At 42.7% G+C, this 144179-nt stretch overlaps 2 protein-coding genes and 1 pseudogene across 2 annotated transcripts; 1 reads left to right on the top strand and 2 right to left on the bottom strand.

Annotated features, from left to right (window-relative positions):
• Positions 1–63857: 63857 nt before the first annotated feature.
• Positions 63858–135538, top strand: PLPPR1 (phospholipid phosphatase related 1). The gene is made up of 8 exons (XM_062512939.1): positions 63858–63915; positions 68826–68933; positions 94188–94376; positions 112930–113062; positions 122642–122892; positions 129789–129965; positions 131876–132007; positions 133970–135538. Exons 2-8 carry the CDS (start codon positions 68871–68873, stop codon positions 134000–134002), a joined length of 978 nt encoding a protein of 325 aa, XP_062368923.1. The 5' UTR covers positions 63858–63915; positions 68826–68870; the 3' UTR covers positions 134003–135538.
• Positions 135539–137163: 1625 nt separating this feature from the next.
• Positions 137164–138114, bottom strand: LOC134056911 (large ribosomal subunit protein mL50-like; annotated as a pseudogene).
• Positions 138115–140522: 2408 nt separating this feature from the next.
• LOC134056501 (fructose-bisphosphate aldolase B) lies at positions 140523–143775 on the bottom strand. The gene is made up of 8 exons (XM_062513306.1): positions 143664–143775; positions 143174–143385; positions 142585–142639; positions 142272–142432; positions 141967–142050; positions 141316–141490; positions 140976–141175; positions 140523–140731 (listed from the first exon to the last, which is right to left on the bottom strand). The coding sequence occupies exons 1-8, from the start codon at positions 143773–143775 to the stop codon at positions 140636–140638; spliced, it is 1095 nt and encodes a 364-aa protein (XP_062369290.1). The 3' UTR covers positions 140523–140635.
• Between the last annotated feature and the right edge of the window lie 404 nt (positions 143776–144179).

Genomic DNA, 144179 nt, shown 5'->3' with positions numbered 1-144179 from the left:
CAGCAAGAAGTGACAGTACAAAAGGGACAGTACAAGAAGGGACAGTACAAAATCACTCTCTACTTCATATAGGAAGCATTTCTTCAACTGAAGAACCAAATTTCAGCGGAGACAAATTCTCTTTGTTCTCTCCTTTCCTTCCAAACATCATAAATTACCTTCTTAAATCAGTGAGATTACTGGAGTGGACTGTGCAGGTCTGTTTACACTTTGGAAACACCCCTGGAAATCTCTCTAGTAAAAGATGCATCCTGCTCTTTAAATGCACAACTTGGCCAGTAACAGTAGGACCAAATGCATTACAAAAAGCCTAGAGAGGCCTTTATTTGAAGCTTTTTCTAGAGAAGAAAAGTCTCTTCTGCTCCAAGTTGAACCTTGTGCCTCTTATGAAGCACATATTTTTTATTCTATTGGCTGATAGTTAAACTGATCTGTCAAGACTTTATAATTTACCCTCTTCATACTTGGACTGCATTAGTCACCTCCACAGGGCAATGGGTGGCTGTTGGTTGCCATCCGATGAGCTCTGTAGCTGTGATAGCACGTCTTGCTCTGCGTCTACTTTGACTTGGGTGGTGATGTCTTGACACCTCTGTACAAATGAGGGTACAAATACTCCTGGGTTGTTTGTTGTTGGCTTTTTAAAGATTACATTCATGGAAAGACATGGACTTGCTTGAACACATCCATAGGAGAAGGCCATGAAGATGCTTAAAGGGCTGAAGAGCCTCTCCTATGCCTCTCCTACGACAACACACTGAGACAGTTGGGGTTCTTCATCCTGGAGGAGAAAAGATTCCAGGGATACCTTGAAGCACTTTCTAGTACCCAAGAGAATTACAATACAGCTGGAGATGGACTTAAGAGTATGTAAATGTAGGATAAAGGTTAATAGATTTGAATTAAGAGTAGGTAGATTTACATATAAGAAGGGTATTTCTCCTCATGAGGGTGGTGGGGCTCTGAGCAACCTGGTTGAATGGAAGGTATTCTGGCCCATGGCAGGGGCTTGGAATGAGATGATCTCTAAGGTCCCTTCCAGTTCAAGCCATCCCATGAATTTGTGATTCATCATCATACTGTTGCTCAGGGTGGCACCTGAACAGGGAATCAATCATCCTGCCTGGTGATGATCTGGACTGATGCTCCTTTTCCCTGAAAGAAGAGACAGTCAAATCCATACTCCTGATTTACTGAGAGCTGCTGGATCAAATGAGAATCAACAGCCACTGACTTTCCTTGTTTCTTGTCTCTGATTAACCAAAGCAGCCATCCTTCTTACTAGACAAAGCTTTGCTTTCTATTGTCTTTCATTTCCACACTGTCCTAGTTTGAAAGACAGGTATTTGCTAAGAAAGGCAGAAGCCTCCCTTTGAACTGAAAAATGTGATCCCTCCTCCCTATAAATTATTATAATTTTGGAATTAAGGGAGCTCTCAGGCAAAGATATGAGGGTAGGAATAACAGTTCTTTACTAGTATATCTAACAAGACAAACAAGAACAACAGCAGCTATAACATTAGCCACAAACAGAGCAGTAACTCAGTCCCAGTCCTTTTTGGCTGCAGGCACCTTTTACCTGAGCTGCAGTTCCCCATGCTGGGGGCAGGCAGGTCCCACAGAGCTGCAGGAGGGCTGGGGGTGATGGCAGCGCTGTCCCAGGGGGAGAGAGAGATGGAGAGAGAGCCCTCCACTCACGGTGTGGGTCCTGATGCTCAGCAGAGTGCTGGATGGTGGCAGGTTAAAGTGAGAAGACAGCAGGGCAGGGTCCGACAGCAGTGAGGATGGCTCCTGGTGCTGAGATGGCAGGGAAGGGGCTGAGGCGGTGATCGTCCTTCTCGTCTGAACACCGCGGGAAGATGGGCCAAGCCAGAGCCTTCCGTCTGCTCTTCTGGATGTTTGGATATCGAGGGGTTTCCCTCTTCCCTCCCCTCCCCCTTGCCACCAGGGCCCAGTCAACAGGTATCTCAGCATGACAATGGGGAAAATTCCACAGAGGGAAAAGGGAAAGAACCAACACTCAACACAGAGAAAATGTAATACTTCAAAAAATGTGGGAACTCCTGTGCTGTGAAGACCCTATATATTGCTCTGCTCCTCCAGGGAATAACCATGGCCCTGGCCCCAAATCTGGGTGTAGAGACAGAGAGGTTGTGCAGCTGGCTTGCACTTTTACAGGGCAAGATTGAGAATACAACCTTCCCAGACCTATATATCAGAGCTGCAGATAACAATAGAATGGGCAGTAAATCTGATCCATAGGAACTCCTCTTCAGAACCCTCCCCCCCCCACCCCCCCCCATGTTAGTTGAGCCATCACCCAGAAGATTCCTGGAAGCAGGAGGGAAGCACTGAGGCTGTCTTTCCTGCTGTCCAGTCATCAGTACTCACTGACAGAATGAGGTTATTCTCAAACAGCACCTTCTAAAGAAGTTACTGTTCCAGCTGCATTTCTAGTTGTTAAATCCCCAGACTTCACAGACAACCTTTCTGGAGCTCCATTCCTCATGCCTAATGGAAAATCTGCTTTGCCAGAAGAGCGAGCAGGTTAATATCAAAACCTATAAAATGAATATCAAAACATATAAAATGAAGCAGCTACCCTGAATGCTCTGGTGAGTGTAATGCCACATTTTCCCACCGACCTACATGACCTCTTTGATGTAGAATTACTCAACTGCCAGATTAGTTCAGGTCCCAGTTTCCTGACCCACCATTATGACTCCTGCACCTAATTTTCAGCTACTGCACAAGGATGCTGTTGGACTTAACAAAAACGACAAATGACAGTGCAGTTAAACTCAAAAATATCATCCCTTCTTAATAACCTACTTTCTAGAGAGCTGTCCTACAAACTTCATATTAATTTTAAACTTCAGGCACTTTGTTTCTGCATGCTTATCTTATTAGGATGAGCACTGAGAAACAGAGAAATTTATCTTGGCATTTGTTCTGATGTAAACCTCACTGCTCGGAGACATCACAGTAGCCTTTGAGCTCTGTAGTGGAGTCATGAGTAAGCAGATGAGCACAGAGGGGGACGTTTCTGTGCAGGAAAGGAGTGGGCAGGGGGTGATCAAGTCCCCGGCTGATACAAAGACAACTCATTTTCAGTTAGTGGGAAGTGATTTCTTTGCTAAAGGGCTTTAAAAATTACTCCTACACCAAAGAAAAATAAAAGTGTTAGACACTGGCTGATATACCTGACAACTGTTTGTGCCCTAATGTTGGCAGGTGATGTTTTCCAAAGCTTCTCCTAGTCCTTCAAAGTCTTGTGCAATCTGAGACTTTCAAAATTTTTTTGTAGCAAATGACTACTGTGAATGACTGATGGCTTGGACCTGTAACTGTGAGATGACAGGCACTGGAACTGGACTTGGAGGCTTGGACATGAATGGTGACGTGGCACTAGTGTGCATCTTTTGGCCCTTCCCTGGAGCAGCACCTGAGAGCAACCAGGACTGGAGTTTGGTTAGGAAACAGTACTCAGCCCCCAAAGCCTGAGTAAAGCCTTCCAGAAGCCTTCCAGACCTGGAAGGGGCATCCGCATGATGTTACAAGGAGGTTCCATTTGATCCCTCCGGATACTGGGGTGCACTGCTCTCATCCTGTTCTCCTGAGGCCATATTCAGACACCATTCAAATGGTGACAGAGGAGCTGTGGATTTTTTCACTGTCTTGCTCCAGCTGCCATGCCCAAGGGCAGGGCAGACTGCCCGCTAACCCTAGCCAGCCCCACTTACAACATCTGCAGACCTTATTAGCCCTTTTTATCTCTCTCAACCCTTAATTTCACCACTCCTGTACCTTCTTCTGTACACCTGTTTCCTCACAAATCAACAACTTTAAATTACTTTTTCCTGCCAGACACCAAATTTGATATTTCTGATTCTGATATCTGTCTGCTGTGATATACCTGGTAGAGTTACATGGGTTTGGCAGCTTTACAAGGCTGTCTTGCCCTAAAGGTCTTAGTCTGGCCATGACTCACACGACAGCCCCTCAGCTGCCTATGATATCCATCCATCCATCCATCCATCCATCCATCCATCCATCCATCCATCCATCCATCCATCCATCCATCCATCCATCCTCTGTGGCACTACCCATCAGTGTCTCACACTGCTATTTCTTGTGGAAACTCAGTTTGGGTTAGAAGTGACCTATAAATTCCAGCTAGTCTGACCACCCTGCAATAAGCAAGAGCATTCTCAACTAGATCAGATTGCTCAGGGCCCCATGCAACTTGACATTGAACGTTTCCAGGGATGGGGCATCTAATTGTCCAACACTTCCCTCACACCATGTCCAAAATTTTTCCACATCCTGAGTAGTTTGGTTAGCCGCTGGCTAGAGCCCAGACAATGCTCACATCATTTACCTGCATATCAAGCAGTGATTTTTAGTGTAGGTCTTGTATCATGAATCTAAATAGCTCAGTAAGGATGCTTGACTTCTCATACTTAGAGATCATACTAAAATGCATTTAGAAGTTAGTGTTTTCCCATTTCCTTTGGGATGAAAAGGTCAAGGAATACACTGATGGATTATATGATCAGAAGGATTTACCCAACCCATGAATGCTGCTGGACTTCATCTTAAGGTGCAATTACAACATGAACAAATACACTGTGGGCTCTTTGTGGTGCTGCATTTAGGCACATACCAGAAAAAACACAGGGCATCTCCATTTATGTACAAATTCTGGTCTGTTCATCTCTTCCTGTGCAGTAATTATGAATTTGCTGTTATCCACATGGAGATGGCATCTTCTTTCTTGTTAGCAGGAAGATGCCAGAAATTTTAAGAAAACTAAAAAAAAAAGGCTACAAAACACCCCAAGATTTGATGCACATAAACTCCTCTCATGTGCTACAGGAACAGCTTTCTAAGTTATTGCTGAAACATATTACCTGCGTACACTCACCCAGCTTGAGCTTGCCTGTCAGTACACTTCATTATGCAAATGTAATTTGCTATCAGAAAAGCTACAAGATTGTTTTCTTAAATTTAGGTGTATCATACTCTATCAGCAGCCTTGTTTGTGTGTGTATATGCAAACATACAAAGGTAGTTTGTGCTTTATTTTGCTAGAAAGTATCAATCTGATGTTGAAAAACAGAAAGCCGGTTCCACATTCCTTAAAGAGTGAATAATTTGGATTATTCTCTGTATTGCAAGGTGTGTTACTTATTGTACACACACCCCTCTTTGTTTCCATTCCCTGCTAATCTTCTTCATGGTGAATTTTTTCTGCAGCTATAGGATTTTCATACCTGTAGCAGCAGTATGGTATGTTAGAAATCACTCTATTCCCTCTCTGTGGGCTTTAACTTGTGTATTATGCTTCAATCCTTTGATGTCTGATAAGAAACTGGTCTTTGCATTTAGCCCACTGAGCGCTTAATGAGAAACAGTGTTTCTGGCCATCACATGTTCCTGTGGCCAGAAGAATCTATTTGAGGGAAGGTTTGGGTATTGTGTTGTTTATGCAGCTGGTCTTCCCTGAAGCTGGAGTGGAATACTGTTATCTTACACTGGCATAACAGATGGTGCATTTTCCTGCAACTAATTAGCTATGCAGTGCCTCATCTGCAAAGAGTGAGAAGAAATCCTTGATGCTTCTGTGCTATCTCTTCTCCCTGGGGCTGAGCAGCATTCCACCACAGACTGTAGTGGCTGGGAGACTACTAGTCTGGCAGAGTCCAGCAGAAAGCGTTCCTGACCCCTTTCAGGACTTTGGAGTTTGACAGGTCACTCATAGTTATTTATGAGATGCTTGCTTGGGCTGCTGTTTGACACAGGTGAACTTGGCCTTTCAGCCTGGCTGCTGTGAAGACATCACAGAATCTCAGAATGGTTTGGACTGGAATGGACTTTTAAAAGCTACCTCATTCCAACCCCCTTGCATTGCACAGGGACACCCTTCGCCTGATCAGCTTACTAAATGCAGTGCCCAGCCTGGCTTTGAATGCTTCCAAGGATGGGACATTCATCACTTCTTATGGTACATCTGCAGTCTGGCCAGTGCCTGATTTGGAGTTTCACATCAGGTCAGGGATGCTGTTCCCTTCCTAGTCCCTTGGGAATTTTCCAGATGTGATGGTGGCCTACTGAAGCCCCTTCAGAGATTAGAGAACCTGATTTTACTGTCTGTGATACAAGGTAAACATGTGAATCTAGATTTTAAGAGACTTTAATACTACAGTTGAGGAACCTGATCTAATAAAAGATGTTCCTGCCCATGGTAGTGGGCTTGAAACAAGATGGGTTTTTAAGTCTCTTACAACCCAAACCATTCTGTGATTCTACAACTTCAACAGTGCTCTGCTACTGAGATTACAATGATTTACACAACTAAGTGTGCTGCATTTCCTTAACCAGGAACATCTATCTCCAAAACAGTATGGTTATGTCTCAGGCTAGCAGTTAGCAATGTGCGTGTAATACCATTTCAGCAGGAGAAAATAAAGCATAGTGAAAATTAATCTGCCAAGCATGATTTTGCTGCCAGCTCCGCAGCAGACAGCCCCTGCTCTTCAGAGTGATATTCTGACCTGCCATCACAGTCACACACTTAGCTTTAAGTTCTTTGCAGACTTGTATCCTAATTTTGCTCAGGCAGGGCTAGGATTGGTAACCCATCATTGCTGCCTGACAAGCATGTGGAAAAGATAATTAAGTGCAGTGCTCCTAGACAGTGTATTCAGCTAAAAAAAAAAATAAAATAAATAAAATCCCCTAATTAGTCCTAAAACTATTTTTTATTATATTGGTTGCAAATTTTTCACCTCTATAGCTTATACACAAAACCTACAGCTGCAGTCTGGTCTGTGCATATGTATGTTGTCATTTTCTTGCTCTGTGCATCAAGAAGTGTGGGCTTGAATTAGGTGTGGCTGTTCTGGACAGAGGAACACTTTGGACTCAAAAAGCTCTGCAAAAAAGTCTATACCTTTGCAACTGAAAAGACCATCAGGGCAAATTTATGGACAGAGAGTAACAGCAAGGCCTTAGGTTGAATTCTTATGCACTAAACTCTGATGTCACTTCATCTGAAAGCAGAAAAAAGCAGTGGAAAAAGTCATGTGGGGACAGAGACATGCTTGTCAGTTAGAGATATAAAGCAAAAGTGCTGATTCTTTCTGCTGTTTGGGGAAATTCTCACAAAATCAGCAGCAAGTGTGGGCTATATATAGCAAACCCTTATGTTGTCACTACAACCATCCTACTACAATACTTGATGGAGTAACATATGATTATGGTGACACAGATTGTTGTGGATTTCTGAATTGCATCTACCCAAACACTCAAGCTAGCAAACAGAATTCAGCATGTTCTGCAACTGACTTCAGTGGAATGTGTCTAACAAGAGTCAGAATGTGAGATGTCTTATTGGAACTTTTAATGGAATAAAAATGATAATGAAAAAAAAAACCAGCCCTATGAGTCCATGTGGCAAGTACACATCTGTGGTGAATATTGCTGCACTTATTCTTCCATGAAGATCTACAGACTGCTGAAATGTTGCAATCCACTCTTCAAACTCCAACAAGGACAAAGGAGCTAACAGATACCTATGGCTCCTACTGAATTATCATTGATCAAAAACTAAGATTTGTTTCTTTTAGCAGCAAAATATGAATCTTTCTCCTACAGCACACATCCTTGCCTCTTTTCTGCCTGCTGCAGAGAGATGCATATTGCCTATGGGATTTCACTACAAACATGGCTGTGAATTCTCCCAGCAAGTTGGGCAACATACTTTGGGTACCAGTTACACTCTGATTCAAAACATAAATGTGTAGTGATCTCTAAGAATGAGATTAATATCTATTTAAAATTTCAGGCTGGGCATGCTTTCTCTGGGAAAGCATGTATACTGCAGTCTGTTGAACTGGGCATCCCTAAAAATTCCACTCCAGGTGCACAGTACTAGAACAAGATACTTTGATTGCTCTGGAGGCAACACAGAGTGAGGAAAGACTGCTTTAGTTTGTTTGTTATAGGGTGGGATCTTGTCTGTGAGACTGGATGCAGTTCCTCATATTTACAATATAGCAAGTGCTTCTGGTAAAAGGTTATTTATGTTTACACTTCTCAGATTGTTTTCTCTTTTGTTTGCTTGTTTTGTTCTCAAATGTTCCTCCTATTAATACATCTTCTGGAACTGCCTGTCCTACTTTAGGCTAAAAATAGCCCTTGTTGCTACTGCTGTAGCTCCACAAAAGCCACACAACCACACTAGGAAAGAAAACCTCATGCCCAGCTGAGCTTCCTCAAAATGACAAGTGGGTCAGAAATCCATATGACCAAAAAGCAGGAGGAAAACAAATCATGCCTTCCTGCTCTGCTTCTTCTAGGCTTGGTGATGGTGTAAAGTGGGGAAAGAGCAGAAAGGTATGTGAATGCTTTGCTTTCCCCCTGCCTCCTCCACATCCATCAAGTACAGTAGATGCCTCTTCTGGAGAGAAACAATGGAAGAAACAATGAAACTGCAAGGATGGAAAGTTGCAAAAAAGACATTCTTATGTCACGTTTCCACACTGTCATTTCTGAAATTAATATCATTTAATTGATCTCTTGGGTAAATATCAGTCTTTGATTATGACCAGACCAAAGCTGATGTTGTTGCACTGCTTAAATGAACAGATACCTCTCATACCTCCTCAACCTCGAGTGGGCTGTGCCTATGCTCCTGGTGTCTTAAAAAGGAAAAGGGCTTTGGATATGCAAATGTTTTCCTCTGCATTGCAGCAGACACAACACTTCTCAAACCTTCAGTGAATAACTCTGCACTACAATAACTGTGCTCCTCAGTCCTTACGGCCCATGGTCCACACTGGTCAGACACAGCCCGGGCTTAGTGGTGGTCTCTGGCCAGTCACCTCACTGTCCATGAAATGGCAGGGTAATAAATACCCAAAAACGCTTCTGCAAGATATCTTGGAAACCGAGGAATAAAATTGCATTGATCCACAGATAAAAATTATGTTGGCATGATTTACTCTAGCTTTTTATCAGTTTTATACTTAAGGCATATTGACAGAAGCATGCCACACACTTGTGGGAAGCCAGGACTCTGTGCTCATTTGCAGTAGAGTGACTCCTGGGTCACTTTTTTCTTTGCCCTGCTAACTAGGAATTTAGCTTGAATGGAGTTGGGGTGGGGCCATTATCAGTTATAGAAACATCTCTGTGAGTGGGAGGCAAATCTAATCTAAACCAGAGGAAGCACAAGCTCCTCTCCCATGTGTTCTGAGGAGCTAAAGGCAGTTTGCTGATGACAAGGTTCGCTCGAACACCATGAGTTCAGTGTCCTGGTAGCTTCCAGGTGGACAGTGCAGCAACCTTCAGTCCTGTTCGGTGTCCTGCATGAGGCATGGGGAAGGGAGCACGCCAGCATTGCCAACGCCTGGACCAGGACCTGCATCCCACCCCACGGTCACCCCTCTGCTCCAGGCTGCAGGGCTCCTCTAACCCAGAGCACCCCCGGGACTATGGAGCACCAACACCGCTCCGGGTCACCCAGACCACATCCCTCTGTCCCGATGCAGTCCTGCTGTCGTGATGCCGGCCAGGTCCCTGGGGCATCGTACTCCCCGCGGCGGGATCGGGGCAGGATCACCCGGGAGAGATGTCCGGCTGCCTCCAGCGGCCGCCGGCCACCGCCGAGCGCAGGTAGCGATACTCCCCGACGCTGGACCCAGGGCGAGCACAACCCCGCAGCAACAGCGGCACTTCCCGGGATCCCGCTCCCCCTCCCCCACTCCGCCCCGTCCCTCCCTTCCCTTCCGCCAGCCCCTCCCCTCCCTTCCGTCCGCCCCTCCCGGCCGGCCCCCGTCCCCTCCCTCCGCTCCGCCACCGGGCGGGAGCTGGAGCCGGGTCTGGTGCCCGGGAAAGCAGAGCAGGAGCGGCGGCAGGGAGGGAGTGGAACCTGTTCTCGCCCGGGTAGCATTGCGGGGAATCAAGGCGGGAAGGGGCGAGGAGGACGAGGAAGCAGCGGCGCAGGGAGGGTGTCCCGGAGCCGGCCCTCCCCGCCGCGGCGGAGGACGGACTACGATGCCCGGCCGGCCAGAGCTGCCCGCCCGCCCTCCTGGAGACCGCCACCCGTAGCGGGGCCGCCGCTCCGCGGGGTGAGCGGGGCCGGGGGCCGGCGGGGGATGTCCGCGGGGAGCTGTGGGGGGCGGCGGGAGCCGAGGCGAGGCGGCGGCTTCCCCGCGTCGTGCTGCAGAGTGGGCCGGGATGAGGGATGCTGGATGCGGGAGATCGGTGTCGGGCATGGCGGGAGCGGCGCGGGGGCATCATAGCTTTTCCCTTGGCAGGTGCTGGGTGGCACCTCTCCCGCCCTTTCCCTCGGGATTCCTCCTGGGAACACCCCCGAGAACCCCTCCCAGGAAAGAGTTCGGGCGGTGGTGCCGCCGAGCCGTGCGGGTGGGATTCGGTTCGGGAGGAGGCTGCGGCGGCAATAGGGCGTGATGGACGCGCCTCGTGCGGGGAGAGAGGCTTTGGAACAGAGATGGTAAAATGTCACCGTGTGCGATGTCCTTGTCAGGTTCGGATGCTCTGGGAGTCCCCTGACACTCGGTCTTTCTGCATCTCTGCAAAACCTCCGTAGGTAGCGAAAGGAGAGAAATGCAGGCGTTTTGATCAGTTGTCAATGGCAGCTTGCAGGTAGAGAGATGAGATTTCCAAGCTCTCAGGTTGTACAGTAAGTAGTTCTCCAGCTCCTTGTGGGTGCGTACTTGACAAATAAATGTGTCAGAGTAACAGCGCTCGTCCCTGCAGTGTTGTCTTTTGCGGGGTGTGAAGGCACCTGGGACAGAGCAGGGGCCCCAGCAGATATCCGCCCTACTGCAGGTGAGGTGGGGATGTGGAGAAAAAACACAGATCACGGCTTTGTGCACGAGTTTCTGCCTGTTTCCACTTGGTCACAGGATGGAGTGTTTTAAAAAACATTTCATTCTTGTATAATGGGGGTTTTGTGCTTGCTTTGGGAAGGAAGGTTTCCATAGGAGTTACTGCAGAAGGGGTTACCTCTGAGGCTACTTGATTCCCCCATAAAGACTGGTAAGACTTGAAGGGAAGACCTTTATGCATTTGTCCACAGGTAACTATGAATATACTATACAGGAAGAGAATCTGCTTTCAAGGCTGGATACAGGGGAGAAAAAAGGACAAAATTTACATCAACTGAGGAACTGTCAAGCACTAGGAGCTATGACAACAGTTCCTTACTACCTTCCCGTATTTATTTGTATTCCTTTCTTTCCTCCAACTTTCATTACTGGCTCTCACGTGACATATTTCAATTTTGGCTTTTGCCCACTCTGAGTGGAAAAGCAGTGGTGCTGAAAAGGATAACTAAACTTGTTTCAGCAAGGATGATATCAAGTGGCATATCTCCTTTGATATGGTGGATGTGAACTTGTTTCAGTGTATGTAGAATTACTACAAAAACCTGGTCATAATTGTGCTGGTTGCTGCTACTTATTAACTTGTTTCAATGCACAATAAAGACAATGTTTTTTCTTTTTTTTTTTCTACTGAAGAGATCAGAGGAGAGGAGAAACTAGTGGGAACCGTATCCTTAATTCCTTAGTCAGGTAGTCACATCTGCTCAGTTACAGAACCTTTTGCGTGGTCTGTAATTGGAGACATTTTGTCTGAGTTGAGAGAGTTCAGTAGTAGAAGAAGGAGACTTTCAAATTTTCAGTTGATTTTTTGTTTAGTACTGTATCTCAGTTCTCTTTGACAGCTTTGGTCAGCATGAAAAACTTCCATTTTTTGATATCTTTGCTCACTCTTTCCCACTCCTTTGTTCAATAATAAGAGATTGCCTGCCATTGTACTTCGTTGTTTGTGGATTTTTTGAAACTGGGAGACATATCTATAATGATTACTTCCATCAGATAGGATGTTGAACTAACTAGCCTACTTTCGCGTGCTCTAGTTTTTCTTAATATTTTCTGCAGCCATAAATACCTTGTAGTTTTGTGGATAGTACAACAACATGGAGGATGTGTTTTTCCAATTGTGTTGACAAGGAGCTATTGTGAGCATCACTTTGGGATTTTATTGTGGAATTGTCACTTACTGTGGCAATTACTGTGGCACTAGACCCTCAAGATTTGCAAACTTCTTTAACAGAAAATAGCTACCTATCATCAATGCTTAACAGAAACATTTCTTTAATCCACTAATGCTGTCCTGTGTACTGGGTGAAGTTATGGTGAAAGAAACTTTTTTGGTTGGTGACTCTTCACGAGTAAGATCTGCCTTCAAGATTATTTTCCCCCATCTTTGTTTCCTCAGAAATAAAGATAGAACACTGATAAATTCTGTAGTGCTGATGCCACAAGACTTATGTGCCTGTCTTTTCACTCTGCCCTGGTTTGTTCCCAGCAAGTCTGATACATGGTCAATTCTCCACTAGTTTTCACACAAGGGTGGTGAAATCAGCTGTGCCACATTGTTCTGAGTGACTGAAACCAGAATGCTTATTTCTTAGGAAGTGAGTGAGGACACCCCAGATTATGACTTCTTATTAAATCTTTGCTGTGTTTTAAAGCCTTGCTTCTCAGGTGAGATTCTCATGTGAGTTACACCAGTTCAGTTGTGTTCTGTGTCTGGCAGCTGGGAAGTTAGTTCTCCAGAACCTACTGCATAGTGTCTGCTCTGCCTGGATGAAGTGATGCACTGTGCTTTGAATTTTTCAAATTGAGGAATTCCACACTCTTCAGAGAGCCCAGCTCGATGTTACTTTGAGTTCTTCAGACTTAGCCCTGTACGATTCACAGGGCATTTTTTTAATATTTTGTTTTGTTTTGTTTTTAATCTAATAACTGAAAAGACTGGGTGCCAACATCAACTTGCCTACCTAGTTGTTTCCTGAAGAACACCTGAAACTCTTGGAGTTTCTAATAGATAGATGTTTGGATGGCACATAAACACAGAAATAATGACCAGCGTGTTTGTTGCTCTTGGTGTGCCAAGTTGGTCCTGCAGCTTGCTCACGTATTCTCTCTTCCCTATTTAGGTATTATTTGCATATCCAGAGTGAAATTTGCTTTTCAGTGGTGCTTTTCACAAATGCTTGCTTGGCAGCAGCTGAGAGACCCATTGTGAGGGGCATTGTTGTTCACAATACATGTCCTGATCTCATGCTTTTCTAAAAATCTTAATGGTTTTGTAAAAATTGTGCTATCATCAATGTCTGTTGGATAGACATGAGTCTAAGGAAAGGCAACAGAATCTGATTTCTGCTGTCTACTCTGAATAATCATTATATGGGTCATTAGATATGGGCTCAGCATTCACCTGTTTCTCCCTTTTTGGACAACTGCTTTGTTGGTAGCCTGTACCTGTACTCTGTCAAAACAGAGCTGAATAGCTGGTCTGTGTTGCAAACAATCAGATGTCTTTTTAAAAGCTTGTAGTGATAGGATAGGGGGGAATGGCCTCAAACTGGTAGGTTTCATTAGATTTTAGAAAAAATAAGTCTTTACTGTGATGGTGGGGAGGCACTGGAATAGGTTGCCCAGAGTTGTGGATGCCTCATACCTGGAAGTGTTCAAGGCTACTGAGCAGTCTGGTCTAGTTAAAGGTGTCCTTTCTCATGGCAGGGGGATTGCAAGTAGATGTTGTTTAAACGTACCTTTCAACCCTATGATTCTGTGAATCATATGTAACAGTGTTGGGGGCAATTCCACACAGTCCTAGGGAATGGAGGATAGCATTATTCATATAGCTGACTTGTTGCACTGCTTTTTTCCCTAATAAGTGAGTGGATTAATGTCTGTCCAACCTCTTGAAGTACAAGATAACTTTCTTACCCAAGTGGATTTTCTGTATTTTATTTTAAAAGGGTGGAGCTTCATTAGTGCAGGGTACAGGATATCCCATAGGAGCATGTGGAATGTGTTGTGGAGTACCGTACTTCTGGTTATAGTGAAAGTTGAGTGGGAGTGATCAAAGAGATAATTAGTCAGAAAGGGGTGACCACAGATAGAGGAGTCGGATCAGAATGGGCTTATATGTGTAAGACAGTGTTTTGATCAGTTTTCCTGAAGGATTTGTGCACTGTTATTCTTGTATCTTAACCAGAATGAGAATTTAGCTTCAAGATAAATCTATGTGAAGAAGCGTGTTGATCATTGATTTAATATCTCCTCTAGGGATCTGAGGACCAGCATGAACTGTAAAGACATGCCACTCACTGCCAAGTAACAGAATTGTGTCTGCTAGATAGAGGTTTAAAGTTAGCTACAGGGCTTGGTTATCCTTTGCATTTGAAGTAGGGTTTTTGCTTTTCTTGTTTTGAGAGTGTCAGTGTTATTCATGACCATGCAGTGTGCCACACTGCCACACATCCTCTACTCCTTTGAGCCACTTGTTTAAATAGCCTTAATGATACACACCTTCTTTCATTTTATTTTGTCTTTGCTATGCTCTAGCAAGTGGAAGACTGATCCTTTGCTCAGAAAAGTTATCCAGTGGAGGATAACATTTATCATTAATGACTTCTGCTGTTGAAGACAAAGAGGTTTTATAGAAATTGTGGCAAATGCCTGTGAGACCCCAACTCTCTTAATAGCTCTGAGTCCACTATTACTATCTCAGAAGGTGGAACTGATTCTGAAATTGAACTCTGCACAATTGCAAAATCAAACTTCCTTCCTGTCTGAAGACAGATGATGTATAAGTCTCCAGAAATATACAGAGATGTATGTCTCTCGTGCCTGGTTGGCCCTGGCAGTCTCATGCGAGTGGACCTGAATGCCTCTTAGAGGTTGTCAAAGGTAACAGGTTTCTACAGGAGCTGAAGGTTGGACCCTCTTAGAAGAGCTGCTCTGTTGAGTAAGTCAAACAGGAACATGAGATTGCAGTGTGAAATTTCCACAGGCATTTGTTCTGCTGCTTTTTGCTGCTTAACTGAGGCTCCAGTTAATTCAGAATCCTGCTTCATCATCCATCAGTTTAAATCTATCACAAGGAGAGGAGGAGAAAAAAAATCCAACTTCAATCCAACAGAAACAAACACTGCAAGAGGCAGTTGTATCACATTTATATTCTGCTCACTCACGTGCTTCTGTCACCCACGCTTGTAAAATACTCAGTGACAACAAAATGAAGTACATTTAATTTCCACATATACAATAATTTATTGTATTTGGTGAGCAATTGCTGGTAGCTCTTCCATGGTAACTTGTTTTTCTGGTTGTTCCAGACTTTGCACATTCCTTGTGCATGGAGGGGGACATTTAGTAACACATGAATTGAAAAGAAACTAAGCTATTTGTTTTTAATTAACTGAAATATTTTGCAAGATACTTGTGAAATATAATTTTGTACAATGCAGCTGGGATTTTTGGAGCATCCCATGAGAATAATTTATGGGAGAAAGACAAAGTATTGGAAAAATGAAAAAGGATGTATTTTCTTTTCTAGAACACCTAAATCACACTCTTTTGTGCTCAAAGCTTGCTTGTAATACCTATGAAACACGCTGATTAATATGTCAGAATAACACTGTTGTGATGGCAATGCTTTATTTGGATAAATGAAGCCAGAAGAACAATTTAGAGTTTACACAGTTTACACAGTCTTGTGAAGGAGTCTTGCCTCTCACAGAGCAAGCCTGCCCTAGAAGCTCATGATCTCCTGTGGTAAAGTTCTCCCACCTCAGGATATGCCATGGTCAGCAGGCAGACCTGAGGACAAGCAAGACGAGCAGGACAGCCTGTAAAATACGGGGCTGTGGGGTAACAACCCCATAGGCTTCCCCCAAATGCCATTTGTAGTTAATTGTCCCCAAATGTCTTGTGTTTCCTTGTAAGGACCATGCCAACAGATTACTCTGAGCACAACAGTGGTTTTGATGGAGACACCTGAAGAGTTGTCTTGCCATTCTCTGTGCTGGCAATGCTGTTAATCAGCTGGGAAAACGTGTGCTCGGCAGAAGTGTGTGCACATCACTTGGGTGTGACTTAGGGAGATGTCAAGTGTCTCAAACCTTTGCTAAATTGCAGAACTGCTGGTTGTAATCCGTCATAGTGAAAAGTGGAACAGATTTTTAAAGAACTGTGTGTGAAAAATTACTTGTCACTGGATCGATGTAACAGCTGGAGTATTCAGGGGTTTGAATTGCTGGTAGAATGGGCTGCATCTTAAAAAATGCATGGTGATAGTGGGTATGTTTCTTAAAAGCAGGACCACGTCAGACAGAAGGAACCAGTCTCCAGCATTATACTTCAAACACTGGGCTGAGTCAAGGGAATTTCAGTTCTCCATAGTGCAAATGTGAGTCCCAAACTGATGAAGGTTTCACATCCTTGCATCACTCACACCAGTTGTTGCCAGTTATCTTGAGAATACAGTGAGTGTTATTTTGTAAGATGTGAGAAGATCTAACACATTTTGCCACAAAAAGCCATCACAAGCAGGTAGTGTCTTTCAGCAAATCAAATACCAGAAAAATAAAGTGCCATTCAAGAAATATCCAGCTTTCTAAGGCTTTCACTGAGACCCTACTATTTGCTGGCTGAAATAGTATTTTCAGGCTGAGTACTCTAAATGCAGACATAGAATCATGAAACCTCTGAGTCTGGAAAAGACCTATAAGGTCATCCATGCCAGCCATTTAGTGGTGTCCTGGCTTCATGTTTTCGGGTTGGTTTTCTGTGCTGATGGCATCAGACAGAGGGCAGCCCTTTGGCACAGCTTGTAGTTTCAGGAAAACTAGAGGTGGGTCATGGGTTGTGGCCATCACATTACTACTGTAAGGCTGCCAAAAAAATGCAAAAGACAAATCATCTGTATATAATAATTTCAGGCAGTGCCATCACTCTTGTGAGTGGAGAGAGGCTATTGCTTACGTGGGGTTGTCACTCACAGCACATCTGCTGCTGCCCTCATGCATGCCCCACTACGTGCAGCCAGTGACCCAAACAAAATCTGAGAAACAGCTCAGAAATGTTCGGGTACCTGAGGTTAGGTAAGGACAGCAGCAGCTGTGAAAGGAAGAGAAATGAGGGGTTTGGTGATGCTCAGCTGGAGCTTTGTAGAGAAGCAGTAGCAGCAATGCTGAGGTGGTGCAAGGTCAGGTTAATCTGCCCTGCTGCCTGTCCCAGAGGAATTGTGATCCACATCGGAGAGATGTCCACCTGGACACCCCAGGGGCTGTGAGTGGGCTCAGCTCTCGGGGGCTGGGGCAGCTGCCTGGGCACCACTTGTGTCAGCTCACAGTTGCACGGCAGTTGCAAAGTAATACTAATTCACAGGTGTTCGGGGAGAAAAGCTGTGCCTGTGCTGCAGGAGATGGTCTTTAAAGGGAAGCTGTTCAAGGACTTGTATGATTTGCATGAGAGGGAGGAAATTTTGACTAGAAATTATTGGTCTGTGGCTTTTTTTTTCTCTTATTCAAGCAGTTTCTATGGCAAAATAAAATTCTGCAACACAGAGATTTCTGCCAGAAATTACTCAGATTTCAAAAGTTTTGGCCCAAAATACTGAGCAGAAATATTAAGCATACATATTTTTTTTCTTTTTTCTCTATAAGCTGGTTTTTTTGAGGTCTTGTTTTATGTTTACTTAAAATTGCAAACATAAAATTAGATTCCACTTGGAATAGCGTTATTGAGGGTGAGGATAATTTATTTTCTTTGTTTATTTCCAGTTGAGAGTGCAAGGGTTTATCTGTTTTTCTGTATTGTGTTAGTGCCATGAATTTGACAGAGAAAATTCTACTTTTAACTTTGGAATCTAGAGAATGAATGTGGAGTTTGGAGTAGGAAAACAAATTAAGGATCTAGTGAAGGATCACTATGTCTGCTAATTCTCTTTGTCTGTATATCTGTGTTCATTATTTGGATTTTTAGAGAGAATTGAATGAGTTTGTGGTTCAGTGATGGAAAAAACTAGGAGCTGGGAAGAAGATTATGTTGGGTTGACCAAAGCTGTAAGCTGTTTTTCATGCTAACAGGAGAAAAATAGGCTGTAGTTTCAGATGTACTAAAATATTTTACTTGCTTTGAATCACTGTTTTCTCTCTTCATGGTTTGCAGTTCCTTCGAGTAATTTTATTTACCCAGAGTTCAATTTTGAAACTACCTGCTAGATTTGATGACCAAAATTGTGTTCTCCAGCCCATCTGCTGTTCTTTCTTTTGGATTCAGCAGCCGCCTTAAGAGAACAGGAAGCAGACTTTGGGTTCCACAGGGCAGCAGCAGTGTTCATGAGCAGGGCTTACTCAGCATTGCCTGAGGTGACTCTGGAAGTGACTGCACTTGTCTCTACATTAAAAGGACCGTCAAAGGTAGCTTTTCCTGCCACTCTAACAGCTCTTGAAACAGAAGACTGAAGCACTTTTTTTTTTTAATAAAACCTGTACCTATCTTGTTGCCTAAGCAAGATATCAGAAATCACTTACAATCACCATAGTAGTAATTAATAAGTTACTTGCATATTTGAAGAAATATTAATGTCAGTCTGAACAAAGAGCAACAGAAAGAGACCCTGACTGGCATGGCAAAAAAAAAACTAGTAAATAGCATTGATCTCATTGTCATCCTGCTGGTTTTGTTCTCTAAATAAGTATATTTGGGTCAAGGAAATGGTACAGAAGGTTCCTGACGTTTTTGTAATATCAGTAGCTCTGCATTGCCTGTCATGACAGTCTGTATTTTCTAGTACATAATGACCTGCAATTAATCTGCAGTCATTTATCCAATCAAATGCTCATGTCTTTGGAATCAACATCAGTGGGGTGCTCAAAGGAAAAATAAATCTCTTACTACATCAATTAATCCATTTCAAGAAGGAGCTTGTTGTATAATGTCTTGCAGTCTAGCAGCCTTATAAGCTTGCTTTCAGTGCTCAAAAACAATGTAATTGTCAGATAACTGATGTTTGAGATAGTTTTAATTGTTGACATAAACTGTATTCCATCTCAGGTTAGACAGAGTTAAATTAGGGATGGATGTTAGTACGTCCCTGGTGGTCTGTGCCAAAAGTTGGAATTCGTTGTTCATTATGTGACTGAGATCTGTACTACTCACCTATGTCCAGGATGGCATCAACACCAACATCATCCTTACCCTGAGTTACCCTGTTGAACTTAGAGGGGTGTTTGCTTTAAAACAATTGTGTTGCTGGTAGCCACACTCTTGGAGGCAGCTGAATGTCCGCAATGTCCATGCTCTCCTAGGACAGCACTTCCTGCCTATCTCAGCTGACTGGTACAGCATTGCAAAGAGAGAGTGACAGACAAAGGTGAGAATATTCTGCTTTTCTCAGGACAGTGGCAGTGGTGATGTTGATGATACACATACAGGGACTGACTTTTTCACTATAGACTTCAGCATTAGCAGCAAGGAAATTTCTGACAAAATTTGCATTTTTCTTCCCTAAGCCTTTTTAAAATTTCATTTCTGATACTAGAAATAGCTACTTAACTAGTGTTTTATGACAGACTGGGTTTTTGGTTTGTTTTCTTTGAGTCTTCATTTGCTTACCACACATCACCTTGATTAACATGCAAATTTGTCTTCTTCAGTCATTTCTTCCTGGGAAACTAACATCTTCATAACACTTTCTTAATGTTGCCATCCTGTTAATGGTACAGCTTCATTTATCTTAAAAGGAATTACTCCTTTGGCTTCATTTATACAGTAATATCCAGACAGTATCTGGTGCTGTCAGAGACTTGGTCTGATGGATATATCTCATAATCATGAAGGATGACTTAATCTAGTCCAAAGTTATTAATGGGCTTCTTGGGTGAATAGCTCAATGAAATGGTTTCACAGATCTAAAATGCACTTACCTGAGAGCAGATGTTTGGTTGCGCTATTCCTCTTATGGGGCAGGAAAATTGGCTTCTAAATGTGAGCAATGTGAGTTCCAAAGACAGGAGTATTTTGAAAGACTGTAATTTTCAAAAGAACAGAATGATTTGTTGAGTGTTATTATTCTTTTGATGTGTATTTTCAAAATTTCTGCTAAGATCATGGTGATTCTTGGTTCTAAGATGTTTGTCCTGGTATAGAGGCTAGCATAACAGCTGTTCAGCTTTAAATCCTGTTACACAGGTATCATACTAAATTTTCCATTGGATGCATGGTGGGCTCACTTGCTGTTTGCAGTGATGTGAGGTTGAATGATTACTGTATTGTGGAACAACAGAAAGTAATAATTTTAAAATTGCCATTCGTCTTCCTTGTTATTCAAAGTAGGGATAGATATCTCCAGTAAAATTGTGACTATTATTACTGCTTGTAGAATTTTGTTTAGCTTGATGATCTTCAGCAGAAGCCAGTCAGTGATGCTGGTAATTTAAAAATAAATTAAAAGGGGAACATTTGTTTATTTGTATTGATTATAAATCATTCAACAAGGGAAATTAAAATCAGGAATAAAATCTGAACTGTTTTGCAAGAAGAGGTGAATGAGTCAGTCAGTGGTATGATAATCAGAACAGAAGGAGCACAATAAGAGCACTTTTTCAAGTAAAGCTCATCACAGGAAAGGAGAGCACGTTTTGAGATTTGTGCATCATGTGCCCCAGTGAAAAGGTAGTATCAATGCCTGCATGGGTTTGGATTGACATTGAACGGCTTCATGAGCAGAGCAAGGTGAAGGTGGTCAGCATACCCAAGTCCTCCCAAACTTCAGGCTAGCATGGGGTTTTTATGTAGTGCTTTGTCCCTTGTCATCTCCTCTGTCATCTTGTAAAAATAAAAAAAAAAAACATTTTTCTGTCCTCTGTCCACACCCTTTACCCTCAAGCCATGCTTGTGAGGTGTGCACTTCCAGACTCAAACCAGTCATGTCCATTTCCTTCATCCTTTTCAACAGCATTTCATGTACCAGAACTTCCAGTTTTTTTCTGCTTTAAATGAATACTTCAATGTGACTATTCAAGTTGTGCAGCTCTTTGGGGTTTGTTTCCTTACAGGTATTCAGTGGCAAAGTGTTGAACAACCTGGCTTCCATGCATCAGGTCCTTTTTGGGTTTGTTCCCAGCTTGCCTACCAGAGGAGCCTGGTGTTCTCTCACCATCTTGCTTGGATATTCAGCCTTCCAGCCTTGGCCTTCCTTAATATACTGGTCTTCTCAATCCTAATTTACCTTTGTCTCTTGCAGTTTTGGTTACATCTACCTGTGGTGATGACAGAAGGGGGAAGCTAAAACTTCTTCAGTCACTGCATCATGTCAGAAAAGTGGACTGAGATTACTGGGAAATATTACTTAAGGCATTCTTGTTAGCAATTGCCCGTTTTGAGGTTTTTTTTAAGCTGTAAGGGCCTCAGTGAAAGACTCAACGTTTTGTTCAAGCTAGCAGTGATTCAATACTGTTAGGGTTTTTTTTAAAATTATTTTTATTTTAAACCTTCAAACAGCTCTTCTGATGGAAGGTTTTGTTGGTAAGTTGTAAAGCACAGTGGGTAATGGAAGTATTTCAGTTCAGGTGAGTGACAAATGGAAATTGGAAACTAACTTTCAGGACTTCTCTCTCCCTCTGCATTAGTGTAGCAGAATCATTTCATGCCCTGTTCTATCAGTTTGCTGTAAATAATGGGTGAACATTTGAGCAGTGACAGCTTGCAAACAACTGCTGAGGTGCTGGAAGGATGTTGTTCTGAGGCTGAAAGTTGTGCAAAATTCTCCATTTAATGTATGCACACTATATCTGTTTGATGAATATGCATTACCTCAGAGTTAGATTTCAGGAGGAGGGGAGAAGGCAGATGATAATGATGCAAATGAGAGATAGAGAAAGAAGGGAATGGAATGATGTTAAAAGTGGTGGTTTTGTGAGTATCAGTTGTTTTGGCAATGACAGAACATTACAGGAATGAGAATTGGTCTCTCTTCATGCCTTCCAGGCTGAGCAGAAGATGATGCTTCGGACCTTCAAAATAGTTCTGGGGTGCATGAGGATAAATAGATAAAGTCAATTACAATTATGCTTAGAGTCTTGCATCTAGGGGTATATACTGGAAATACTGATGTTTCCAGTATTTATTACAAAGGATGTCCTTCACTGTTGACCAGAGTAATTGCTAGCCCCATAAGGCTGCATGTGAGAAGTGCTTTCCTATTTCAGACAAAATATCTCCGGAAATGGAAAAAACAAATGTTTGCTGACTCACTTGTTCTTATGTGTTGTAGTAGTACTATATTTGCTCAGAAAGATAATTGGACAATTTGAAAAACTGTCTGCAATAAAACTGTTTGCCGAAATGAAAAGCATCAAATAAAAAAGCTTTTCCAGAGTGGACCAAGCTCAAACAATTTAGCAACTTATGCATATGTTAACACATATGTTAATCCTGTTTCTAAGACAGACCTATACTGCAGAGCTGTTATGTCAGGATTATGACCATGCAGCTCTTTTATTACTATGCCTACAGCACTTAGAGCTCTACTCTGCCACTGCACTCAGAATATGCTCTTGGTTTAACCTCCTATGCAAGCAAGCAGGGAGTTTCCTTTTTTGATGTTCTAAACACAGTAATACCTGTCTTGTCTCAGAAGCATCCTCTAGAAACGTATCTGAGCCTTAAAGGTATACTCCAGAGAAGCACATGTTTCTTTTCCTCTCTCTCTCTCTCTCTCTCTCTCTCTCTCTCTCTCTCTCTCTCTCTCTCTCTCTCTCTCTCTCTCTCTCTTCCCCCCCTCCCTCCCTCTGAGCATGCAGCTTTTGGCATTGATCTGCTGACAATGCCCTGGTTCATTGCAGGCCGTGGAGTTACACAGGTTTATAGCAGAAGATGGTTCATGTCTCATACGAAGGGTGAAATATAACTCTATGCACATAGCCTGTTTTTTGTACTGTGTGGCATTAGGTGAGTTAAGTAGAGTGAAATTAGGCCAAATAGAAAAGGAGCTGTGTTTTCCTCTGATTTCTGGTTTGCTCAGGTTAAGCAGTGATGGATGCAGGCTCTCAAACTCTAATTGTTGTGTTTCTTAAAAAAAGCTAGTTTTTCAGAAATTTCATTACGATGGTAAAACTTTGAGCTCCCATCCTGGCCGTTGTTACAGACCTGAAAATGAAATAGGAACAAAAATGAATGGCAAATAAAGTTGGTGTGTATCCACTAATCATGTTACATTATAGACCTTTTGACATCAACTCACTGACATTTGGAGAAGCTATGCTGCAAGAAACATTCAGACCACCTTTCCCCTTACTGTTGCTAAGTTTTTTTCATAGAATTTACTAGATCTTTGGTTCTCTTGTACTTGGTGGCAAAGCTTCTACTGATTCAGTGGAGTCAGGGTTTGATCCATTATTTACATGTGCTCCCCTCCCCTCAAACCTACAATAATAGATCATTAAGGCAGAAAAAGGCCTCTGGAGTCATCCAGTCCAACCTTTGATTGAACACTACCACATTTGCCAGTAAACCATATCCTTAACCATCACATTCCCATGCTTTTTGAGAACTTCCAGGGACAGTGATTCCACCACTTCCCTGGTCAGCCTTTTCCAGTGCTTGACCAATGAAAAAAAAATTTCGTTATATCCAATCTAAATCTCCCCTGGAACAAATCAAGTTTTATCTTACTTAACATGAAAAAGGCTAATGCCTAAAATAAAAAATTAAACAAATGGACAATGTTGCCTTGATTTCAAATGTTTTCCAGGGGACATTTTCACAATACAGTTTAAAAGCACATATGCTGTGCATCCTGTCAAACAGTGAACATCAATTTATCAAGGCATTTCTCTTCCAGCCAAGTGTGTGTTTGGGTATTTTGAGTCAACTCTCAGTGTATGCTCACTTCTGTTTTTTACTGTCACCTTCCACTCTGCTGTACTACTGTTGTCTCCCATCCTCACAATCTTATGGAAATACAATCAACTCAAATTAACTTCTCTGCACAAAAAAAAAAAAAAAAAAAGACCTGAATCTTTCTGGAATGTGTGGCATCACACCGAAGAGGTGCTAACACCAAGTGACTTCTTCAGGTAGTTTCACTTCTTGGTGATTTGGCCAGAAAGCAAGTACTGGGGATATAAATTAGGTTGACAGGAGTAGAAAGGGTGGGATTTAGGTCATAAGTCTGCCTGTTAAGGGATTAGGAAGAGAGGTGTAGGTAAGTTTATTATCCTGCAATTTGCTACCACCCACCAAGCACCTGGAGGCTGCTGCTGTCAGATGGCATGTTGAGTGTGATCCATGACTGCTCTGGTGTTTTTTTACCAGTCCCAATATTGGTGGCTGGAAGCCCAGGTTATCTGCTGCTGAATGAGTACAGATCAGGTGCCTCAGCTGCTCTTATTTCCAGTGACTGCTTGCTTCATAACATCATCCTGAGTAGGGCACCTTAGAACATCAATCCTAATGTTGTCTTTTCAGAGCTTGAAGAAGCTTGAGGTGGGCTGTTCAAGAGATATGTGCTGTCTAGATGCGGCTGTGAAAGGAGAGACTGCAGAAAAGAATTACAGTGCTTTTGACAAAAGCAGTGGGAATGTAACAGAGAAATTTGTCTGAGGAATGCTGTTTTTGTCATGGTTTAGACCATAGTACAGGCTGCTGTATCCCTCAAAGGTCCAGATAATGTAAGGAAAATTAGCCTAGGAAAAAAAAGCACTTACAAATTCTAGTCACACTTTGCTGTTTATTACTATTGCAGCGTAGCTGAGTTTGCAAATGAAATATGCCAATTATAGAAGTTTTCTTTCTCATAACTAGAGGAAAAATGTTTTTGAGGTCAATTGCCTTGTCTTTTTTTTTTTCCTTTTTAATAAGAAACTATAGTCCTTTTTAGAATGGTTTTGAAAACAGGTTATCTGGAAAGAGCAATTATCATGGTCAAAATTAAAAATATTTCAAGACAGCAAACTTTATTATTCTTCTAATGCATGTATTTTTAAACCCAGCACATGAAACCAAAAGGCAGTTCCCCTCTGTGCATGATGAAATGGAAGAATTTGAAAATGTAGAAGAAAAATTGTTACTATAAGAAAGTATGTGAATTATATTAAATTAGTTCATGTGCTGTACAGTCTTCTCTTGTATATTTTGTTTAACATTGAGGTGTGTTCCTAAATAGCAGGTTTCCTTTTCACCAAAAGACTGTTACAGGCTTGACGTGATTGCCATTCCCTCTCTTCACATGTGCACAAACTTCAAGCAGAATGTTAACCAGTGTCACTTAAATTGGTTTTCCTCTGGAAGGCCTGCAGTCTTTGGGTAAAAGGTGGAGAATATCTTGGTACTCCAGTGCTCTTTATCATCTCTGCCATTCCCTGTGAGGATGTGTTTTCCTTTTTTTGTTGGAAAATCAGCTCTTTGACCTGTGTGTAGCTGCCTCACCAGGACCAGCTGTGAGTGCTGTTTTCTGCTGCCAGTCCAGACCTCCCTTCTACATCCACAGCTGCATGCAAGCCCAGCTGGGGACGCCAGGCCAGGCTCTGGTGACACTTGTGTCTCTGTCATCTGTGTGAAAGCTTGTGAAGGAAAGCAGAACTTAGCCCTGTGGGTTCTCTGATGGATTCCACTTGCATGTGCCATGGGATTCTTTTTGTCTCTGCTACAAACTCACCCTTGAAACCTCTCTCTGCACTTATATTCTACCCTCTGACTTAGACTCCCTCTAGAAAAGTATCAAAGCTAACCTCTTCTGTGCTTTTCACTTCACAGTGTACATTTATTTGTATTGGCCTTCTTTTGCAGTGATACCAAAGCTAACTTCAACAACACATCTCGCTTGTGCTGTGAAACATTTGCATTTCACCACAGTCACAGTGGAGTGGTCTGTAGCAGTCAGGCAAAGCAAAGTCTCAGTGCCCTTTTCTTCCCTACATGCAAAAGAGGGAATTCTGCACCAGTGGAAACTGTTTTGGTGATGTGTAGCTACCTCTCTGTGATGAGTAGCAGTGCTTTTTCACCCTGCTTGTCACCCCTAAAAATGTTTTGTAGGAAATGCTCCCACAGCCACCCAGAAGCTTAGAAAAGATTAGTTTCAGAAATGCAGTTTTTCAAAGCAATCAGGTTTCTCAGTTAAGGTTTTAATTAATTTCAGTGGGCTTGATTAATCTTAGCCCACAGAGATGGACTAATGGACAGGAGTGGATTTTACTCTTCTTGTTGACATTACTGTGCTCTGGTCCTCTGTGACCACTGATCCAGACAGGGTATCTTGAGCCTTGCCACCCTCATAGTCAAGAATGCCTTCCCAAGATCTAAGCCAGACTTCTTTCAGTTTAATGCCATTGCCTATTGTCCTATCACTCCATGCCCTTCTCAGAAGTCTCTCTCCAGCTCTTTTTTAGCCCCATTCAATACTAGAAAGTGCTGTTAAGTTCTAACCTTCTTTTGTCCAGGATGAACAATCCCAATTCTCTGTCTTCCCTTTTTTTTTCTGGCCAACTTTCCTTTTTGAGAGTGATGGCACCACAAGATGTTAGAGACCAACATTTGTCTTATAATTCAGCATACCTTGGATTGTATTGGACCTTTGAAGTTTAATCCATTTTCCTTGTTTAACTTCTAAATATATATTTTGTCATTTCTGGCAGGCTTTGTGATTGGCATTGCTTTACAAGCTGCAAGTGGAAGAATAGATGGTTTGCTGCATCCAGGAAAGAAAATCATAGAAAGATGTAGCTAATTATGTACCTTGGCAAGGACTTAAATTTTTAATTTAATAGATAGAGGCCCAAATCTCAGTCAGGAGAAAAGCTTCATTGGCTTCATTGAAGCACTGACAGTTTAACTGGAAGAGAGCAGAGCCTGGAGAATACAAGAGCTGTATCTGACCATACCAAGGCAAAAATCTGCGTTTGGTAAAGATGGAATTTTGGTAAAATGGAATGAGAGTGTTTTCAAGGAAGGCTTATAGTGAATGGTACATTAATTATTACTCTGTTGTTTTTCTTGTCATTCTCTAAAAAAATACCAGCTTGATTTAATGATTTTTAAAACATATTTCTTGAACAAGATTGTTAATTTGAGTTATTATTTTGAAAGTTTCTGTGTTGGCTGAGCAAGACAGAAATACACAGTGTGGTACTCAAAAGTGAATATATGGATAATAAACCTTTGGGCATTGTTTAGAAGCATGCTTGTCATAAAATTCAGTGTTTTTTTTAAAAAATGATGTTCCATGTCCAGCTATCTTCTAGAGCCCACAGAGTGAAAGGAGTGGTTTAAACCAGAAGAATGGTTTGTTGCTGACTGTCATCTTTGAGAGACAGTTGGGCAAGAGGTGAAAGAAAATCTAATGAATCTCGCATGTTCGATGCGGAATACAGGTATTACTATCAGACGATGTCTTCTGCTGTATAAGAAGAAATGGAGAAGGAAATGGAATTGATCTAGTCTGATTTAAGGTGATTGAGATTACACCAGTGATTCATTCACATAGGGCACTGGATGATAGGGTGCTTTTTGGAGCCTGATACTTGATGCACTCGCTTCTACACTTGGGTGGATACCCAGGAGTGGTGCTATGCTCTCTTGCTCTCCTCAGTTTCAATACAGATTACATTTGTGAGATTCGTATCTGTTCTGCTGTTCTCTTTATACATCTACCATCCCTCAGACTCTTCAGATCCTCTCAGCCGCCTTATTCTCTAGTCCAGCTGTTTAGTCTCCCTTTCAGAGCTTTGCTACTACAACTTACTTTACACTGAGTGGGCTGAAGTTGCTTCCTTTGCCCAGTAGGGCTGGGTTTAATCTCTTGATGCTTAGCACAGATGAGTTCCTATTGACTTCCATACATCCGCTCTGAGTCTTCAACACAGGGATTTATTAAAACCAAACATAAAATTATATAGAAAAAGTAGGGTGCTATTTTAGCTGCTGTTACTTCCTTTAACTTCTAGTATTTCTTTATCTATCTAAAACCTTACCTAAGAAAGTGTAAGACAATCTTGCAAGAATACTGAGGCATATAAAAAGAGGAGGCTACAAACTCGGGTGACTTGCGTAGTATTAAAGAAGCCTCAGCTGTGTTTCTTGTTCCACTTGTGTCAACAAAGACCTGTTTTACTGTACAGAGACCAGTTAAGTAGATGGCAGCTCCTTGTAGTGCTTCCCTGACCCCTCACTCATGCTTGACTAGGTTAAAGAGAAAGGAGATCCCAGGCAATGGTAAGCTTTGTGTCTGGGGGAGGAAGAATAAAATATGATGGTGCAAATAATGCCTTGCAACTTCAAGAGCACAGGCTCAACTATAACTCAGGCTCTGACCTTACTAAACTGGGGATGTCCTACTCCCTCACAGGTTCAGACCTCTGGAAAAGGGTACCTGCTACCACTGTCTTAGTTTGCAATCAGTTGTGAGGACACACAGAATGGAGTAAGTCTTCATAGCCTAAGGACAATAAGGAAGTTTCAGTTGTTGTTTCTGTCTGGGTAGACTTGTTAGCTGCCAAATTTTGCAGCTTGTAGCTGCTGCCTTTTGTACTGGGAGCTTGAAGAGCTGGAACAGCCTTTTTTTTTATCAGCTGGTTTTCCTTTGGCTTTTTGTTTGTTTCATATTTGCTAAATGTTCTGTTATTAAGCATTGTCCATGAAATTGTGAGTTTGAGAAATTCACCTAATTTCACCTTCCTAATAGTAACACATGGCTCTAAAGCTGAAGCCTTAGAAACAAGCCAAACTGTTGAAAGTATAGGGTACATAAAACTGTGCAGCACTTGAATCTCAGGTGATAGAACGTGAGGTTAGAAGTATGATGAGTCCCCAGTGGATACATCCACAGCCTGGAAGTGTGGGTCGGAAGTAGGATTTTCTCCCATTTCATGATTTTTTGGTATAATACCCAATTGGGGTCCTTCCCCTACACAAGATGCAGGTAAAATCTGTTTCTGCTGATGGACCACCCAATGGTTTTGCCTTTTTTTAAGTGCTACTGCTCTTTTTCTTCTTTCTTAATCCTCTACTTCCGGCCTCTATATATGCAAATCTCATTTGCTTTGTCATTAAAGTGGAAATACCACATGCAAATTTTTGCTTAAAGAATGCCTATGAGTATTCTGGAGTATTCAGAATTATGAGGTCAATCTTTCTGGTGTAAAAATTATTTTTTGAGCAATGGCTTTTTGGAAGATAAATGTTTTGCTTTCCTTGGACACTATTCTGTTGTTTAAAATGTGACCATCAAAACCAGTTTCCAGCTGGAGCTGCATTTATTTTCTTTGGTGGTTCAGGGTTCTCAGCCAGACTACATCCATGTAATACAGCAAGGTTTCCAGGAAGGGATACAAAGCTGCCTTGGAATGGCACATATACAGTGCTTCTTTGTAACATTCTTTCACCTCCAACCATTTCAGTCCAAGGAATTCCCAATTTGGATGTGATTTCTATGTACAAAAGAGAAAAACAAGCATGTATTTATGAGGCTTTAATTCCTTAGCCACATGAGCAGACAGAGAGATGGAAATAACTGAAGCGGATTTACCTATTAATTGGAGGTGACATCCATGAAAAATGTTTTGTGCTTTTTTTGCCCAGCCATGCTTTACCTACCAGTGTCTTCACAGCATTAACTGCAGGTAAAAGGTTCTGTGGGGAACCTTTTCTGCTATGTTAAGAAATCCTAGTGTGGATATGGATGTAATGCTTTGTCCTTCTTCAGAGGGTTTGCTTGCTGCACAGGGGGAAGGAAGGCTGTCAGCAGAGGGTTTTAGCCCTGGAAAGGAAGTAGGCACCTCCTGCTGAAAAAATGATAATGTTTCTTGCTGTTAAGGAGCTGTATGCATGAGATAGGCAGCGGTTAATATTTCTAGTGCCAGAAGAGCTTGTAAATGGCCTGACACAGGGGCAGAGGACCTGTCTGTGCTTTTAGCTGGGATCTAGATTAAGTCAGGAGCAACCTTGCATGCAAATTCAGCAATTGGAGAGAAGTCTGGTTTTGCATGGTGGCACAGCAGGACCGTCAGGACATCTTTGGTCTTGTGTCAGAGGGTATGGATTTTTCCCCCTGTACAGGGCAGGGAAGGAAGGAAGACAGGACAGTACTGTCCAGGGAAGGCAAGGAGACCTAAAAAGGATCATGAGGCTGCCTGACTGCCTGTCTGGGTGAACCCTTCTTAGGAGCAGTGTTCTCTGATGGACTTGTTGGAGAAATAATGAGTTTGTGTATACGAAAGTGATTTGGTTTTCTGGCGTTTTGTGTGCCTATCACAATGCAGGTCCTCTGTCCTTGCTCTGTCCCCTATTTCACAGTAGGTCCTCTGATGGGACCTCCTTATAAACAAATATAAAATTATTTGGGGCCAGCCCAATTTAAACACGAAGGCTGAATCCCCAGAATGGGCCACTGGTTATTCTGGTTTTAACTCCAGCCAGTTTCTGGGTGTTTGCAATAGCAACAAGGTGACAAAAAAAAATCTATTCAAACATCAGTATGTCTAAAAGACTGTAAATCAGGCATGTTAAAACACATGAAATGATGATAGGTGAAATCTGCTTAGAAAATCTGTTTGTTGCAAATTCATGGCCATGTGAATGTGGAGAAGCTTGCCTGTGGTCTTTAAGGCATTATTTCATTGAACAGTGGCAAAGAGTGCTTTGGGGTATGTGTTGCTATTCACAGCAGTGTCACCTGAGCAGGCACACAGAGCTTTGAGGTCAAGGTTTTCTTAAACATCCAGGCTTGGCCTAATCCAGGCTAACCTTCCTCACACAGCAATAGATGCCCATAAATGAAGAGTTTAAGCCTAGTGCTGTGGAAAATCTTGTACAGAGAAGTATTGTCACAGCTGGGAACCGCTGCCACTGCTGTTCCATAATGGAAGACTGACCCAAGCATCATGGCAATGACTGGAGAGGGAGAGCTCTGAAATTCCTGCATCATAATTGTAATAATCGTCATAGTATTGTCAAAAGAAAAACATCTGAGAAAAGTTACATTCTGCTTAGTCATAGCATAGAATATTGCTGTGTTTAGAGTATGGCATATTGAGATTCTCATGATGCATGAAGTTTTAACAAACTGCTTGAACATATCCTTACTTTAAACTGTTTTGACAGTCTGAACTTAAATGGTTGCATCAAAACATGGGTTTTTTTAAACAGGACCTTTCTAAATGGCAGAGATAATAAAACCAAGGACAGTGCAATCACCTTCTGTTCAACTGCCTTTTCTTAGAGATTTAACAGTGAGAGATATTTTATTTATATTAAATATTGCTGCATATAGCTGAAAATTTGATTTGATTTGAATTAAGAGTTCTTCAGGTCAAACCAAACTCACTATTGCTGTTTATTCTTACTATTGGGACCACTCTTAAGTGCTCCATTTACTTCTTTTGCAAAGCATCTTGCCTTTAATACCACACATGTCTCTTTTGTGAATTAAACCACAGTGTTAATGCATTTTCTGGCTTTTTGGTTGAAGAGGCAAGGCCTGTTGCAATGTGAATCCTGAACAGGAAACCCCAATTTCCTCGATGTCAGTGAATGAGGTAGAAAGTAAAATTTCAAGGCTGCTGTGGAGTCCTCATTAGGGCAGCACAGGCATCACAAGTCTGTGGGTACAGGTCAGGCAAAGCAGCTGCCTTTTGGCCAGTTCTACTTCTCCTGCAGATGGGCAGTTCCTGTTTACCTGCCTGCTCACACTGGCATCATCTATGTCAAATCCAACAGAGATGCAGTTGCCCCATGTCTCTTCTTTGACTACAGCTACATAACTTTGTAGTTGTCTGTTTCGCTGAATATGGCTGGAACTTAGTGTGTTATGCAGTCAGCCTCAATGGAAGCAAAATCATCTATGTCCCCATGTCTTGGAGGCACATCACTTTTTCATATGCAAGGGTAGTGCGATTTCCTCCATCTTGCTGAGCTGAAGAGAGCAAGATTTCCTGGGATCAGCAGATAGGGAGGGGGAGAAGGGTCTGAGGCAGGTACTGCATGGCAGTGCAGGAGGGGCTGCCAGCTCTCCCCTCCCTGCAAGCCCTGGCAGACAGGAAAGCTGTGAATCAATGCCCACAACATCTAAACCAGGGAATGAGTAGATTGGGAATGCTGGTTCCTCCAGTCCTGCTTGGATTTAAGCTGGGCACACAGAGCTGTGTGGTTTAGCAGACACAGATGCACCAGCATTCCTAGCAAACAAGCCTTGTAACAGTCAGCTTGATTTTCTTCCTTCCTCTCTCCCCCTCAATCACATCCTCTGTAGTATCCAGATAAATCTGTTTGTCTGGGCTCAGTTTCAGGAGCTCTGCTGAAAGGTGATCAATGTCCATGCCTCTGCTGGGGGATACTCAGGACTGGTGGAGCCCACTGCCAGACAGGTTCCACCAGCTCCAAGCTCAACAGTGTAGCCATCTGGAGCTGGCCATGACCAACCCAGCTCCCAGTGATACGCTGCCAAGCATGGAATAAAAGGTGGAATTGCTGAGGGAGCAGAGATGTTAGGGGAAAAGAGTGAGGGGCAGGAGGGGAAGAGCACAGAAAAGCCCCAGGGGCAGGTGGAAGTGGAAATCCAGGACAGTTTTCCTGATGCATTTCAGCCTGGAGGAAGAGCCCAGGACCAGTGCAGAGAGAAGCCAGCACATCCTGATCACTTCCAGCCCCTTCAAGGGGTGTGTGGGGGAGGTAGGTGTTAATCCACCACAAAACTCTGCCAAGGAAGCGTCTTTCACTCTCTGAATAAACATCTCTTTCATTCTTAGGGGCTGTGTTTGGATACTGTAGAAGTCTGATACCATGTTTTGTTTAGCACTAGGAAAGCATCATCTCAACCAAGGAAAAAGCTGTTGAGCTGTTGTGGCTCTTGGTCTCTCTCCTCAGCAGTGTGATGAAAGTCATTCATCTCAGGCTTGTCTGTGCTGATTTATATGAAACTCTTCAAAATTTCTTAGGGATTCCGTGAATACTGGGACTACAGAGGGAAAATAGGGTCCCTTCTCCCAAACAGTTCTTGATCACAGGCAGCAGATCCCAGATTACTTTGGTGGTGAGGCTATGCTCAGGTTCACCGTGTTGACCACATGTATGACCCTCAGTGAAATCTTCCTTCTTTCCTTCCTTGCTTCCTTTGCTCCATCACTCCTTTGCTCCTTCATTCACTCCTTCCTGCCTTCACTTCTTCCCTCCCTCCCCTCTTCCCAACCAGAAGAGACTTCAAATACAGATTTTACCTTTTTATAGCACAAAGTGAGCCCTGACTTTTAAAGTCATACTGGCTCAGAGAAATTGGTTTTTTTCCCCCTGCATCTGCCACTGCTGTGCTCTTACCTGTGCTGGAGTGCTGCTGTGGTGGTGGTGCAGAAGGCTGTGAACAGATCCTGGCTCGAGCAGTGATGCATGCCTAAATGCAGGCTCTCCCACTATCACCCTTCAGCTGTGCTGCAGTGTGTCCTTCTGCAATGTCAATTACAGTGTTCCCAAGCTTGCTGGTGAAAGTAGCAGCAGTCTATGATCCAGGCGAGAGGTGCGGGTTTTCTGCCAGGTGCCTGCCTGTGCAGTCATCTGCAGGCCTGCTGTTATACTGTAGTTTGTAACCCTTTGAAATATCAAGATTCAGCTTCCACACATACACACAAATCTAACAACCTCCATCAGAAGGGTAAGTTTCCAGAAAAATTACGAAGTTGCTTGACAGCTGATGACAATAATATGGTATTTCAGTCAGAGTTCAAGTGCTACTGCTAAACATCACTAAGCAAAGCCCCTTCAAACACAGTGATCATGGAAATGTCACTTAAAGATAAAAAGGGGCACAACTACTGTAAATTGCAGTGATGATGTAAAGCAGTAGGACATTGCTGTCTTCTTAAGCTGTTGAAAGATAATAACTTATTCTGGTTGCAGCCACAGCTCAGGTCTATGATTCCTTTCATCTCATTGCCCTGCTGAGCAAGCAGTAAAGCAATTTCAGGTTTCAAAACTGATGCCCTGCTGTTGGACTGGGGTGATGCCTTCTAAATTACAAAGTGGAACATGCTTTAAGTGGGTCACTTTTTATCTCCAGACTTTGCTTGCCTTCAAATGCCAAGCTGGGCATCTGTCCCTACCCCTCTGTTGTTAAAAGAAAGCTTAGTTGTATGTGGACAACCTTTTACAGCTGTTTAAGAATCAACCAAAGAAGGAAGCCAAACATTTTTTTAGCTTTATAGTTACAGTTGGAGATAAGCACAACACATTAAAAGGTCTCTTTTCATATTTCAATAGTTTCAACAATGCTGTAGAGGAGTTGAGAGTGTCTATGAAATTATAGTAAGATGTCTTCTAAAACTGGCATAATTTATAAATTACAATAGGAAATACAGTCAGCTGTCATTACAGTTAGAACTGCACTCGTGTGTGGTTTTTTGTTCTTAGGTTTTTTTCCAAATAGAAAGGAATAGTTCAGAAGGCCAGGTTAGAAACAAATGTTACCGTGTTTTCAAGGTGGTAAAGAACTGGTTTTATTTTGATCATTAATAGATATTCAACATGTTCTTCATTACAATATTAGCCTTTCTCTTGCAAGCTTTCTATTGCAATGCAAAGGAGCAATTTCTGGCTTTGAGAAAATTACAAGTGTATAAACATTGTATATAAAGCAAAATACTCCCCACTGCATTCTGGCTTTAGTAGAAACAATACCCCTCACACTACTTTCAAATCCTTCATGAAAAGGCATTACACAGTTTAAGATCAGCCTTGCAAAGAAAACATTTTTAAATCTGTAGTAATTTCTTTTTTCCTTTCCTTTCCTTAAAGTGAACTTTAAAATGTACTGGAGATTGTTCTAAACTGAACCAAATCTTAACTATATATGTGCTAAGAGATGCAGGTATAATTCTAGTTATTTTTATAAGTTTTAGTTTATTTTATCAGGTGTTTTGAAGTGATATTGCTGTGGATAGATGTAGAGAGTTGCCTGATATTAACTTGCCTGTATAAAGCCCAGTACCAGACCTATCAGTCATGGCTAGTGCCAGAATAGTGCCTGACTGTCATTGCTTCAGCTTTGAGTTCAGATTCCATCAAAGGACAAGGAAATGTCCCTTTATCTTCTGTGTTTTAGTCTGGTGGAATCTTGAGGTTTTGTTTTACCTTAAAATAGGAATGTTTTCATCTTGTTCAGGTTTGTCACATAAAGAATTCACTAAGAGGGACAATCTTCTGAAATTAATTGGAGGATAATCTCTTACGGGATCCAGAGCTAGGTATTCTAGCTCTTCAGACAGCTAGGTTCTTTTGTGTGTCTTCCTGATTTTCTTATAAAAAATCACCTTAATGTCTGTCATTGAAGAGATGCAGAGCAAATAGAATAAGGTTGCACTTGTGGTTTCAGTATTTTTTCAGACACATAACTAGATTAGCCAAGATAGAGTGCAATTTTCAGCTGACAGTGGCCTGATGCTCTTGTGTTTGGAGTTTCTCTAATATGAATTAACAGTTCTGATCTTCTTTGTTGGTGTCTGTATTGAGTTTGAGATTTCCTTTTGTCCCCAAGCTGGCCATATTTTCAGGAATGCTTATGTTGCTGTAGTTCAGCAATCAGTAAAAAAGTCTCTGAGTACCAGTAGGAAGCAAGGAAAATGCTTTGTGAACCTCTCTGATGGAGAAATTCCGTGTGATCAAGAAGAGGGATGGTAACTGGTGCTGGACTGAAATAGAGGTTTCCATCTTCCCTTTTGAAATGAATCAACTGGGAAACAGAACACCTCTGCTTGCTCCCTCTCAGGACAGGCCTTGGACAAGAAACCTCTCTGAGGTTTATTAAGGAATTAATCATTCATAAGCGTGAGATTTGTCTTCACCTCTGCCACAGAAAATCCCTAAAGAGGATTTTGTATAACTGTATGGTTTATTTAGTGTTTCAAGTTTCATTTTAATAAGAGAACAAAATTCGTAAAGGTTATGTCACCTTCATGTGAGAATCTTATCACACTGGTTTTGTTGGAAGGATATTCTAAAGCAATATCCATGGGCAGGTTATAAATTCTTTGTTTCATTTGAATCTTGTGAATGGTATTTCCATGGGAATCACCTGACAGTTGGGCAGAATATGAGGGAGTGGGTATGTGTCATGGAAGGAGGAAGCAGTACAGCAGAAAAACTCTTGAGAGAAAGCAAAAAAAATTTTGCATTTTTAAATTGGCAAATTTGACTTCATATTCTCTGTGGACTTTGCCAGGCAAGCAAATGCTGCCAACAGTAGCATCTGCTGCAGGACTGAGGATGTGGCTCTTGTGGCCAGGAGCTGAATCCTTCCCTTTTATAGTGTGCGGATTAGGTTCCTGGTGCTTTTTAATTTATTTTTTGTATTAATAAGGTAGAATTTTGGGTATTAAGAAAGCTTCTTTTAGACCAGAATAAAGTTGTTTAGACAATGCCAGAAGTGAAGCATACTTCCAAAGCAAAAACACAGCAGAAGATAGAGATCTGGTAAGTGTAAATTCTTTTTAAGCTGCACAGATGGTCCAGCCTCACAGAAGCAGGAGGATGGGAACAACCCTATGTTTCCTTACAGTGCAAACAATGATGACAGCCTTCTTCAGTCCTTAGACCAGCGTGAGGAGCAGACCTGGAGGGGAACCCACTACAAGCTGGGAGGTGTAAGGAGTGCAGAGGGTGCCATGTTTGCATGCATTACACAATGCAAGTGTAATAAAAAGCTTTTCTATTTATGATCCAGGTTAATGAATGTAATGCAACAAGGAATTGCAATAAAACAAATTTCCAGAACATAACAAGGCAGAAATAGTAAGCAGATCTGTAACACTTATGATTTGTCAGTCATCTAGCCATTGTCTGAGAAAGTTAGTGTGCTGTACACTGCAACCTCTTCATAATGTGTAAGATGTGGGCACTGTGCCAGGATGTGATTATTCAATACAATGAAGCAACATCCTATCTATTTATCCTGTTTATGCATCAAAATTCATCCTTTAATTTTGCCAAGTGAAATTTAATGTGTTACTTGAATATAATATTACAGTTTGTGGTATTAAATTGTACAAAATAATTTGCATATGATAAGCATATTGCAGACTGTCTTTGAAATTCCTTAATGAAAAAAAAAGAACTGGGAGTTCTCTTGGGGCTGTGTAAACAGAAAAACACCCTATATTTCACACCAGTGAACTAACAGGTGGATTAATAGTGCTGTGATCTGGAACAGATCAGGATGGAATATATTGATTAGAAATCAGCAGTTTCACTCTGTCAGTACAATAGCTTAAGGGCAACATGATTTGGTTTGCTTTTATCTAGACTAGGGCTTTGCATTCTTTACCAATTACAGCATTGCTGCTGTACTGTGCTTCTGTACTTCAGCTGAACAATGCAGAGAGTTGCTGACTTCTGCAAATGAACCTGAGCTGTGTGTATTTTGTGAGAAGCTGCATTCTCTAGCTTCTGTTGTGCAATTATGGGTCACAGTTAATCTGAATTCTTTCGTCTGGTTGCAAAGTAACTCTTAGTGTTAGTACACACTGTCTGTATGTGTTGGATGCTTTGCAAAGACTTGTTTTCCTTTATTTGATAGAGAATACAGAAATAAAACATGGAGCATGAAGGAACTGGGTTTTGTTCAAATACATGAGAAGGCATTTGTGAGAAAGTTAAACCCAGATGATTTAAGCAAATTAATTAATATTATGACTCTATATCACTTTCGGCAGTACCTTTCTCAATAAATGGTTTCTGCAGAATTTCCCATTTGGCCATTACCTGCTTAGACTTGAGTATTTACATGAATTTAGGAATACAGTGAAATTAGTGTTTCAGTCCTGTCATGGACAGTCTCTCTCCTTTCGGTTAGTAGTTTGGACAACTAAAGGGAGCAAAAGGGTTCTGGTCATATAACTGAGGAAAAACATACAGAAAATGGTGCTGTTCCATGAACTCAACAAAATGCTGACCTGAGCAGAGAGACAGACTTAACTTGGACCAGAGAAGGAGGGAGTGTCTGTGCAGGGTGGGATTTTGTTTTAAGCTGGATTTATTTTTGGAGGTGCGTGTGGGTTTTTCCCCCAGAAACTGAACTTGAAAGAGTTTTCCTGGCATTTTGGAAGGGAGTCAGGGTACTTAAAAAAAGGAAAGGAACTAAAAGTCTGAGTGCTATTTAGAGGCTTGTGCATTAGGGAACTTAAGCTGTATCTCTATGTTTTTTTCTGATACAGTATGAATTTTTTCCAACTTGAATGTTTCTCATCATGCTGTCCCAGCTTATCCTTTTAGCTTTGGCACTTGTCTCCATTGTGTCAGACGATAGGAGTAAGTGGGGCTGCAAAGGACTTGCTTTCTCTGCTGTGCTTTTTTTTTCAGCAGTGTAACCCTAGTAATGGGTCACAAGAAGTGTTGTGCTGCAGTGATGTTGCTGACCACCCTGAAATTTTCTACTAACATAGCTCGGGAAAAGAATAATTTTGCCATTCTCTTAGAGATATGTAGTGAAGAAAATCAGTTTGATAGGTTTTAGTTTGCCAAAAACCCACACAACCATTTGCTTGCATCTCACTCAGCTTTATGTGAGAAGGACAACAGTGTAGTAGCTAGATCACAGAATTCTTTGGACACGCCTCTTTGGAATTACAAATGCCAAATTATGAAAAATTAAATGCCAGAATCACAGAGATTAAGTGACTTGCCAGAAGCCAGCAGAGGGCCAGGAGTAGGAGCAGCCACTCTCTGTCCAGGTTCCCAGTCAGGTGTCTCAAATGCTTCAGAAGGAAAGGGCATTTAGAAGAAGTGTGTTACACTGATTTTGGAAGCACTGACATGTACCATCTGAGGTGAAAGTCTTGTGATGTATTTTCTTTCTTAGCAGCAGCAGACAGCCCTCACAGTGAGGATTCGAGGCAGGCAGGAACTCCCAGAGGTTGCTGTTGCTGGATAAGCAGTGTGAACAGATGTAAGCCTAGAGATACTTGGTTGTGTTGTTCTCTAGCTGGGTTGTTTTTATATTATAATGTGTTGCAGAAAATGTGCCAGTTTCCATGGAATGCTAAACAGTCAGACAACAGAGTACAGTACCAAGTGGGAGTGATAAAAATGTTCACGAGCTTCTTCAGGAAGTTTCAAACATGTAGAGCTGGTGGGTTATTCATTTTACTTTATCAAACATGGAGCTGCTTTTTTAAATAGCTAGCCACTTCATTGTACTTCAAGGGAACATGCAAATCTGAATACTGTGACATCTGGAAAATTCCACTGACTTTTATTTCACATGTGGAGAAGGCATCTCTCAGGAGGAGAGGATGCTGTCTTCCTGCTTATGGAAACAAAAGTGCTTTCTATGGAACTGTTGAGAACCCTGTTCCATTAAATTAAAAAAAAAAAGTCATGAGCTACCTTGGCACTAGTTAATCTTTTATCATTATATGTTTTATAGTTGGTCACTGCTGTCTGTGGATCAAGAGAGAAAAATGTCTCAATTAGTAAAAATATAAATCTGAACTTTTGGACCTGAAAATGGGCTATTTTAAGAAAGTTACATATTGAAAAGTTATGCAGTTTCTGATACAGAACAAAAATACAAGTTTACTGGCTTGGCAGGATACAGTAAATACTTTTGACAGTTCTGTTTCCAGATCTAATGTATGAATATTAGGGAATCATAGCAATTTTACCTCTGTTACACTGCGGAGAAGGAAAGGGAATCCTGATTTGAGGTAAGAGAGTCTTCTAGTATAGAAAGAAACACAATATGGAACCAATTCTATGATTGTATGCAAATACAGTGTTGTGGCGGTTTCAGTTCGAAACTGGGCAATTTAGTCTAGTGGTTTTAATTTGCCAGTTTGAGATTTCCCAGCCAATGCATCAATTTATGTGGTGGGTTTAGTGCTGGCTAAGTGCACTCACGAGAATTATTTACTCATTTCTGCTGTGAGATAAGGTTAGAAGATTAGCAAAGCAGGCTCAGACTTTGAAAGGAATAAAGAAGAATTTTATTAACAGAAACTAAAAGAAAAAGAATCAGAATAAAACTTTCAGAACACTTCTTCTCCCTCCTACACTCTCTTTTCTTTCCCACTGACAATATATAGAAAGAAATCAGTCATTTTGTCACTTCTAGAATAGTCTTTCTCCAATTTACTTAGGGAGAGGAGACTTTCTTCAGTCTCTGGAGACTTCTCCACAAGAAAACAGTTCTCCTCCTCGTCCTCCTTCTCCTTCCTCCTCCTCCTCCTCCTTCCTCCTCCTCCTCCTTCCTCCTCCCTCCTTCCTTCTCCTTCCTTCTCCTTCCTTCTCCTTCCTTCTCCTTCCTTCTCCTTCCTTCTTCTTCCTTCTTCTTTCTTCTTCTTTCTTCTTCTTCGGTAAAGGATCTACATCACTCTTCTCTCTCTCTGTTCAAACTTCCACTGAGATCATAGCTAACTCAGCATCTACTTACTTCAACATGAATGTATTTGTTCAAGTCTACAATGTGAACACTTCATCTACACCATAGGCATTCCACAAGATATAGGGGGGAAAAGAAGAGCCAAATTTGTCAGTTATATCCTCTCCATAGCTTACAGGAGAATTTCAGTCCAAGATATCTTCTCATCCCTCTGCCATCTTGGACCTAACTCTTCCTTCTTGTCTGACCTTGATGTCTCCAAGCCGGTTCTGTGCCAGGCTGTTACCTGCTTCAGACCAGAAGGGAAAGAAAGCTTCCCGGGCTTTGTTCATTCTAAAATGTGTGTCCACAGAGGCGTGTTCAGCCTTCTCAGTGGCTTAACAGGTTGTAAATTATAAAAATTAATCACTGATTGGTTTTTGTCAGACACAGAGGAAGCTCTCGGCAGCTTTTTTTTTTAATATTTTCATGGGTGTCTTCTTCCTCCCTCACTAAATGTCATATGTGCAAAACTAGCACAACTATGAAAAAACTTTCTTGAAAAATTCAAAAGTTACTATAGGTAGAGCAAATATATGCAGATATTTCAGACTGAGGGATCTTAGTTGGAATTATTAGTACATAAAGCAAAATAGTAACTCATAGTATTTTCAGGGCCTTACATTTTCAATTCAACTTAAAATTTTGAAAATGTCAGTCTTCCTAATATCTCCAAAGGATATGAAAATCCTACAGCAAATCAAAGAATTACTAGCAAAAACTGCTCAATGTACCCTTTTTCCTATGGAACACCATATTTTGTGTTCTAAAACTGTATTGCATCATTTCCATGCTTACTTCTGGTTTTCTTGCAATGTTGGCAAGAAGGGTTTATGGGAAGCTCCACAGTTCTGTCTGGAAGAATTTTGGGACTTCACTAGATGGGGGTGATACCTTGACTAAGTATAATCTCATGAGCTGACAAGTACTCTCTGCAAAGAAAGAGCATTGTTGTACCGAACATAGTCCTGTTTTGATAGCAATTTTGCCAGCTGATTTCAACAGACTCGGGAAATGCCTAAATGCCTCTTGTGTAATGATCTGTACAATCAATGGCATCCTTTTCAAAATGTGAACATCTGTTTCATATATGATAAAATTTTTTTTCCCCAATTCAAATAGAAAATAATAGACTTGCTTTTTGGAAATTCCACTTGAAAACAATGACATGATTTTTTAAAATGAAGGGTCTTTTGAAAGGGCAGCAAGTTAGTGTATTCAGAAGTGGTAACTAGGTAAGTGAATGTAATTATGAAGATGCTCTGATTTTTACAGACAACATTAAGAAAAGATTTTTGGGTTCCACTGCATCTAATTACTGTGTCCAGTGATTCTGAAGATGGTGAGCTGTCTCCAAACATAGCTGCCAGAAGTAAGAATTTCTTTTTGCCTTTTCCACTCCTTGATTCTTGTACATGACTGTACTGGTTTGAAAAGCAAAACCAGTGAGACTTCAAGTCAGTAATACAGTTTTTAATAGGGAAAAGAAAAAGGAAAAACAAAATACATGCAATAATAAAAAACAAAACCACGGACAGAGTCAGAATACAACCTGATACCCTGTCAGTCAGGTTGTTGGTGCAGTCTGATTAAATGGTGGCTGCAGTTCTTCTGGATTACAGATGTGGTTCAGTTGAAGCAGTGGTATTGTAGAAGATGCAGTTTTCCTCTGAAGGGTCCAGTGATGATGTGGAAAAAAGCTTGGTTCTTTTTTTGGAATCCAGTGGAAAAAGGCTGCCTTTGGTGCTCTAAACCTCAGTTTTTATCTCGTTAGGAAAGGCTTGGCTCCTCCTCCTGGTTGGAGCATCTTCCAATGGGATGATGCAGTCTTATCAGTTATACTGAAGGTCTCAATGGCCCATCAACAGAAGATATTTTTTACAAAGATAAGGATGATCACCCTTCTTAGATGGTAATTGAATATATATCTTGTATTGTAAACCAGGACAATGACCAATAAAAACTTGCTCATTATGCCTTCTGTGTCCCAATTAAGAGTGGAGGGCAGTGGGCACTGTATGGCTAGAAATGAAGGGAGTATTTAAAAGAATTGTCATTTTGATGTCATTTCGCTGTCTAACAACCACATCTGAAGTTAAGTCTTAGAAATTACAGGCAGTGACTTAGGATCATAAGTGAATTGTTGAGGTGAAAAATCTTTCACCTTCAATTTTCAAATGCAATACATACAAAATGTTTATTATTTACTAGAACCTGCTTAGTTAAAACCACCAGAAAAAAACGCAGTGATAATAAGGCTCAGGAGGGAATGGCATTCATTTTTACAGGAATGTATACCAACAATCTGTGTACTTGAAATCGTTCTAATTTCACCTGAAATAAGCACAAACTTGGAAGGACATTCAGTCTGTTCTGATTTTTGGTGGCGGGGTTATTTTCCACCACTCACTGTATTATATTTTTTCCACTTTTATCTTATCTTTTCACCTGCCCTAGTTTGAAAGACAGGTATTTGCTAAAAAAGGCAGAAGCCTCCCTTTGAACTGAAAAATGTGATTCCTCCTCCCTACAAATTATTATAGTTTGGAATTAAGGGAGGTCTCAGGCAAAGATATGGGGATAGGAATAACAGTTCTTTACTAATATATCTAACAAGACAAACAAAAGCAACAACAGCTATGAAATTAGCCACAAACAGAAAAGTAACTCAGTCCTAGTTCTTTTTAGCTGCAGGCACCTTTTCCTTGAGCTGCAGTTCCCAGCGCTGGGGGCAGGCAGGTCCCGCAGAGCTGCAGGAGGGCTGGGGGTGATGGCAGAGCTGTCCCAGGGGGAGAGAGAGATGGAGAGAGCCCTCCGCTCATGGTGTTGGTCCCGCTGCTCAGTAGAGTGGTGGATGGTGGCAGGTTAAAGTGAGAAGGCAGCAGTGCAGGGTCCGACAGCTGTGAGGATGGCTCCTGGCACTGGCATGACAGGGAAGGGGCTGAGGCGGCTATCGTCCTTCTTGTCCAAACTCCACGGGGAAATGGGCTGAGTCAGCGCCTTCCACTTCCTCTTCTGGCTGTTTGAATCTCGTAGGGTTCCTGTCTTCCCCACCCCCCTCACCCCACCCCACCATGAGGGCCTAATCAACAGGTATCTTAGCATGACAGTGGGGAAAATTCCACAGAGGGAAAAGGGAAAGAACCAATCCCCAACATTATCTACCCCAAAATTTCCCCTACCATTATGCTACATCAAATTAAAATCTTTAAATTATAGACATATATGTAGTTACAGATACAGGCACAGTATCATAGGTAGTTCACCCTAATACAAGGTCTCCTTGGGGTATGCATCGGGTCTTTCCATCCCTTTGCATCACCTACCAGGTACAACCTGGTCCTTGAGCGAAATACCCCACGAATTGGATTGTCTTTGCTGGAGGCAGAGTTCACCCAGTTTTTCCTAGCATACCTCTCATATGCACCACTGGAACTTTATCCCCATCTGGTGTTCTCAAGGGCTCAGACTGGGCAGGGCCTGCTCGATTAGTGGAACCTTGGGTGTTCACTAACCATGTGGCCTTTGGTAGATTAATCTCCCAGTTCTTGAAAGTCCCCCCCACTCCGTGCCTTCAAGGTGGTTTTAAGCAGCCCGTTGCACCGTTCCACTTTCCCAGCCGCTGGTGCGTGATAAGGAATGTGGTACACCCACTCGATGCCGTGTTCTCTGGCCCAGGTGCTTATGAGGCTGTTCTTGAAATGAGTCCCATTGTCTGACTCAGTTCTCTCAGGGGTACCATGTCTCCAAAGGACTTGTTTTTCCAAGCCCAGGATGATGTTGCAGGCAGTGGTGTGAGGCACAGGGTAGGTCTCCAACCATCTAGTGGTGGCTTCCACCATGGTCAGCACGTAGCGCTTGCCTTGGCGTGTCTGAGGCAGTGTGATGTAGTCAATCTGCAGGCCTCCCATTACTTATATTTGGACCACCGCCCCCCATACCAGAGGGGCTTCACTCGCTTGGCTTGCTTGATGGCAGCACACGTCTCACAGTCATGGATGACCTGGGAAATACTGTCCATGGTGAGATCCACCCCTTGGTCTCGTGCCCACTTATAGGTAGCATCTCTGCCTTGGTGACCTGAGGCATCGTGGGCCCATCGAGCCAGGAACAATTCTCCCTTGTGTTGCCAATCTAAGTCTATCTGTGACAACTCTATCCTTGCAGCCTGATTTCCCTGCTCATTGTGTTGGCGCTCCTCATTAGCCCGACTCTTGGGGACATGGGCATCTACATGACGGACCTTTACGGGTAGCTTCTCTCCCCGACTGGCAATGTCTTTCCACTCATCAGCAGCCCAGATTGGTTTTCCCTTACGTTGCCAGTTAGCTTTTTTCCATCTTTCCAGCCAACCCCACAGAGCATTGGCTACCATCCATGAATCAGTGTAAAGGTAAAGCTTTGGCCACTTCTCTCTTTCAGCAATGCCTAGGGCCAGCTGAACGGCTTTGAGTTCAGCAAGTTGACTTGATCCACCTTCTCCTTCAGTAGCTTGTGCAACCTGTCGTGTGGGGCTCCATACGGCTGCTTTCCACTTCCGGTTCATCCCCACGATGCGACAGGAACCGTCAGTGAAAAGAGTGTAGCGAGTTTCATCTGCTGGCAGTTGGTTGTATGGCGGGGCTTCATCAGCCCGGGTCACTTGTTCTTGCTCCTCTTCATCGGCAAGACCAAAGTTTTCACCTTCTGGCCAGTTTGTAATTATTTCCAAAATCCCAGGGCGATTTGGGTTTCCGATACGGGCGCACTGTGTGATGAGGGCAATCCACTTGCTCCATGTGGCATCGGTGGCGTGGTGGGTAGAGGGGACCTTCCCTTTAAACATCCACCCCAGCACTGGTAGTCGGGGTGCCAGGAGGAGCTGTGCTTCTGTGCCAATCACTTCTGAGGCAGCTTGAACTCCTTCATAAGCAGCCAAGATCTCCTTCTCTGTTGGGGTGTAGTTGGCTTCAGACCCTCTGTAACTTCGGCTCCAGAATCCCAGAGGTCGGCCTCGGGTCTCACCAGGTACCTTCTGCCAAAGGCTCCAGGACAAGCCCTTGTTCCCGGCTGCAGAGTAGAGCACATTCTTCACCTCTGGTCCTGTCCTGACTGGGCCGAGGGCTACAGCATGAGCGATCTCCTGCTTGATCTGGGCAAAGGCTTGCTGCTGCTCAGGGCCCCAGTAGAATTCGTTCTTCTTCCGGGTGACCAGGTAGAGAGGGCTGACGATCTGGCTGTACTCAGGAATGTGCCTTCTCCAAAAGCCTATGGCACCTAGGAAAGCTTGTGTTTCCTTCTTGTTGGTGGGTGGAGACATCGCGGTGATCTTATTGATGACCTCAGTGGGGATTTGGCGCCGCCCGTCTTGCCACTTTACTCCCAGGAACTGGATCTCTCGGGCAGGACCTTTGACTTTGCTCCTCTTGATGGCAAAACCGGCTCCCAGCAGAATCTGGATGATCTTTTTTCCTTTCTCAAATACTTCCATTGCCGTTTTCCCCACACAATGATGTCATCAGTGTATTGCAGGTGTTCTGGAGATTCACAATTTTCCAGTGCAGCCTGGATCAGTCCATGGCAGATGGTGGGGCTGTGTTTCCACCCCTGGGGCAGTCGGTTCCAGGTGTACTGCACGCCCCTCCAGGTGAAAGCAAACTGAGGCCTGCACTCTGCTGCCAGAGGAATGGAGAAAAATGCATTGGCAATGTCAATGGTGGCGTACCACTTTGCTGCCTTGGACTCCAGCTCGTACTGGAGTTCCAGCATGTCCGGCATGGCAGCGCTCAGCGGTGGAGTCACTTCATTCAATGCACGATAGTCCACAGTCAATCTCCATTCTCCATCAGACTTGTGCACAGGCCAGATGGGGCTGTTGAAGGGTGAGTGGGTTTTGCTGACCACCCCTTGGCCCTCCAGCTCACAGATCATCTTGTGGATGGGGATCACGGCATCTCGATTTGTCCTGTACTGCCGGTGGTGCACTGTGGAGGTGGCAATTGGCACTTGCTGCTCCTTCACCTTCAGGAGTCCCACTACAGATGGGTTCTCTGACAGTCCAAGCAAGGTGTTCAATTGCTTAATGTTTTCTGCCTCTACAGCAGCTATTCCAAAAGCCTACCTGAGTCCCTTTGGGTCTTTGTAATAGCCATTCCTGAGGAAGTCTATGCCTAGAATACACGGTGCCTCTGGGCCAGTCACAATTGGATGCTTCTGCCACTCCTTCCCAGTCAGGCTCACCTCAGCCTCCAGCAAAGTCAATTCCTGTGATCCCCCATCACCCCAGCCATGGAAACAGGCTCCTCCCCGACATGTCCCGATGGTATTAGGGTGCACTGTGAACCAGTATCAACTAATGCCCTATGTTTCTGTGGCTCTGATGTGCCAGGCCATGGGATCCACACCTTCCAAAAGACCCAGTTTTCCCGTGCCTCTCCCTGGCTAGAGGCAGGGTCCCTCTAGCACTGGTTATTATTTCCTTCCTGGGCATACATGTTGGAGGTTCCCTCAAGGGGATCTGACAAATCATCCTCCCTTTTGTAATACCCTGCACCTTGGTTATGGGAAGTTGAGGCTACCTTCACTTTAGTGGAGCTCCCTTGGTTAGTGTTTCCCTCCCTGAGTTGACGCACCCATGCTGCCAGGGCAGAATTGGGTTTCCCATCCCACCTCCTCATGTCTTCCCCATGGTCACGCAGAAAGAACCACAGGTCAGCTCGTGGGGTGTACACTCTCTCCATTGCTGGGGAATGTTGGGCTCTAACTTTGTATCTGTGACTCTCACTGATGCTTCACTGACCTTCCTCATCTCCTCTGTCATCCATCTCATCTCCTCTCTGAGTTCCCTAATCACAGCAGAGACTTGAGCCTGCATTGGGCCATTGATCATACTCTCAAAATTTCCGAGCTTATTGGCAACAGAACCCACTGTCTCTTGGTTGGTGTCAGCATTAATGGCTGCAATGAATGTGGTGTATTGAGATGGCCCCAGGTGTGCCAGATTCCACAACATCTGCCCTGTGCACCTGACCTTGTCGGGTCATTGTCATGTTGTCCACCCCACCCAAAGAGTACCTCCAGTACTGCCACTTCTCTCAGCTGTTGGATCCCCTCCTCAGCGGTTTTCCAGCGCATTCTATGGTGGTGCTCCTGCATCCTCTCTCTATGGGCAAACCTCTCTCTTACACTCATTAAAAGCCACTCCCAGAGGGAAAGGAGGCCTGGCTCCCTTACGAATACGTGATCCACACCTGAGTACTGGGTCAGGGGTCCCAAATTCCTTGCCTCAGTACCATCCAGCTGCACACCTGTACCCATAAGGTCCCAGACCTGCAGAAACCAAGTTGTAAAAGTCTCACGGCCCCGTCATACAGTGTCTTTACGCAGATTACCAAGACTCATACAACAGGGACTCAGTGATGATCTCAATCTCTGGCTCCCCGGTTGGTTGTTAGGGCCCTGTTTTCTGATCCTTATTATCTAGGTGCTTTGTTTTTACCTTAGACTTTCTAGTTGCCACGGGGGCAGCTGCTGCTGGCTGTGAGTGCCCTTGCAATTCAGCTGGAGCCTGGAGAGATGTAACATTAGTGGGTTCTACTGCTGCACCCTCAGGTTCTCCCTCTTTAAGGCAGGGGAAGAGTTTCTCAAGAGCTGGGGAAAGGTACTCCTTCAGCATCTGGCCCAATCTCCTTCACTAGAAACCCCACCCACTCTGGGTGGTTCCTGTCTGAGGTGGGCTCTGGGGCAGTCAGGCTCAGGGCCAACATCCTTAACCTCTGGGGCAGGGCCAGGCTCTGGGGCAGAATCCCTATTTCCTTGGGGATGTATCAGGGTTGTCATCCAAGTCAATCTCCCCTCATCTCTGAATGTTAAATAGAACAGTTTTACAAGGCCTATTACCAATGCCAGCCACTGTATGGTATCATTGTCACTTAGAAGAGATTTGAACCCTTCAAAAACCGGTGGAGTAGACCCAAAAAACTGCATAATGGGCTGGGACAAAATTTTTCCTGGTGTCATATGCTCACAGTATGTACCATTATTAAAGTAACCCCAAAAATATACAGTTAGAGTGTGATAGCCTTGAATTCATGTACCCACCTTCCAGAGGAAGTTAAAAATCCATTAATTTCTCATGTTATCAACCCACAAAAGGAACTGGATAATATTTAGAGCAGCCTGAGTTATAGGATCCATGTTCAAGTAAGGGATTGCAAATGGGAGAGATAAAGCTGTGGCCATGTGGAGCCCAAACCACGGTAAGCTGGACAACATGATGCCACCTAACACAAAACTGAGGTAACTCAAGAACTGATATTCCTTTTTCACCCTTTCCTCTCAATGCCCTCGGGCCTCACGTTGCGCGTCAAAATCTGTCCTAGTTTGAAAGACACGTATTTGCTAAGAAAGGCAGAAGTCTCCCTTTGAACTGAAAATGTGATCCCTCCTCCCTACAAATTATTATAGTTTGGAATTAAGGGAGCTCTCAGGCAAAGATATGGGGGTAGGAATAACAGTTCTTTACTAATATATCTAACAAGACAAACAAAAGCAACAACAGCTATGAAATTAGCCACAAACAGAAAAGTAACTCAGTTCTAGTTCTTTTTATCTGCAGGCACCTTTTCCTTGAGCTGCAGTTCCCCATGCTGGGGGCAGGCAGGTCCCGCAGAGCTGCAGGAGGGCTGGGGGTGATGGCAGCGCTGTCCCAGGGGGAGAGAGAGATGGAGAGAGCCCTCTGCTCATGGTGTTGGTCCTGGTGCTCGGCAGAGTGCTGGATGGTGGCAGGTTAAAGCGAGAAGGCAGCAGTGCAGGGTCCGACAGCAGTGAGGATGGCTCCCGGCGCTGGGATGGCAGGGAAGGGGCTGAGGCAGCGATCATCCTTCTCGTCCGAATTCCGCAGGCAAAATGGAGCCGAGTCAGTGCCTTCCATTTCCTCTTCTGGCTGTTTGAATCTCGCAGGGTTTCCTTCTTCCCTCCCCGCTTCCCCCTACCACGAGGGCCTAATCAACAGATATCTTAGCATGACAGTGGGGAAAATTCCACAGAGGGAAAAGGGAAAGTACCAACCCCCAACTCCTCCTCTGAAAGCTTGACCGGGGCATGAATACATGTAAAGTCACAGGCAGCCAGCTCACTCAGTCTTACCCTTGCCTTTCGAATCAGCTGAGCCATCAGCTCTTGTGGCTTGGTGATGGTCTTGGGTCTTTGATGGGAGAAGAAGACCCACTCTATGATTAAGAGTGAATCTTTCTGCCCTTTGATCCACTGGAATATCAAAACTGTGCACGTGTGGCAGCTTACCCAGGACAATAAATTTAAAGGGCAGCTCAAGCTGCTAATGGTGAGTCTGCCTCTTGGCTAAAGCCTTTTCTACTTTTTTTTATGACTTGTTGCCTCTGGGGTCAGTTCCCTGGGAGAAACCAACTTTTTGGTACAGGCTTCTATCATCTGTGCTAGAGTTGGTGAAGGATCTAGAGGCAGGCCTAGGATCACCCTGTGACAGGCTTCATTAGCTTTTCTCTGGGCCATCTCCTTAATGATTTCTGCTTGTGCTATTGGATCCTCCACTTGTCTTTGTATCTGTTCCCAAAGGCGATCAATAAACTATTAAAAGTGCTCATAAGCAAACTCTTTGTATTGATATAACTACCCCTGGTTTCTGAAGTAGGCAGCTGGTTAAAAACCTTTTCTGCTACTTCACAGATTTTATCTAGAATAAATTTTGTTAATATCCAAGCTTGAACTTCAGGATTAGACCACTGCCCTTCCTTGCATAAATGTTCACAGCTGACATCAGTTGCTCCCTTCTCTCCTTCTTTTAGGAGTCCCTTCAGAGTTCTCTTACAAGTGTTTTCCCACAGATCGAACTCTGAGGGGCTGAGGAGACACTTGAAAAGATCTCGAAGATCAGCTGGGACTAATTAATTGGATGTTAGGGTAGCTTTCAACATCCCTTTAAAGATTTCACTATTATGGCCAAATTCTTCTTGAATTCTGCAGAGCTCTCTCTTGTTTTGATTCGACAGGGGCTGGAATTGTTTAATTTCAATTCTCCTTCCTGTATATATAACAGGAGCAACTGATGGTATAGTTTCTAGTTGCCAGTACTGATCCCTGAGTAGGGGAGGAGGCAGAGCCACCTGGGAGGGTGGGTGGACCTTGGGAAATGGGATTGGAATGCATGGGGATGGAGTTGCAGGGTGATGTCATGCTGGGTGGGCACTTGGAGGAGGGAGGGGCAGACCTGAAGGATGGAAAAGGTTATTGGAGGAGAAAGGGGTAGGGGCGGGGATAAGTGGGAAAAAAGGGATTCTGGGAAGAAGGAAGGTAATCTGGGGGATCGAACACATGGCTGCTGCCATTGTGGACCCCCTCTGGCGGCCAGCGACCCCCAGGGGATCGGCCACGTGGCCAGCACTATCTTGAATTTTTAACAGGTGGTTGCTGCTGGCAGGGGTGGGGCCAGGGTACTGGGGGAGACATGCAGGTCCTGGGAAACTGCGGCTATGCCAGGTTTCCTGCCCATTTTGGGGAGACCCATGTGTCCCCTCCAATTCATAGGGAGAGGGAGAAGGGGTAGGGGAAATCAGAGGGGTTTCCTGTGGCTGTCTTTTCACTTCTCTCTTAATCCTTTGCAAAATTTCGGGATTATTGGGAGGAACTGAGAAAGTGTCTCCTAGCCATTTTCTATTTTTGATGTTAAAAGATCCCCAGTTTTGTCCCAAGAACTCAAATTTACATTCTACAGGGTAGACTGAGAGAACTGAATAAATAGCCAACACACAAAATGCATTATACGTTTTTTTTAGAGGTTTTAACATTTCCACTATGCAAAATTTCCCAAAACTGGGAATATAAACTCCTCTGCTGTGCAGAAAGCTTACAGCCCGTACTGATGTTAAATGCAAACTACACAAGCAATCTACCTTTCTGTGCAGTCAGAAAAACCAGAAAAGAGGCAGCTGTTCCCCGCTCCCCCCAGGTTAGAAGGGGCCATGCACAGGCTGTGCTGCCACCCACGTGGTCTGGCCACGCCCCCCCCCCCACGCTCTGCCGCAACAGCAACTGTACAACCCCCTGTAACTGTGGTCTCTGCCCTGCTGCAAGGGTTACCCACCCCTTCCTGGAGGTCATCCAAACGGCTGCAAAGAAAGTCTTTTGTCCTGGACCACCTCATTCTGGGCTTAGAATGAACTATCAGTCCAATGCTTTTTCAGCAGAATTTTGCGCAGAAAGAAATTTTGTGCTAGAAAGGTAGCTGAGCAATCCAAAAGGCTTAATGAATCCTTAGATAGGACTCCAGCCAGAGCATGAGGCTCTCAAAGTTCCATGAGAAAGGCCCATGCTGGGGACCAGCTGAAGGAATCCCCCTGGTCTCTCTGATATGCCTTGGCTAGCTGGGGTCAGAGATGAGGGGTTTTCCAGCATGGACAAAGGTAAAAGACCAAAGGAGGCTCTCCTTCCCGGGATGATCCAAGTTTATTATCCTGAAGGGCTCCAGGGAGAAAGAGAGAGAGATGGTGGGAAAGGCAGGACTTTTCCAAACCTTGGTAAGGGGCGGAGGAATCCCGGGTCACAGCCAATCAGGGCTGGCTGAGGGGGAAAGGGGAGGGGTTAAGGGGAGAGGAGAACCAAGTTACAAACTGAGAGGGGGAAACAGAACAAACCATTTTCAGTGCAATATAAAACCATGAATGTGCCTTACAATATGCCAGTACCTGCCCCTTTCTCCTGCATACTGGCCCTTCTTATAACCCTGTTGAGTCCTTTGGGTAGTGGCCTCAGTCTTTATCAAGGAGAAGAGATGGTGGTCAGCCGTCAGCACCTCGGTTCTGTAATTCTACTTCTTTGAATTTATTTTTCAAACTGCTTGTTAACTTTGTAGATTTGAGTTGGAAGGGGCCTTCCAAAAGCCCCCTAGTTCAACTCCCCTGCCATGGGTGCAGATATCTTACAGTAGATCAGGATGTTCGGAGTACTGTCTAGCGTTACCTTAAATGTAAGTCCAGCGATGAGTTACCCACCACCCCTCTGAGCAGTCTGTGCCAGTGTTTCACTACCCTCATTGTAAAACAACTTCATTCTAGTATTTGATGTAAATTGACCCGCCTTAATTTTAAAACCACTATCCCTTTTCTTATGTCAACAGCCTTACTAAAATGTTTGACTTTCTTACAGAAAGGTCACAATAAAGTCTCCCTGGAGACTCTTCTTCAGGCTGAACAAGCCTGTCTCCATAGGAGAGGTGCTCCAACCCTCTGAGCATCTTTGTGGAGTCCTATGGACTCACTGGGGCAGGTTCATTTCTTTGCTGTGCCAGGACCCCAGGGCTGGAGGCAGCTCTGCAAGTGGGGTCTCACCAGAGTGGGGCAATGGGGCAGAATCCCCTTCCTCCTCTGGAAGAGTGGTAAAGGGTGTTAGTTTGTGTCTGTTAGCAAGTATTGCCATCTCTGGTTCTGTATGTTTGGTATGCCTAGCTAGATCATACAGTTGCTAAGACTGGAAAATGTATCACAGTTACAAGTGTACTGAAATATTTCCAAAATTTTCCATGCTAGGAATGTGTGATATTGAATCTCATGCTTGTAGCAACTTCTCTTTCTTAGATTTCATCCTGCTACTTGTTATCACCAGCACCCTAAATACTTCCATTTCTTTTTTAGAAGCTGCATGTGTATGCAGTATTTTGGAGCTCAAATATCTCTTTGCAAACAGCCCTGAAATGAAAAGATCCTTTTTGGAAGTAACTCTTATCAGGACAAAGTTGCAAAGTAATTTATACTTTCCAAATACTTGGAAAGCACCATCATATGTTCCTCAGGATCTGGGGAAGCTGACTGTGTTAATCTGTCGCAGTTATTTTATTATGAGCAAGTGCCTCCCGTTGTGATAATTTCTGTACTGCTTATCATGGGCCTCTTTAATGCCAATCATTATTAGTGTGAGCTTTACTCCACAGGACCAAACTCAGTACAGTGGATCTTCTCATCCCCACTGTCATCCATCTCCTTGTGAATTTCCTGCTGGCTTTTGTAGTTTGTGCCAGGATGGGCAAGGAGGTGGGATTTGGAGACACTCTGGTTTTGTCAGTAGGAACAGGTAAAAATGTTCAGTTACTGCACACAGGGAGAGGTGCTCTGGATCCAATTCTTATTCATCAAAAATGAGAGAGTGGTTGCATGCTCATTAATACCAGATCAGTTCATTGTGCATTGCCAAGCAGTGGGAAATTTGTCTGGGTAAGGTGGTGGGCCTGTGACTGCTGAACACTTTGAATGCACTGTCTGGCTTTTCTCTGGCTTTTTGGCAGCTATAAGAGGACAGGCAGCACTTGGTTCAGAATGTAGCCTGCAAATGTAGTTAACCAGTGATCTTCTTTTTAACAGTTCTTAATTACAGCTGTTTTTAGTGTCTGATTAATGCATGGAGACACAGCTCTGGAACCTTTGATCCAGGGATTGGGAGACTGAGAGCTGAATGTTTAGTAAAACTGAGACATAGTCGTAGCTGTTGCTGAACTCTTGATGTTTATGGAAATGTTGTCCCTGCCTTTGGTGACTGTACAGTTATATCACCAATGCTTTGAAAAATCCAGATTTTACCATTTTCATGGCAGCTGTGCTCTCTGCAGGGATCATTAATGCATCTGACTGCACTAGAAGCAGAAGCATCTCCCAGTGGTGGGCAACAATGAAGTCTGTCCTTGGACACTTCTAAATTATCAACAGCTGAGACCAGCTGAGGAATTAAAATATCTCATGGGCCCCTCAGGTACCTGGTCTGCAGAGTTTGGATGTCTCTTGTGGTGTTTCCTGTGGAGAAGTGGACACAGGCTAAAGCATCTTTTTGTTTTGGGGGAGGCAGGGTCAGTCTCTGCTCTGTTGGCCAAGATGCCAGCTGTCACACAGGTGTTGGTTATTCCTTCTCCACTTAAAATGGGAAGCAGATGCATAATGATGGCTTTTAAGCTGAGCTGTGTTATAGGACTGTTGCTTGGCTTTATAGATGGGATGATACAGCACCTCATGTTTCCACTGGAAACTCTGAGAAGAAATGTGCAATTCTTACAATTCCACCATCTCAATCCCTCAGTATAGTTGGGTCCAAAAGTTTATTTTAATTTTTACTTTGAGCAGACCTTTCTTCAAAGTTGGATAAAGAATAAAAAGCTAGGAACGTCTGTAAGAGAGAGGTCAGAAAACAGGTATACATCCTCTTAGTGTTATGACAGTACTAGAGTGAAGTGGAAGCTTGTTCATGCAGCTCCCTAAATGGTCATGTCCTTGTTTTTCATCGGTAAAAAAAGGCCGCCTTGGGATGTGGGTTATACAGTGGTACCAACTCTTAGAATATTGAATCTTGCAGGACTGTACTGGATATTGCCCAAGAATCTGCAAACCTGCCAGAAAAAACATACCTACTGTCCTGTGAAGAAACCAGATATGCTGGGGAATAGTGGTGAGGAGGACAAGAAACTTGCAAGCTGGAAGGATAGAAACAAGAGAGGGAAGATGAGGTGGAGCATGTAAATTGGGAAAGAGTAACATTTAAGATTATTTTTGCGGCAAAATAAGAAGTTTAAAATGCTGTGCACTATTAAAAAACCTGTAAGCAGCTCCACTATGAGATTGTGGAGCTGAGGTGGTCTCCAAAGCAGGGTACTTTGAACAACAGGGTTTGCATAAAACAGTCCACTGGGGTGTGAAAAACATGGTTTTGTGCTATTAATAATTTTTTTAAACATCTTTATTTCATCTCTAGCTTACAGTTTTTACTTTTTCCTGTATGTTTTACAAGTTACATAGTATGTTAGGATGGTGGTACTTTGGGAAGGTGGGGTGGACGTCTCAGATTTTTTTTCCTGGTACTGTTTGCAGTTGCAAAAGTTCGGAGATTACTGTGGTAAACCATAGACGTTGCCGAGTTCTGCGTGCTGCACATAGGACAGCTGTGGTGAATGGTCTTGTATCTAATTTTAGGGCTTAGAAATATGTGAACTACATACCCTGTGGCAGAACCCTGGTTAGAGAAATAGGAGTCTTTGGGAGGAAAAGAGATGATTATAAGCTAAAGAAAAGTCCTAGGGCTAGGAAAAGATAGAGGCAGTACAAACTGCTGCCTTTGCAAAGTGTACATGAGGGGAAGGAGGCTGTGGCACGTACCTTTCTTAGCATGAAGGCTGTGGAGGGAGTGGAAGCAGCAGGGCAGTGCTTCAGTAAATATCATTTTGGGGGCTTTTGTGGTGGGGAGGGGAGTCAGCACAAATAAAACCCATTGTCCCCAGTCCTTCAGTCCCAGCTGACAACCTGTCTCTCTGTCTTCCTGGGATTCACACAAAATTAAAATGCAGAGACTGTGGAAAGCCTGTGGTTCCCAGGAGCAGCTGCATAAAATTATGGTTATTGATACCACTAAAACCACTGGATAAGCAGGTGCAGAGAGTGACACCTGCTTTTAGGACAGCTACCCCAAGGAAGCAGGTGGTGAAAGAGAATGAGGAGCTAAGGACTTGCCTATAGCAGAGCAAAGAAGGAATGCACATACAAGATGAAACAGCCGGTGCTGTATTTGCTGCAGTATGTAAAACATTCCAGTGCTATGGGTACTGATGACTTGGCATTTCTTGGCTTTTCTTTACCCATTCTTGTTTTGTTTGTGCTGTCACATATGCAAACAGAGTAATGCAGTATTTTTATTGTATGTTAGTTCTCATGGCTGAGGTGACAGGAGAAAAATGTGAACCAAGGGAAGCAGATAAAGAAGATCAGATTTCAAACGCATTAATCTCCAAATCAGAAAACCATTTCCTTTGTGACAATGTGTATATTTCATGTTATTAATACTGATTGTGCTTAGTAGATTAGGGAGTACAGTGTTTTATTTTTTTAATATTTTAATTTTTTAATATTTTTTAAATGGTATCTAAATGAACATGTGTGTATACATACCTAGAGAAATTTACTCCTGAGCATTTATAAAATGTGATGTTACGAGCACTAGAAGCAGCAACTGTACATAGATCAGCCAAATCTAGAACTGCTTTCAGAGATAAACTGAATTTTAACAGCTTGCGTAAGTCCTTCAATGCTGTGAATAGAGTGACTGCACCCTTGTCTAATACTGTCTCTGGGGTATTTTAAAAAAGCAGTGTATAAATTGGTGGCCCTCTTATGGGCAGAAAATAACAGTTTTTTGTAAAAAACAGTTTCCTCTATGCAAAAATGCTGTAGGTATGTGTGATATGCAGTCTTATACCAATTTGCTGGAAATAATTTTTCCACTTTTAAGGAGCTAATCAGATAATTTTTGAAAATTAGGATAACGGTATTTTAGAAGTGAGAGCAGTGCATCAGCAGTGGAGGACTATTAAACAAGACATGATGTTCTGATGGTCCCTTTAGAAGGATGGCAGAAAACAGCACAGGACATGATGGCATATTTATATGCTTCTATCAGCTTTTAGTGTTCAAATGGCTATTTAATCATATTCTGACCAATTCAGATTGCATGCAAAATTGTTTCCTTTATTTTCATCCATATTCTCTCATGCCATTTGAAGGCTGCAGTTGCATTTGAGTTTATGTGAATTTGTAGGAACACACATTCATGCTGGTGTGTAAGTGTCCACAAAATACTACAAGCTTTCTGTATACAGTTGACCTGAAATAGGTACATATTTCATTAAAACTCATACAGAGCATGATTTCAGTAATATCACACTCTTAGAAGTAACATTAAGGTCTCAGCTACAGGAATTTCAGAATTCTGAGTCAGTTTAATTGTAACAGCTGTTTGTGTGGACTGTATTGGCTTTAAAAATCAAATACCTAATAGCTCGAACAATGTCTGTGTGAGCTTCTCTGAGGCCTCTGTAGGTGTCACGAGACAAAATTACACGGGGAAGAGCACAGATCTCCAAGAAAACAAAGGCTTGGCCCTAATCAGGAGCTTTAGTCCACATAAGTGTTTGCAACAGCCTTGCTGGATTCATAGGTGAAAAACTTTGGTTTTCAGTCTGTGGAAATCTAGGGCATCCTTGTCTATCGAAATCTGGATTGCAGCCTTGTAGCCAGACAAATTATATGGCCTTTTCCAGTAGCAACACAGATTGTGAAATAATTCTGTGAGGACAAGGGCTTGTCAGATCTCAGTTGCTTGAAGCTTTGTTTTGCTCTTTTAAGTCTTATAGCAGTTCTCTGAAAGAGTGATAGGGGTTGCCTAATCAGTTTTAGCTTTAGCTTGCTTTTGTATGGTTGTATAATTTAGTGCCTATTTTTATAATAATCTTCATCACTTTCTCTGCCTAATGGGTAGAACTAACAAGCCTCTATTCTTTTGAAAACAAACTGAATGACAGCATGGAGAAGAACAGACATGGGATTTTATTAGAGGCTTGAAAACTGTGAACACGAGGTAGTACCAGAACCAGCCAAGCTACAACCAGCCACTTCACCCATCAGGGCGTCCTAAGTAAAGAGAAATAAGCTCTCCCCATCATCCCTGGTGCCTTTCTCTTGGAGAAGAGCTGTAGCCAGGGACAGTTTGCCATAACCCTCTCTCCTATTCCAGACTAAGCAGGATTCACAGAGGAGTCTGTGGATAGCATAACAGTACAGAGAAGCGAGAGGTATTACAAGGTCTGTAAATTTAGAAATGTTTTTGTTGTAGTTGGCAGTATTTTTTTAATAGTAATGAATAGATTTGGGCTAATAAGAAGTTCCTTTTTTTAGACTGTTGTAGTCTAAGAATACATTCTTAAATCCTTGACTTTCCATCTGGGTTGTGTTTGTAAGGCCCACATAAACTGCATGAGCTCTACTAGTAGTGTCCTTAGAAGTGAGCACATTGGGCTTATGGGGGTTGTACTTGGCTTCCCTTGGCTGCATAATGAACACAGAGATTAAAAAAAGAGGAAAGCAAAAAATTTTTTTTCACTGCTATTAAAGAGAGCTTCTGCCAAGGTGTTTTATATGAGGGAAAAGATCAGGTATGCTAGAAATCCTTTGTCTGTCTTGGCAAGGGTTGAAGGTGGAGGTTTATGAACCAAGTGAACCAACAAAAGATCCCTGTAAGATTGAGCTTGCCATGTTTGCAGAAGCATGAGTCTGTGCAGTCCTTGTATGTCCCTGACAGCTCCACTGCCAGCATGAATACAAGAATATAACAGGAGCAAGAGGCCCTGCCCCTGGACCATATCACCAAAGGCTACCTGTGGTGAGGCTGTTGTTTGTTTACTTTTATAATATTACAGCTTGCAATCAATACTCATACAGTTAGCTGAGTGCTGAAGGGACAAAATGAATGGGTTTTCTCTTTCTATCTGGAGTCCACTGGCTTGTGCCTTTTAAATGACTAATTTTTTAAGCAGCTTACCATGATTTTGAGAGGAAATTTCCAATGCAGAATTAATATCCTGGACAAGAAAAAAAAAACAAAAAACATTGTAAATAAATAGCAACATGTTAATCACCTGATTTGCACTCCCTTACCCTGTCTAGCATTGCTGTGCTCTGTTCCTTCCCATGCTCTTCTCAATATTTCTGCCTGTTGATCTTTTATACTATGACCTATGTGAGCACCCTCCAAAAGCATTGGCTTCCTAAGCTGTCGTAGAAGGGGTAGGAGGAGGAGAGAGGTTTGGAAGTTTATTCTCAGATGTCCATCTGAGGCCTGAGAGTAGTTGGCACTTTGGAGAAACTTCATTCTTGCACTTGAATATGTGGATCAGCAGCTTGCTTGGACTTAGGCTCAGCAGATATGGCATGTAAGAGTACCATGCAGCATATATTTTTGAAATACGTTTTCAATATTGGGATTCCCAAAATTAGTTCTGTGCAGAGCTGTGAAGCTCCATTATAAAGAAAAATATTTCTCATTCTTGCTAACAGATAAGCAGCCAATTGTTTTTTTTAATTGCTCAAGAGGTTTCAGTAGAATGGTTGGCTAAGGAGGTTTTGTAAAGAAAAAAACAAAGCAATCTTTCTGAAGTAAAGTACAAATTTTCTGAATGCGGAAAATGTCTTTGAATAATTTTTGCTTCTAATACTGTATTTTAATAATTTTAAGGTAATATTAAAATGTCTTCTGCAAAACCCTGATGTTTTTGGGAGGGTAAGGATGTTTTCCAGGGTCTGTTTGATTGATAAAAAAAAAATTCAGTCTTGTGGTTTTACATCAGAGGGAAAAGCTGTGGTCTGTTTTACTGTCCTACCCTCCATCCCATAGGAGTTTTTCTGTAGTTCATCCAATTTTCCTCTCATGCACCATTACATTATCCTCTGTATTCTTGAATACTCTTTTGTATACTTGAGTTTTCTTTTCCTTTCTTCTTTCCCTTCAATGTCTCCCTCCTTTTTTTCACCAGTTAAGAGCCTGAGGTGGAGGCTGCTGGTTTTCTCCTGTTGAAGTTACTCAGTTTCCTCAATGCCTGCTGGTGCTTTGCATGGGGAGTCACCAAGTGGGATGGAATTGGTTTCAGAGAGTGAAATTGGGTCACAAGCCATTCATGATAGTATCCCAAATACCAGGGAGATCATTGGTTTCCAGAGTCTTAGAAGACTGTCTGGTGCAAATCAGAAATGGTGTTGATTCTTTTTTTTTGTGAGTTACGCAAATGAGACACTGAACATAGAACTCTTGTGCAATAGTTTACAGATAATGATTTAGCATAAACAGAGTACCTATATTTCAAGCCCATGATTAATTAAATCAATCAGCTGCAGTTCTGGATCTCAACTATGTTATTTTTGGAACAGTAGCCTGCTATGTTTTCATTAAACTAATCATGTAGCTAATCTCTGTAATTCAGAATCCTTAATGTGTAGTAAGAGTTACTTTAATGCTGACCACACCTGCCATTTTATTGCTATAAATACTCTTGAAGATAGTTTGGAGTCTTAACCAATCAGAAGTAAAAGAAACAACCAATGTCTTCTGTATTTGTCCAGAAAAGATCACAAGGTAAATTAATTAGTTTAATTAGTCTAAATCATGATGGCTTGCCTTCAGGTGGGTTGGTTGGAGGCCAGAAATAGCCTTTCTTTTTCTCACAGGAGTGTTATTTAGATTCACTTTAAAGTTTGAAAGGCTGAAATGAGAGCTAGAACAGTTAGCTTTTTTGACTTAAAGGAGAGTTAGGAGCAGGATTGTTTTGTAAAGGCATGGATAAATTTAGTGGGTTTTGGATTTTTTTCCAGAGACTGCTTGTTTTTTTTTTTAAAGAATTCCTTAATGAATCTCATAGTCAGATTCCTTCTTCATTTATCATGTACCAGTAATCCTATTGCAAGAAAGAGAGGAGCTTTATCAGCTACAGCATGCCACCACAGCAAGTAAAACTTTTGATTCATATGGTTTTGCTGATGTGATACCGCATTTTGGTGGACGTCATTCAAACCAGCACAAAGTAAGTGATACAGTGAAAATTTTCAGAAGGAATTCAGTGCCTCACCAAATGGAGCAGACCAGCTATGATGACACTTGCAGACCTGCTGGACAAGGTGAGGTTCATGGGTTTGAGAGGGTTTAAAATACAGCTTGTGACCATGTTGTATGGCTTTCTAGATATTCACATGCATATACCTGTTATTCACACAGATATGTTTGGGTTCTATTTGACATCTATGAAATTCTGGCCAAGTGGTGTAAATGAAAATTCTGTTGACAGAAGGTCTGTCAACAATCTGTAGAGATTTCACTTTTCTCCCCACAGTGAGAAGTTGTTACAAGGCCTCTTCTGTGCTCACATAACACTTGAACTCTCTTGAAGATGTAGGTGGTACAGAACCCTTATCAATCTCCTTGTCCATAGACTTTGTACTGGTGCTTATAACTCAGTCATGGGATATTTTCTACATGAAGCTGGTAGCAAAGGAGAACAATCCTAACAGAATTCTTGAAATCTCACTCATCACTTTGTTCTAGGTATCTGCTTTGACACCAGGATTCAGCAACATGTTTTTAAGAGAAGAATTTAGGAACTATGGCAGTTATTAATGTAGCTTTCTTCATGATCAGCTGGGTTTTGTACTAAGAATTATCATTTCAGATATGCTGTATACATTAGTTATATTCAGATATGCTGAACTATATTACTTAAGTATGACTGTTTGACGTGAAATGGTTTTCTGTGTTGAATGCTGAATGTGAAGAAGTGACTTCTGCTAGAAGAAAACGGACAGAATTCTCATCAGAGAAAGTGTTTTTCTGCCTTAAATGCTGCAAAGTAGTTTTTATGTAATGTTGAACATGTGTGGGTTTGTTTTCCATATTGTTTTTATTCCTCTCCTTGCTACCATTAGTGATATGTAATTAGTTTCTTGTCCAGGAGTCTGTGGAGACACCTGTGAGAAGCACTTTCGCTGACAGGGCAATTTATTTGAAAGGTGTAGCTATTGAATGGTATAGTTGTCCTGGCAGAAACCAGAAGTTCTAATAAATTGTGTTCTGGGTTGAGATCTACATTAAGCAAACTGAGGTTCTGCTTTACCAGTTCAGCTTCTCTTATCAGTATTTTGGCCAAGTGGGATATTGGGCTGCTTACACAGGAGACAGCCTGCTGGAAAAACCCTCCCACTCCCCACCTGCCTCAGCTAGCTCAGCTAGCTAGGGTCAGAGATGGAGGAGGTTTTCAGCATGGAGAAAGGTAAAAAATGAGGGAGGCTTCTTTTTTCCCCAGGACCACAGTCCTGCTTTATTGGCAAAACAAGCTCCAGAGGAAGAAGAAGAGAGCAACCAAAGGCTGGCAGGGAATTTTAAACTTGGGGGTAGGGGAGGCGGGGAATAGAACCACAACCAATGAGGTACAACTGAAGGGGCGGGGCAAGGGGAGGACTCAACCAACACCACAAACCAGGGGGAGTACAGAACAAACCATTCGGTGCAATATAGTAACCCCCCCCAAACCCTGTAAACAAAACAAGCTGCTTAGTGCAATACAATAACCACCAGCCAAGGCCTGAAGCTTAGCACACCACATTTGTTTATGATCATTTGTTGGTTTATGATCAGCCACTAGATAATTTCAGAGTTAACAGCTGAAGGTCAGGCGTGACTCAAACACTCAGGTTTGGGAAACATTTTCTTCTTTTCTTTCTTCTTTTGAGAAACATTTGGCAAACATTTTCTCCAGTCTGACGCCATTACTGGACTAGTGGCTATGGTGTTGGTGGCTCTCTGCTTCTCAGTTCACAGTCATTAGGTAAAGGGCTCTTTGATGATAATAACCAAGTGTCTTCCCTCTTTCTCATTGTGTGCAGGACACAATTCCTCAAGGGCAACATGATCCAAAGGATAAGTCTCTCATTTGTAGGTAAAAATTAGTGCATTGTGGGCCACTGAGATAGCAAACTGAGTGCCAGTTGTCTGGTACCTTCTAACTGTTGCATCCATTATGTTATTTTTTTAGTTGTACTGTTTTCAGGCAAGTGGTCTGCATTGTGTTTGGGTGGAAGGCAGACAAGCAGATCTTATGCCACAAAGCCATTTGTACTTTTTGTCACAGTTTGGCTTTTGGAGTGATTGATACTATTGCTGAGGTTTCAGTTACTTCGAAAACAGTAAAGAATATACAGTACTTGGAATTTACTGACTGCCTTTTGCAGTAAAGTCTTACCTTTTATTCCATCATCTCTTTTTTGTGCTTTGGTTTGGTTTATGTGGAAGAGGGCTCTGGGGAAGACATTTTAACCCTCTATTGTCCTGTTTAACCTGTTCGGAATTACAGGCATGCTCACGCAGAGGTTGCACTGGGATAATGTGGAGCCTTTGGACATGCCAGGTGAAGTCACAAAGAGAGAATGTGAAGCTGTCTCATCTTGGGGCATGCTTGATCAGCCCTTGTCCTGTAAGGGCAGCGTGTGTTCTGCTGGCTCCAGCAGCAAGCAGTCAGGAAACCTGTATTCCTGAAATGTGCAGTGAAGACTGTGTGCTTCTTGTGCAGGAAATAGCAAGCACACTTGAAGTGCACAGATTGTGTTGTCAAGTGGACAAAACACTTGACAGGAGTCTGAGAATAATGTGTCTTTCTTCAGCCTATACCTTGAGTAATTGTGTGATGTTTTGCAAATTGCTTCAACCTCCCAACAGGAAATAGAGGACCTTGCTTTACACTGAGATCTGTAAGAGATAGTATAATATACAGTTCTTTGCCAAAGCTTGGATAATCATTGTTAGCAGCAGCATTAATTTTAATGTGTTTCCATAATTGAATGGAGGTTTGACTTATGGAATTTGTGTTTCAGTTGGGCAAACTGATAGTTGATGGAATAGTGCAGAGATTTTGGCGATATTTTTTTACTTGTAAACAGAATTATTATTTTAATGAGAGTATAATAATCTTTATAATTTGAAGCCAGTTGCTAACAGAGGTTTGCAAATTGTTAACAGAAGGTTTAACTAATTTGCATAAGGAAATAATGATGTTTCAAGTATCTTTTAGATTGTTACAGTTATAGTTGGTGTTGCTTCTAATGTATTATTTTTGCCTTGTTTTGGAACAGTGTTAACTGCTGCTGAAAAGATCATGAAACTAAGAGACAGAAATCCATGGGGGTTTTTTTGTGTTTGCATCACGTCCTGGTACCAAATGGCCAGTGGTTACCTTCCTCACTTCTGGTCAGAGAAGATTTGGGATTCTGCTGTGAGGTGGGGTCCCACATGTGCCAGTGGTTTTGCTACTGCTGTGGTTTGTGCAGCAGCTCCTGGATTCAGGCTGGTGGTCTCTGAGCTACTGCAGAGCTAATACACATTGATTCTGATTAACTGAAACATTGTTGAAAACTATGATGAACAGGGCCTGTTAGCATGTCTGGATTGTTGATTTGAGTGTTTCCTACAGATTCCCAGGTGCCGCACACAGTGGTGTGGCAATATATGAAATACATTGTTTATCTTTTCTTCCTACCTGTGCAGGACATAGCTTAAAAACACAGGTTTGATCACTGTCGCTAGAGTAATAGACCCCAAATTAACTGGTTTGATGACTGATCACACAGAACAACAGTTGAATGTACTGTGTCTGCTGCAGGAGCATACACTATAAGGGCTAAGGAAATGCTAGTTTGTCCTAGATATGTCCTTCTTGCTGTCTGTCATATGCTCACATAAAATACTGTAGAACGTACCTGAATGGGACATTCTAAAAGCAATTCCTGCTTTTATGGATCCCTGCGGCAAGAAAATCTCTTCAGCTTGAATCATCTTTTTCTTTGCTGTCCTTCTTACTCAATTTTCAATTCACTTATTTATATTCTCTGTCTCCACTTGTTCTCCCAGGAGATGCCAGAAAATAATCTCCTATGCTGTAGATATGGGGCTTTTTCATTAATTCACGTATGTTGCATTATACAATTACATATATTGTTTTAAGAATGGAAGCACCTCATTATACCAGAGCTTCAGATTATTAATATTCCTTCTACAATGGTCCCTAATTAGTTAGAATAGGTTTGACTTGTTCTAGTCTCATGCTGTGATAACATACCAGGCCTAAAAAGGACACAGCTACTGGGATCTACAAAGACTGTTACAGGTTTTCTCACATGCGTTCCTTAGGAATTCAGTCAAGTTGATAAAAATAGAAATAATAAATGGAGAAGGCTGATGCTGATATTATAGCTTTTATTTGCCATTGTTTTGGCCAGAGGCCTTGCACTCCGAAAATTTGTTCAATGTGAAAAAATCTTCATGGACTGGAGAACAAGACTTTTAGTAAAACTTCTTTTACATCTTATTGTGATTATTTGAGCAAAACTGGGTTATGTCTGGCTGCTGTGCAGGCTGAAGCATCTGGGGTTTGCCGTCAGTATCCCTAGAGGACTCATTGCCAGCTGAAGAGAGACAAAAGTGCTCCCACCAAGACTACACCTTTGCTTCCCTCTACTCCTTTGTCAAGTAACCTGATGAAAAGACCAGCTATGACAAGAACTGGCTAGCTGAGAGTTTTCCCACAATCTGGGAATCAGCTGATCACAGAACCATTTGGTGTCTTGCTACTTAAACCTGACACAAATGTGTGATAGGAGAGAAGCTGGCATGTAAAAAGCTTTCCCATAGGCAGTGCAGTTTTTTTAAACCAACAGTGCACAATAGGCTTACATGAACAGGCATAGAGATAAACATCTGTCCTGGTTTGAAAGACAGGTGTTTGCTAAGGAAATTATCCTTCCTTCCTACAGATTATTATGATTCTGAAATTAAGGGAGCTCTCAGGCAAAGATATGGGGGTAGGAATAACAGTTCTTTAATAGTATATCTAACAAGACAAACAAGAACAACAGCAACTGTGAAATTAGCCACAAACAGAACAGTAACTCAGTCCCAGTCCTTTCTGGCTGCAGGCACCTTTTCCCTGAGCTGCAGTTCCCGGTACTGGGGGCAGGCAGGTCCCGCAGAGCTGCAGGAGGGCTGGGGGTGATGGCAGCGCTGTCCCAGGGGGAGAGAGATGGAGAGAGCCCTCCGCTCACAGTTTCAGTCCCGATGCTCAGCAGAGTGCTGGATGGTGGCAGGTTAAAGTGAGAAGGCAGCAGTGCAGGGTGTGACAGCAGCGAGGATGGCTCCTGACGCTGGATGGCAGGGATGGAACTGAGGCGGCGATCATCCTTGTCGTCTGAACTCCGCGGGGAAATGGGGCAAGGCCCAGTCTTCCGCTTCCTCTTCTGGATGTTTGAATCTCGCGGGTTTCCCTCCTCTCTCTCTCCTCCCCCTTGTCACCAGGGCCCAGTCAACAGGTATCTTAGCATGACAATGGGGAAAATTCCACAGAAGGAAAAGGGAAAGAACCAACCCCCAACAACATCTGTAACATCAGGGGTCCTCTAATGTTAAATCAGGCAATTTAGCCCTCAGTTGAATTGCTAGTTTCTTTGCTAGTTTGTTCAGTTGCTTTCAATCATCTGTTGTGAAAGGTTTTTATATTCTTGGATTGCCTTGCAACCCTCTGTTATGGTTAGGAACACACATCAGTTGGAACTGAAGGCATAGCTTGTGGTTACAGTATTGTGGTATGGAAAATCTTGGTTATTTCTAACCTTAGCATGGCAAAGGATTCATTAACGGGCTGAGGTATTAACATCTCTTTGCTAAGACATTTTGAAAACTGGATTTGAAAAGTTACTAATAGTGTATCTCCAGGGTACATAAAAGTTTAATCGAATAATGCTCCATAAGCTGCTCTGACTCTTTAACCAGGTTCCATGTGTTTGCCAAGTTACAAAGCCACATGGCACAAGAGCTGGGGGTATTAAAAGTGCTGTTAAAAAAATGAATTGCTGAATTTTTTTCCTTGGTCCAAACAGGGTTGGTTTACCTTGTTTTTTATGGTCAATGAACACTAACCTCTGAGATAAACCCCATTTTATCCAATAAGTAAAGGTGAAGTCTGTTTGGAAAATGAAGTGTTTTGAGAATATTTGTATTTTATAATGGGATGCAGTGTAAGATGTGACTGTCTGAGGCACATCACAGGTGACATTCCTGACTATTTTGTTTGCCCTGAAACTGTATTTCTCAATGGTTAGCAGTTCAGAAGGTATCCTCGACACAGAATGTGGCCTTACTAGAGTCACAGTAGCTCTGCTGTGCCTAAATCCATCATACACATTGTGTATTTTACAACTCTGGGTCAAACTGAAGAGCTGAGATAAGGAATACATTAAGTAGTTCATAGGTGGTGAGACAAGAGCCTGCATCATGGTGCAGGTGGCAAGCACTGGCAGCTGATCCAGCTCCTCCATCGTACCCTCAGACGAACTCACTTGTGCTGATCATGATACTTCTCCCACTAACCCTGCTGAGAGTTGGTGAGAAAGCAGTGACCCCTTGTGAACCTCACAGGCTCCATATGCCAAGGCCTGAATTGCCACCCAGATGCCAGTGAGGTCAAAGAGTCACAGGAAGATGTTGTGCAAAGCATCTTCTGCAAAATATATCAGCTCCCACCTCCTTCCTCCTCCCTGGCCCTGATGCATAGAGGTGCTTCTCATCGGGGCAGAGTTTCTTTGTGAATGTCGGAAATAAGGCTGGACCTATCCAAATCTAAGCTATTGCTTGATGTGCTCAGGTTAAAATTTATAGCAGAGGATTTTGATTCTTTCTTGTGTCTCATACTTGGTGCAGTCCTGCACCTGGTACTCTGGCCTACATACTGCTTCTCCAGCTCCGCCTTCCCTCCTACTCTGTATGTCCCTGTAAAGGCATTTAAACCAGACTTAGCTTCTTGATGTGTTGCCTCATGCATGCAGAAAAAGACGCACACTGTCAGTAAAATTACATTGTGTTTGTCTTCTTTACTCTTCTTTTTCTATTTTTTGTGCAAAACTAGTGTCTTAACACAGTGTTATAAGGTTATGTTACTTAGAATAGCCAGTATCCTGAAGTAATGCTAAGTGGGTAGAGTTTGGTGTGTTAATATATGAATTTTTATCAGGACAGAAATGCTCTGCCGAAAGGGCCCAGGTCTTCATTGTGTTTTTGTTGCATTTGCTTGTTATGGGTGGTGAGGTTTTGGGCAAAACATGTCCTGTAATCTTGAACAGATTTATACAGATAAACATTATGATCATTCACAGAATTCACAGAATGACTAAGTTGAAAGAGACCTTCAAGATCATCAAGTCCAACCCATGCCCTAACATCTCAACTAGACCATGGCACCAAGTGCCATATCCAGTCTTTTTTTGAACACATCCAGGAACAGTGACTCCACCACCTCCCCAGGCAAACCATTCCAGTATTTTATCACTCTCTCCATGAAAAACTTTCTCCTAATATCCATTGCAGCTTCAGACTGTGTCCTATCGTTCTCTCAGTTGTTGCCTGATGAAAGAGACCAACCCCCACCTGACTACAGCCACCTTTCAGGGAGTTACAGAGTGATAAGGTCACCCCTGAGTCTCCTTTGATCCAGGCTAAAAAACCCCAGCTCCCTCAGCCATTCTTCATAGCACTTGTGTTCCAAGCCCCTCACCAGCCTTGTTGCCCTCCTCTGGACACACTCAAGCATCCCAATGTCCTTCCTAAACTGAGGGTCCCAGAACTGGACACAGTCCCAAGGTGCAGCCTCACCAGTGCTGAGGGGAAGATTGATCTCCCTGCTCCTGCTGGGCACACTATTTTTGACACAGGCCAGGATGCCATTGGCCTTCTTGTATGTGTACAGTCAGTGTTCTATAAGCATGTCTCTTAAACTGCAAGTTACAAGTCAATTGCAAAAAATCTCGTGGTTTAAAACACTCTGTGGGCAGTTCTGTGGGCTGAAAATGTGATTTTACAATTCTGAGGAAGAATCTTTTTCTTGAGAATGGATTGTATTTAAGGAAAACTATTGCATTGTTTATCTCCCTTCGATCTATATATGATGTATCTTGTAACCTAAGTCTGTCTCTTATTTTGTGTTGCAAAAGGAGAGCTTCCCCAGGGTATTTTGTACACAGTTAGACCTTGATGTTCTTTGTAGTCTGTGTCCTTGGTCTATTACGTCAGTGCTCTGTGTTATGAACCTCATTTTGGAGTTTGCAAAAACTTGAAATATACTGAAATACCTCTGTCTTTTTCAGGGTATAAAGTTTTGAACAGTGTCTCCCCAACAACTGTGTTGAGAAATGGCTTTAGGAAACAATACCCAGAGAAGTTATTCCATCATCCCCTGCTTCATCTTTGTTGAGGTGAGTGCATCATTCAGCTGCCAAGCCTACACAGAAGGCAGCTCTTCCCTGAAGGAATTAAGTATTTAGCCATTTTATTTGTAGCAAAGGATGCTGTCTTAGTTGTTCATATAGATATCCATGTTCATACTTAGTGCCATCAGATCCCACTGAAAAAAAGTCCTGCATGAGTTATCCAGATCTCAGGTACAAGCATGCAAGAACAAGTAGAGACTCTGTGTATCCAGGACTTCTCTGTCTGGTTTTCTGGCTAGTCCTGTGGTACTTGGCAGAGAATGGGCAGTAGCTGTAGGTGTAGGTCAGCAGCAGGTGATTGTTCACCTTCCCAATCTTTCCTCAGACCTCTCTCTGTCTTGGTGCTGCACAGGGACTAAAACTCATTGAAGGAAATTTCTGATCTCACAGTCTGATGGTTCACAGGCTTGGGAAACAACACTCAGCTCTGATTTCAGTTCAGGTGGAGCACAAAATGTAGATGAGATATGCCTGACCTTTAAGTGTGATGAAGAAGCTTAGCTGAAACAAGGGCTGAGAATTGTCCAGCAGGACATCTACAGTTAATGCTCCATGTCTTTGTTAAAGGCAGTTGGTGTGGTGGGTTTTTTAATTATTATTGTATTGTTTTAATCCATACAGATGGCAGTTTGTGGTTCTTTAACTTAGCCTAACCGATAGACTGGCAAACACTGATTATTCAAATTCATGATTGTTCAGCTGGTGCTTATAAGGCTGTGACAGTTTTCCTGGCAAGGGAAGCAGCTCTGTGTTTTCAGGGAGGATGAAAGCTTCCACCAGTTTTAGATGGTAAAAAGGAGATAACTGCCTGTAAATAACCAGCTTCAGAGCCACCTGTCTCATGTAGCTTTGATGGAATGCTCACTCTTTGGCCCGAGTTCTGAGGCAACTTGAGGTCTTCCATAAGATAAATGCCAGGAACTATCAAAGGATTAATTGTTGTTCTGATGGAGACAATGGGTCACTGCTCTATTCTAACAGCTGGAGAAAGAAAGGGTAAAAATTAGTGAAAAGCTGAAATGAGGTCAGAAAAACACCAAATGAAAAACAGTCAACAAAAAACCTCAGAAAAACCCCTCAAAAAACTCAACAGGAATGCGATGTCTCAAATTTATTGCTTTAACAATCAGCTCTGAAGACTTTTAGTCCTCTAAAGAAATGAATTATGGGCCTGTTTGGCAACTTATGACAGTGACATGAATTGTTCCTTCTGTAGACAAGACTGATAGGAGGAATTTTTGCTCCATAAATGTACATTCCTTGTCCTTTCACATAATTGATTTGCTGATTAAAATATAACGTTAAACTAAAAATCAGTCAAAACCAGAGAGGTAGTGTCTGAAAAGATGTTCTCTCTGCTACATTTGATAAAAATGTTCTTCCTTCCCCTCTTTGTCCACAGTATAGATTTTTAATGTAGTACTATTGGGACTACAAATGCATAGATTTGCGTCAAGCCTTGTAGCATTAAACAACAGGAAATCTAATTTCCTGATGGGAGTGCAGAGATGATTGATAATAGCCATTCCATCTGAAAAGTCCTGTATATCCTAAGGCACACTGGAGGTGTTGTTCTTTCCCCATTGCTGTGCTTTTGAGACTAAAGTAAGGCTTTTTTATTTTTTTTCTGACAAGCTGCCCCAGACACTGAGCCCTGTGCTGGATTACCGGGTTAGGACAGACCTTATTTTTTGTTGCTGTGAAGCAACCATGAGAATTGATTAGCAGTGTGACACCTTGCTGCTGCTGTGGAAAGCAGGACAGCTAAAAATAATGTTGCTTGCTTTTCTGACAATGTTTTTTTGAGGGAAAACAATCCAGCAGCAGCCATGCTAGCAATCATGATAGGAAAAGAGATAGGCAGTAAAAATTAACATAGTCATGTTCCCCGGAGCACGCCACCTCCCCACTGGAATCTTGTCCTCTGATTAAAAGTTTTGAGATATTTGCACTTAAGAAAATAATGCTGAGCCTTGATTGTCATGTCAGTTGCCCTGCCATTAGGTATTTGCTAACTGCCTACTCTTCAGCATGCCTTGATGAAATTGTGGTGACAGAGGTAGAAATGAGGTGTCACAAGGAGTTTGGACACTTTAAATACTATCATGCTTCAGTCTGTACAAATATATCACAGTTTTAGCCCTTACTCTAATTTCCATTTTTTTCCCCATTTCATTTTCCTCCCACTGACCTAACTTGTAGCAGTTAGTTATTATGGAACCTGACCTGAATATGAATGGCTCATTATAAAATCTTGAACTCTGTGCTTGACTCTATAAATTCCTTTTTATGCTCAAAATAAAAAAAAAAAAAAGTTTTAATAGTAAAGGTATAGCATGTGATGTCTAATCTAAAATGACATAAATGTTTAATCAACATTTTTATTCCCTAATTGGAAATGCAATGCCACATTATGAGTGGATTTAAAGACTAAATAGGGAATATTTAACTAATTTTGATCCACTTATTAAATCTGAGTCGCTCTCCCAGATAATGCAGGCAGCTTTCTGGATGACTCTTCATTATATTATAAGAGGTGTCATTACAGTCTGGCATTTGTCACAAAATGTTTGTGAAGATTTGGTGCAGTACAATTTGTTAAACATGTAAACAATTAACTAGGATGTGCAGGAGACTCAGATTCTTCTTTTTGCTGCCCTCTTTTGCAGACAGCATCCTGAAAGGAATCTTCAGGAGGCTGTCTCCCAACCTTGGTTTGCATTAGACAGATGTTAAATAGTAAGAAGATGCCCTACTCCAGAGCTTCCAGAGCCCTTTGGAGTCAGTTATGGACCCAGAGGATGCAGCAAACGCTGGAGAGCTGCTTTTTGAAATGCCCTGGATCTGTCTCAAAAAATGCCAATAGTGCACAGCAGCCTGTGTGAGGATTTGTTGATGGCCAGAACTCTTCACTAAAGTGGTCTCACGGATGGCAGCCAAGCATGAGAGAAAGCAGGAGAAGCGGTGTCTGGCATGACAGGAGGAAAAGTCTCATGTTCTTCCATTTTCCTTTACAGTGGCCTTCGTTTGCCAAAGCTCTTTGTGGGGCATCTCCTCCCTCCTTCACCTCCTGGGACAGAGGTCTCTCAAAAACATCTGTAACAACATTTCAGCACAGCTGTGCCATTATTTTGCTATCCCACTTTGCAAGGTTTGGTCCAGGGAATGTTGTGTTACACTGTTACATTGTGAGAAACAGCACTCACTTTTAAAATTTTCAAAGGTTTATTAAAAACCTTAACAAAGTACAACAAAGACTGAGTAAAGAAATATTACAGTGCCAGGAGTGTAGGACTAAACTGCCATGTGCTCATCTACAAAATAAATGCTCTGCTTTTCATACCCTTGGCCCCTCTTAAAGTCTTATCAGTCAACCCTTTCTTTGCTGTTTTTTGGTGGAGGCTCCTTTTTTTGCAGCTTGATTGGAGGTCAGGTATTGTCATGCTGTGCCTCCTGTAACAAGCCTTCCCTCCTCCCAAAGTGCCCTATGCAAAGGGCACAGGTTAATCACACAGGAGAGAAAGAGGACTATGGGGAGAACAGGGCATCTAAATAATAAACCACAATAACGTAACTATACATCAGTAAAACTTTCTTTAACATATACAAAATATTCATCTCTTAAACGTGAGAGCCAACTATCAAATTACTCATCTATAATGCTTCCATGGACCACCTAGCGTGTGCTGGTTGAAGGTGGGGAAGGGTACAGTCACAACTGGCTTATGTGTTATGTACAAGAAAGTACAGCCAGTTTTCCACAGGTGAGGAATAAATTGTCAGAACAGTTAAGCTCCCTGATGTCTGGACAGTGCCAGGGATAGAAGTGGGAGAAGTGCAGTGCCTGGAAAATACCAGTCCTCTTCCTGTGGGACTGGTGAACTACCCTGAGGTCTTCATCCAGTACTGTCTTCCATGCTCTGTGCTCTTGCGCTCTGTTTGTTCATCTCATTTTGTCAGTCAGCTTTCTAGGAGAAAAATCAGGCTAGGGGGGTGTAGGAGGAGTCCAGTGTATCTTTGAATTTGGTAGGTCCAAGTGTTGTCCTTGCTTTTGCAGCCTATTTGACGCTTATCATTAGTGACAGCAAGTGCAAGGTGATACAATAATTGCATTTAGCAAATAAATTTGGAAGGCAAGTTTGGTAAACAGCATCCTCACAACTACACATGACATCAGGGGAAAGGCATGAGAGCAGCTTTAGAGTCATTGTGTCTGTTTGAATAGACGCTTTTGAAGAAGTAGTATCTTTTTCTTCCTGCAAAGAAAACCCTCTTCTCAACAAGAGTTAGGACTATAATGGCTCACTAGGTAACAAAAGGAGAAATTTGATCAGTAATTTCTGCTGATGAGGGATTTCCTACTTCTCTTTTCCTCCTGCTCACACTACAAGTCCTAGCCTGAGGGCTTGAGTTGTTTCAGGGAGTTATCTAAGGATTTATTTTCAAGTGCAGTTACTCCTGAAGGGGTTGGGCACATCTGAGGTGTGTCTTCACATGTGAAAACACTAAAATTTTCTGGAACCAGATTAAATTGAATTATCTTAATCAAAGAGTTACTGAATACCAAAAGGCTTTGATATATGACTAATTCATATTATTCATTGTGCTTCATTGTGGATTATTGTAATCCTGACTTTCACATGGTAATAGGGGAGAGTCAAATATGTAACACCATTAAAACTTAAAACATTGGGCATCTTTAAATTCAGTAATCTGAAGATGCCACTTTTTCACAGTAAATCTGTTCTTCTGCCCTTAGAAAACCTTTGCAGGCAGAGTGAAAACTGTTTCTTCTTGACAGCCTGATATATAGGTCATTGCAAAGGGCTGAGGATTTAATAGAGAAAATATATTTCTCCCTTCCCCCAAAAGAATAAAATTTTAAAAATCTGAAAAATATAAAGTTCTAATGTTGTATTTGTTTCGGTACAAACTTGGATTTGAACTGTAGGTATGCTGTAGCCTCACCAGATTTCTGCTTCTACAGTGGGGTACATTTTCCTTTACTTTTTGCTATTTTATGTTTGGACAGATTGAGTCATCTTTAAATATCAGTTCAGATGTAATTTTTTTAAAGTTTCAATTTACAGAAGCACTGAAGGAAAGCATTCTTTTTCCTTGCCCACATACATTTTCCTGTCAGTACTTATGTAGTCAAGCCAGCATCTGAACTACCAAGTAGCAGAATTTCTGAAATACTGAAATCATTTGTGTGAGACAACTGCATCTTGGACTTCTTTTTGTTATCAGCATCACAGCAGGGCTTGGGGAGCTGTGAAAAAATCAGTAAATTTAGAACATTCGTGAGATATGTGGCACTTATTTTATTACAATTTCTTGATTAGGTGTTCTGAAAATTTTGTACATTTGGGTGTGCTCAAATGTTTTTTAGCAGCATTTGAGGAGTGTGAAATGGCACCTTAAGTTTGCTGTAGTCCTCAAAATTACATTTATAAGAGACATTGAATATATTTGAAGTGACTTTTTATTTGTTTATTTTTAAAAGAGTCACATCTCATAATAAAAGTTTGGTGCTTGCATTAGAGCTTTAATGATATCATTAAAATTGCATAAAGGACATAGAGACATAAGATGGCAATTTTGGATATTCAAAATACAATGTTTTAGTCAAGATAATGTCCACTTTTCCTAGACGGTGCAGAATAAATCCCATCAGATTTAACATAACCTTTAACTGGAAGGGCATCCCAAGGTGAACTAACTTCCAAACAGCTGCAGACCTCAACGACTCTGTTCCTTCCTTCTCCATCCAGGCCATGCTTAAATGTACTGTGCTGCTCAACAGGGATGCTGTGAGCACAGAATCACAGAATCACAAGGTTGAAGAGAGCTCCAAGATCATTAAGTCCAACCCATGCCCTAACACCTCAACTAAACATTGACACCAAGTGCCACATCCAGTCTTTATTTAAACACATCCAGGGATGGTGACTCCACTGCCTCTCTGGGCAGATCATGCCAGTACTTGATCACTCTTTCCATAAAAAACTTTTTACTAACATCCAACCTATATCTCCCCTGGTGCAACTTAAGACTGTATCCTCTGGTTGTGGCAGTTGCTGCTTGGAGAAAGAGACCAACCCCCACCTGACTGCAGCCACCTTTCAGGAAGTTGTAGAGAGTGATAAGATCACCCCCGAGTCTCCTTTTCTCCAGGCTGAACAGCCCCAGCTCTCTCATCCATTCCTCGTAGGACTTCTAAGCCACTCCCCAGCCTCGTTGCCTCCTCTGGACGTGCTCAAGTGTCTCAATATCCTCCTGTCTGAGAGGCCCAGAACTGGACACAGCATTCAAGGTGTGGCCTCATCAGTGCCAAGTACAGGGAAGAATGACCTCCCTCCTGCTGGCCACACTATTCCTGATACAGGCCAGGATGTCACTGGCCTTTCTGTCCACCAGGTTACATTGCTGGCTCGTGTTCAGTCAGCTGCTGACCAGTGCCCCCAGGTCCCTTTCTGCCCGGGCCCTGTCCAGCCACACTGTCCCTGGAGTGCCCCAGAGCCATGACATATCCTGGTTTTGTGTCACTGCCTGTCATTAGATCCCCACTTGGGCTGCCAGAACCGGTGCTGACAGATGCTGTGCAAACTCAGAGGGGCTCCTCTTGTAGCAGGGTAATATTTCTGCATAATCCCTGTGCTTCAGTCACTTATTTTTCTTAGGATTTGTTGTTTCTGAATTCATCCACTCAGCATATGTATCTGTTTCTCGTTCCTCTTTCTAAAAATCTCTTTATGTTCCCCATTTGCTAGTTGTTCCTCAGCGTTTGCTTTCTTTCATCCTCCACATACCTCCTTTGTTCCAGGTGACTGGATAACTCCATGTTGTTGTAAAATAGACTTAATCGCAGTGAAGAGGTGTCTCTTGAACTTTGGATTATTTTTGTTGAATTACTATATTGAACAGCTTTTTTTGAACAGCTTTCATATTACCTGACTATAAAAGAATCCTTCTAAGTGCTTCACAGTTAGGCAGACAACACAGAAAACTCTTGACCAAAATAGGCACTGTGAAATAAAACTCATTATTATTTCATTCTCCTTAGCTTCTTGAGGACCTCTTAAAATTAACATTAAGATGTTGCCATGAGAGATTAGGTGCTTTACTGAACTTTTCTTTAAAACCTAAGTGAAAGAAAGCTTGTATCCCTGCTTGCAGACACATGAAATCTTTTTTTTATCCTTCCCTTTATCCCGAAAAGTTCCCATTGCAAGTAATCCATTTGACAACCTGAATAACAACATTGTTTCCGCCAATGAATCTGGTAGACTTTTCTAGGAAGGGATTAAAGGTACCAAAAATTTCTTTGTCTTTGTGAATAATAAAAATTCATTTGGTAGTAGAAAAAAATGCTATGAACAAACTGCTTTACCTGTTTACATTGTACCTTGAAGCTAGCCAACACTTCTGAGACTTACTGTAATTGATAATATGTTGCTCTGTTTAATCAGGTTTCTAAGAGAAGGAATTGTACAGGTTTGGTTTTTTTAAATACTCAGCAGGTAGTAAGATTGGATTTGCTCTGGTTCTGAAGTATGAATGCATTTTTCCTACTTGTTTGTAAGAAAAAACCCAGAGCTTTAGTGATTTTTTTCTAGAAAAACTACCGATCAGAAAGTTTGTGTAAATCTTTGAGGAAAGGGGTTATGAAAAAGGCACTATTCATGCAGGTGTTCTGTGTGTGCAGAAGTCTGCAGGCCATATTTGAAGCCTTCTAAGTTGGAAGGCATTTCCAGTAATGACTGGAAAGCCTCCTTAACTAGGTTTAAGATAGATAGCAATGTGAAAGTGCACAGGACACAATATGTAACTGCCCACTTTTTTCCCTCCTTCCTCTTCAGAAGTGTACTTATGTTTTGTTTTCATGGATATTGCTGTAAAGCTCTTAATGTGTTAACTTTTGTTTGTTTGCCTACTTCAAAAACCTAAGGGTTTTTCGTGTTTTCTCTCCACACATTGCACACAACATTGAGCTATTTATTTCCTCAGATACGTGAAAATTTGGAGATCAAGAAAGGCTCAGTGCATTATCAAATTGCTGATTGTTCCTGTAATAAAGCAGCACTATTTCCTCTGGTCTGCATCTGTGAATAAAATTTTGTTTTGTTTTGGTCTGTAGGAATATCCCTGCACTTACTTCCCGTGATAATTTGCATAAGTTACATGAGGTTCTAAAAAGAGTGGAAAGGAATCAAGAGGGACTCACAAATGCAGTCTGAGTAACCCTAAGTACAACAGTCAAGCCTTTCCAGAACTGATCAGTAGAAAAGACATTAAAAATGCAGCAGCAAAAGAAGATACTTAAAGCATATTTTGAAGTATCAGACCCCTCCCAGCTTTTTTGAGAGTGGCTTTGACATCAGGAGAATTTTTAAAAGTAGAATAGGTCTTCTGAAGCATCATGCCCATTTCATCATGACTTGATTTCTGGTTCCAGACTAGCCACTCCAGACACTGAAAATGAGGGCTTTGTTTTAGCAGTGTTTCAAGAGTGAAGTCTTAACATCAGCCTTATGGCAAAAAGATTTGTTTCAGTGATTTAGTTTTGAAATAATATTGGCATTTTCTGCTCTCTAGAGATTCTGACTGAGTTTTAATACCAGGTTTATGAATTGGTCTGCCAAGCCTTGTGCATCCTATACAAACCTAAGGTACTGCATCAACTGCAAGTTTCTGGCAACATTTGGGTGCCTTAGTGTGGGTAGAAAACAGTTTCTAAATTGTAAGGTCTTCTCCCTCTAAAGCACAAATAGATAATCCAGTTGCCAATACCTAAGTAACATGAAATAAATAAATCTATTATTACTGCAGCAGAATGTGGTGACAACAAAAAGTCTTTCTGGAGAAATTCTTTTTCTGTATTTCTAACTGGCTTGGCCAGTCCACCTCAGGCTTCATGATCTGTTTTGTAACTCCTGGGGTGTTCTGAAGGGACATCTGGTGCTTCTTCTCAGTCCACTCCCACATCCCAGCATTTTTGCAATAAACAGTTCTTTGAGATGTTTCCTTCACTGGTGTATTTCACCAGGGATTTCTGTGAGGTGGTGGATACAGTGCAAGTAGTTTGCAGATCCCATTCCTAAAGTCAGAGCCTATGCTTTTTACACAGGTAGGTTTGCACTTGTCATTTTGTCACAACTGTGGCAACTGCTCAGTGGAGCTGTTGAAGACACAGAATGAAAATAGATCAATGCTGATGCATTTACAGGAAATAAGTGAGACAGCAGGAATTGATGCTTTGAGAGTTGTTGCATTTTGTGCACATGATGCTAAATGGGTGCTCAGGTCTTAACAGACATGAAATTATTACTCATGATGGTGTGTGCTTACAACAACAATGGCAGATTGACTGTCGGTTTTAGAGTTCATGAGTCTTCTGTGCACTGAAGGGTTATGGCACCTGCAACGCAGGGGTCCTGCAGTGCATTCCCTGGGGTATTTTTCACTCATCTGCTGTCCTTATAAGAAAATCAGAAATGCAGCAAGGCTGTTCCTGTGCCTGTGCTGACCATTTTGTCATCACCTTCTTTGCACCTCTTTCAATGACAATTACACTGTGGTTTGTTTGTGTACTAGTACCACTAGGAGATCTTTCTGTCTAAAGACATTCAAAGTGCTTCGCAACTATTAAGAGAATACTGAGTTGATTTAACCAATACGAAAGAGCTGCATTGTCCTCAGACCAAGCAACCCTTGCACCCAGGAGAGCAACATCCTTCACCAACAGAACTAAGGTGGTTGTGAACCTTGTCTTGGCAGCTGGGCTCTGAACATCTGTGATAAACAGACGATAGCTAGAGAAGGGTATAAAACAGGTTTGTTGTATCATGACTCAACTCTCTCTAACATGGTGTTGTTGCATCCTCTGGAGTGTCAATCTGCTTACTAGTTTGTCCTGGTTTGAAAGACAGGTGTTTGCTAAGGAAAGCAGAAGCTTCCCTTTGGACTGAAAAAAAAAATCGTGATTCTTCCGATTATTATAATTTTGGAATTAAGAGAGCTCTCAGGCAAAGATATGGGGGTAGGAATAACAGTTCTTTACTAGTGTATCTAACACGACAAACAAGAACAGCAACAGCTATGAAATTACCCACAAACAGAACAGTAACTCAGTCCCAGTGTTTTTTGGCTGCAGGCACCTTTTCCCTGAGCTGCAGTTCCCGGTGCTGGGGGCGGGCGGGTCCCGCAGAGCTGCAGGAGGGCTGGGGGTGGTGGCAGAGCTGTCCCAGGGGAAGAGAGAGATGGAGAGAGAGAGCCCTCCGCTCACGGTGTGGGTCCTGGTGCTCAGCAGAGTGCTGGATGGTGGTAGTTCACAGTGAGAAGACAGCAAGGCAGGGTCCGATAGTGGTTTCCTGATGCTGGGATGGGACACAGGCGGCGATCGTCCTTCTCGTCCGAACTCCGCGGGGGAAATGGGCTGAGGCCCAGCCTTCCGCTTCCTCTTCTGGCTGTTTGAATCTCGCGGGGCTTACTTCTTCCCTCCCGTCCCCTCCCCCTTGTCACCAGGACCCAGTCAACAGGTATCTTAGCATGACAATGGGGAAAATTCCACAGAGTGAAAAAGGGAGAGAACTAACCCTCAACATAGTTTGTTACAGATTTTTTCCCAGGGCTTTGTTGGTTTTTTTTAATATGAAAAGCCCTTATAAATTGTTGGCATGCATAATACCAATGTCAAGGGGCTTTACAGCTTTCTTATGACATCTGTAATTTTTGTTTATATCAACCAATAACTTCAGTAGTTGACAGAAAAAGTAAAAACTACTGTACCTAGCACTTGAAAAGTCTGCAGTCTTTCCCTGTTTGCCAGACACAGCTAATGACACAGCAGTATCTCCACTCTCCTCTGAGACTTTCTTGGTCTTCTGGGAATTTCTTATGACTTGTCAGGGGAGCCCTGGAAACTCTTAGAGCAACATCAGGTTGCCAGTGAGGACAGCTAGATGAGCCTATGTCTGCTAGCAGCAGCCTCTAGTCAGCTCTGCCAGCTACTCCTGATCCAAGGGGTCTCTGAGCTTGTGGATCTTGAGTCCTGAACAAGGAGGGTCAAGTGAGACACTGGTACAGGTTGCCCAGCGATGCTGCATCTTCCAAATCCTGAACCTTCAACTGCAGCAGGAGAACAGATTTCTCTGTTTACCAGGGCTGGAAGGTGGAAACTCCAATGATGATGAAGGTTAGAAGCTGTGACTTCTGGCTATGGGGGAGCAGACCCCTGCTCCACCTGCAGATCTGCAGCCATGAGAGGAGGTTCAGTGCTGAGTCAGCTCCCTGGATGAGAGCTCTGTACAGGGAAATACTTAGACCAACTCAACCTGAACCATGTGGCAAGAGAAAACAGTGAGTGGAATGTTGAAATTTTCTCTACCTGTGGAGAGTAAAGGCTCCCATGAGTGCTTTCCTTGATATTGCTGGTGAGGAGGAGGAGGGTCTGAAGAGGACTGGATGGATCTGATGGGTCCACAGTTGAGATCACAGATCACAGAATAGCCTTAGTCCAGCTCTTAAGTGAATGACCCATACCTGATGTCAGCAGGAAGGCTTGACTTCTGTGTCCATGGGACGCTCTTTGATGATCTGGACTGCTTAGAAGGCAATCAGCTTGACCAAATGGAACAAAAGCAGCTTTGCCAGCAGCCTGGCCAACATGGAGAGGAGAGCTTAAACTAATAGCGATGGAGTGGGAATGGAAATAATGAGTAAGAATTGAGGAAGTGAAGGAGCAGGTTGGAAGGACCCATAAGGGATGAGGACTGAGCAAAGGACCCCCCATGGTGTGAACAGAACGGGTACTAATCAAGAGAAGAACAATGAAGTGGAATCCCACCAAGCATAAACACATAAGTAAGGAAGTGACAGTGAAAGTTTTCAATCCACTTTTGGGAAATCAGCACAACCAGATGCTTCTCTGGCATGTTTAATAATTTGTGACTCAATCTATTTGTTTGCCATGACACAAGCAGATTACACAAACACACAGTCAGGATTCAGGATTAAGCGTCTCCATTGGCAAGTATTTATTTCATACTGAGTACTAACCAGTTCCTAAACCTGTGATCCCAGTTACCATCCTTTCACTTTTCCAGAGAAGGACAGATTTTCAACCAGTGCAAGACCATCTAAGCAAGACCATAGATGATACAAAACTGGGAGGAGCTGTTGACTCCCTCCAGAGCACAGAGGCCCTGCAGAGAGACCATAGGTGAATTAGAGAACTGAGTAATCAGCAACCATATGGAGTTTAGGGAGGGAAAATGCTGGACTCTGCACTGGGGATGGGGCAACCCTGGATGTATAGACAGACTGGGGAATGAAAAGGAACCTGGGGGTCCTGGTCAATGGCAAACTGGATAGGAATCAGCAGTGCCCTGGCAGCCAGGAGGAACATTCCAGTCCTGGGGGCACCAGCCCAAGCACGGCCAGCCAGGCAAGGGAGGGGATTGTCCTGCTTTGCTCTGCACTGGGATGACACCACCTCAAGTCCTGGGGCAGATTGGAGCACTACAAATATAGTATAAGAATTATATTAAGCTGTTAGAGAGTGTCAAAAGAAGGGCAGTGAGGTTGGTGAAGGACCAGGAGGTGAAGCCATATGAGTGGCTGAGGTCACTTTGTCTGTTCACAGGGTGTGATTCTTGGGGATGGCTCGGGGCAGGGCCAGGAGCTGGACTCTGTCATCTTTGTGGGTCCCTTCCAACTGAACTTATTCTTCGATCACACCAGACCAGGACTCCATTCAACCTTTAACAATACTCAAAGCCAGGAACAAGTGCATGGTCACAGTCCTTGTACACTGAGGTGCATGCTGTGGGAAGGGAATGAGAGGAATTAGAAATCTGAATGCATTTGCAGGGCTATGATTTTGCTGGTGTCACAATGATATGGAGTGATAGCTCATGTAAGTGGAGTGCCCTGGATAAAGAGGCATTTTCAGGAAGGGCAGGCTGGGACAGCAAGAAGGGAGGTTGCATTTTCAGCAAGTCAGCAGGGATCATTTCCTCTGCTCAGTGCTGGTAAGATACATGCTGTTGAGATGCATTTATGCTGAGTTCCCCAGTATGAGAGAGAGACTGTGATATGCAGGGAAGGGATCAGAGGCAGTGGGCACAAATTGCAACAGTAAATGGCATTTAACATAATAAAAGCTGTCATCCTTTAAGGGTGATGAAACTCCTGGGCAGATGATGTAGAGAACTTGTGGATCCTCTGTCCTTGGAAGATGTTTAACACCCAACTAGACAGGGACTTGGACTGCCTGCTGCAGCTGACACAACTTCAAGCGAGAAGCCAATCTAGGTGATCTCCAGAGGTGCATGCCAGCAAAAGCAATTCAGTCACAGTCTGGCATCTTCTTCACAGTTGTTTGTAGCTGGTGGCTCCATTTAACTGCTCCCTTATTTGCCATTTCTCCTTGATGCTGAGATAATTGCTGTACCACATTGTTTATAAGGGGACCTGTATTTTTATTTTTACAAGTGAGGAAATGGAAGCACAGGGTGACTTGCCTACATTTACTTCTTTGGTGAGAGTCAGGATCTCAGTGTCTGCATATGACCTTTTTATCTTGACTTTTGCTTCAGTCTGAAGGCATGACTTTTTTCAGATTTACCTGAGAATACCCAAGTGCGTTTCAGTAGCTGCTGTTTAATTACTCAGCTTTTCCTTTCTTCGTAAGTATTTTTCTTTAATGACCTTGAACTATCAGCAGAATTTTTCATAGCAAAGTAATTTTTTTCTCCTAAAACTAAACATTTATCAACTTACAGCTCCACTGAACCAGCAAAACATTAAAAATATATCTTAATAATAAATAATTGCAGTCCTCTGTAAAGCTGCTGGCTTTGAAACACAATTGCTCAGCCTTTCCTTTTCTTCTTTTCCTCAACAGGTAGCAGTGAAGCATTAGTCATTCAAAAATCAGACAAAGGGTTTTGATGCATATGGGAAAAGAGGCAGGTTACAAAAATGCTTAAATGTGTCAGAGTGCCATGCCACTCTACCAGGAAGAGGTAGAATGTCAGAGAGACTGCTGCAATAATTAGTTAATAATAACAAAAAAAGTGCTTGACAGCAGGGCAAAGAATTAAACATTGCGGTTTGTTGTAACTGATTGAACTGAGTGTCATCTTTGAAGAGAAGGAACACAAGTTAGCTCCAGATGCACATCAGTAAGCACTCTGATTGCAAGGATACAAAAGATGTGAATGCCTGTCCAAGTCCTCATAGTAGAACAGTGGGTCTGTCACAGGGAGGGAGCAATAAAATGTGTTCATTTTTGCCGCATGGGTAGTGGAGGGAGAGACCCTGCTGCAGAAACAGTGCTGTGATAAAAGGTCTGACCACAGTCTCTTGTCTCTTCATGCACATCCATTGCTGAGAAATTGGTTGCCCATTTATAACCCCAAGCAACTGCCCAGAGAATGCCCATAAGTAATGAAGCTTTTGGAGAAAAGGCTGACTGTTAACACCTTTCAAAATCAGTGGAATCAGGACCATGTGTTTCAAAAGCAGCAAGAAAGGGGCCGAAGAATGTAGAGCTCCTTGGAATTTGGCTTCTCTGAGGCTTTGTGTTTACCCTGGGATTTTCTGGGTTGAGAAATATTGTAGAAAAACAGTTCTGTTCTGTCTAAGAATAGAATTTTCTAACTAAAAGAAGTTACTGCTGTTCTTCTAAACCTCATAGCTCTCCAACTTACAGTTTAACTAAAATAGTGTTAGTGTTTTTAGTGTTCACTAAAAATAAATGTGGGTTATGTACTGATTTGCTTTGGAATTAGGATACCTTTCTTCTCACTTTTGCGTTGCCCAGAGTGACATCTTTCAAGAACCTGACAGCTTTGGTTTCTTGCTGAGATTCTTTCCAAACAGGTAGAACTAATGACCAGAACAAAAGAGATGAAAGTACTGCCAAAAATGTCTGAGAAAGGAGCAGAATTGCCAAGTGCTTTCAGTGTGAAGAAGGTGAGAGAATGAGGAGCTCTCTGAGGAGCTACCATGCACGCTCTATGAATTTATTATAAGGTTTCTGTCCCAGGAGAGATGTTCCCTGAATTGGCAAGGCAGACATGCTGAGAACCGGAAAAGAGTTTCCTCCTCATTTAGCCAGATAAGATCCCAGCAGCTTTTAGATGTCTGACTGACAGCATTTTTACAGCTTTTTTGGTCTACCTGGAACAGTGATGTATGGGTGAGGCAATGGCTTGTGGGTTGTAGAGCAACTGGAAAATCAGTAGCTCCTTTCTTTCAAGGAGCAATCTGGGAATCATCTTCTGGACATGGAATATGTATGGGGTACAAGAATAAGCAACCATTTGTTGGGATGAGAGTATGTACACTGCCCTGCTGATGCGCTCCATAGTGTTTGTTTATATGGTGGAGTGGGCAAGAGTCCTCAATTTCTTTTGCCTTGAACCCATCTCAAACACATTGCTAAAAATGTCACCCAGTCCATCATTAGCAGGTGTAACTGCAGTCTGAGAACAAGCAAAGGGAAAATAAGGGTTGTGTTTTGGTGTGGATTGCTTTTCACATTGTGCAGATCATTGTTTTTGTATTTTGCTTTATCCTTGCTCTCATTTTCATCTGATTTTCTCACTGTCAGCCCCTTTAATTTTCAGAGAGATGCTTGCTTTTCTGCCTACAATGACATATTAAAAATCAAAATATACCTCTGCATCTCCCTGTGAACAGTTTTGCTTATGTACCACATGGAGATACCAGAGAGCAATCATGAAAAGCATACTGAAAATATGTATTAAGTCTGTTGTGTTAGAATCCTGTGTCCTGTCAGGATTTGTTGCTTCTTGACACTTGGAAAATAAATTGTCCTGACACCTCAATGTAAGTGAAAATAGTCATTAGATTAAAAAGCCTTTAGGGTTCATTATAGATTTAACAGCTTTTATAAGCCATTTGTACAGCGAAAACCCATTAGTCAGTGAACCACTATCAGGGTTGCAGGGCAACTTGGAAGCTGTTTTAGCCGAAGGTAGCTTTTCAACTTTCCAGAGTAGTCCCTATATTTGGCATCTTTAGAGGACACATATGCATGGAAATAAAATTCATATGTGCCAGTCAAATAGATGTTTTTTATGGAATGACTGTGGTACTTCAAAGCAAAATAAGCTGGAATTTTGTGATTTTGGTTACTAAAATTAGGCAGACAATGAGTTATGATAAGACTTTGCATTATTTCTAGTCGACTGGACGACTCATGCCTGTGTAGTCCAGGTTAAGAACTACTGTCAGAAAGAATGAAACTCAAAACAGCCTTTCACAGGAGAGCACATCTTGTTCAGAGTTAAAAGGGCAAATTCAACACCAAGTTCTCATTAAACTCTGAAGTTGCTCTGAGTTTTCAGGACTTTTTATTACTTTCCTATATGCAAATATTTGGGTAAGTTTCATGAATTTAGGTGTTTCTGGAGCAGACCAATAGGTAGATCCCCAGCATGGTTTGGAGGAGCAAACCCTGAATCTTTTCAAGCACAATTTAGACACCAGTTTTTTGAGAACATCCTGGCAGATTATTTTGTGTGTTCTAACCTTCTTGTGGGCAGTTTCATGAGGTGCAAAGCACTACTCCTGCATTTAGAAGAAGCAGTGAAAAAAGTTCCAAGTCTTCCCACAAACAAGCTGTTCCAAAGCAGCTGTTTCTACCAGTGGCTGCTCACATGGTGCTTGAGGTACAGAAGTTTTTACTAGTGTGTTAGAGGCTCGATTTCAGAGATTCAGTAAGAGCTCTCTTAACAAGTCATGTTAAGACTGTTAACAGGCTTTTGAAGGAGATGATGGCAGCATTTTGTACTGTTGTTTTAGGCAAACGCTGAATAGGCACAACAACCAGTCCTGGGAGTGTAACTCATTTTCAGTCAGTCCCAAGTGATCACAGGTATTTGCTGCCTCAGTATCCCTCAGTTTCCTCTCCCTCTCACCTTCAACATCAAGTCTTCAAACCTGGAGAAAGCTGTGTAATGCTGCATTGAGAAACATGCCTATTTTTGTCATTAAAGGTGCTGTATATGTATTACTGGTGCTGGTACATGCCTCAAGTTACAGTATCTTCATTTGAAAAAGCTGATTCTGCAGATGTCTTGATGGGGAGACCAGGAGACAGACTAGGCAGGACAGGAGAGAAAAAAAATGCTCTTGGTTTCTTTTAATTTAGTACCAGAGTAGTCAAAATATATCTCTGCTCTGCTTCTGTTGCTAAAAAAGAAAAAAACTCTTTCTGAACATACGCCATTTAAATGCAGATTTTTGTGTAAAAAAAATTACTTAATCTCCACCAGAATTTATAGATCACTTCAAGACGTTAAGTGCTGGAAGCAGCAGTTTCCTAGCTGTGTGCCATTTGGAACTGGGTGGAGCATAAATGCCACCTGCTGAAAACCACGTGGGACTTGCTCAGGAGAAGATAAATATGCTATACTTGTGCTTGGAGGTTTTAACAACACTTGGTAACAGTGATGACATTCTTCAGGTGCTAAATAAAAATACAATTTTTAAAATCTGATATATTCTCTGTCTTGACAGGTGGAAGTTTAATTCTCTTCCCCCCTTTTATAAATTTCATCCTGACATTTATCTGAAAGGGTATCAGACCCCAAGTTTCTGAGATCTTAAAGGAAAATTGTAGTTCTCAGTTTTTGTTAAGAGAGGAGTCTTGATTTTCATACATAGAAGATAGCCAGTGATTTCACAGGAAATTCAGAATGTCTGTATTTATACAGCTGTTTGAGGTACACATTTCATTTCACTATTGTTTTTCACAACCTCATTTTTACTGTAACAAAGGTAGCAGTCTGCATTTACCTGAGAGAAAGATACTTACTACATGAAATACAGGATATGTATTTGAGGGACAGAAAAAGTGTGGGACATACCATGATGTCCCAGATATGGAACACAAAGCTGGAGAGTCTGGCCCTGAAAGCAAGACCTACCTAATTTTGCAGAGTAGTTTGCTACTGTAGTAGACAAGCAACTTTCTGATCCCCATCTTTAATGTGTATGTCTTCCAAATGTTACTTAAAGTCCCAATGTGACTGTGTATTTTAAACTTTTCTTAATTTTCCTTAAAAATTCCATTCCTGCAATCAAGTGGTGGTGTGAAAATCTCAACTTCAATTTAAAAGAGTTAGCTAAATTTCCAGTTTTTTATTGTGGGAAAAAAAAATTACTAATGTAATTCCTGTCAAAATTTTAAATTTACATCTCTTTACACTGCACATACAGACAGACTGTGGATTGATGTAAAATACACAGATTTTAATCCAGGAAGGTCAGACCAGGTTCTGTAACTTTGATGCTATTAGTGAACAAAGAGTGATATCACAATGTGCCAGGATCTGAGAATCAGCCCTGAGTAAAAGACCAAGGAGCAGAGCCAATGCAGTGGAGAGCTCTTCCTTTTTAGGTCTGACCCCTTCAGTCACCAGCTCACAGTTAGATCAGCTTTCTGACAGAGAACCTTCGTGAACTGCTTTCACTGAGGTTTAGTGAAAAAAGAAAAATATTCTTTTTGTTGTTTGTCAGTGTTGGAAGATTAACACAAGATAAAATCCTATGGACTTGAGCTCCTGGATTAATTATTTGTAAGTAATAATTTACATTATCAGTGTGGTTGCTTTTATTTCAGGCAGTGGAGTGGGAAAATGTTGCTATTTAAAATTGCCTTCTGGGAACATCTTTCTCCAGGTGAGTAGGAAGGTCAGAGTGCAAACATTGGAAAGTTAGGTACATGATCTGATGTCAAGGAGCAACTGATACTTGTGGACAAATGCTCGCCAAGAGGAATGAACCCACCTATTCTTCCTGCTCGATAATCCCGTTTGAAACTACTGAGTGCAAATTTACTGGTCTTAAAATCATCCTTTTTCAAACTACATAAACTAGGGACAAAGACTTCTTTTAAAAGTGAGAATGAAGCCCGCAGTAGATTATTAACCAACTTACTATTACCACCAAATGACCTGAAATTCCAGCTATACTTAAAAAAAATGAGATTATGTGAAAAATACAGAGGAACCCCCAAATATATAAAAAACCCCATAAAATATTACAGGCTCTGCATATATGTTTGGTAGTGTGGCATTTGAAATTTAATGTGACATTAATGCCCCCTGCTGATAAGCCTTCAAAATGTACTTTGAATCATGCTCAGAATTTAATCGTCTTCTGCCTCAGTACATCCCTTAAATTAAAAGATACAAATCTAGCATATAACTCAGTTCTTCTTAAATAGATCACATTTCTTTTAAGTCTGCTATATAACAAGATCTATGCTGTCACAAAAACAGCTCCTTAGAATTGTCCCACATGAATCTCTTCTGCTCTTGGTTTAGTTAAAGGTCCAGTTATGTAGCATAACTGGATAGAATCTAAATGCTAAAGGAGAAAAACAAACTTTTTTGAGTATTTCATAAAGAAAGCAAATTATTATAATGCTTGCCAAAATAGAGAAATTGCAAGAGGGTGAGCAGATATTCAGGGTTGTACTAGAGGAAGCTGAGTCACAAGATCATTGAGATTGGAAAAGGCCTGTAAGTCCACCGAGTGCAACAATTAACCCAGCACTACCAAGTCCACCACTAGCCCATGTCCCTAACCCATGTTCCTAAATGATAAGCCTTTTCATGGTAAATAATAATTGGTAAACAATAGGTTTATATATAACAATAGGTAAATAAAAGATATACTTAGTATTGATTTTTACAGAGACTCTCTTGCTAATAACAATATAGGTATTACTTGATTCCACAAGAAAGAGGAGGATTCATTTCCTCTCTCTTGAGGCTGTGGGAGAAATGCTTTTCCTCTGCTGTCAGTGATTAAAAAGACAGTACTGTGCTTTTTCCAGTTTCCATCACCTGTGATGCTCCATCTTTCCTTGTCCATTCATCTCCCTGCCTCTTTAAGGTACACAAAATTTTGTGCAAGTGCCCATAGCATTGGCTAACCACCTGAAGCTTTTAGGGTCATCTAACCCTGCATGTCATTCTCTCTGAAGAGAGCGAGAAAACCTGTGTTGTCCCTCTCCAGAATCAAAGGCTGAGCTTTTCTCAGACAGAACTGATTTAAAGAGACTTTCTCAAGGCAGCCCAGCTCTTTGTGAGTGCAGTGAGTACAGTGAGAGCAGGCTCAAGCTGTTTATAAGACCCACAGTGTGGGTAGATATCCCTCCTTCCTTCAGGCTGACAGTTTCAGCCTGTGATCAGTCTGTGGCTCGTACCTGTCAAAGAAAATAGGCTTAAATTTATAATACAAGAATCACTGGTGAAAAGTAAAAGACTTTACATGAAAAGGTTGAAAAATGTTGTTTTAAACTGAGAAAACTAGAGCAGTGTATAAAGTGCACTGAGTTATATCTGAGTTATATAGATTGCAGTAATCAAGATGCTTCATTTATTTTTGCTTATTTTATTTTCTACATATGAAAAGGTTGTACTGGTTAGAGTGTTTTTATGCTTTTATGTCTGTTGCCATTAAGGGAGACTTGTACTATTTTAAGTGCACAGTTAGAGCTGGAGAAATCTGGATTCTTTATGTGGGTGAGCTCTTAGGTAACATTAAGCTATTGCAGTGTAACACGTAACCATTCTTCAAGGACCATTATATAAAAAAGCAGCTGAAAGAGTTTTTAACCAGATATTAGTATTTTTAGAGGTCATGCTACTCTCACAAAGCAACTTCTGCTGAAATAAGTACCTTAGGAAGACGTGAACTCTTTTTTTGTCTAAGCATGTCTTCTTCAACCTTATAAACTATACCTAATCATACTTAATTACTAAAATGGTTAAATAAGACAATAAGTTCATGAAATGGACTTGTAAAAAGCTCTGCAGAGACTGCTTTGATTTCTACACAGCTCCAGCTTCAAAAGCCTGTGTGACTTAATAAGTCTCTCTGCCTCCAGTGCCCAGCTTGCGCCTGCACATGGAATGGTCTTCAGAACTGTAACAAAGCCATGTCCTTTGTCAGACTGCTGCAGACACGGTTGCTGTGTGCCACAGTTGCATAAAGAAATTATTTCAGAATCAGTTATATAAGGTGAGGGAGAGAGAACACCTTGAGGAGCAGCAGTGTGGAAAGACCATTTGATTTCATATTTAATCTGACAGTGTAAAATAAGTGGCTATTCAGCATAATGAAAGCATTCACTTGTACTTGTTTTGCCATTACATGGAATTCCAGTAGAGGTTCTTTTTTCTCTCTTTCATTATGCAACATAATGTTGTAATGAACAGTCCTTTGTCTGGTTTTTTGTCCTTGTTTTGCAGTATTTTCATAAAAAGTAGGTGATTTGCTGCATGCAGTTTCTTTGCAATAATAAAGGTTGTGCAGTCAGTCTGATCCTTATAATCCATTACAAACATTAACTTGCTGCAGTTACAGGCTTCAGGAGCCTTTGCTGTCCAATACACTTCTCTTTCCACAGACCTGGGTCTGCTGCACAAGTGTGAAGGTGAAACCTTCAAAGGAGAATCACTTGTGATAAAATGGCACAGAACAGATGCTTCACAAACTGCTGTAGACCAGGCTTTTGTTGATCCCTGAAGGGTTCATCCTGCTAATTCCCATTAACAGGTAATGGGAAACAAGCATCTGCCACCCTCACACCTCAGTGTGAAATTTCAGCTGCTGGCACATCTGGATCAGATGTGCTTCTAATTAGTGGTAGTCTTTATCTTCTTTTTTATTTGTAAATAAGCTTGTCTGAAGGCATGTTCAACATTTCCTTACCACTTGGCCACTCCATGGGGTGAAACTGTAGATCCTTCTTAAGGCATTGTAGTTGGTCTTTCAATATAGATTATTTCAGGAGCCCTGAAAAGATTTCCCAGGGAGAATACTGTAAAAAGGCTTGGCAAAATAACTGTTTCAAGTAAAATTATTCAAATCCTGTATTTTCTAGAAGTCCGCAATTCTTCTGCCAGAAGGAAGTTTGATTATTTAAGAAAACAAAATATAACTAAGATATTTTCTTTCTTTATGTCAGTTAAAAGTACTGTGAACTGAAGGTTGATTTACTAAGTAGAGATCATCTGGCCACAAATAAATACAACCAACACTTGTAAAAAATATTGATCCCTGAACCAACATGAGTTTGTGAGGCCTCATCCTAATAAGGATACTTCAGGGAACAGATGTAGTAATTCTTAAATAGAGGCTTGATCTGCTTTTAGAAAAGAAAGAGTGGGTCTGTGAATTTAATAATAAATGTGATTTGTTCCAATTTGCTGTGCTTCTAACATCCCTGTGCTGAAACTGCAAGAATGGAGTTCCCATCTCCAAGGAAAAATAACACAGAGGGACACCTGGACCCATCCTGGGCATAACAGTCTGGGATGCATAGTTAAATATTTCTGATATTAACCATTAGAGAGCAAAGACACACCTTAACAATTCCTTCCAGCAGTAACTTAGGAGTTACTTCAGGACACACAGATGCCAAGGCTGTTGGATGCTCCATTGTGTCTGTTCGAAGAGTCTCATCACCTCTCTCAAAAAAACGCACCAAATTCTTTCAGATTTTGCATAACTGTGCAAAATTCGAGTTCTGTTACAGTGCAGCAGGTCTGAAGCTGTCCCCTAAACTCAACCAACCTAGAAGTAAACAAATCCCTGGGTGAGCAAGAATAGGTTGGATTCAAATCTAAACAGGGATCTTTAGCCAATCTAATTCAACCCTAAATGCAGATGTATCACTGGCCAGGGAGCTGGGCAGTGTTAGAGCCACCAATCAGCTTGATGGGGGAGTTTTGAATCTTCTATTTTAGGAGGATCTTAACAATACAAGAGGTTGTTGTTGCATGGATCTCTAAAAGTGTGTGTTGACTCTGTCTCTGACCCATGGATCTCAGAACAGAGTTCAGGCATGGGGGGAGGTAGAAATATGATCAAAATAGGTGGAACTGTGAGCCACAGCCTGTGTGTCAAGGGTTGCAAACACTTGTGCAGGTTCGTGGTGCTCATGAAGCTTTGGCAGTTTCAGTTAAAGAAGTGAAATTTGCTGGAAGCAAACTGAGCTAGGGCATCAATAGCTATCTCAGTGACTATCCACTAAGGAACACCACATACAAAATACTTTTCATTAAAGACTTCTTTTATATTTATGTTGCCATTTGTGTGCAAGAACAGTTTTTCAGTTTTCAGTCATGCATATTAAAGGTGCTGTAAGATATGAGTATCTGTGGGAAGGCAGGTAAGCTGAAAGAACCTATACCTATTTATGTACAAATAGCAGCAATACCAAGGGGTTTTCAAATTTACTCATATGGACGTTCAATATCACTTATATGAGTGATAAAACAGACAGCAAAAGGAGATTTTTGCAGTGGCTGTGTGTCTGTTATACAGGACAGACAGGTTGTATGACTAAAGTGTACACAAGAAATTTTCACAGCATATTCCTTTTCTCCGTAAGTTTCTTGCTCCTCTGTTAAGATTTATGGGGAGTCTTCAGTCTAGGTTGATCAAAAATTCTGTCTCCCACAGTGTGGTCATCACTCTTGTAATATCAATCTCTATATTTTACAGCTTTATACTCCCAAGTGGAGTTCCCCTCTTGCTTTCTTACTTGCAGAACAGGGGCCTCTTTTCTGTGAGTAACAGTATTTTAAAAAAAATCTCCGAGTTGTTGAGGATATGGGGAAGTTCTTTGCTATGAATTATGAGAGTGTGTACAGTGTGGGACTTCAGTCCCACTGCTTTGAAGTGCAATAATTTTATTTGGATATTAGCACTCTCTGAGTTTCTGTCAGAGCCTCTATGCTATTACACTGAGGAGGAGGATTTCTGGATGTATACCATCCAGAGGGATATGGAGAACCTTGGGAAGCAGGGCCCTGGGAACCTTATCAGATTCAACAGGGCCAAGTGCAAAGTTCTGAATCTTTGGGTTCGGAAAATCCCATGGCACCAAGGCAGACTGGGGCATGAAGGTGGGAAGGTCTTTGAGGTGCTGGCGGATGAGAGGCTGGATAGGAGTAAAAAACTGTACAGATATCCAGTAAAAATTGAAATGGAAATGTGCCTAAACTGGTCCATCAGGTTTAACACCCTTTGCACTTTGATTGTGTGGCTCCTGTTCTGCCTGGGTCCTGAGCTCTCTGCTCTTGTCTTTGGCTTCACTCATGAAAAGTCTTTTATCAAAATCCAAAGGATGGGATTTTTTCACCCTGTCTAATTCAGTTTTCTCACCTTTGGACCATTACCCCTAAGGGTACAGTTATAAATCAATATTACTATTTTTGTCTTGGGTGAGGACTGTGATGTGAAATTTTCTTTGCAGTGTGGCAGAGGGAGAACAAGAATTAGTAAATCTGCTTGTTTTCATGAGCTGAGGTTAGGGACACCTTTGGTGAGGTTGTTGTGACGTTACTGAAGCTGTGTGGGGAGCTGATGCTCTGGATATATACAAAAAATGTCAATTGCTTAGATTCCAAGCAACCCATTTAGGAGCCATACAATATGAAAAGAAATACTAGAAAGGCTCCTTGTAGTTCATATCTGTGATATAAATGCAGCTTCAGACTCAAGTCAGTTTTGGTTTTTTTGTTTTTTTTTTTCAAAAGTGGCTCTGGTGAAGTGGGTAAGTAAGGCAGTGCACAGAAATCCCCACAGGTTGCTTGGAGATTTCTGAGTAGACTTCTTAGGCTTTACTCTTAAGAAGCAGCTCCAGGGAAAGGTGAGTGGCAGGAGAAAAGTCTTCCTCTGGAGGCTTCTTCATATTGGTCACAGAGGGCTCATCTGAATTAGCACAACATGCACGTTCTCCATCACGGGCTTGCAGCTGCAGCGGGGAAGTGTTTTGGATTTAGCTTCCTCTAGGCTCTGTAACAATCTTTCCCACTCCCTGCCACTGAGCAGAGGTTTTAGCTGTGGCTGCTGCTGTCTCCTGCCACGCTGCCATCGATCCCCACTGTGCTAACACTCACATGCCCTTTGGTAACGAGGGGCTGTCAAAGCTCCCATCCTGCTGGGCAGACCCACTCCTATCTGAGACGTTCATTAGTGTCATCTACCAAAAGGTTTATGTAACAGATGTTGCAAAGCAAAGGCACAGAAACACACACGCTCACACACCATTATGGCAGGGGTTGTCAGAGTGACGGTGGAGGGAGGATGGTCCACAGGACTGGAGTAGCTCACAGGCACAGCTGCATCTGTTCAAAAAGCAACTAACGCCTCTCTGTGACTATGCTTTATTTTCAGCTCGTCATCATGGCTGGGACTGTTCTGCTCGCCTACTACTTTGAGTACACCGACACTTTTCAGGTGCATATCCAAGGTTTCTTCTGTCAGGATGGCAATTTGATGAAACCATATCCTGGGACAGAGGATGAGAGCTTCATTTCACCACTTGTGCTCTACTGTGTGCTAGCTTCAACTCCGACAGCAATTGTGAGTATGAGGAATTATTTGAAATCCCTATGACCACTTCATAAATAATAACAGTAAATAGTCCTGTGATACCTTTGTCCCCTTGCCTCTCTGTTCAGCTGTTCTTGATTTACACTTAGCCAGATCTTTGTTTTGCCTCAGCCTAATATGATCTTCATCTGTTGTTTCCAGAAGTAATTATTCTGAGGTAATCACAGTGCGAGACTGAGGGTCAGAGCTTGTTAAGCCTTTTACAATAGCTTTCTTACTTCACTGATTAGTTGTGAATTTCCTGGGCTTCAGAGAGGGTCTATTGCTAAGGTTATGTATTATTGGAAATAAGAAAGCAGGATAAAGCTGAAGTAAAATCCAGGTCAGATGTGCAGTATATCCAGGATTATTTCCTGCTATATTAAAAGGACTGTTGAATGGCCTTAAAAGGCTTAGATGAGGAGAAGGATGCTCCTTCAAAAAGAAAAACATGAATGCTATTTCCTTTTTTTTATGATCTCTTTATTTTTGGCAGTCACTTAACTTTTTTTTACCTGATTTTCTTCACTGTTCAGCCAGTAAGCTGCAATGTAGCTGTTCTATGCAGATGAAAATATTAAATTAGCTGAGTCCATATAATGCCAAACAATTTATTGCAGTCATTGGTTAGCAAAACTTTGACCCTTTTCCATTTTCCACACAGAAGGTTGCATATATCACCAACAGCCCCAGCTTTGCTGTAGGTGTAATTACATTGATAAATTCCTGTCAGGTTGTGTTTATGGACTTTGTTTCATTTCTTTCTCTTTATTTCTTCCCTGTTCATATTTATTTCTTATATTAATTTTCTTTTTCATCCCTTTCAAAAGTTGATTAAAGCTGTATATGACGTATTTACTTTCAAATGGTGAGTGTTTCACCACAGCCTATTTTAAGTTTTGTTCTGCAGTAATTTTAGTGCATCAGATCATATTCTTGTGCTAAGAAGTGTGAAATGGATCTGCAGAAAAGGCTATAGGTTTTGGTACAGGACACTTTCTGAAAAAAAATGGGTGCTTTGAAGTGAATTACATAATGAGTTTACCAAAAACATCTGCAGTAACAGTTGTTTTGTGTATTGGATCTTGTTGCATGTCAAGGCTTTCATTTTACCTTGTAAGTTGTTGGAAAATGAAAAAAAAGAAAAACCCAGAACAAAAAACCAAACCCCCACATTTTGGAACTCCCCATCAATATTCAGGGACATAGCTTTCACAACTGCTTTTTGTAGAGGTAGATGGAGGGTCACAACTATGCCTTTATTCCATAGCAATGACATTAATGAGAGGTTTGTTCCCTGACTACTGACACAACACTAGGTAATGAGTGTTGCTCTTTATTTGGATCTTCTCTTTAAATTCTTGCTCTGCCAAAGTTTGATGCAAACATTTCAAGTTTTGTTCCACTTTGATCAGTATTTCTTTGCTTTTTAGTAACCCAAGAAGCTTTTCCTAGTTATTGTTCTTTATGAAAAGCTGAATTGGAGTCTTGACTTGGCAGTGCTGGATTAATGGTCAGACTTCACGATCTTAAAGCCTTTGTCCAATGTCCTGGTTTGAAGGACAGGTGTTTGCCAAGGAAAGCAGAAGCTTCCCCTTGGACTGAAAGGAAATGTGATTCTTCCGATTATTATAATTTTGGAATTAAGAGAGCTCTCAGGCAAAGATATGGGGGTAGGAATAACAGTTCTTTACTAGTATATCTAACAAGACAAACAAGAACATCAACAGCTATGAAATTACCCACAAACAGAACAGTAACTCAGTCCCAGTGTTTTTTGGCTGCAGGCACCTTTTCCCTGAGCTGCAGTTTCTGGTGCTGGGGGCGGGCGGGTCCCGCAGAGCCGCAGGAGGGCTGGGGGTGGTGGCAGCGCTGTCCCAGGGGGAGAGAGAGAGATGGAGAGAGAGAGCTCCGCTCACGGTGTGGGTCCTGCTGCTCAGCAGAGTGCTGGATGGTGGTAGTTCACAGCGAGAAGACAGCAGGGCAGGGTTTGATGATGGTTTCCCGACGCTGGGATGGCGGAGATGGAGGAGAGGCAGCGATCGTCCTTCTCGTCCGAACTCCGCAGGGGAAATGGGCCGAGACCCAGCCTTCCACTTCCTCTTCTGGCTGTTTGAATCTCGCGGGGCTTGCTTCTTCCCTCCCGTCCCCTCCCCCTTGTCACCAGGGCCCAGTCAACAGGTATCTTAGCATGACAATGGGGAAAATTCCACAGAGGGCAAAAAAAGAAAGAACTAACCCTCAACATTATCCACCCCGAATTTTCCCCTACCATCATGCCAAATCAAATTAAAAATCTTCAAATTATAGACATCCATACAGTTACAGATACAGGCACAGTATTGTAGGTAGTTCACCCTAAAACAAGGTCTCCTTGGGGTATGCATCTGGTCTTTCCATCCCTTTGCATGATCCACCAGGTACACCCTGGCCCTTGAGCAAAAACCACCCCCCGAACTGGATTGTCTTTGCTGGAGGCAGGGTTCACCCAAACAGTTTTTCCTAGCATACCTCTCATATGCACCACTGGAACCTTGTCCCCATCTGGTGTTCTCAAGGGCTCAGACTGGGCAGGGCCTGCTCGATTAGTGGAACCTCGGGTGTTCACTAACCATGTGGCCTTTGGTAGATTAATCTCCCAGTTTTTGAAAGTCCCCCCCACCCAGTGCCTTCAAGGTGGTTTTAAGCAGCCCATTTCACTATTCCACTTTCCCAGCCGCTGGTGCAGGGTAAAGAATATGGTACACCCACTCGATGCCATGTTCTCTGGCCCAGGTGCTTATGAGGCTGTTCTTGAAATGAGTCCCATTGTCTGACTCAATTCTCTCAGGGGTACCATGTCTCCAAAGGACTTGTTTTTCCAGGCCCAGGATGGTGTTGCAGGCAGTGGCATGAGGCACAGGGTAGGTCTCCAACCATCCAGTGGTGGCTTCACCATGGTCAGCACGTAGCGCTTGCCTTGGCGTGTCTGAGGCAGTGTGATGTAGTCAATCTGCCAGGCCTCCCCATACTTATAATTGGACCACCGCCCCCCATACCAGAGGGGCTTCACTCGCTTGGCTTGCTTGATGGCAGCACACGTCTCACAGTCATGGATAACCTGGGAAATACTGTCCATGGTGAGATCCACCCCTCGGTCTCGTGCCCACTTATAGGTAGCATCTCTGCCTTGGTGACCTGAGGCATTGTGGGCCCATCGAGCCAGGAACAACTCTCCCTTGTGTTGCCAGTCTAAGTCTATCTGTGACACCTCTATCCTTGCAGCCTGATCTACTTGCTCATTGTGTTGGTGCTCTTCATTAGCCCGACTCTTGGGGACATGGGCATCTACATGACGGACCTTTACAGGTAGCTTCTCTACCCGACTGGCAATGTCTTTCCACTCATCAGCAGCCCAGATTGGTTTTCCCCTACGTTGCCAGTTAGCTTTTTTCCATCTTTCCAGCCAACCCCACAGAGCATTGGCTACCATCCATGAATCAGTGTAAAGGTAAAGCTTTGGCCACTTCTCTCTTTCAGCAATGTCCAGGGCCAGCTGAACGGCTTTGAGTTCAGCAAGTTGACTTGATCCACCTTCTCCTTCAGTAGCTTGTGCAACCTGTCGTGTGGGGCTCCATACGGCTGCTTTCCACTTCCGGTTCATCCCCACGATGCGACAGGAACCGTCAGTGAAAAGAGTGTAGCGAGTTTCATCTGCTGGCAGTTGGTTGTATGGCGGGGCTTCATCAGCCCAGGTCACTTGTTCTTGCTCCTCTTCATCGGCAAGACCAAAGTTTTCACCTTCTGGCCAGTTTGTAATTATTTCCAAAATCCCAGGGCGATTTGGGTTTCCAATACGGGCGCGCTGTGGGATGAGGGCAATCCACTTGCTCCATGTGGCATCGGTGGCGTGGTGGGTAGAGGGGACCTTCCCTTGAAACATCCACCCCATCACTGGTAGTCGGGGTGCCAGGAGGAGCTGTGCTTCTGTGCCAATCACTTCTGAGGCAGCTTGAACTCCTTCATAAGCAGCCAAGATCTCCTTCTCTGTTGGGGTGTAGTTGGCTTCAGACCCTCTGTAACTTCGGCTCCAGAATCCCAGAGGTCGGCCTCGGGTCTCACCAGGTACCTTCTGCCAAAGGCTCCAGGACAAGCCCTTGTTCCCGGCTGCAGAGTAGAGCACATTCTTCACCTCTGGTCCCGTCCTGACTGGGCCGAGTGCTACAGCATGAGCGATCTCCTGCTTGATCTGGGCAAAGGCTTGCTGCTGCTCAGGGCCCCAGTGGAATTCGTTCTTCTTCCGGGTGACCAGGTAGAGAGGGCTGACGATCTGGCTGTACTCAGGAATGTGCCTTCTCCAAAAGCCTATGGCACCTAGGAAAGCTTGTGTTTCCTTCTTGTTGGTTGGTGGAGACATCGCAGTGATCTTATTGATGACCTCAGTGGGGATTTGGCGCCGCCCGTCTTGCCACTTTACTCCCAGGAACTGGATCTCTCGGGCAGGACCTTTGACTTTGCTCCTCTTGATGGCGAAACCGGCTCCCAGCAGAATCTGGATGATCTTCTCTCCTTTCTCAAATACTTCCATTGCTGTGTTCCCCCACACAATGATGTCATCGATGTTTTGTAGATGTTCTGGAGCTTCACCCTTTTCCAGTGCAGCCTGGATCAGTCCATGGCAGATGGTGGGGCTGTGTTTCCACCCCTGGGGCAGTCGGTTCCAGGTGTACTGCACGCCCCTCCAGGTGAAAGCAAACTGAGGCCTGCACTCTGCTGCCAGAGGAATGGAGAAAAATGCATTGGCAATGTCAATGGTGGTGTACCACTTTGCTGCCTTGGACTCCAGCTCGTACTGGAGTTCCAGCATGTCCGGCATGGCAGCGCTCAGCGGTGGAGTCACTTCATTCAATGCATGATAGTCCACAGTCAATCTCCATTCTCCATCAGACTTGTGCACAGGCCAGATGGGGCTGTTGAAGGGTGAGTGGGTTTTGCTGACCACCCCTTGGCCCTCCAGCTCACGGATCATCTTGTGGATGGGGATCACGGCATCTCGATTTGTCCTGTACTGCCGGTGGTGCACTGTGGAGGTGGCAATTGGCACTTGCTGCTCCTTCACCTTCAGGAGTCCCACTACAGATGGGTTCTCTGACAGTCCAAGCAAGGTGTTCAATTGCTTAATGTTTTCTGCCTCTACAGCAGCTATTCCAAAAGCCCACCTGAGTCCCTTTGGGTCTTTGTAATAGCCATTCCTGAGGAAGTCTATGCCTAGAATACACGGTGCCTCTGGGCCAGTCACAATTGGATGCTTCTGCCACTCTTTCCCAGTCAGGCTCACCTCAGCCTCCAGCAAAGTCAATTCCTGTGATCCCCCTGTCACCCCAGCAATAGAAACAGGCTCTTCCCCCACATGTTCTGATGGTATTAGGGTGCACTGTGAACCAGTGTCAACTAATGCCCTATGTTTTTGTGGCTCTGATGTGCCAGGCCATCGGATCCACACCGTCCAAAAGACCCGGTTTTCCCGTGCCTCTCCCTGGCTAGAGGCAGGGCCCCTCTAGCACTGGTTATTATTTCCTTCCTGGGCATACATGTTGGAGGTTCCCTCTAGGGGATCTGACAAATCATCCTCCCTTTTGTAATACCCTGCATCTTGGTTATGGGAAGTTGAGGCTACCTTCACTTTAGTGGAGCTCCTTTGGTTAGTGTTTCCCTCCTTGAGTTGACGCACCTGCGCTGCCAAGGCAGAAGTGGGTTTCCCATCCCACCTCCTCATGTCTTCCCCATGGTCACGCAGAAAGAACCACAGGTCAGCTCGTGGGCTGTATCCTCTCTCCTTAGCTGGGGGACGTTGGGCTCTAACTCTGGGATCTGTGACTCTCACTGGTGCTGCATTGACCTTCCTCATCTCCTCCCTCACCCCTCTTATCTCCTCCTTGAACTCCTCTCTGAGTTCCCTAATCACGGCAGAGACCTGAGCCTGCATTGGGCCATTCATTATACTCTCAAAATTTCTGAGCTTATCGGCAACAGAACCCACTGTCTCGTGGTTGGTGTCAGCATTAATGGCTGCAATGAATGTGGTGTATTGAGATGGCCCCAGGTGTGCCAGATTCCACAACATCTGCCCTGTGCACCTGACCTTGTCGGGGTCATTGTCATGTTGTCCACCCCTCCCAAAGAGTACTTCCAGTATTGCTACTTCTCTCAGCTGTTGGATCCCCTCCTCAGCGGTTTTCCAGCGCATTCTATGGTGGTGCTCCTGCATTCTCTCTCTATGGACAAACCTCTCTCTTACACTCATTAAAAGCCACTCCCAGAGGGAAAGGGGGCCTCGTTCCCTTACGAATATGTGATCCACACCTGAGTCCTGGGTTAGGGGTCCCAAATTCCTTGCTTCAGTACCATCCAGCTGCACACCTGTACCCATAAGGTCCCAGACCCGCAGTAACCACATTGTAAAAGCCTCACGGCCCCTTCGTACAACATCTTTACGCAGATTACGGAGACTCTCGTATGACAGGGACTCTGTGACGATCTCAACCTCTGGCTCCCCTGCTGGTTGTGAGGGCCCTGCTTTCTGATCATTATTATCTAGGTGCTTTGTTTTCACCTTAGACTTTCTAGTTGCCACGGGGGCAACTGCTGCTGGCTGTGAGTGCCCTTGCAGTTCAGCTGGAGCCTGGAGAGATGTAACATTTGTGGGTTCCACTGCTGCACCATCAGGTTCTCCCTCTTTAAGGCAGAGGGAGAGTTTCTCAAGAGCTGGGGAAAGGTACTCCTTCAGCATCTGGCCCATCTCCTTCACTAGAAACCCCACCCACTCTGGATGGTTCCTTTCTGAGGTGAGCTCTGGGGCAGAATCAGGCTCAGGGGCAACATCCTTAGCCTCTGGGGCAGAATCCTTAGTCTCTGTGGCAGGGGCAGAGTCAGGCTCTGGGGCAGAATCCTTAGTCTCTAGGGCAGAATCCTTAGTCTCTGGGGGAGAATCCTTAGTCTCTGGGGCAGGGTCAGGCTCTGGGGCAGAGTCCTTAGTCTCTGGGGCAGAGCCAGGCTCTGGGGCAGGGCCAGGCTCTGGGGCAGGATCCCTATTCCTTGGGGGACGTATCAGGGTTGTCATCCAAGTCAATCTCCCCTCATCTCGGAATGTTAAATAGAACAGGTTTACAAGGCCTATTAGCAATGTCAGCCACTGTATGACATCATTACTGCTTAGAAGAGATTTGAACCCCTCAAAAGCTGGTGGAGCAGACCCAAAAAACTGTGTAAGGGGTTGGGACAAAATTTTCCCTGGTGTCATATCCTCACAGTATGTACCATTATTAAAGTAGCCCCAAAAACATACAGTTAGAGTGTGATAGCTCCGAATCCATGTGCCCACCTTCCAGAGGAAGTTAAAAATCCATGAATTTCTCACGTTATCAGCCCACAAAAGGAACTGGATAATAGTTACAGCAGCCTGAGTTATAGGACCCATGTTCCAGTAAGGGATTGCAAATGGGAGAGATAAAGCTGTGGCCACATGGAGCCCAAACCACGGTAAGCTGGACAACATGATGCCACCTAACACAAAACTGAGGTAACTCAAGAACTGTTATTCCTTTTTCACCCTTTTCTCTCAATGCCCTCGGGCCCCACGTTGGGCGCCATAATCTGTCCTGGTTTGAAGGACAGGTGTTTGCCAAGGAAAGCAGAAGCTTCCCCTTGGACTGAAAGGAAATGTGATTCTTCCGATTATTATAATTTTGGAATTAAGGGAGCTCTCAGGCAAAGATATGGGGGTAGGAATAACAGTTCTTTACTAGTATATCTAACAAGACAAACAAGAACATCAACAGCTATGAAATTACCCACAAACAGAACAGTAACTCAGTCCCAGTCCTTTCTGGCTGCAGGCACCTTTTCCCTGAGCTGCAGTTTCTGGTGCTGGGGGCGGGCGGGTCCCGCAGAGCCGCAGGAGGGCTGGGGGTGGTGGCAGCGCTGTCCCAGGGGGAGAGAGAGATGGAGAGAGAGAGCTCTCCGCTCACGGTGTCGGTCCCGGTGATCAGTAGAGTGCTGGATGGTGGTAGTTCACAGCGAGAAGACAGCCGGGCAGGGTTTGATGATGGTTTCCCGACGCTGGGATGGCGGAGATGGAGGAGAGGCAGCGATCGTCCTTCTCGTCCGAACTCCGCAGGGGAAATGGGCCGAGGCCCAGCCTTCCGCTTCCTCTTCTGGCTGTTTGAATCTCGCGGGGTTTCTCTCTTCCCTCCCGTCCCCTCCCCCTTGTCACCAGGGCCCAGTCAACAGGTATCTTAGCATGACAATGGGGAAAATTCCACAGAGGGCAAAAAAAGAAAGAACTAACCCTCAACTTCCAACATGAGCAGTTCTCTGATTCGATGAAGAGTGTTTTATTTGTAGTTTCCATAGCCCATGTTAAACACAAAGAGTGAAAGGCTATAGTGAGTGCCAAGTAAGATTGTTGGGTGCTGAAGAGACCTTCATCTTAGTGCTGTGTGGAGCTGGACTGTGAACTAACCCATCCAATGCAAACTGTGCAGAAATGCTAGCCTAGATCCATAAGGACAGTTATCACCCTGGCTGAATGGATCCAGGGCTGGGTGTAAGTGGTAAACTCTGCTTTGTGAGCTGTGCTGTACTGTTACACTGGATACATTGCTCCACACAGAGGAGACATGGTCAGAGTCAGTGCAGTGCTTTTGGCACTTTGCTTAGCACCAGTGATCTCTAAAGTACAAGCTCAAGGAGACAGAAGGTCAAACTTCCCAGGCAAAACATTTTTATTTCCATTTTAATGTAGTATTTATTAATGCATTGTTTATTTTTAAATTAGTTGTAACATTGTGTTGTATTGTATTATTAATACATAATTCAGTTGTTTAATGTACAGTTGTTTAATGATATTAATTTAACTTAATATCAGGTTAATCTTCAACCAGGGCATATGTCAGAGGTGTGTTTTTCTGTGCTCCTGACTGGTGCTCATCACAATATCTTTATAGGAGTAATTCACTTTATTTCTCATTCCCATCTTTTCCTCAGAGACCTTCTCTTTGCACAGTATTTTCACACTTTGCTTCAGTTTATAGCTGACACTGCAGACTGAATTTTGGCAATGGTCATCAATGAAATGCTTATAAATGAGACAGAAAGTGAGCTCACATTCTCCCTAAACTCTGTATTGCACTTGGGTACTGCCTCTCACTTAATCTGTCCACTGCCCAGGAGATATTTGATCCAGTCAAATGTCCCAGGGATTTCAGTGCAAGGAACAAATGCAGCCATTTCTATTTAGACCAAGATGATTTGTACTCTTTAAAAAACCTCCATACACACAAACAAAAGACCCCATACAGCTGTGCATCATGGGAGGGAGCACTGTGTGCATTCACTGTCAATTAAGTTGCAGCTTCACTCCCTACACTTTGCTCTGGGGAAGAATCACCAACAATGTACAGCTCCTCCATGAAGACATGACTTAAGTCAAAGGTATTGCCAGTCCCTCCTTACAATTACTTCTTTCTGCTCTCCACAACACTTACTGCTCCACTTCCTAATAGCAAAATGGTTGACTTGGCACATGGCTGGTTTAGTGCAGCAGCAAACCCGATGTCTCTGTGTTGCATTCACATTACCTCTGTCCTTACAGCTCATGACATGAGAGGAGTGATTATTGGTGATACCCAGCAGCAACAAGGTACTAGCTCATATTACTAAAAGGGCTATGGAAGCTTCTAGGGAAGCTTCTATCTCCTATCCTAGGGATGTGTACAAGCTCCCTCATGTGAGACACAAGCATCATTAAGTGCAGTCCTGTGTGCATAGGTCTGGGGAGGACTCAAACTCAGCACAGTTTTAAGGTGTTACAGTGTTTGCAAGCCACGATCTTCAATATTTGTGAACTTAACGGAATATCTTTGTGTCTTTGTCACTTGGCTACGACAGTGAACATGAGGAAAATGAATGTGTGTTTTAAGAGCTGCTGTGGGTTGGTACCACTATATCTGCATTTCCCTACAATTTTAGTGGCAAAATAAATGTGACTGGCCTGATTTTATGCAGTTTTATTTTTTGGTTTTGAAACATTTCCCTGAAAGTATTCTGGGATGACTCCACCATATTCATCCGTGTCCCTGAATACTACCTTTCCCTGTTTACAAGGTTACTGCAAAGCAGCCAGTTCTCCAGCTGGTACTAAACAATCCTTCCAGAGTTCGGCACTGCTGCCTGCTCTGCTCCATCCGATGTGATTTATCTACCCACCCAAGAGAAGCAGAGAGGCTTAGGAATAGAGCCAGCTCACTGAAATTAATATTGAATAGTATTCAGAAAGCTTCTAGGGCAGTAGTCTCACTGTTCATTGTTGCCTTAAAATGAATTGAAAGTGCCACTACCGTTTTCACACAAACTTCAGTTTCATTCCTTCTGTTTCCTCATTGGAAGTAGGAGCCTGCATGTAATCTGTTAACTGTCCAGTGTTATTCATTTGTGTGAAGGAGTATTTTCAGATAATGTTGGTTTCAGTCAAACCAAACCAGTCTGATTATGAATTAGAAGCTGAATTACAGTGTTGATCTGAAGCAGGAGGAAATTGTTCCAACTTCTCTCTACAATCTGCACTTACCTCTCAAACTTCAGAAACACAATTCTTCTAGATGGTTCCCCTATTCTGTCTTGATTCCTTAGCTTTGACTTTGCACAGCCATATTACTACATTGATTTATTTCTGTAAGGGAAGCCAGGGAATGATTCCCTGTGCCTGATTGCCCTATGGCTGCTCAGCAGCAGATGCTGGGAAAACCAAGAATGTCTCATGCAAGTCAGAGCTCTGTTGCAGCAGCTCCTTTCCAGCTTCTTGAGGCAGGAATCACCAGGCTCTGGTGCTGGTGCTGCCAGGAGGCACAGCCTGCTGTGCCCCAGCCTGCTCCCCACCACCCTTCACCCCTGTGCTGGCTCAGCAGGCTCTGTCCTCTGCCAGTGGTGACCTGCCTTCATCTTCTGGAGTCCTGCCCGGGCTCAGATCCTGAGGTGGTGAAGGTGGAGCTGGGATACAAAGGAGTGAGGCAAAGGTGTGCCCTGTGTAAGTGTTAATATTCTGCTATTTGCGCACCATTCTGGAAGAATAAAAAAGGCATTCTTGGTTTGGTGCAACACTTTCGGGCACTTCTGTTGACAGTGTTTCCAGGACCTTGTGGTGGTCCCAGTCAGATGCTAGTCTGTGAGGAACAATGCAGAGCTGTGGAAAATGTGTTCTTTTCATTATTTTAACAAAACAAATTTTAACTAAATTTGTTTTGTGTGTGTGTGTGTGTTCTCTTCAATTAGTTTAGAGAGTTTTACCACAATGTCTTAGGTTTTCAAGCACCACACTAAGACAGTTTTGGGTTTTGAGCAGGCTAGAACATAAATTGTGGATTTCAACCCTTTTGACTTGAAATAAAGAAAAAAGAAACAAAACAACAAAGCAATTTTCTTGTTCTAGAAAAGTATTTACAACTGTTCTTTGCTATTGTTTTCATTCAACAACATCAACCACCCACTCTAAAACAGAATGAGGTGACTATGAGGTGACATTCATATGCAATATGAATGCATATTAAACCACTGAGTTTGTATCCTTGGAAAATTAAAAGTGAGCCGGCAACATTCAGCTGAAGACACTGTTTTATTGTCTTGTATAGTTTTGCAAAATACAGTATTGATTCATGGGGGTGAGAACACCTGTCCAGGGTGTAATAGTGTCTGGTTTGAAAGACAGGTATATGCTAGGGAGGGCAGAGCCTCCCTTTGGAATGGAAAATTCAAATCCCCTCCCTCTAAATTATTGTAATTTAGAAAATTAAAGGGGCTTTCAGGCAGAGGTATGGGGATAGGAATAACAGTTCTTTACTAATATGTATAACAAGACAAAACAAACAACAGTAATAACTAGAACATTAAAAGTAAATAGAACTAGGGACCTTGAAGGGCTTTGCTTTACGAAACCTGGGGCAGTCTGATTCTGGTGTGGAGCTCCGAGAGCACCAAGCTGGAATGGTGGAAAATCCTGGGCTGGTGGGTGAGATGAGAAGCTCTGTCGGTGACAGCTGGAAAAGCAAGGATGTCCTGGCTGGGCAGGTGGGTGCAGGGCCACAGCATAGTGAAAAGCCCCAAAGCATTGCCGAGGAAGCAGCGGCGGTGAGACAGCACTGGCCCAGCTTCAGCAGTGCAGGAGGAGGCAGCTCAAGAGTTCTGAGGCACACGAGGAGATGATGGCACATTTCATGAAGGTGGTGAAATAGATTTTGGGCACGTCCTGGATTGTAAACTAGGACAGATAGCAAAGACAAGAGAGTGTTTGAGGGAGCTCTCAGCTGGTCCCTCTCGTCAGGGATACCAGTGATAGTGATCTGATCAGGGAAAACCTCAGGGCCTTGTCTGTGGATCACAGAAGAAATCCTGCATCTTGGGGAGGGGTTGAGGCAGACCTCAGCCACCCCTTGCCTTCTAAGGTCCCTTTTCTCAATATAAATGTTGCTAAGTGTTTGCCACCTGGGTTTGACCATGGAGTGGGTCAGCTTCATAGAGTCAGTACTGGGTCCTGGGGGTAGCAGATACAGAATGGCAGATCAGTATTCCTCAGGGGCTAAGGCTAAATGTGAAGGAAGTCTAAGGAATTCAGGAACCCACAGCAGAAAGTGAAAGTCAATATAAGCCATGTTCTTAGTGGGGACTGTGGAGAAGAGGGAACAGACTGTTCTGATCATGAGAGGCAATCTTGCAAGAGACACCAGCTTCAAAAAATGAAATGGATTAAAAATTAGAGAAACCTTAACAATGAGGGTAAGCAAACACTGAAGCAGAGGCTGTGGCATCTCCATCCTTGAAGACATGAGTTCCCATGGAGAGCCTGAAGAATATCCTTCTCCTGACTGTAGCTGTTCTGATACAAACCTCAGAGATACCACAGTGCAAAAGGGCAGAACTGTTTTTGGCCCAGCTCAAGCCAATGCTGATGAAACACCCTCTGGAACATTTTGCAAAGGTCATCTTTTGGTCAAGAGTCCTGCTTCTCCCAGGGGAAGTGTAGAGTCATGCTGAAGCTGGCTGATTGAGGTTGAGAGCCCCACAGCTTCATCTGCTGCTGTTCTCTGTTTTTGAGCACTCTGCATGCAGATTGTCTCACAGACAGTGCCTTCCTCATATCCACTCCTCGCCTTGGCTGCTCTTTGAATGCTGGATGCTTCATTAATTTGGTTCTTTGTGTTTGTGACAAACCTGCCCAGACTGAGAGAAACGATTTTAAAAGATCTAAGTTCAGCTTTTGTTTGCTGCAGAGATTTTTTGTGTGTTATGGCATGTCCCTGAGTGGGGTTTCAGTGTGGAAAGTGATGTTAAAAAGGACTGACTGTGTCACAAGGATGCTGCTATAGTAAACAAGTTGAAGGATTTAAAAGCTCGCAGAAATCAGAATAATTTCAATGTAATATCTAGGAAAGAGACAAGTCATGTGTGCACTTAACATAATTCTCTCTAGTATAGGAACTCCATTGTCTTGCTGTGATGGGAAATTACATCACTTGTACTTCTTCAGGAAAAGCAGCAGAAGGAAGTAACTTTCACAGAGAGACAGACATGAGACAGTCCCAAACTGTGGGCACGGTGATGCATCCTACATCTCTCCCATGCACCTTGGCTGGTGCTCCTTTATCTGTGTGGAATTGCAGGCAAAATTAAAACAGTGGGAACTTCTATACAACCCCAGTGTTCAATGGAAATATGAAAACATTGCAATAATAATTTTTTCATGTTTGTCACGAGTGACTGAGTGACTGAGTGACTGAGTGAGTGACAGGAGGGCTGTGAGTGTCACCAAAACTGCAGGAATAAACAAAAACCCTCCAGCAACATTTTTAGTGTTAGAGAATCAAGGCATTACTTTATTTCTAGCCAGGATGTGCAACAGATACCATTTCATCCTCATGTAGCCTGGATGTGCAGAGAAAATCAGTCCATGACACATGTATTACCAGATTTTTCTGGCAAAAACATTAACTTTAAAAGCAAACTTTATGCAGTCAAAACCTAAAGATATTCATTGGTTTATTGGTACATTGGTTCCAAGTTATGTAGTTAGTATCTGGTTTCCTATTGCTAACAGATATCTTCACCTCTGATTCTAATTAGGTCCTCATTCTTCTCTCTCCTTTCCCAGGTGAGGGGTGTTGTTTGGAGTTGATGGTGTACTTGTGAGCCTTCAGGGCCACTGATGGCTTTTACCTTTTGTGAATCTTCTGTGCTGCTCCCAGTCTGTTGAGATGTTAAACTCATCAGGCCTTCACCTGGTGGAACAGTGCCCTGGAAAGAAACTCTAATTCCCTTCCCCTGGGGCAAAGGTGAACATAGGTGACTTGATGGTATCAAAGGTCTTTTCCAACCTAGTTCATTCTGTGATTCTGTGAAAACTGAATAGTTATAAAATAAAATAAATTATATTTAGGATATTTTCCAGCATGAGGTGCAGCCTCTGCCAGCGGCAGTGGGAGGCCGTCAGGGCATATCCCACTGGAAAAGGGGGGTGAGCAGCTTGAGTTGCAGTGAATCTGTAGTGGGTTTTCAAAGAGAAGAAAACAGGTGAGACTCGGACAGTTCCCAAGAGGAAGAACATTGTGGCACTCTACATGCACATGAGTTTGGGGAAACATGACCAAGGAGAAATATTTTGGCTACTGGAGAAGTAAGCAAAAGCATGGCAGGGGGGTGAAGAAGGGATGCAGTCCTCAGCTTTGCTACAGCATTGGAATTGAGGTACAAGGCCAATGTCCTGAATAAGAAACACTGATAAAAGGAGCAAAGGGGGTTAAAAGTTGGGCCCATCTGTGGCTATCAGCGCCACCAATAACTACTCTTGTAAATTTAATGCAACTCTTCAAGTTGGCTCCCCACCCTTGCCCCCACTGCACAATTAGGGCAGCTCCCGGATGCCACTGTTTTGCAATGTCCACTTGGTTGTACCACAGACACATTCCTGGATAGTCTGTTTTAGTTTATCCTCACAGAAACAGGTCTTCTTGATGTTTACATTTTTTTTTCTTTTTGTTTCTTTTTTTTAAATTTTATCTTTTTTTAACAAAGTTGTGTAAATTATCCTTTTTGTGAGCTTATGGGAAAGTGAAAAAAAAAGTGAATAGAAAAAAGATATTACATGTCCCTTTAAAAGCAATAGTTCCATTATTTTGTTGATTAAATTGATAATTAAATTTAGGAAGTGTCAGTAATCTGTACAGGAGTGCAGGGAGTATCAGGTGCTAATGCTGTGCTGAGAACTTGAAAGGGAAAGATGAGACATTTCACTGTCTGAAAATGTCAGCTCAAGGACTATCATGGATAAAAGACTGTTGAAGAGGATAATGGACAGATAATTTTATCATCTGCTGGGTCAGGAAATAAGTAAAGCATGTGCAGCAGAAGGCTTTGAGGGGCAAGTATTTGGTGACATAGCCAGTAATGGGAAGGCAGGAAAATTTGAAGAAGTTTTCTCAGTGAAGAGGTTGAAATCAGCAAAGGAAATATGACTGCTGGGCGGGTACTTCTAATTAATATTGGCATTTTGGGTCATCCTTCTATTTTGACCTGCTAGTAAAAGGAAATGAAATGTGAGCAAGCTTTCTCACACACAGTATGTCCTCAGAGTGTAGATGAGCTGCTGTTGCAGTCAGGAAACAGAACAAAAACATATCCAGGGCACTACCTTTGCTTCCCTAGTACCTACACTGTGCCAGACTGCAGATCACTTGTGCTTTCAATCCAGTGCAATTCTCCTGACATTTCATGTCTAATTAAGCCAGTATGATACAGAAGTTCATTAACCTTGCATTGTTTTCCCAAACAGAAATAAAAGGGGTTTACTTACTGGGCTTTTTTCCCACCCATGTTTAGACACAGAGTCTATATATTTAGGTATCAGCTAATCTGTATCTTTTCCTAGAGTGCTGATTCAGCTTTGGCAGGAGCTGAGGTACTCAGTAGTGCTGGTGATTGATTCTGGGAGGCCACCTGGAGAATTTGGCAGGATGTGGACCCTGTTCATGCAGTATCATCAGGGTTTAAATAATGAGAATCAGTGGAGTTACTTGATTTCAAAAATGCCCGGAGGAAAAAACAACAAAACAAAAAAACCCCAGAAGTTCTTTGAGAGCTATTCAGACCACATTCAACTGCGTATAGGCAGATTAGCTTTCAGAATAAGGTGTCCGATTGCCCATTGAATTTTTAGGAAACAGCAAGGCTGACTTTCTAAAGTGCCCATATTAAGCATACAAGAAAAAAAATTTCAGCAACTAAATTCAGTGCCAGAAATGACATGAGTGGTCCAGTTACGTTGAATCACTTTGTATCTCCACACAAACAGGGCTTTATTGCCATATACGTAAACTCTGCATTAAACAGAAGGCAGTATTCATTTTAAAAAGTCAGATTTTGAACTGTTATGCTGTAGGAAGTCTGGGATAATTCTGCTTAAATCAGTGGAACGGAATTGAACAGATTTACAGCCTGGCAAAATTTACTCTAAATCTAAGTGGAACTAATCTGTGCACATGGGAGTTGCTAGGAGTATGCTAGACAGCTAGATTTATAGCAACAAAGATAGGAATTGAAGTGGGAAAACACTCTGTTAACTTCTGATGTAAAGGAACTTTAAAGATGGATGTATTGTTACAGGAGGACTATTAGTATGTTTTATTCCTAAGTCTCTTGAATTTGAAAAGTTTAGGATATTTTAAAATCTATTAGCCCCTGTGTTCTTAGAGTAGAATTCCCTCAGAATGTGAATTGTCTGACAGTGTGTATGTACAGTCCCGGGCAGTCAGAGAACCAAAGCAGGAATTCAAACTTCTGAACATTATAGTAATTCAAATAATAAGCTGTTTGAAACAGAGTGTCACTTTCAAACTGCTTTAGTGCAGATGGTCTTTTTCTTAATTCCCAGCTGCATCGTTAATGAGCTAAGCTTATTGAACTGCTTGCCAATTCTGTTAAGAGCAGATGGAGTGAAACGCGATAAAGGCCATATTTCAGTGCAGCTCCCATCCATCAGCTCCCCTCCAGATGCCATTATCGACATGCATTTTACAGCTCCACATCTCTTGCCATCAGCGGGTAGAATTATAAAGCGGTTGAGCGTACTTGGCTTGAATGTCAATAATCAATAAGGATAAACTGTTGCCCTTGAAACAACACACCATTCCAGCACTCAGAGTGAACTAAGGTGCCTTCCTTGACATTTGCACTAACTTTGGGTGTCTGTTTCACCCTGTGTGTGTGTACACAAACACTTCTGTTATGTATTTCTCTGACAATTCCCTAGTACTATGGATTTCTCTTATGTATGTCCTGTAATAATGTATTAAATTAATAATTTTGAGTGCTCCCCTTTAAAAGCCCATTCTTCCACCCTTGGTGTTTTGGGTGTTTTTTATATTAAAGACATTAATTGCAATCTCTGTCTTTGTAAAAGGGTCCCAGTTTCCCTTTCTAAAGCCTGCTGACATAATATGATGGGTGATATTTTCAGAAGTTCCTGCTGTGTGTGGACTATCATTGCCTTCAAAGCCTGTGATTAAATTCTGTCCAGCTTTGGTGAGGGCAGATAGGCCTCAGTGCAACAGAAGTAAATTAGTTCTAAGTGCTTAATGATCCTACTCCTGTGGGAATTAACCCTTATATAAAGCATGAATGTTCAGATCATATAAAAATATGTAGTACATAAGCACAGCTAACATCATGATCAGTGGTTCTGCAGAGACTTCATTTTTGATAATAGAACATTTAGTTAAATATTGTTCTTTCTCACAGCATTTTAATAACAGCAATCCTTGGTTATTACCAACATTTCTGGTCTGTTATTGCCAATAGTCCTTGGTTGGCTTCATGGCCATCCAGCTATCAATGTCTGAGACATACACATTACCCCTTTATCTTCTGGGAATTGAGAGATCAAAAAGGATCTCACTCTGAACCATCATTTAGAAGGTCACAAGAGAGGGGGCTTTAGTTATGGTAATCTTCCATCCTGGGAACAATTCAAGTTGTTAGCTTTTTTGGAAAGTTCAACAACAAAAATATTATTTCATTTGGGTTGTTATTCAGACAAGAAAAATAAGTTTCCAAGGCTATTCATGATAAAGCTGGTGCTCATTAGATGGCAGAGTTCATTGGAATGGACAGTGTTTCTGATAAGCTCAACAGGGGCTTAGTCGCCATGCAGCTCTTCAAGGCTGAATCTTAATAAGCATTTCTCAGCTCAAAATGCAGCCAGGGGAGGAGGAGAGATGCACGATCACAATCCACCCCATGAGTGAAGTCAGCTTCTCTGGGTCTCTGTGCCACTGAGTGCAGGAATGATCCTTCTTCAGGGTGGGAGCTGGGTGTGTGTCAGTAACACTGAGCCCCAAAATGCAAGTGCAGTGTCCCCAAAACACATGGTTGTGTAGCATGTCTGTGGGCTAGAAGTAGTCACCCATGTTTCAATGTTTGCTCATGAAATTTTTTACCCTTTGTTTCTTCTCCCTTTCCTTGGCAGATTTTTATTGGTGAGATATCCATGTATTTCATAAAGTCAACCCGAGAAACCCTCATTATTCAAGAGAAAACTATTTTGACTGGAGAGTGCTGTTACCTGAACCCACTGCTTCGAAGAATAATACGTTTTATAGGTAAGCATCCTGTGCACTGCAAGCTTGAACCCTGCTTGCACCAAACCAGGACAAAACACCCTGACAAAGTACATGACAAAATTAATTAAGCTGTGAAATCTTTGCAGGCATCTTCCGCCTTAAAGGGATAGTCCCCTCAGGATTTCCAAGGTAACTTGCAAAATTTGCCGTATCATGCTGGCTGGAGCTGGTTTAGATCATATTCTGCTGAGCTTAATGCTTTTTTGAGACCCCTGAAGAAATGTTATAACAATAAAATCCTTATATCATTGCTAGTTTATGTGAGCTACCCATTTTAGTTACAAATTTATCCTCACCAGCTCATCTATCTGGCATTTTTCTATTCAGCTCTAATTTTAACATCCATAGCTCTTCCACATAATGTTCAGCTGAGCACAGCGTAAAAAAAGCCCAGAGCTCACTTCAAAATAATATTATTATTTTCATTGTATTTGCTTTTTCTTACAACTTTCATTGAGTTAATTGCTGAGAAATGGAGTTCTGTCATTAAACCATTTGGAGGTTGCTTTATATGGTGCTTGCAAACCGCTTTACCTTCTTCACACTGTTGATGAGTCACAAGTTCATGCGTGTGATGGGACGTCTGGTTGATGGCATGGGCCAGTGGCTCCTCAGATGGCTCCCCACTGGCCAAGAGGGGCTTTGCCCACAGAGCATCACAACACTGCCCTCCTTGTGCGCTCTCAGAAGTGAAGAACCCTCACACACTGCCTCTGACAGAGAGCAGAGCCCAGTTCACAGTCTGACCTGGAACTAGCAATGGGGGGAGGGAAAGCTGAAAAGTATCTGGGGCACTTCTTCCCTGTCACTGCTGAATTTCTGAGCATTTCCTGGAATGAGAATGTCTGCTGTGGCTGCGGCAAGTGTTGTGTTGCTTCCATGGAGCACATCCCTAGCTGCAGGCAGGGGTTCTTCCTCAGAGCACAGAGTTGAAGACCTTGCCTTGCCCTGTGCTGGCATATTCATAATCAGCAAATATATTCTGCAAAGGAGGAATAACCATGGTTTTCCTTCTCCTTCAGCTCTCTCTGTGCCTCCTGCTTTATGCATGGAAGGTAGGGAGTGAAATGTGCCTTCTGCCAACATGGAGGTGGAAGGAAACCACATGTGCTTTGTTACTCAATCTGTGTGCTGTTGGTGGGAGCAAAAAGATACAGAAATGGAGCTGAAAGTAAAACACCCTTGCACTCACATAACCTCCAGGATATATTGATGGACAGCAAATTGCCTTTAAGTGAGAAGCAGGGTACCAGTGCCCATTGGGCAACTCAGGACTTTTTGACTGTTTCAGCACATTTGGCATGTTGCAAAATCCCAATCAAACACTCTTGTCTGTGGGGTCATCACTAGAAGTCTTTAGATCATGGAAGCTAAGTACTTGCTCAGTATGTTTTCTCAGAGTTTGCTTTATTCTTAAACATTCATGCTCTTGTTTCTCTTCTGGTGGAAGAGAAGGGGGTAGCAACAGTACAGTGCACTCTAAGAGAGAAGTAGGATATAAACACATAAACAATGCTAGGGAAATTAATTTTGGCTTTGCACCTTGTCCTGGTTTGAAAAGACAGGTGTGTGCTAGGGAAGAGCAGGGCCTTCCCTCGAAATGGAGCCAATAAACCCCTCTCTCTAAATTTGTATAATTTTGAAATTAAGGGGCTCTCAGGCAAAGATATGAGGATATATACACTTTACTAGTGTGTGTGTATATATATATATATATATATATATAAAAAGGCAAACAAAACAACAATAACTATGAAATTAGCAACAAACAGGAACCCAGTAACAGTTCTTTCGATTGTGGACACCTTTTTCCTCTGGAACAGTTACTGTCACAGCTGGTAGTGACTTCTCCCGGTGAGCAGAAGGAAATGCGGTGATCCTGCATGGCTGCAGGAGTGCTGAGGGTGATGGCAGCTGTCCCAGATGGGAAGGGTGGAGGAGAGGCTCTGCTTACGAAGTCCTTGAAGTCTTGGTCGCGGTGCTCCAGCAGGATGCTTGGAGACGCAAGCTGAAGCAGGAGAGCATCCTAGCAGGGGTGCAGGGTCCAACACCAGAATAGGCAGCTTCCCGGCATTGGGATGGCAGGTGAGGTTTTCCAGCAGCTTTCCTCCTCCAAGAGCCAAAACGAATGAGAGTGAGCAACTGTTCCCCACTCTCCTTTACCTGCTTCTGTTCTTGAGGTTTTTCCACCCTTTTCCCCTGTCACTAGCCATCAGTGCTAGGGCCTAGCCATCAGGGCTTCTTAGCATGTCAATGGGGAAAAATTCCACAGAGAGGAAAGGGAAAAAACAAACTCCCAACACACCTGTGTTGATTTTCCTGAGAAAAATGAAGTTAACATTATTAGAGAAGGCTTGAAGTCTTTGCCTTGTCATAAACTACACTGTGTGCTTGTTTTCTTCTGAAACCTTTTCCCTGCCTCTGCAGTGAAACGAGAGAAGTAGAATTTGTTGGATGAAATAATTAATGAAAGGAACTGAAGAAAACTACATGTTTTTCGTTTTGCGTTTCACCTGTGTTTTGAAAACATGGCATGGACTGACTAGCAGTACCCTGTGCCTGGATGATCCAGAGAAGTTAGCTGATCCATACAGCTGCCTGGTCCAAACTGAAGTTTCCCAAATGCTTGGCTCTGCAAAGACAACCAGGTTGCTTGTACATGGATTTCTCTGCATATGCCTTCTCTTGATAAACTTTAGGGCCAGAAGTTACAGAGCTGATTAACTAAGTTGTCTTGCAAGTAAGTTCTCTTCCCTAGCAAGCAGTCTGGCTTGTTGCAAAAAGGTTTGCTGCCAATTTAGTTTTAGTGTGCAGAAGTCTGAGCAAGTCTTTATTAGTACGTGCAAAAAGCAATTATTAAACTCCTTGCAAAATTGCCTTATAAGGCATTACAGTTTATATTATTCAAAAGGGTGAGAAAAATCCTGCAATGTGTCTAGGTTCTCATGTGTCAGGAAAATGAACACTACTATCTGACCCTGCAAGGCACATCACAGAGAATTTTAAGAGGGCAAAGAGACTTTTTCTCCCCTCCCACCCGTGCTCACCCCGCCCCCGCCGCCCCTGCCGCCTTCACACCCCCCTCCCCCCCGCTCTGTAATGGAAATTGCTGCGAAGAGACAGGATTTTAAGAATTGTAGCCTAAATGTGCTTTCCACAAAGCAGCAGAAAGCTGTAGATATTTCACTGAACATTCATTTATATATTGCAAAGAAAGAGACACAAAAAGGGAAAATTCAAGCTGTATTTTGGTCCTGTGAAAGATAAGGACCCTTAAAATATAATCTCCATTGGATCTTTTGGGTTTGGTTGCTAGATTTGAGCTTTTCTGCTCTTACATTTCCTTCAGGGATACAGAATTAAGGACTTTTTTGCACTATGAAAGTAGAGCAAAACAAAAAACCTACAGCTTTTCTGGTATGCTAACAAAGCCCCATTTCTGGGACTTCATTTTCTGGGGTTGTTTTTTTCCTGTCTTGTTTACTGTGCTCTCTGTTGATTCTCTCCTTGTTTTCCTCAAGGTCTCAGCACACATCTGTTTCTAAGAGCCTCCCCCTTGAGTTCAGTCGTGATTCTGAATGTTGAGCTTTGTATTAAATCTGTCCCTGATTCTTTGTCTACATGAAGCAGAACCACAATTTCTTCTTTCTTCCTGGCCCAGACATGAATCCTTCATGCTGACAGATATTTGTTTTTGTGGCAAAAGACTGCCTCTCACCTTGCTACACTGTATATCAAGTCCTGTATCACAGCCTAGATTGGTGAAACCTCCTATGTTCCCTATATTTAGAAAAACTCTTTATCAGTGAAAAAAAAGATGGCTTAGCTTGGAAACATCAGACTTTGATATATGCTTCAATTTGTTCTATCTTCCTCTTTATCTTTTACAGTTGTTTTTACAGACTTTTTAAAAAAAATATTTTCAGGTCAAATTAGTGGTGTGCAATTTCTTCAGGAGAGTTTTTCTAATATATTGCTGCTGCATCTCTTTACTTTAAGCACATCTTTTCTCCTCCCTACCCTTCCCAGCAGTTCTATTGTCAATTTCTGGTGCCAAAATTTGCTGTTTATGTGCTAAACCTTTGAGAAACTAATTAGTAAGGGTGGCTGTTTTGTGGTCCTCTGCCTCTTCTACCTATCTCTCAACTTGAGCATACACAGCTTTTTGTATATTTGTTCATTCTGTCTTGTAATTTCACATTCAGCACTTTGTTAACATCATTCCACCTTGCATTTGCTTCTGTGTTCTGCTTAACCCTTTGTATTACAAACAGAGGTTATATAATATTTTAGTGAACTATTTCAGTCAAGATCTTAGTCTTTTTATGTACAGCTGCTATCATACCCCCAGGATCAGGGATTCAGACCTTGCTGACCCAGTCTGACAGGGTGACTGTGGTATGTATTGTGTTGGATTTAATTATATTAGGTTTCTAATCCATGTGATTAAGTTGTCTACCTGCAAAGCCCTGATGAGATGCAAGTAGCCCCTTTCTATTTCAGATATGTAGAAATTCAGAGTGTTTCATCAGCTTGTTACCAGTGGCTTCAACTTCAGATGTGCCTATTTTGCCATTAACAAATGGTGCAGATCAGCTTCTGTTGACAACTTAATCTAAAGCGTGGTAACATTTCACAATGGGCAGCTAAATAAATTAGGGCTTTATTTCAGCAAATTAAGACTTTAGTTCAGCAAATAAAGGTTTACAAGACTTACACACGAATTGAGCTTATTGTAATAGGATAGATATATCCCAGAGCTCTGATGTAAATTCCCTGAGTAGCTGCATGAGACAGCTTACCTGACCTTGTCCTTCTGTCCGCCTTGCGTCTGAAGTTCACTGTGAAACAGTGCATGTTCTGTTATTAACTGACTACCTTTCCATCGAGCTCAAGCTGTATTTGGGGTGTTGCCCAGAACCTAAACTGCTGCAGCAGCTTGAACTACTGCAGATGCTATCACTGAAGAACCTCCACAGTGAGGAACTGGTCACTGTGCTTGGGACAAATCAGCCCTTACTGTTCCCTTTGATGCCAGGGTCTGAGCTGGCAGATGCCTCCATGAAAACTGGTTGATGTGAAAGCAGTGAGGAAGGAAGATACTCTGTGCATATGCCAGGAGGAGTCTTGAGCTTCCAGAGTACTTTTGCACTGGGAACTAAATTTCTTCTGGCATGGTCAGACCATGTGTCTTCCTTCTTATGTCTGGGGAGAACAGTATCCAGGCAGGACACCCACAGGTGAAGCAGGCAGACTCAGGAGGTAGTAGATCCCTGGAGTAGTGAGCTTTTTGGGGTCTTCAGTGGAAGATCAAAGCCAATCTTAGGATGAGTGCTCAGAAGCTTGATGTTGAGTCTGTTCCTGATGCCATGGCAACAGGACAATAAACTTCCCTGCAATCTCCATCTCTCCTGTTGTAAAATGGATTAATGATACAGCTCTCTTATAATACACCCTCTAAGATGTAATGATGAAAGGTAGTTTAACAAAGTCTGAATCACAGGACTATAAATGTATGGCTTTATTGGATGTACAGGATTCTTACAGCAAAACATTCAGAGACAGGCTAAGGATCATCATTCCCACAGCATCCTGAGTCCTTCCAGGGACACTCTCCCATGAAATTCTGATCTTCCTTGAAAAACAGAAGGGTGGGAAAGGGGTTAGGTGAGTATGAGTGTGCATTTGAAATATGAGTATTTTCTAAGCAAATTAGGTTGACAGTGACAAATTCAGAGAATTGACTGGGACAGAGAGGAATACATAAATAAATATCCTTAGCAGAAAGCATGATGATGTGTTATTGAAGAGCCAGCTTCTGATGTTTCATGAACATTTCCGTGCATTGTTTCTTCTGTCACTTAAGGGTTTCATCATTTTTCCTTAATTGATAAAGCCTTCTACTTCCTGATTCTTATTTCCACCCACTGGCTTCTCACTTATCTCTTCCCAATGTCTTTTCAGCTATTCTTCTACAAGTCCCAAGGTGGGTTTTGTTGATTTTTGTTGTGGTGGTGATTTGGTTGTTTTTTTTTTTCAAATCAGTGGCATTTTAAATGCCTCTAATGGCAAGAGTTTCCATGGAATCAACAAGTGGCTGCAGTGACTGATGTTACATAGATGCAGGGTGGAAGAAGAGAGCTTGATCATGAAATGCAGGGAGGACAGAGGGTTGTACTGAGGCTACAGTGAGTGAGAAGAGTTGGATTCTTCTTCAGGGCAGATGCCTCTGTTAGAAAAAGCAGTACAGTTGGAGGTGGCAAGACTGATGAACAGCCACACAAGGCGCTTGATAGGAGATAGAACATGAGAATAGGATGTGGGTGAGAGCCCAGAAAGTCAGGGTTTCATGGAGGACTTTTTGGCAGTCATTCAGAGGGATGTGTAAGTGGCAAAATTAAAAATTAAGCATTCAAAATTGAAACTGCTAAATACTTAGACTTTTCTGCCAAGGCAAGTGTCAGTTCAGGTGGGATGACACTGGAAAGTCAAGCTTCACTTTATCCATCCTCAGCATTTTTCAACAGGACTTTTCTTGTTTGTTCTTTTTTTGGCTTGAATATTTAATTTGTCAAAGGTCTTTCTCACTGGAGGTAAAGATATGTCGAAATCTGATCTCTCTAGAGCAGCTGAGAGAGTAGCAGGGAGTACAGCCTGCCCTCTTATATCTCGTCTTAGCTAGTATCTCTCCCAGTTACATTCTGCTTGTTTTGTCTTCTAGGCACCTCTTTCCGGCTGCTCCTGAGACACAAACACAGAGTAGTCAGTACAGTGAGAACTCAGGAGGCCTTTCCAGACATAGCTTCTGCTTCTTAAGGCCTCTTTTTGCAGCCAGACTATGAGTGACCTGAGTGGCTGAGGGGAAAGATTGGCTTTACATAAGTGCAATTAACCTTCATCCTTTCTGCTAGTGAGCAGCTGTAGGTCTGCTTCCCATGTGGTTTGCACTGTTCCCATCTTTTCTCAGCATATGCCAAGTTCTGAACTACAGTTCATTCCCATGGTTTCTGGTCCAGAGTGAGCACACTGAAATAAAGCACTTGCTGCTGAGCAGGATGACACCACCTCCCATTACACCTGAGTACCAAAGTCTAGAAGAGGCACATCTTCTTCCATTCTTTCTTTCTGATATTGTATCATGGCCATGAGCTGTATGACCCTGAGGAGCTGGGGCTAGTTTCCCTTCCCATGAAACCTTTCAGAGCAATTTATCTGCCTCTAAATAGCTGACAGTCACATCACTGCATTTGTGTGTTCTGGTCAGTTAGTTTAGCTGCCCTTGGTCATTGAAGAAATCTATTGAACAGATGGATTCCTGAGGTACAAAAACCATCAGGGAACTGTCCAGCACTGCCCAGGCACACTGGCATTACAGCCTTCAAATCAATTACAACCAGCCCTTGCTCCTTGTCTCGATAGACCTGAGGTTTAATCAGCCTGCCAGAGTCACACCCCTGCCAGCCAGACTCCTTGCTGCACATAGCTGTGATTTTCACAGAGCACAGCTTGGCAGAACTGTGAGAGAGGAACTGCAGCAGCCAAAATGCACCACAGTCAGAATGTGATAAAGGTTTCAGCCATGGCTTGGTCTGCTCTTCTCCAGATTATTGCAGGCCTTGGCAGCAGTGTTTGGGCCAACACTTTCTGACCTACTAAATATTAAGAAAATGCAGGTGTTTAAAATTCTTTCCTTAATGGAGAATTACCTTTGTATATATGCACTTCACAGAGATCTAAATACTTTTGTGTAGCTCATGAGCTTTTCCTGAAATGTCTTGGTTCTTGGCTTGTACTTAAAAGCATAAGCCGGACTACCTGACACTTATATTTCCACTAATTATTGTAAAGGCTGGGTGACAATCCTTGCTGCACTTCCTGTAATTTGTACAGCACATCAGAAAGTTGCTATTTCAAGCAAGCTGTGCCAAAAAAAAATAAAGTTTTGACAGAGTGCTGTATATAAAACTAGATTAATCTCTGTCATAACTTCAGCTGTTTCACCAGGCTGAAAAGATATCCTTCTGTATTTTTCCTTTGAACTTGCCTGTGCACTAACTAATATAGGTGAGAAGTTCCTAATGGCTATGGAAAACCATGGATTTGAAATTTTACCAGAAGGATAAAGGAGCAGTCTCTGTGGTCTCTCCTTTTAAACACACTTAGCAAGATAAATGGGAGGAAAACAGTGATACCATTGAAAAGACAGGGGCCAGTCCTGCAGCCTAAAACCGGAGGAAGGCAACGTCCTTCTCTGGCCACCACTGGCTTTTTAAATCCATGATCACATACCAGTTCATTAATAATAAATAAAAATAAACATACATGAAGAATAGTAATACATTCAACCTCCAGAATCATCTTACTGCACGATGCCCCTTACTGACCTTGGGGAAGGATGGTGAGGAGCAATAGCTATTCAGTCCTGCAGCCCCTCCAGGCTGTTTCCCAAGGGAAGGGATGCTCCCATCAGTACCGCAGCAAGGGATCTGTCCCACAGTGACCCCAAGCATGTCTCTGACCAACTGGCACAGGCAAGCCCCACTGAGCACTTGTACAACAAATCCATTTTAGTTATAGTTTTATTTATGTAACTGTTGGTACATGCTACATTATTTTGAGTCCATGTTTTTTGTGTCTCAGACAAGAGCAGCTCTTATATCTTTTTTTAAATTTAAAGTTAGTATAGATAAGCAGTGAAGATGTTAGAATTATGGTGGTGCCAGCTCTTAAGACTTTATCACATCTTTCCTAAGGTGATTTCCCTGGAGCTCCAGCCCTTGGTCATATTTAAATACATAACAATCTCAGATAATTTATAATTTAATTACTTTTGCTTACAGAGCTACAGAAGGGAGTAAGCAAAACTGTATGGCCCTCAATATTCCTACATCAGAAGTCAGTATCTATTTGTTCCATGTTTTTGTTTTGAACTTCAATCAACCTAAGTGATGAGAAGGGGAAGAGGAGAGCTGATTTAATCTTTTAGAACATTTGGGTTTGGTAATTTTGCAAACCTACTCTTCTGTACCTTTGGTATATAGGTCTTACATGCATCTGAAAGATCCTCATATGTTCATAGCAGGAGGAGCAGGGATTGATAATTCTCCAGGAGAGTCAGTGAAGAATGTGACAACTGCAGTATTGATCAAGAGATGCTTCACAACCCTGGGGAAATTCTTGTGTTCAAGCGAATACTTCATCTTCAAGGATGTGGTTATGTGCTCCTGGTGATATGAGCTGAATTGCAGCTGTCTTCTAGAGTGAAGCATTGGGCTGCTTCCAAAAGTACATGCTGAATATTACTAAGTTAGGATTGTAAATCTTCAACATCAAGGTGGAAAACAGTCAAAATCCAAAAAGGACTTAATCCTAGGTGGTTATGTTAGATAAGTATTGTGTCTCAGCACTACACTATTCTTTCAGGTTCCAAGATGCCACTTTTTTGTCACGAATTTGTTTTAAGTACATAATATTACTCTCATTATGTTTCTCCTTCTCAGTATACTGATATATTCTATACCTGTTTGAATAATCACTATTTTTAACCTTTCCTCACAGGAGTGTTTGCATTTGGACTTCTTGCCACTGACATCTTTGTAAACGCTGGCCAGGTTGTGACTGGGAACTTGGCTCCCTACTTCCTGACTGTGTGCAAACCCAACTACACTGGAAATGACTGTCGGGCCCACCACCAGTTCATAAACAATGGCAACATCTGCACGGGGGATGTGGAGGTGATTGAAAAGGCCAGGAGATCTTTTCCATCCAAACATGCTGCTTTGAGCATCTACTCAGCTTTATATGCCACGGTGGGTGCCAGTGATGACTGCTGACTTGCATAAGAGGTTTCTCATATGCATCTAGCTGGGGTGTTTTTCTTACAATGGATTTTTGGGGAAAAAGAGGGTTGTTTGGGTTTTGGGGTTTTTTTTCCATTTATCAGTAGGGGAAGATCCCCTTCTTTCTCTGTTGCAGCGGAGAGTGCTGGTAGAGTGTCACGACCTTCCACGGAAGTGTCCTGAGAAGGACAACCTGGTGACACAGGGACCTCTGTGCTTCCAGCCAAAATGATTAGCCCTTTTGTGAATTTTCTTCTTCGGCTGACGCTGGAGAGAAGGACGGGAACCTCGTATGGTGTTCCAAGGAGAAGCTTTATTTGACTTCTTCCTCGAAGGGTACCAGGGACAAAACTGGCTCAAAAGGACTAAGGGAGTCGGGTTTATATAGGAAAGCTGAGGGGAGGGGTAGGGCAACAAGCAAATCAACTGAGGGCACAGGGTCAGAACAAGAGGGGAAGGACCAATGGGAGGCAAACAATCTGCCTGGCACAGGGAGGCATGTTGGGAGGAATCTTTTCCTCACCACTGTGATGCTGACGTTAGGGCACATCCCTTCAAGGGAGAGGGGTTGACTTTTCCTCAGCTAGCCCATTGGCCTCCACATTTCTCCATTTTACCTTTACAGGTATAAGCAAATGAAATGCTCATTGCTTTTGAGGCACTGCATGTGGAGGCATGAGGTCCTAAAGTTGTCTTTGCTGCTGATTTTCTCATTCAGTCTTCTCTCTTCTCCCTGCTTTTGATCCTTAAACAGTTTCTGGGTTGCTGCATTTGTTCACATGCCATGTGTTGTTGAACAATTGAAATTCAAATTGTGCCCTTTCAGTGGGGGTCTGAACTTAGGATGAATTTTGCTTCTCTTGTTTAGGACCTGAACTCACATTGCAAGGAGGGTTCTAATAAAACTCAGTGCCAGAATTTTGTTGTTATCACAGAGAAATGTACCCCAGCTGACACATTGACAAGGTGACACTGCCATGCAGTCAGGAAGGAAATTATGAAGTCTGATGAAACACATCAACAGCTCCTTTGTGTTCTCTGGCTAAAGGTTCTGTGATTCTTGAAAATTAATCCAAGAATCTTACTAACAAAGAAGAAAACCTTGGTGGTTTTGCCACAGAGATCCAAGCACTGAACCTGTTTCTGATCTCAAAGTGCATTAACCTAGGTCTTTCTTCTCCCTATAGCTTGATTCAGAGTAGTGTCAGAGTCTGTCTGTTGGTCATCAGTATGCAAGAAAAGCCATAAAGTTATTAAAGACAGGGTATTTACTGAGTATTTTGCCCTGTGCTCTTGATAGCAGATGAATGAAACACCATGTTATTACTTTTAAAATGAAGAGTCCTCCCACTGCTGTTTCAATATCCATCTGTTTGTACTGAATGTTGTGTGAATAATGATGGAGAAGTAAACTGTAACTCTTTTGATCAGGATTTGTTGGGAAGTGTTTGGAAAGCCTGTAACATTTTGTGCACATAACTTCTGAACAATGTGCAACCATTTATGAAATACAGCTCACAATATACTCAACATGGTTGTAGCAGCTCTTTGCACCATGATGAACTCTTAGGTGGAAGTTCCAGGGTCAGATTTAGTCCTGGTTCTGTCCTAAGCTAATTATATCCCTTCATGGACTTTCCCTGCCCAGCTTCCTTTGTTTGCTAGGAAGGCAAATTTTCTACAGCAGGATGACTTCTACAGCTGAAGGGTAAGGCTGTTTTTCCTTCCTGAGCCTAAGCCCCAAGCAGTTCAGTATTTCTGAGCTCTGGTTTTCCAGGAGTATCTGCTACAGGCCTGTACTTCTTACATAGGAATATGTCAGATGGAGCCAGGACATGGGACTCCTTCTGAGCCACAAGGTCATGAAAGTTTGCCCTTAAAGCATTTCAGCCCACAGTCCAATTTCAGCCCAGTACTCTGCCTGAAGTCACCTTCTATAACTAAAAACATTGTCATTCCTCTTTTCTTTTTCTGTCAGCTGGGAATAACATGAGTATTAGACAAGAAATGGATTGTTCATATCCTGCTTTGCTTAAAAACTGTGCTGTGCACATTTTTTTTAGAAGTCTCTTGCTAATTCTAATATGCATTATAATGTGGCCTCCTGAACATAGAACACGGGTTATTTTCTTAGTAATAGCTGTGTTTTGCATAAAGATGAAGAATTGAGCCATGGAGAAAGAAAAATAGAACAGGTACAACATGAGGAAGCTGGAGAATGGAACCAGCACAGACATTCTGTGCAACAGGTTCTCGTTCTATAAATGTCTTATGAGATCTGGGAGTCTCTTCGTTTCACTGAACCTCAAGTATTCTGTGCAGGTGTCTCTGTACTCACTTTTTCATTAATCTGCTACTGAAAACACTCCCACTGTGACTGGTTTGGCTTTGTGGGTTTTTTGATGTTTGTTTTTTGTTTTTTTATAATCTAGGATTTATATGTAATCGACTAGACTTTTCTTTGTCACCTTCTAAAGAAGCTGAGGAGAACCCAAAGCATCACTTCTGTGATCGCTGCAGGTGGAAATAAATCTTTGTCCTAGTTTGAAAGACAGGTGTTTGCTAAGGAAAGCAGAAGCCTCCCTTTGAACTGAAAAATGTGATCCTTCCTTCTTACAGATTATTATGATTTTGAAATTAAGGGAGCTCTCAGGCAAAGATAAGGGGGTAGGAATAACAGTTCTTTACTAGTATATCTAACAAGACAAACAAGAACAACAACAGCTATGAAATTAGCCACAAACAGAACAGTAACTCAGTCCCAGTCCTTTCTGGCTGCAGGCACCTTTTCCCTGAGCTGCAGTTCCCGGTGCTGGGGGCAGGCAGGTCCCGCAGAGCTGCAGGAGGGCTGGGGGTGATGGCAGCGCTGTCCCAGGGGGAGAGAGAGATGGAGAGAGCCCTCCGCTCACGGTGTCGGTCCTGGTGCTCAGCAGAGTGCTGGATGGTGGCAGGTTACAGAGAGAAGGCAGCAGGGCAGGGTCCGACAGCAGTGAGGATGGCTCCTGGTGCTGGGATGGCAGGGATGCGGCTGAGGCAGCGATCATCCTTCTCGTCTGAACTCCGCAGGGGAAATGGGCCGAGCCAGAGCCTTCCGCTTCCTCTTTTGGCTGTTTGAATCTCGTGGGGTTTCCCTCTTCTCTCTCCCCTTCCCCTTGTCACCAGGGTCTAGTCAACAGGTATTTTAGCATGACAATGGGGAAAATTCCACAGAGGGTAAAGGGAAAGAACCAACCCCCAACAATCTTGTATGCCTCAAGTAGGGGAAAGAGAAAAGGGCAGGCAGCCATGGCTTCCATACTTACAAAAAATAAGAAAGTAATCTGAAGAAATTTAGCCGTCTTCCAGAATGATCACAGGAAGAGATAGCAGTCCCTCTACCTAGTGCAAGCTGCTGTGCAGCCACACAAATTTAAGTTCCTTTTCCAAGGGAAAAGAAATAGAAAAGGAGACCACCATTCTGGGTTCTAGCATGAATCCAGCTGATGGGTTGTCAATCCTGGTTTCACCATCGATCCACCTGCTTTGGCTCAGCAGGACATCATGAGATGTCCAGGGCCCTGAGAGCACTGCCTGGACTTTGGAGGATACCTTTTTATGGGCAGGTTTCCTCACCCCAAAGATGGGTTTCTCACTTTCTCTGTAAATTAATTATTCTATGCAGTCCCTTCTTCCAGTCTTTCTGGAAATGGGTAGAGGGCTTCAAGGGTCTTCAGTAGGCTTAATCCCACCTTATAGTCCATGCCCATTTCCTGTGCTGTGTAGTAGTTGTTTGTCACAGAAAAATGCCCTATCTCTGACCCCCATTCTCCAGTCAAAACATGATATTTCTCATGACCGTGTTAATAACAACAATGCTTGGTTATTACCAACAATTCCTGTCTGTTATTTCCAACAGTCCTTGGTTGGTTCCATGGCCATCTGGTTATCGGTGTTTGAGACATATATCCTTATTTTCTTAACCCTTTGTCTTCTGGGAGTCATGAGTCAAAGATCTCGCTTTGGACCCTTGTTTAGAGGACCTCAAAAGAGTGGGTTTTAGTTAATGTATTTTCCTACTGTTGCCACAATTTCAGTCAGTAACTTTCTTTGAAGGTTCATTTAAAGAAAATATGGTAACAATCACTTGGGTTGTTATTCAGGCAAGAAAAATTAAGTTTCCAAGGCTGTTCATTAAAAAACAGGTGCTTGTTAGACACCTCTTAGATCTTGGGAACAGACAGTGCTTCTGATACACTCAATAGGGACTTAGTCCAGGTGCAGTTTGTCAAAGCTGAGGCTTAATGAGCATTTCTCAGCTCAAAATGCAGCCAGGGAAGGGAGAGAGATACATCACCACAATCCACCCCATGACTAAAGTCAGCCTCTCTGGGTCTCTGCACCCAGACATGAATCTTCCAAGATGTGAAAATTCTGAATCGCAGCAAATGCCTGCTGCAATCTTGATTAATTAAAGGCCTTGGCACCACGAGCAGCTGCACTGAGCATTGTTGTCAAATACTCCATTTCTCTTTTACTATAGGAGTCTCTATGGTAAAAGAAAAGACTGTCCGTAAAATTTCTAGGACACAGACTTTTGCACTATCGGTATGAAATTTTGAATTTTCTAAGAAGAATAAACTGTTACAAATCTCCTCACTTTTTGCTGAAGGGGCAAGACAGATTTCTTCCACTCTACCTTTCTCATTGTAGATATAACATGTTCTAAATGCACGCATATATAAATAAAAAGATATGTCTATTTTAAACTTGCAGACAAAAAAGCCTCCTTGTCTGTGGTTTTGTCTCTTTGAAAAAGATGGGAGAGCAATCACATGGGATAAATGCTGCTATCACACACTGCATATTGCTAAATACATTGCTTGAGTATACTGATAAGATCACAGCAAAAAAGCTGAACAGACAACTTATAAAGTTAAATCATGTGTAGTTTATTTTTAATATGTTCTAGACATATTTTTATAATCATGTCTTTCCTCCTCTCTGGTTTCAACATTTTTAATTTTGTAAATTTAAAATCTATTCTATGGATAGCATTGTGGGAAGTTTTCAAAAACACTTGCTGCATGTAGGAAACTAAATGTAAGTGGTTTTGACTGACATTTTGATCTCTTGCACAAATCTCTGAAACCATGCTTTCAATGTGGGTAGACAATGTGGGAATCCTAAAATAATGTATTGGCTTTTGGGCCTGGATGATAAAGATCAAGCTGCAACAATTGGGAAGTCTGATTAGAATGGAGAAGCTCTCCCAAATTTGTGAACACAGTGTGTGACTTCGGGATGAACTGGAGTCCCTCTTCTGGGAAAACAGTTTGCCTTGTTTAAAACCCTCATCATGAGGGTTTAACAGACTTCCCTCAGCAATTTGTTCTCATCGTTGATTACCCTCTGTGCTAAATATGTTCTTTTTACTACAAATTAACATTTTCTTGCGGAGACATGTGAAACTTCAATTACGGATACTTCCCATCTGTGACAAAGAGAGCCCTCCCGCATGGGTCACCCAAAGATCCAGCTTCATCTCATACCTGTAAGGAAACAAGCATGTGTGGGTTGTTTCCTGCAGCTGGGGTTCACAGCTGTTGCCGCAGGACTGCATTCTTACTTTAAAGAGGTGATGGGGTTTTCCTGTGTACCCTGCAAACAGCAGTAGTGCCTTGGTGGGGAACAGGAAAGTAATCTGGCTCCCTATTGCTCAATTGAGTTGAGTAGAAGGAGTGCGTAGGGTGAAAGGGTGGGTGGTAATTATTCACTCAGTGTCAATGATTTTATTTTTTCTCTCTGTTGTTTCCAAAGAACTTTAATGGGAGTTTTGGTGATGGGTGCAGCTTAACCTGCCAGCCAAGACTGGGGCGAGGTTGCCACCTAGTGCTCGCTGTTAGCTGTCATAAGGCATCTGTTGCAGTCAGCTTCAGGTGTGAAGAACAAAGCAAGAAGGAACATCTCCAATTATCAAAGCTTTGAAAATCATGCGGGCTTACATACTTGTTGGCTGAAAAGGATTTTAGTTAATTGTTTTGCCATCAGGCTTGATTTGCTTCATCTTTGTTATTTTGTGGCTCTGGTAGTAATGACAGGCTGCTGACTGTGACCCACATGTTTTTACTCTCAGTCAGAATGTATAAAAAAAAATTCCCAACAAACTGCCAAAAACATGTGGGGTTCATTAAAAAATATTTGGAGAACAGTGAAACTTTATGTTCTGAAATTACATTTTCAAAATCAAGTTTGCTTTGAAAGAAACCTCTCATACTGTGTGTTTCCTTTCATCTTGCAGGGGAAATTGCTGGAATGGTTTCTCTCAGTGTTCTCTGTTCCTTAAACTTAAAACTATCTAGGAAACTGGAGCAGTTAGTTCATACAGATTCTAAGCACTCCATCTTCTGCACATTACAGTTTCTGCAGGAGTATAAGCATGAATTCCTGAGTCCTTCTGCAAACATTTAGTCATGTGCATTCAGAGTGCATGTTTGCCACCATACAAACTGGGATTTGCACAAAATCAGTAAAGCTAAGCCTGTGCATAACTGCTCAGAAAAGGACCAGTATATAAATGCAAGAGGATATATTACATCATTTAACAGCACTGGGTTTGTACTACTAAAAGTGTTCTCTGAATTACCTGAAACCTCTTCCTCCATTTCCCAGTGCCTTTTTTTGTGTGTGTGTGTTTTGGTTTTTTTTGTTTGTTTGGATATTTTTTTGTTTTGGTTTGGTTTGGATTTTTTTGGGTTTTTGTTGTTGTTGTTGTTGTTTTAATGAATCATGGGGTTTGTCACATCCTTGCTGATTTAGGATTTGTCCAGGTGGGAAGGATGCATTTCTGGTGGAAGCACTTTTTATTTTTGGTTCGCCCTTTCTTACAGATGTACATTACAAGCACAATTAAAACAAAGAGTAGCAGGCTAGCCAAGCCCGTGCTGTGTCTGGGAACCCTCTGTGCTGCCTTCCTCACTGGGCTAAATCGAGTGTCTGAGTATCGAAACCACTGCTCGGATGTGATTGCAGGCTTCATCCTGGGGAGTGCTGTAGCTTTGTTTCTGGTAAGTCACTCAGTCCTTCTGTGTTCCTTTTAAAATTACCACAGTTAAAAAAAAAACCACTAGCAAATTGTTATCACTTGTAGCCTGCAAGATCTAATTCTAGCCCCTTCTAATTAAAAGTATTACCAAAGAAAATCCTAATATGTAATCAAATTCATAGTAGTTGATAAGTCTAATTAGGTAGCATTTGTACATTTCATGTATTTTAATTCTTATTAATATGTTCTGGAAAATGCTGCAAAAGGTGGTGTAGACTGCAATATCAAAAGGAGGGTGTACTTGAGACTCCTTCTCTGTGTTGCAAAACCCTTCTGTGTGCCTTGTATCTGGCAAAAATGTGAGCTACAGGGTGTTTTCTGGGGCTCTGCGCTGTGATTGTGGTTCTCCATTTTGTTTTGGACCATAAAAGAAGTGTAACAGAAGGGAAGGTCAGGATAAATTCCCTTGGAATACTACCAAAAAAAAAAAAAAACTACCTCCCTTTGCAGCTTTTAGAGTCAAGCTTAAATCATTCCCCCCTCAAAGGATTACCAAACATATTTGAATATATCAAAGGCCTTCACATAAAATCTAGGAGGAGCATCTCTCCAGACTCTGAGTGTAACTGGCTCTCCTGTGGGCTGTGTGGTTTAAATGTTTTGTTTGGTGAGAGGTTTCTTGCTGAGGATTTACTCACACAGCAAGCAGTCCAGATCATTCTCACTATTACCAAGAAATGTGCCTGGTCCCATTTAATCAAAATAGGCTTCAAAACTATCCACTGCATAGCAACAGACACTTTATCCCTGTAATCAGGAGGGATTAAGTTTCAAAGATCACTTAAATCTCAATTGTCCTGTCACTGATTTTTTTCTATTCTGTACTTGAAAAAGCAGCAACAACAAACCTTCAAGTGTCATTCATTCCTGTGCTCATTTCAGATGAAAAGATGTCTACGGTCTCTGACCTGAATCTCCTTGACTTTAAAGTGAATAGTTTGTCTGGTTCCCACTGGGAAGGGCAATTTAAATCTCACCCATGTTGTTTAAGAGGTAGTTGCCCCATCTATCAGGCCTGGACAGTGTCTGTGCTCCCAGTACCTGTTGGTGGCAGTGACAGCCTGTCCCCAGCTGTATTTTGACCCTGCAGACCTTCTGACACCCTGCAAGTGTCACAAGCTGAATTTCAGAGTGATGGAAGGGGTCTCCCCAGAGGGATACTATCAGATCCCTGGCACAGATACTGTTGGCACAGGATCCACCCAGGCTGCAGTCTGCTTTTTTATCGGGTCTGTGGCACTGAAGGGGAGCAGCCAGCAAGGAGCTGGCTGCAGGAATCCACCACCAACCGTGGCAGCTCCTGCGTACCTGTTTTTTCCTATGTCCTCAAGCCACCCACTGCCAGGCATGGTTGCTCTTACTGGCTTCACCATCACCATGTAGGTGCTGTGAGTATGATCATGCATAAGGGAGGAATTTGTGGGATTAACACTACAGTGGTGGTGCTGGAAATATGGAGGAATGGTGCTAAATTGTGTCATCCAGATATGAGGGAGAGTCAGCCATCCACAGAGCTATGTTCACTGTTTGGAAGTGACAAAGTCAGAGTCTGAAGGGAGTATTTGGCCAATAAAGAGGATAATTTGGATAGTCTGTGGTTCTGGGATGATAAGGCATGCATGCATGTCTCTGCTGTGTCCAGTGTGAAATGTAAAAAGCCTGAGAATGGTTCATCACCAAGGCAGTCCATCATGCCCAGCTGTGTCAGTAAACACACTCCAGCCCAAGGCTGAAACAGATGATGCCTTGAACCCAAACCCAGGTTAAATTCTTTCAGTTGTGCCCCACCTGGTAGTTCTCCCTACAATTTTTTTTTTCCCCTGAGGACAGAACACACTGGCCTCACCCTGGCTTTTTTTCTGCATTACACAGGGGATATGTGTTGTCCATAACTTTAAGAGCAGTCATGTGGCTCCTTCTAAACCGAAGCCTGAAGACCCACGAGGAATGCCACTAATGGCTTTTCCCAGGGCAGAAAGTCCGCTGGAGACACTGAGTGCACAGGTACTGTAAATCTCTTACCCAGAGCATCACCAAGCATGTTTTCTGCATCAGAGTAAGAAGTAGTTTTGTACCTGACTACACATGCCTCATTTCAAGCCCATTGAACTGAGAGAATCTGCATCACGGCAGAGTTTGTTTAAAGGCATTTATCCCTGAAACTACCAAATACTGTAGATCATCTGCCCCCATACATATCCACAGCTAAAGAAGTAGGATTTCACACACCTCACAAACTTTTGCTTAGAAGAAGAGAAAACTGAGAGAAAGATAAAACTTATTCTTCCTAGTTACATTCCAGAAATCTTTTGGGATTTAAGAAGGATTTACACTTTCCTGAGGATAAACTAGTCTGTCCTCAAAAATTTTACAGATTAGGTTTTTTTTATCCTTATTACTGTTCAATATCTTCTATAATAAGAAAATATAGAAAAAAATACAGTTTTTCTATCTCTAAGTAATACTAGCATTCTTTCAAGCCTGCAAAAAATAGCTAGTGGGAACATCAATATTGATAGTGTTTTTGTTAAAACTACTAACTTGTCCTAGTTTGAAAGAGGTGTTTGCTAAGAAAAGCAGAAGCCTCCCTTTGAACTGAAAAATGTGATTCTTCCTTCTTACAAATTATTATGATTTTGAAATTAAGAGAGCTCTCAGGCAAAGATATGGGGGTAGGAATAACAGTTCTTTACTAGTATATCTAACAAGACAAACAAGAACAACAACAGCTATGAAATTAGCCACAAACACAACAGTAACTCAGTCCCAGTCCTTTCTGGCTGCAGGCACCTTTTCCCTGAGCTGCAGTTCCCGGTGCTGGGGGCAGGCAGGTCCCGCAGAGCTGCAGGAGGGCTGGGGGTGATGGCAGCGCTGTCCCAGGGGAAGAGAGAGATGGAGAGAGCCCTCCGCTCATGGTGTCGGTCCTGGTGCTCAGCAGAGTGCTGGATGGTGGCAGGTTACAGAGAGAAGGCAGCAGGACAGGGTCCAATAGCAGTGAGGATGGCTCCTGGTGCTGGGATGGTGGGGATAGGGCTGAGGCGGCGATCGTCCTTCTCGTCTGAACTCCGCGGGAAAATGGGCCAAGCCAGAGCCTTCTGTCTGCTCTTCTGGATGTTTGGATATCGAGGGGTTTCCCTCTTCCCTCCCCTCCCCCTTGCCACCAGGGCCCAGTCAACAGGTATCTCAGCATGACAATGGGGAAAATTCCACAGAGGGAAAAGGGGAAGAACCTACCCCCAACATAACTTTAAATGGTTTGTATTGGTATAACTGCATTATACACCAGTCCTTTCAAAACAGACAAGTAAATGCAACCTGCCAAGAAACTCTGAACAAGGAGAAACTGTAGTTTATGAGTTGTCTGAAATTCACTGGTGTAACTTATTTGGTCTTTAAACTGTACTTCATTTATAGATGGCCTTTCACATATTATGTGTGGCAAGATTAATAGCAACTTTTGTTAAACTCTTTGTGAATTACACTGAAAAGAGGAGTTTTAAAAAAAGGAAAATACTGTCTCTAATGTCCAGAAATACTTTGCTTAATTGAAGAGTCAATTTTTTTTAGGAAAACTTTCCACTAAATCTGCAGAACTGTGTGCATGAGATGTTCTTTCGATGGATTTATAGTCCAGAAACTTAAGTGCTACTTATATATCCACATTGTGTTGTGTGGATAGAAGGGCTGAGCAGGTGAAAATATTCATGGGCTGTGAGAAAAATTCTGTCCAGTCAGCTCTTTATAGGTACTGGACTGTGAAGTGCCAGGTAGGGACTGGACTTTAGCTGTTGATGTCCACCAGAAATCAACAAGAGAATTTTCTTGAATTATAATTATTAACCATACATCTACAATGCAGGTTTTATGAGAGAGGGTTTTTCCCATTGCTTTTGCACACTGGTAGGGTATGTCAGTGCCAGACTGTTGTACATAAACATGCATGTGTTTGCCTTTTCCTCTTTGCAGAATCACTCTGCCTCTATGACTGAAGTAACCTGAGATGGGAGATCGGCAGCTGAAGCTATTTTTTACTACCCTCCAGTAAAATACTCCAAGACACACAGTTACTAAATGTCTAACTGTGATGACCGGTATTATGTTATGTCTAGTTAGAGGCTAATGTTTTGTACTTTTTTTGTATGAGGAAGTGATGTAGCTTGCCCTGATTTTTTGTCAGCTTTAATATTATTATGCCAGACTTTAAAAGCAAAACAGAAAAAGAACAAAAAAAAAATCCTTTTCTTGTTTAAAGTGTGCACTGAGAAACTACATCTATGGAATTGTTGATGTTGTTATGTGATATTTGTACACAATTTTTTTTCTTCACAGTTTTGAATTTATATATCTTGGGGAAAAAGAATTCACTTTTACCTTTTCTTACCATAAGAAGTGCTGAGTCAGATTCTCATCTGAGTAAACTCAGCATGGATATGAAGTAATTGCATATATTTAATTCATATTAAAATAACAACAATCAGGAATCTAACCTGAATAATACTATCAACAAGAAACAAAAATCCATCCTTGATTCAGTGAGCTGCTTAAGTGTTCCCTAGGAGTTAATGGATTTCAATTCAATTACCACCCAGTTTCCAGACTAGAAGCATGTCCTTAAGCACCTCCCTGAATCAAAGCCTGATTGTTCTGGTGTGGGTGATTGTGCCAGTTATTGAAGAATAACTAAAACAACATCCTTGGTCTGCAGTATAACAGACTGGATGTCAAAATTTATAGTAGTAGCTGATAGCATGTGAGCTGACTGTAACCTCTCCCTAGATCCTCATTCCTCCCCGAGGCCCAGCTAAAGCTCCCAGTGAAACCTGGCTTCAGGAATTGACTATGGGGATATACAGCCACCACTGCGGGGCTGAGGCTGCACCTTAAGTTTTCATCACTTCATCATAGATTTGTGGGGTAACTAGTGACACTGGTGCAAAGGAAAAGTGACACCTTCAAAGGAAAAGTGACTCCTTCACCAGGGTGGTATTCCTTGGCATTCACATTGGCATAGCCAGGAAGCCAGTTTTTCCACCCAAAATGTATATTTTTTTCTGAGGGGCTTTGGCAAGTCAAGGAAAATAAAAAGAAGGAAAGACAAGGAAAAAAAGAAGAAAGACAAGGGAAAAAAAAAGAGCGAGAAAGCCAAGTCTGTAGTAGCAGTCTGCATTTTTTTGTAAATTCTGCTATACAGAATTCATATCAAAACTGCTATTTTACAATTTAACAACTTTACTTAAGCATTGTAAAGACAATTAAGTATGGGTTGGGGATGGGAAGAACAACCAAAAAAAATCCCATTTGAAATGGTTAGAACTGGGACAAAGGCTTCATTAAATGATTTTTCACTTTTTCTAGGATTTTCCTGCATCTCATTCTTCTAGCATGGTGATAACTGCTGTGTGTGTCGTTTAAAGAATGGAGCCTCTGTACTTTTACTGGAATGTTTACCTCACATTTCCATGTTGGTTCTTGGCTTTTTTTGGTATATTTTTTCCAAAACAGAATTAAAAAAAAAAAATTATCAACGAAGCAAACATGTGAGTCAGTCTTTCATTTGGCTAGGACACCAAGAAAATCTGGAATGTCAGTGTCTGGTCTCATGGTGTTTCTTCCTCCTTCTGACTCTACTGATGTCTGCTTCTGGCTTAGGAATATAAGGCTCAGACTTGGGCCATGGTTTCTGTGGCCATGAAGAGCCTTTGCTAAGTGTTCTGGGACCCTTACTACAGCTGTAATCAAAATTCCTAAGGGAAAAATCTGTTCTGAATCATTTTGTTAAGAAATACCCTCCCAAGCTGGCTTTTTCACACTTTCTTCTGATCTTCACGGCTGCTTTGGCCTAAAACAAAGAAAGATGCATGGGCAGGGCTTTTATTTATGTATTTATAATTCAATTCAATTGAAGTAACAAACTTACAAGCCCAGGGATAAAATGATTAAGCACCTACAAATCTTGCCCTTCCACAGCACTGGTGCTGTGTGCAGGACTTTTATGTAATTTCTTATTTCTGCTTTTTTCAGCTTGTTACAAGCAGTTAAATGTTTTGCATCTCAAACACCCTCGTGTGATCCTCTTCCCTTGTACTCCAGTCCCTGCAGCTTCTTGTGCTGATGGAAACATAAGGTCTGCACCTCTAAGGGACTGGTATGTCCGAGATCAGGGAAATGGCATTTTGACTCAACTCAGAAACAGCAAAACATGACAAGCTTGCTGTTGAGCTCATTTCTTGCCTGTCCCAATTCCTAGTCCGGCTTTTTACTCTGTTTTGATCGCATTACACAAGCTATCAAAGTTACATCCTGGGAGAGATACAGAAAGGGGAATGAGCACAAAGTGCAACTACAACTCAGAAGTGTTTTCTTAGATGGTGACTGTTAAAGAGGAAATGAGGAGGTGCAGGTTATCTCTGGTTTTGATGGAAGGACATAATTTCATGATAAAGGAACTTCCAAGTCATTGCTCCCAAATAGCCTTTGAAGCCAACAAGACGACAGAGTCATTTGTCACACTGTGGTTTCCCATACACTACAGGGGAGGGATTTGTGAACATTCAGCCTTCCATGGTGATCAGTGAAACAGCCCCAGTTCACCCCACAGTGGAACATGTAGGTGTACATTTACACTATTATGTAATTCTCCAAGAGTCAAAAGGAGAAAAGAAAGTATTTCTTAAATTTCTTCAGAGCTTTTAAGAAAGCAGTACTTCAGAAGTCTGCTCAGTTAAGAAACTGAGCAGTGTAACACACAAAAGAGGAGTGCCTGAGTGTGCTTCACACATTTGCACACCAGAAGAAACCAGGGGAGCAAGGGTTCAGGGCATGGAGTGGTATAACCAGGACATTTCTGGATTATTCCCAGAAAAAAAATCACACCTGTCAACCTCACAGGAAGCAACTTGTTTCATAGAAAACACTCAAAGCACCATGCATTTCTCAGACTGTTCATTTTCTTGTCCTCTTGACTTCACTGCTTGCCTCTTGTGATTAAAAGCAGACCTGCACCATCAGTTAGATGGGAAGAAAAACACCCCTAAGAACTTAAAAAACAGGGCCCTTAACAGACCTTGAAGAATTGAAAAACATGCCTTCATAGCAGCTGATTTTATAGGGCTGTTGGAGACTTCAGCATTACTGAGTGAAGAGATTTCAGTGAACCTTTATTAGTGAAATTCACAGATTACACCCAATGAGAGGACTCTTGCTGCTGCCCTGCAGCACAAGCCAGGCACCACGGGGATGCTCTGTGGGGGCACTCGATGCTGCCAGATGATTTTCAAGTTCGGGGGTAGCTCTGCAGCCACGAGTTCATCGATCTTGGTCCCATCCTTCACGGGGGTGCAGTAGAAACCCAGCAAGTCCCCATCGCAGCACATCTGACGCAGCTGGGAGGTGTGCACAGCGTGCCCCAGCTCTGGCGCCAGCCGGGCCAGCGAGCGATGTTTCAGCCTGTTCTCCTGCAGGGGAGTCTGCTGCCAGTCCTCAAGAAGAGAGGGTCCGAAGACCTACCTGGTGTGAGACTCGAGGCAGCTCTACGGGTCCTCGAGAGGGAGGTAACTCTGGCTGCATGGCGGGAAGCAGATCAGGCTGGGCTCACTCCTCCTTCTCAGGAACTGCTCGGTCTGCTTCCACTTCTCCATCCTCCTTTCTGCTGGCACCAGAACAGAAACACTGTCAGCCTCTGGGCTACTCAAGACAGACTCACAGTATTTTTGTATTCGTGGTGTTTTAAATCAGACTCAATCCAGACACTTCACACATTCCATAGACTCGTTAGATACATAATCCAGAAGTCCACAGGCTTTCCCTAACTGCTGCTCCCCACACAGGCTGCCTCTGCAGAGCAATCACCCACTCATCTTATTTCATTGATCTGAGTTTAAAAAGCATTTTAACAACACAAATCCTGAGGGATTTGTTCAGGAGGCGTCGGGCTAAGTGACCTCCAGAGTGCTACGGCCCGGTGAAGGCTCAGGATGCGGAAAAGGACAGAAGCCACCCACCCCCCCGCGCCCTGCAGGTACCTGCGGCCGCCCCAGAACGCCCTGAGCCCCGCGGGGCCGAGTCCCAGCCTCCACCGCGCCGTCAACCTTCAGCGTCCGCACAGCAGCCATGCTGGGGGAGAGCCGGGAGCCTTCTGGCAGCCGTCGCGGGTGACGCGTTTCCACCGCGCCCCGCAAAGCCTCATGGGAAATGTAGTCCGCCCCCTCAAGCCAGTCGATTCCCCCTTCCCATGGGAAACGGAATACGTGAAAACTTCCTTAGGAAAAGGCGTTCTTTGTTGTTTGGTCTTCGTGTGCTTTCAAGCCTTCTCGACAGGAAAGGAGATTTTGCCCGTGTAACAGAACGTAGCCAACGAGCTCTAAGTGATATCCAGGTATTGGAAAGCTACTTGTTGGCTGAATTGCCTTGTTAAGGTCTTGATTGGCTTCAGTGGCCTCAGACCTAGGAGAGGTTAGCAAGGTTTGAGAAGGTGAATGCAGCTCGGATGGAGGACACAAAGAATCCAGAATTGATGGGCACAAGGACATTTGGCAGAACCCCCAAGGCAAGGCACAAACTAATAATGGCAACACAGCAACTGTGCAGAATCAGCTCTGGCTGGTAAAAGCCTCCCAGCAGGGACAGTTCAAGGCTATCGACTCACATGCAACAATTCAAGAAACCACTGACTGAAGAGAAGGACTGAGCATGCACACTAATTTGCATGAGAAGCAAGATGATCATTAACCAACTGCAGACAGAATATTAATTATTATTAACACTAGGTAACTTGTAGTAAATTAATTCCTTTGTTTCCTGAAATAATAAGGGGAAAATTTTGGTAATCTTGGTGCTGATGTTGGCCTATAAATGAGAGGGAAAGATACTTTCAACACAGATAGTGACAAAACAAGGGGGGGACAGTTTTACACTAAAAAAGGGAAGAGTAAATATTTGGAATAAATTCTTTACTGTGAGAGCAGTGAGACCTTAACACAGGTTGCCCAGAGAAGCTGGGAATGCCCCATCCCTGGAAATGTTCAAGGCCATGTTTGGACAGGGCTCAGAGCAACCTGGTCTAGTGGAAGCTGTCCCTGCCCATGGCAAGAAGGTGGCAACTGGATGGGTTGGAAAATATTATTTTCAAGGTAATTTCTAATGCAAATTATTCTGAGGTTGATCTCTGATCAGCATATCAGTAGGATGATGCTCATCAGGAGCAGAGGTTTCACTGAACTCAGGTGTGTGGAGACCCAGAAGACCACAGCTGAAGCAGTAAAGAAGTAGTATTCCTGATTAGCCTCTGGAGTGTTTTTTTGGCAAATCACTTGCTCTTCATTCATTGTCAGGAGGGACTAAATGCAAGCCTTAATAATGCAGTGACTGAATCCACATGAAGGATTTTGGCTGTTTATTTATTGTCTGTGTGACACACTGTTTACTAACAGAGGCTGTGAGGAGGTGATTTTGCCTATTTTTCCTATATTTTTTGGTAGGACCAGTGAGTGCCTGTGGCCAGGAGGAGCAGCCAGCAGAGAGAGGTGACCTGGAAAAAAATGCCTGTCCCTGGCTGTTTAGGGGGCTGCTCCAAGTCCTCATGAGTTGATTGGTGTAGCTTGTAGCCAGGCAAATATTCTTACATAACCTTAGGTTTGCTGGTTTTGCCATTTGTGCCTTTTTTCGTGACAATCATCTGACTTTAACTGACACAGCTTATGCCTCTAACAGGGACACAGCAACTTTTCCAAAGGTCAAACCATTGGTCTGCAACATCAGCCTCATTACACAACTGGTAGACCAAGATGCCTTTGTGCATACTTTGGTTAATTATTGTGGAAAGCACGTCTGTAAAGGTGATTTGTAAGGATAGTCTTTGCACAGCTGTGACTCAGTGTTTGCAGCCCTAACACAGTTCATAGCAGCCTCATCTCACCAACAATGGTTCTCCTGATGCACAAGATGCTTCTGAAGGTGGTGTTGTTTCTGTGGCCTGATTCCCAAGAGCAGTGCTTGCTGTGTAAATATCCAAAGTGTTTTGTGTCTGCCAGAACTTCTGTCAGCAGGATTAACCTCTCCAGCTGTGTCACTATTGGGTTATCTCCATTTAATAGCCTCAGTTTCCCAAGCTCACCAGCTGTAACATTTTGTGACTTAATCTTGCAAGGCCTACCAGAAACCACAGATGTATGAAAGACACTGTAAAATTTTTACAAAACAAAAATAATTGTGAGGTAGAGATTTGTTTTCAGTTACTGTTTTATTGACATGATTGAATACACATTCAGGTTTTATAATTCAGGATTTTGGCTGCAGAATGTGGTAATGGGCAGGGGTAGCTATTTAAATTGCTAGGGAACTACTGAATCTGCCTGCTATTCCAGGGGCTGAGTTTCAGACTGACGGATAGTGGGTTCATGATTCTTTGGCAGCTGTTATTTGTTGTTTGGAAAGAATTCCCTTTTCTTGGAATGTGCAAACGAAAAAGAATATCCCCTTGGTAAATTGTGGGAGTGAAGGGTAGAGAGGAAGCTAAGCCATTCTATCTCCAATTTGGTGAAGGGTAAGGGAAATTAGATTTCTATGTTTTTCTTTCATTTCTGAACATCTTCCACTGTGTGAGAAGAGACAGGAGGAAGGAAGGTTCCTGCGATATCAGTAGGTGTAGCTAGCAGTGAACAGTGACTGCATGGCAGCTGCATCAGTCTTCCCAGACAGGACATACTGTCCCCTGCAAGCCAAACTGTTAATCTGAAAAAGAAGAAGAAGAAAAAAAAACAAACTAAGGGAATGAAACACTCAACATGGAGTAAGAAAGGCAGATTTGTCAAGAGCAACCAGCAGGAGTAACCAAGCAAGGCAGAAATAACAGAGTAGCACCCCTGGTGAAAATCAAGTGCCAGGAGGGGTGGGATTAAGAGCAGCCTTAGGAAAGCATTAACATGTGTCCCTTCAGGGAGAGCACCTCTTCTCTGTGCTAGGCAAAGCCTCATACCTGTGCCCGCTTGCGGAAGGCCTCTTGAGCAGCCTTCTTGTTCTCGTTTTTGCCCAGCCAAGCAGCCAGGGCAGAGGCTTGCAGGGCTCTCCCATAAGAAAAGGTCAGTTTCCAAGGCTTAGGCAGAGGCGACTGATTCATGGCATTCAGGTTGAGAGAAGCCTCCTCTTCACTCTGACCTCCAGACAGGAAGCAGATTCCTACAAGAAAGAAGTTTTGAGGCTTAAAAATAGAGTGTTCCAGCCACTTCAGTCCCTGACCTTCATTTGCCAGAGGAGCAGGCATGTCAGAGATAGGAGAGAGAGTGGGAATGAAGAGATAGGAATGAGTCAGGAATCACCAGGAACAGCAGCAGGAACGGTGCGGAGGAGAGTAGTGACTGTTGCTATGGCTACATCCTGAGGGGTGTACTTCTTGGAGCAGGAATGCCCAGGTGTCACCATGTTGGGTTTCAGCAGTGTTCCCTCCAGGTACACATGATGATCATTCAAAGCCTTGTAAACAGCAGCCAAAACCTGAAAACAGGAGGATTGAATACAGACCTCTGCTCAGATCTTCATCTCAGCCTGCTGTAGAAAGACAGTTTATTCTTTGGTACTGCACCAAGATCAAATTGAATTTTGCTTTCTTATGAAATTTATCTCCAGGGTTGCAATTATGGAAACCCCTCTGCTTTTGAGATGACCAGGATACAGCTCTTCATATCTAAGGGATTTGTCCCTGATGAGATTGAGGTAATTGGGTATGGTCCTGGTATCTCTTTTTGAGATTAAGAATGCTTATATTATCACTGAAGTTAAAATCCAAAAACATGGAAAATACTTTTGGATTTCTCATTAGTTTGTTATGTGCCCAGGAGCAGCTCATTTTTGTGATTTATCAAGGACAGTTTTGGTCAAATCAAATTTGGTTTGGGATCTGTGAACACAAACTGCACAAAGTTTAACTGCTGATTTTGAGGGGGAGCACACAGGGAGAAATCTCTTCTTACCTTCTCTGTGACATACTGACAGCGCTGGAGATCATGGTCTCCATCAGGCAGGATTTCTGGCTCCACAATGGGCACCAAGCCATGCTAGGAAAAGAAAGACGGGATTCTTTAGGGCTATGAAGGTAAAACTCTTCTTCCTGTTTGCCCTGACTTTGGTGGTATTCCTTTGTGCTGTGCTGCCCTTCCTCCTTGTCTTTCCCAAAACCCTTGCAGGGATTCTCCTTTTAAGCTACCTAGCGTGTTATCACAGGGAACAGGGGAAAGGGGCAGCAGCATCTTAGGAAAGGTTGCTGGAGGAGAGGTACCTGCTGGCAGATGCTGGCATAGCGTGCCAATGTGTTGGCATTCTCCTGGATGGCAAGTTGAGAGGGTGTTGTGCTGGTGATCTTCAGCACTGCACGCCACTTGCCAAAGTCAGCACCATCTTTCTTGTACTGGGCACAACGTTCAGCCAGCCCATCCAGCCCTGCAGAAGGAGAACAGTGCTTCGCTAAGAGCTACCCTTCAGCACAGAGCTCTGGAAAATGCTGTGACTCCAGCCAAGGCTGCATCTCAGGTGAGTCTCCCTATGGGTTTTGCTGCACAGGCCGTAGCTTAGGCTCCTTAGATCTCTCCTACCTTGGATGGTGGTTTCTCCATTTGTTCCTGCTAGAGGTGCTGTGCCTTTATCCAGCTGTGGAAAAAAAAAAAAAAAACATGAAGGGTTACAGAAAGGTGGGAATTGGTCTAATTCTTACTCTTACCTATATCTAGTCTGCCTTTGAAGGCTGACTGTTAGTAATATGTGGACCTTAACATGCTCAGGGTGCAAAGGAAGGAAATGTTGAAGCAAAGGGGAAGAAAAAGGAGTGAACTGGATAAGAGGAGGGGCAGAGTGTATATAGATGCCTGCAGGGAATGGCTCAAGAACTCTGCCAGATGTGGAAAGAATTAGATTTAGGTTTCTGCTTGAAGAGACTTATTTGCAGTGATGGTGAGTAGATGGGAGTTGGTGTATGAAAAGTTCCATCATCTAGTGCAAATTTCTCTCTAGTTGGTTGTACAAAATCAATGCAGAGAGTTTTAAAACCAAGGACAAAAATTGGTGGGGGTGGGAAGGGGAAGGGGTAGGGGCAGTGTTTTTCAGGAGAGAATGCAGCCCCAAATATAATTTTCTCTGGAATGTGGTTTGGATTATGGTGCCAGCCTGGCACATACAGATACGCACTTTAATTCCCACCACAATGCCTTTTTCCTTGATGAGTGCTGGGAATGGCTTTCCACTGCTGTCTTTCTGATAGAGGGTCTCATGGAAAAGGATCACTCCCCCAATGCTCTGGTTGATGGAAGTGTCCGAAGAGAAGAGTATCTCTCTAAAAGCTCGGCGGTTCTCCTCCGTGTTCTCTACATTGATCCGCTGCAGCCTGTTCCCCATGGTACCTAGTGAGGTGGACAAAGGCCAGACAAAGAGGTTCTAGGCTTGGCTGGCCGTCTGGTCCCAATAAGTAGTAAGGAACTTGGACTTCAGTTCAGAGCTCCCCTTCTCAACCCATAGTTTCTAAGCTTTTGTTGTTGTAGCCCTTCCTGGCTGAATTGTTTCTGCTCAGACAACAGTTTCTTAAGTGTTTTTTGTCTACTCCACTGATTTCAAATATGAAGCAAAACTAACAGGCAAAAACATCTTGCATACTGCTAACTGATTGATGTCCAGAACTTACCCACTGATTCATCTGCAGCTAGGATCCCCTTTCCTGAAGCCACAATCCGCTGAGCTATGTCTGCAAGAGCTTTCTTCTGCTCTGGAGACAGCGCTGGGAACTGATGGGTCATGTTGACTTATCTGTGGAAGAGAATTGCTCTTACATGTAATTCTGGGGGAGACTGTGAACCACTGACACCAAACGGGTGTTTCCTCTGCAGGGCTCTTGGCACTTGTCTGGTCCATGTTGTCATAGATAATATGACCAGAAATCCATCTGAGTTCTTCTAGGCTTAGTGTGTCTGGAAAAACTAGAAAGAAATGCTGCAGACACATCCTGTCACATCCTTCTAGAACCAGAAGACTCTGCATCTTACCTGGATTTGCTCAGGAAATAAAGGAAGGTCAGTGTGTCATAAAAACATGCACCAAGTAACAAGTAAGCAAATTGCTGATTCTGCAGACTTCTAGATTCCTGTCAGTAGAATGCCAGTTATTCCACTGCTGACCTTTACACATTTCCTAGCACTGCTTC

Source organism: Cinclus cinclus, chromosome Z, assembly GCF_963662255.1.
Source record: "Cinclus cinclus chromosome Z, bCinCin1.1, whole genome shotgun sequence".
In the NCBI taxonomy this organism is placed as follows: domain Eukaryota; kingdom Metazoa; phylum Chordata; class Aves; order Passeriformes; family Cinclidae; genus Cinclus; species Cinclus cinclus.
Note: the sequence above shows the minus strand (reverse complement) of the source record. Positions and strands in the feature narration are given on the sequence as shown.

Excerpts from the sequence above, each read along its gene's own strand:
- PLPPR1 (XM_062512939.1), top strand. The coding sequence starts at position 68,871 with ATGGCTTTAGGAAACAATACCCAGAGAAGTTATTCCATCATCCCCTGC. Across the intron at positions 68,934-94,187 it reads CCTGCTTCATCTTTGTTGAG|CTCGTCATCATGGCTGGGAC; the intron begins GTGAGTGCATCA and ends CTTTATTTTCAG. Across the intron at positions 94,377-112,929 it reads CTTCAACTCCGACAGCAATT|ATTTTTATTGGTGAGATATC; the intron begins GTGAGTATGAGG and ends TTTCCTTGGCAG.
- LOC134056501 (XM_062513306.1), bottom strand. The coding sequence starts at position 143,775 with ATGACCCATCAGTTCCCAGCGCTGTCTCCAGAGCAGAAGAAAGCTCTT. Across the intron at positions 142,051-142,271 it reads ATGCCAGCATCTGCCAGCAG|CATGGCTTGGTGCCCATTGT; the intron begins GTACCTCTCCTC and ends TTCTTTTCCTAG. Across the intron at positions 140,732-140,975 it reads CCTTCCGCAAGCGGGCACAG|ATTAACAGTTTGGCTTGCAG; the intron begins GTATGAGGCTTT and ends CTTCTTTTTCAG.